The 119,986-nt window shown below is 46.8% G+C and overlaps 1 protein-coding gene and 2 long non-coding RNA genes across 3 annotated transcripts; 2 read left to right on the forward strand and 1 right to left on the reverse strand.

Annotated features, from left to right (window-relative positions):
• Window positions 1–16,307: 16,307 nt before the first annotated feature.
• LOC125759605 (uncharacterized) lies at window positions 16,308–18,253 on the reverse strand. Its single transcript, XR_007417233.1, has 2 exons — window positions 18,176–18,253; window positions 16,308–17,387 (listed from the first exon to the last, which is right to left on the reverse strand). It is a non-coding gene; the product is annotated as an uncharacterized LOC125759605 (long non-coding RNA).
• A 1,319-nt stretch (window positions 18,254–19,572) lies between these two features.
• LOC125759606 (uncharacterized) lies at window positions 19,573–21,307 on the forward strand. The gene is made up of 3 exons (XR_007417234.1): window positions 19,573–19,880; window positions 20,337–20,409; window positions 21,202–21,307. It is a non-coding gene; the product is annotated as an uncharacterized LOC125759606 (long non-coding RNA).
• A 3,835-nt stretch (window positions 21,308–25,142) lies between these two features.
• On the forward strand, window positions 25,143–107,955 carry LOC119401368 (uncharacterized). Its single transcript, XM_037668101.2, has 5 exons — window positions 25,143–25,299; window positions 93,001–93,158; window positions 102,929–103,041; window positions 104,001–104,084; window positions 107,716–107,955. Exons 2-5 carry the CDS (start codon window positions 93,028–93,030, stop codon window positions 107,868–107,870), a joined length of 483 nt encoding a protein of 160 aa, XP_037524029.1. The 5' UTR covers window positions 25,143–25,299; window positions 93,001–93,027; the 3' UTR covers window positions 107,871–107,955.
• The last annotated feature ends 12,031 nt before the right edge of the window (window positions 107,956–119,986 follow it).

The following is a 119,986-nucleotide window of genomic DNA, read 5'->3' on the forward strand; positions in this document are numbered from 1 at the left end:
CCAGTTAGCGGCTGCCTTTATTTCCAGCTTCAGAGATAGAGATAAAAGAAAGACAGGGAGGCTAACGAGGGAATAGGCCCAGTTTGCTACCCTGTACTATGAAAGAAGAAAGAGGGAATGGAAGTGCAGAGTCTATGACGACACATCAGTCATTATGACTGGAAAACTGATCGGACTTACCGTTTTCAGCATATGGATGACGAAGTACGTAGCAGGTGTTGCAGTCCGCATAAATAACTTGGTAGTTTTGGTCAACAATGACGCCGGACTCTGGAACACAAATTATCGAATCACATTATTGAGAGCTATACTAAAATCTGTACACTATGATTCAGAAACGCGAAAGACATTCTATGGGCCAAACATAATTGTACGTTCTTAGCAGCAACTAGCTGGTGTATCTTGCGATTTTCCTTTTGCTTTATTCTTCAGTTTATAAGGATTATTTCGCTAGCGTTTTAATGGGTATACTTTAAGAACATATTTTAATATTACCAAAACCAAAAGCAATTGCATTGCCTTAAAAGGGTGTTTGAGTTGACGTCACCGCGATATTTTTATCTATGGTGAGCTTGCTAAGTTCGAGAAATAACCTATTGCAACAGTGGTAAGCAGCCTGCGATGTTAAGTTACCTAGTTCGAGAAGAGTGCTAGCGACAGTACCGTCTACGATGTTTGCCGTACACTACTAGAGTATCGACAACGCGCTTGCCTGAACCATCTCCTCCATCACCTCTGCCACCCATGCTGAGCAGACTCTATATTAAGAATGAATAAGCCAAGGAAACTGTGGAGGTGGTGACTACTGATTCTAGGATTGTGCCATGTATAGATTGTACCAAGGATTGATTCTAGGTTTGAAGCCAAGGGAAACTGTAGAGGCAATGACTGCTGATTCTAGGATCCTACCTCCAAGGTGTCGCTCATCCTCGGAATCTCAAGGCTCCGCACCATTGAACTTAGCATCTACTTCAGATAAAACACCCGACGAAGACCAGCAGCTCGCCGTCATAGTGCAATCACTAGCAGGAAAGAGCACAGACCTGGTTTCCTTTTATTGTTTCGCTCACGTTACCCTGATTGTGTTGCACGGTGCATTTAAATTCATATGGATAAAAAAAACTGACGTTCAAAAAGAAGAAAAAAGACATTTATCGTGTACTCACTGTTATAAGGCTGGAACGTGTGAAAGTTTTTGTTCTCGTAACACGGTGTAGAAGTGAGCGTTAGCTCGCCCTTCCTGATAAAGCAAATGGACGGGGCGTAGTTCAAGTAACAGTACGTAAGTGTAACGGGTACGCACAAAAAAAAAAAAACAGAGAATAGGCATGGCCTCCCTACCATCGGCTTTGTTGGTTTAGAAACCGGCGCTTTTTTTTAGTATTCTCTAGCAATGCCAAACAAATAAAACAGCTATGCGAAGCGAGACTAGAAGGGTCGTACACTGCAAGAACATGCGGGTGTACACTCTTGTTTCAATGCTGCACATTTTAAAAAAAAATAACTGCTATCGGGGAAGCTCCATTACGTTAGCGTGCGTATAATGCCTGCTTTGCTGCTTTTTTTTTTCGTTGTGCTTTTCGCGTGCATATTTCTCATGTCCCCTTCAGGTTCTGTTATAACTTCTGAAGAAATGAGTTTTAGTGCGTTTCAGCGAGGCACAGAAAGAGACAAACCGCTTGCACCGTATTTTGAACCGATTTTTCAGGCAGCACAGACTGCTTGAAGCAACTCTGTTCTCTTAGCTAACATTGCAACAAAAGATATATACGTTTAGCAACAAGCGATATGCATATTCTGGCACTAAAATTGCGGAAGCAGCATGTGACTAACAATATTCGCCACTGATACTTAGTCAGAATTACCTTAATATGCAGAGGACTTGAACAGCGTAAACATTTCAGGTTTTAAATGAATCGGTGTTTCTTTAGAAGACTACATAGGGTAGCAAACAAAGACGCAACTAGTGCGTCAGTACAGCAGAGTCGTCAGCCATACAAGCAAAAATAAAGCGTCAAGAGAAGTCCAGCCAGCAACAAGGAAAATGAGAACACGTCCATATCCAGGTGAATCTGGAATTGTTTCACTGCGAAATAAATCTGGCATAGTGCTTAAAGAACAGAGCGTGGAAAGAACATCGTTTCTTACACTGAGCCAATTTCGCCTTGGCCGTAGGAGAATAGTGACGGCGTACTAAAATTCTGGTATGCTCAGTATCGGGTATATTTCACACATTTCGCTGTTCCACCATAATTCGTGTCATAGTAGTAATTTCTGTATATTTGATACCACTCTCCAATGTCCGGAAAACACTGCGCATAGAATAAATGCAATAGCATGTGCTCAATTATTTACGTGCATACAGCTATATTGTCAGCTGCATACGTTGCGCACATAGTGTTATAAGATGGCATTATGTAGAAATGTTGAGGGCGGGCGTCAGGGATAGCAATTCCTGTAATGGGAGTGCATGTCGTGGCTTAAAATATTTTTTTTTTGCTAGTTACACACAATAAAGGAAAACTAAAGGCAAATATTAAGTCGACGTTGATTGTTGAAATAGCGGTCAAGAAACCTCGTAGTGCTGCTTTTATGGCAAGGAAGTGCTTATTTTGAAATAGTCACGTTTTAGTGGTCCGCATCGCGTTAGCGCACTTCAAATCACCCGCCTGAAAGCGGTCTTCCTCACGTCACTGTTGCCGTGCCCAACGTTGCCCGCCTTTACAGCGCGGCGGCGTGCACTGGCGTCGAGCGCCATTCGGGCATCCGGCAACATCACATGCATGCGGCATTTTGTCGACCTTTCTGTCAGAGCGACTTTCACGAGCGCGCAACACACGCGGGAGCACGCGGTACCGAAACTACCACTGAGACGCGACCGCCTGAGCGAAATAGGGCGCCGGGCGAAACGAAGTTCGGCGAAAACGGAAGCTTTGAACCACGCGCGCCGTTCCCCATGGCAATGCCAAAGAGTTTTTTAGGGGCGAAGCTCCTTAAGGCGGCACCCGTTCGTCCCTCGTAGTCGTAGTCGTAGTAGTCGTAGTGCGTAACCAGTCTTACGCTTTGACCTCCAAGGTGGTGCCGGTGGGAGATTTTTCCTGTGCGTTGTTGAACAATAAAAAATTCGCAGCGTGCGCGTTAACTAAAAGCCGAATTCTTCTGTCTCTCATTCCCCATTAGCAGCCATTGGCATGTTCCAGTAGGAAACGTTAGTAGAAGTGTTAGCTTAAAGCCGACTTCTTCTGTCTCTCATTCCCATTAGCAGCCATTGTTTACCTCCAAGGTAGTGCCTGGTGAGATTTCTCCTGTGCGTGATTAAACAATAAAAATTTTGTTCAAAACGCCGTTGATTGATGAAATAAACCAACGAAAGACGCCAGATGTTTTCTAAAAGCAAAACGAAAGAACGCCAGATGTTTCTAAAGCAAAACGAAAAGACGCCAGCTGCTTAACGAAAGACGCCAGATGTTTTCTAAAGCAATGGTTTTCTAAACAATGAAAATTTACAGCGTACATGTAAAATTAAAGTGAGCTGCAAGTCGTCAGAACTCATCGAACCTTTAGTATAAACGCGCCCGATCTCACGTCGGTGATGATGTACTGGGCAGAATTCACGGAAGATTCACGGTTTACCGATGAACCTCCGCAGCTTCGCCCACTCATCATCATTCACTCCGTGGATATGCTGTGATTTTTTTTGGTGGATCAAACAGAAACGAACAAACAGCATTTTATTACGTCTCTTGACGCACGGAAGGTTCTTTTTTATTGCTGCTAGTTTGATGACTAGCGATTAATTGTAGGCAGACTCTCATACGTCATCGGGATCATTTTAAAAATGTGCCGCTCGTGGCGCTCATCGTGTGATACATTTAGCTTAATTTCTCGGTAAGTAGGGCACTGCTGTTGATAATATTGCCGTTTTAGACGTTGTCATACATTGAGCTTTCACTCTGACATAAATTGTTATTTGCCTTTAGTGTCCCTTTAAATCTGAAGTGGTTTTTTTCTGTCGCGAAACATTTTTATTTAGAGACAGAAGAGATCTACAGCAAGCTTACAGGGCAGAGTACACTCTGAGAAATAAGAAACGAGTACGTGTTGTTCTTTGAGAGTCCTGCCTTGCAGCGTATATGACTCTCGTTAAAGAGTGAAGCAAGGGAATTTGGGAGGGCTCGCTTCTTTGTTTAACACAACCATAAGGAACACCAGCAGATAATGAAGCCAAGGAAGGTATTGAGGACGTTAATTATACTGTCTTAAGTGTTTTGCAACAATTCTGATATAGATGTGAAGAAAGTAAAGTGGACGAAAAGACAACTTGCCGCCGGCAGGGACCGAACCTGCGAGCTTCGGATTAAGGTTTTCTCATTAAAGAGACACGTTAACTCTCTTTTCGGTCCCACGACTCTCCGACAAGAGCATAATGACCTCCAAAGAGAGCTCGCAGTTTTCTTTAAAAGTCAGGACTCAAAAATAAAGACAGAAGACTCAATTATTTTCTTAGAGTGTAGTCACTCTACGTGATTCAACATGGGACTGTTACTTTACATATATAGTGTCCCGATAGGAAGAATACTTTTGTTCCCCAAAAAAGTCACAGTTCCGCCTCCAAGGTGAGGCAATGAATGCGATAGCAAGAAATTGGAATGTCGCACGAAGAAATACAAGCAGCACGATACTGGCAGCGCGCCGCTGAAGCACACAGAAGGACGCCCGAAATGAACGCACAGGTATACACAGGACACAGGACAAGCGTGAACAAACTGTCACAGTTGTTACGTCTTTCTGCTTGAACAACGCGCTGCAAGTGTCGACAATATTTGTTTGCTTGTTTGTTTCCTCAAAATTATGACATATACCCACACAGAGGGATTGGCCAAGACTGCGTGTCGACAATGGAGAATCAGACGCCCTTAGGTATTTCTTATATATCTCCCGAAAGGGCTGTGCACCGAAGTAATAGAGCGTGCGTAGGCAACGTCCCAATTTGAGCGTTGGATTTCTATCTTATACAGAATATTTTGATGTCTTCAATATAAGGGGAAACTGATGCACTGATGTTGTGTCGACTACCTCACTGTCACATCACTTAGCACATCATTATGACATGTTTTCGCCTACGATTTAGGTACATAAAAAAGTGAATGCTGTCAGAATATTATGGCCAGAGACACATTACTTTTACTATACAGCTAATTGACAGCTTGCACGTGACGTCATGAACGCAGGTTCTTAACGTTATGATACGTCAAGGCAGGCAGCACTTGACGTTATTTTCTTTAATGTGATAGGCGCGGCCGGAGCGTTATTGGCCTCTGTGCATGAATAACGTAAGGACCTGGACGCGATGCACTGATAACATTACTGCGACATCACAAACTGCACGTCTCACCATGATGGTACTGCAGCATGGCGGTTTCAGCGACGTCAGTGCAAGTCATCTATACAAAATATATAGCCGTACACCTACACAAAACTGACCTATACGCAGGGTAGTGAAAATTCGCCGGCGCTGTTTTGATGAAAGGCGAGTGAGTAAGGCTGGATCAAGGTATACAGAACACATAAGTAAAAATTGAGGGATTCAGTTGTCATACGAGGAGATAATAGATAACGTGCAATTGACGTGGATGCCATATCGAGGAATCGAACACCAGCATAGTAGCCCGAAGCTTCGGCCATTAGGCCACCACCGCACGCTTGCTTATTTCGCGTCGACTGCAGTTATATTTGCCTCCTTCATACTGAAAGGGACTGGAATCACCAAGAGCCGCAGCCTTTTGCACATCTCAGTGTTTGTTTAAATACGAAGATGTGACAGAGTTTCCCTGGATCTGCTGCAAAACGAGAAAAAGTCCGCTTGAAGATAGCATCCATTCGATAGGGCAACATTTACATTCACGAAAGAACTTTCACGATCAATCCAAAGTTTTCGTATATGTTTTGAATGTTGTTTCTTCGGGCAGATTAAGTGAGGTGTACTTGACGTATAGACATGATTTGCAATATGTTTTTGAATATCATAGAAAAGACATGCATGCAAAGCAAATGGAATGTTTTACTTTGAGAAAGTATTTTTGACTTTTTCTACGCTGCGAGACACTGAAATATTTACAATTTTGACACGAAGCCTAGCTGCAGTGCAGCAGTGTGGAATAATTTTCATTATATCTTCAAGGAGCACACAGCTCGCTTGTTAAACGAACGTTTTTGCATCGCTCCCCATCTGAAGACAGCCATATTGGTTAGGAGTTGAACCCGTGTCATTTGCTGCCCACTGCGTTAGTCTTACGCGAACTCAAAATATCCGCGTGATTTAAAACGTTGTTGTCAGAAATTAGCCCCACTGAATGGCATGTTCTCACCTTGCTAGAGTCTTGAAACGGTTGTAGGTCACTTCTGAGTTCAGGATAGAAATGATCTTGATAGAAGGCTCGCAGGATTTGACCCAAAAGCAGTACTGCAGTGAGGGGTCGCATGTCAACTATAGCTAGAACAGCATGTGAGGCTTAGCAGACTGTGTGTATGGAAACCTTTGTTTTTAAGCGAGGAAAGCAACGTGCACAGATATGACTGACGGCAGTCTCACCGGAGCCGGATGGTAACGATCATGTCATAAAGGAAATGGCCAGTTAACCTGAGGCATTATTTTGGCACACTTGAATTTGACAATTGAGTGTGACATTTACTGCTGCGCTGTCGCTGTCCTAACGAACATCAAGCCATGCATATTATAGGAAGCACGTGTCAACGACTAGAACGAGCCTGCTGTTGTGACCGGGCCTGCATTCCCCGAGAAGGAGGAGGGGGAACGACCTACACGGTGTGCATCCTCGGCGGCTGTGTCCGTGCGTGAACCACCTCGGAGGCGCACTCCCACGCATTCCTTCGACCCTGCCGCTACAACGTAGTCGTTGCCTGGCTGGCTTTCCCTGCCTTGGGATGTCCGCGGAAAGCAGCACGCTTCGGAGGAAAAAAACATGGCTGATCCGGCTGTCACAGAAATAGGTATAACACGGAACTGAAACGTGTCGTCACAGTAGTGCTTACTGTGTAGTGATAAATGGGACTTGTACAATGTCTCTTGGTGTTTTGAAGGTATAACACCGTTCGGACGGGTGGATGCACCCACGTTGATGCTTAGCGGCACATCTCCATCGCGACGACTAACACCCATGATCATGATTTATTCATTGTGGTAGCTGAAGTTAACATATACCTAGAGTCCTGGACACAGCGTATCGGGAATCCCGCACAAAGTCGGCATCAACGACATAATAAACACTGGTACTCGATATGCACTTCTTCAACACGGTGTACGCTCCCGAGTAATAGGGTAACCTACTCCTGTGCTCATGCATACACTACCACACTGCGTTTCAGCAACACGACCGGCAGAGGTACGTAGCTTGAGCCGCGAACGCCCGCAGGAGTTCCACGCCACGCTGGCCTGTGTCTTGCTCCACCAAGTCACGAGATGCGCCCGTCGACATCGTTGCCTTTCTGCGGCGTTTATTGCAGGAACTTTATTAGTCGGTGCTAGTGCACTCGAAGCAATAGGCGGCGGAGAAACACCATTGGCGCATGTGGAAGCTGCACTACTCCGACAACGAGCCGTCGCACGCTAACACGAAGCGAAAAGCAAAGAACGTAACTGCGTCTGTGGGACTCCCCGATGTTAGTGCGGTCTGTGTTCGCTGTTATCTCGAAGCCATGCTTTAGCTGCGTCGTCGCCGAATCATTCACTATCGGCGCTTGTAAGTGTCATGCCGCCTTACTTTAAGTCACCGCTCACAGACGGTGGCACCACCCCGCCTCGCCTAGCCCCGGCAACAGAGAGCACCGTGCGAGAATGTGTGAGAGATATAAGGCGCGTTTGTGGAGTGTCGTGCACCTGCCACGGTAGCTTGGTCGGTAGATCGCCGGGCGCTGTCGTCGTGGACCGAGAGGTCGTAGGTTCGATTCCCGGCGGCGGAACTTTTTCGTACAGTTTTTCTCATCCGTTATCATCCATTTTATCAACGCCATATCCGTGACGGATATACGTCACTGAAGTTCTGGTGAGCCCCGGCATAAAACAATTTCGTGTTAAAAAAGGGGATTGAAGACAACGAGGCCTGCGATAGTTCAGCGGGATGCCTTACATGTTGCCCCGGCACCAATTGCACTGTGCCGGGCCTCATTGCACTTTAGCAATCGGCCACCACCAACGGAGGGGGAGGGGCAGTCTTGTAGGACCGGAGAGAAGAATCTGCGTCGTAAGTCGACAATGGATGGTGATTCTGTAAAGATGATACTCACTGTACGTATTTAAGTACAGTTGTTTTGAAGGAACAGGCATCCTAAACGTCGGGCCCTACGCTCTGAGGTCTCTTAACTCTTCGTGGTGGCTTGGCACCCACGTACCCGGACCCGCAGTCGGAACACTGCTTGATCAATTGCTCAAGGCCACGTGCGGCTGAGAAGGCTACTCTTTTGGAGTTAATACTGGTGCACTGGCAGAGAAGCGGCGCGGCTGTTTCACTTCAGCTGCAGAGTTTACACAGTGGCCTATCAGAAGGGCTCCGTGTTTTCGGATAAATCAGAAAAGATCCGATAAACACTCTGGATTAAGTTTTTGAGGATTCGGATTTATCCCGTAAACTACAATTTTAACGGCCAATATGACCCTGTTCCGTTCTTTATTGAAAGAGCATGTTCTAAGCGGTCATTGAAACAACGGCCGGGTTGGCCGATATAAACATTACCTTACGCACCAGTTTTGCCGTGCACTCTGTCATGCTGGGATTACATTGATGGACCTCTAGGCAGCCTCTTTCGAAGCAAGCGTTCGGCGGCACGCACGATGCCTTGTAGTGATCAACTATATCAGAAATACCTACATGAGGTCAGTGCAGAAGACATTGCGACGATACGCTCTTCGATGAAAGACCGCCCCATTTGCCTCCCCATCGACGAGTCGCCGGAATTCCGCGGACGACCGGCAGTGGCGGTGCTTGCACCCTTCTGCGATAACGGGCTTCCTGAACGTAGGACCCTCATTATATAGACTTGAAAGTGGTTCAGCAGTGCAACGAAGTCTCGTTTGGCATGTTGGTACAAAGCGCTCTTCGAAAGGCTAGAAAGGCCTTAGCCGACGTATATGTGTTGTGCTTCGCTTCAAAGCTGAGGATCATCCCACGAAAGGAGCACGCTTCCTTCAGTGACAGCAAGCTCGTAAAGTATGCTTGCGTCAACAACAACAGGCCGTAAGGTTGTAATACGCACAAACGTAGGTGTTTTGTATTCAAGTATTTGTACGTTCATACCTCCCCGACATCTAAAATATACTTCGTGTTCTGATGCTCTCGTGTTCAGAGATATCGTTTCATTTAAAATTTTGTAATACTTAGAATTATGCAAAATAAAACTCCGAATTTCGGAGTATTAGCGATTTACGAGAAATAAACTCCGATAAACGGCGGATTTCCGCCAGAAAAGTAAAATCCGCGAAACACCCCCAGAATTTCAAGAAAAATAAACTAAAAACAAAAAAAAACACGGAGCCCTACCTATCAGCCATTCCGATAATAAATTAATAACGATTTGAGAATACCACTCCGAAACGGACCAATAGGGTAGCTCGTTAATGCATTTTGCTGGGACGCGATTCTCGATGCATCCACCTTGTGGATAATCCACTTCGGTTTCCACTGATTTGCCGGAGCTTGGTGAGCAGTGCAACCCCTTTTTCCGGTCTTTCTTCCGCAACGTTATTTTAACGTCACGAAGCTTCCACAACTCTCGACACAAATAAGAAAGACGGAATGCGTTGCCCCCAGAGGTCCGCTTTTGGACGCACATATCGGAGGCCATGCATTGACTCTAATCACGTTAGCCCTTGAATTAGGTTTAACGCGGCCTCCCGCCTGATGCACCTGGAAAGTCGGTACGCATTGCCTGCATCGTTCTGAAACATCTGAACACGTTCATACGCAGATTCAGGCTTGTCAAGTTTGTTTAAGTGTCCTGTTACTGCACATTTCGTCAACTTTCTTTCTCCTTACGCTGGGAAAGTGCTGGCGGGTTCGGTGCACCGACGTGTTCAAGAGCGCCATGACGTCACAACTCGCCGTTTTTTCGAGTAACTGAACGCGCTCCGCCGAAGTGGATAATCCACAAGTTGGATACATTGAGAATCGCGCCCCTGGGCTAGTTGGTACTGACTGAATGATTCCATATTGCTAGCGAACACGCACAAGGACTACAGAGCAGGACAACCGTGTCTTTTCTCTGTAGTCCTTGCGCATGTTCGCTAGTAATATGGAAGCAGCAGGGTAGATTCACGCAAGGTTGGACGGGATACGTAGTCGAAGATTAGGATTGAATTAGGTTATGCGTGTATGGGATGGTAAACGGGAGAGAATTCCCCAGGTCTAGCGTTAGATGACAGACAAGCGTTATATGACTGTCTAAAAAATAAAACGCAAGAAACTGCTTGACTGGGATCTCAACACAGGCTCTGATAACACCGCGAACCGAGGATAATCTTGCAGCATCGCTTGTATCGGACGCGGAGCCGGGTCATTCTCTGAGTTTTCTTTCTTTTTTTTTTTCCCGCGGCAATAAACCATCTGCAGCGACAGCCGAAACTGCTGGTTTGGCCTTGGAGATAAGCAAGGACAGATAATGCAAGACAGGCGCTTCCGTAGGGGCTGCGCACGCTCAGATGTGGCCTGCCTCAAACCACTTGTTATCTCGTAGATGTGGTGCCGGTGCAGTCCCGAGCGCGACGCTCCTGCGATCTATAGAGGAACGTGTTTACTATACTCCGCGACAACTTTTCTTGGCACCACTGTGGAAGCTACAGAGCTAACGTGCCTGCATGCGCGCGCGCCAGGAAATAGTACCTATATTTATTTTCTAATTCGAAAAGTTACCTAGCTCGAATAAATAAAGATTTCTTCATTATAAAAAGAGAACGAGTATGGGAAGCCATTCGTGGAAAAATGTTATTGTAAACTTCAAGTTTGTTTCTGTCTTTATTTTTTGGACATCACCGCGTTTTTCTCACGCCTGCACCACATTTTCCTCACGCCTGCTCTCTCAGAGTCTCAGTAAACATGGCGTCCGCGATGCCCCCTGAACCGTTGGCCTGAACCGTGTGCGGCCGCCATCTCGCCGTTTCGTTCTCCGAAGAAGCTGTACTCTGAATGTGACAGAAAGTGGCTATCAAAGCAGACCACGTAAGTTATCTGCAATGTCATCGCTAGAGTGAGGCGCCGTCAGCGTGACTTGTCTGCAAATGCAGTGTGCACGGGAGTGAGTGAGCGAACAGTTAAGCGTATCAAGGCTGAAGCTCTACGGGCCCCACTTGCCTCCCCGAAGCGCAAGATATTGAATTTCTCGGGCCAAACTGAGAAGCGCATCACCGGCAAGACGCGGCTGCTGCGCTATTACACGTTTGCGTTGGCAGCATTGCGGCGCAAAGTGCACAGCTACTTCATGCGCAATGAAATACCTACGGCCGAGAAACTATACGCTCTGTGAAGGTGTGTGACCAGCGAAACTTGATAAAATAGTCTGCGTCAGTCTCTTTTTAATTAAGCGTGAGCTCTCTTTAAATCTCAACCCAATTCAGCGGCACCATGGTACTTGCATTCCGTATTTATTCGAATACAATGCGAGCTTTTTCTCCAAATTTTTGCTACTAAAGTCGCCCCTCGCGTTACAATCGTGATCGCGTTAGAATCTAGCAAACGCCATATTCAGGTTGCGGTGTGCGCTTGGTGGTGTTCATCATATTCCCATATGTCTTATTTTGTTGTCTTCGGGCTTCACCCGCAAAGACTGTTTGGAATGCTCCGCGCAGACCGCGATGCGATGTTCCAGAAGCGCCAGGATTGTTTTAGATCTTTCTGTTAAGATTGCGCGCGGTACGCGAATAGTCAGAGATTACGTGGCCACCAGCGATAACACTGGAACATTCGATAGAACATGTATAAAAGTCGACACGCTTTACGACTTGTCAGAATTATTGACGGACGACGCTCTGACTGACTCGTTTCCCGCCCACAAGTTTGGCCAAATAAAGAGTTTCATCTTCGACACACCCACTGCTGCCTTCGTCAACGTAACAACCCTGTGACAATATACGGTAGAGTAGGTAGATGCATCTACGCACACTGATGTTCCCATTCTGCATGTAGACGTGGTGTTAAACGCTCTAGCGATGCTAACAAGCGAAACCGAAACTGGAACTGAAATCGGCTACAAGATGCCGAACTACTTGCGTAGTAACACCATGGAGGAAGGAAAAACTAAGGAGAGGCCCTATCGTATCCCAATGCATTGCGAAAAGTGTGGCGGAAGTGACGTCAAATTTATGGGGCAAACAAGCCGATATGGGGCAAACAAAACAGCAGACGCCCCGCGGCGTGCTCTCTGCGGTGGTTCGCTTCTGTTCGAATTTGTAGTCCCGGCGTAAACTTAGCGCGTATTGTGCGGTTCGCACGCAGTAAAATGTTGCAAGCAGACGTTTACCAGGCTGTTCGTGCGCGGCAGGCCCGAGCGTTGCGTGATGAAGTTCTTCGAGGAGCGTTTTTGTGCAACAGTACAGAAAGTACCGGTACGTGCCGTAATAAAAAACATTCAGCCCCTGCCTCATCGTATTCGAACTCACCTAGCAGTGACTTACGCGTTCTGCTGGGCGTTAGGCCTTTTTTTTTTCCTTCCTTGCAGCCCGATTTCCAGATCTATTGCCCGATTAGCGGTTCTTTGCTCGTGTATATGGAGTGAGCGCAGTAGCTATTCGGCGCAACGCCAACCTATAGTTGACGTACCTTCACGTCGAAAAGAAGACACAGCTGTATTGTATACGCGATCGTGCACGTAAAGTTTGTAATTCCAGTGCGCACACAACACAAGCACGCAGCGAGCGCACACCGCACGATACATACATCACGTAGTCTGATAATAACAACAAAAGTTTATTGCCCTTTCGTTGAACGACACAGCCTCTAAAACGTACGCTGCCTTCAGCGCATGTTATGTGCGGCGCGTCAGACGCCAAAAACAAAACTTCACGTGAGTTCTGAGTTGACAGAATGAGTAGCAAGCAACAGAGCGCACATCCGAGAGCTTCGCACGCAAATACCGTGCCTTAGTGATCAGCAATGAAGCGAACGTATACGTACACATGAAAAGTGACACCCGGTACTGTCCGCAGTGCACGCGATTTGCACCGTGTATACGCAACAGCTGGGCATTGCGTAGCTTTCATAAAGAACGCACACAAAGAGCAGCATGCGTGAATCGACTACGCCGCTTGCACGGCGAAAAACAAACAAACAAAAAAATCAGGCTGCAAAGTTTCGCGATGCGCGCATGCGCTTGCAAACGTCGCAACGGAAATCGCGAAATGTTTCGCTGCGCCTTCGCTAGGAGGCGATGCGGGTGTTTGCGACGTGGGGGCTTCACGAATGTGACGTCAGGGCCTCTCCTTATTTTTCCTTCCTCCATGAGTAACACAAATGTGCGGATGCCCCGCCTCCGTAGCCTTCGCTCCAATGCCAAGGGGGCGATCGGAGATCTCTGTTCTGCGCCGTTCGTTCGCGTTCGTTCTGATGATCGCACGCGATTGGCTGAAGCCGGAAAACTCGCGCCATTCTAAAGGGCGTGGCCATTTCTTTTTTTTCCTTGATGTTTTCTTTTTTGGTGACGTCATGCCGCGTCATAACGAGCATGTCGTCTGCTAAAAGTGAACGGAGAGCGAGCCCGTTCGCTCGCGTTCTCTCGAGCGAACAACGGCGTCGCACTGCATGTATTTCGAGTGATGCGGCGGTTGCGGCTGCCGCAACAGCTGATTTTTGAGAAAATAGCGCTTGCAACGGTGCTTCCTTGCTACGTTGGCGTTTCTCGAAGCAGATGCAGAATGGTAGGAGGTGCGAAATGCGTTTGAAGAGATGAGAGAGTGTGAATTCCGGCGTCGCTTTCGTTTCTCGAAACGTACTGTACCTTGGTTGTGCGACGATCTCGGCCTCGTCATCGGGTGCCAACGAACCAGTGGGATTTAAACAGAGCGGAAGGCGTTGTGCGCGCTGAGATTTTTGCGATCGGATGCTTCCAGCGAGCTGTCGGCTGCGAGGAATTCAGCGGCCTGTCGCAGTCGTCCGTCCGGAACACGCCATTACTGTCGTTCGCGGGCAAAAACGGTGGGTGGCCTTTTCCGGAGACCACAGACGCGAAGAGCGAACAAAGGCGGCGTTCGCGCGGCTCGGGCATATTCCCGTTGTGGTCGGGTGCGTGGATGGTACGCTCATCGCAATCCCGAAGCCCCATGGCCTGAGCTACGCGGACACGACGCATTACATGTCGGGGAAGGGACTCTACGCATTCAACACCATGATCGTGAGTATTATTCATGCATTGTATGCGTAGCGAATTGTTTCATTTATATCGCTTAAACTTTCCGCTTTACTGAGGCTGTTGCAACTGAGTATAAGTGGGAGCGGTATTTTCGATCTATCCAGAACGGGAATTGGTTCGTTTCAGGGCACTTCGCTTAGGATAAGCGATGAAATCATGTGACGCGGAGTACACTTTGGTTCAGCGGCCTGCACAGTGCATAATATTACCGTTGCTCGTTCGCCATGTGTACCCGAAGCTTGATTCTCGATTTGTATTTGTTGAGATTAGCGCTCCCAGAATGTGCCGTAGTATGTCCTTATTGTTCATTGTCGTGATGTACGTTACATGGATCAATACGTGGATGGATGAATAAACTTTATTTCGGTCCCTCGGAACGCGCCCTAGCATGTACATTAAATACGCATTGTTTCATAACCCTTTTTTCAGTCGAAGTTTTTCGTGTTGTAGATATTTTGTGATACATTGCCTTAAACATACAGCAGTAATTTGGCTAAAAGGCTTTGGTGGCTGGAAGATGGGTTGTTCCAAGCAGTAAACATGCAGACTACCCTTTGACACTGCATCGTCCTCGTGTTAGAACTTATGGTACAAGTCCTACCCTGTCGATGATTTGTCCATAGCTATGTTTCAACAGTCAGTAACAGTGAAGACAGATGTAGTTACATTAACATAATACCCAACATTGTACCCAAGGTCATTTATGGGTACAATTTTGACTGAATTTAATTCTGCAGACATGTGATGCCGACCTCTGGATGTCAGTCCATGTTTCCTGGGGTCATGTCATGACTAGTGGGTATGGCGGGGCAGCCCTCTACGTCAGCACCTGGAAGCAAAACTTCGGCTTGCTTGGTAAGTGCTGTCAATGCTTGCTACATTCAAGACGTTATCACTACAGCTGTCATGCCGACCTCGTGCAGGAGACTCCAGCTATACATTAGAACCGTGGTTCTTGACACCAGTGCCCGGACGACCAGCTCGTGGCACCCCTGATAACCACTACAACAAGGCCCACACCGCCATGCGCAATGTTGTGGAGTGGTGCATCGCTGTAAGCTTGTGGACAGCTGCTCAAGCATCATTGCTGCTTGTGCAGCTCTGCACGACATTGCGTTGGCGGCACATGAGCCTGTTCTCGAAGGAAACGATGACGACACCGACGATGCTGACTGCTGCCAGCAGCAGCTGAGCTACCACCACCACCACAACGGGAGCCAGCAGCAGCGCAACCGTGTAGTGAACCTGTTTCGAGAACCACAGGGCCTGCATGCTTGAGCACCTGCGCAGAGTACGCCGCCGCCTGCAACGACCTCGGCGGCATTGTGTGGTGCGTGTTTGTCTTTGTTCATTGTGTTTGTCACTGTGTTTTTTTACTACACTTCAAATGTTTGCTACACACATCAACGAAACAGCGTTCTCCTATCAATGAATAACCCCCTTGAATAGGTTGGCAAAAAATGTGAAGCTCACCCTGACTCACTCGTGAAATATATTTTGCTCTTGGGGCTCACTCGAACTCAGACTCACCAAAATTTTCCTCAAGCGGATTCACTCGCACTCAGGCTCACTAAAATGTTTTCACCCGGACTCGAACTCACCAATGTATTACTCACTTGGACTCACAGCTCGATCTGAATCTGAGTGAGTCAACTCATGAGTGAGTTTGCCGACCTATGCCCCCTTGTCACACGACGCCATGCTGATGAAATGCTTCGACCAGGTTATAAAATATGGCGCGTCACACTAAGCACAAGTGAGAGCTCAACTGTGAATGGCACATGGTGCCATTCACAGCCAAAGTGGTAACCGGAAAAGGCTGTTTGAATCAGGACAGCAAGATGCGGTAGCTTTAGTGCAACAAGAATCGTGCTTGTAAATGAAGTGAACAACAAGGGTGGTGTCAGAATTGAAATTTTATTACAAGTATCACGAGCAATGCACATAAAAAGCAAAATAAATAAATATCCTTTAAATTTAATGCCAAGGAAAAGAATATAAAAGTAGCTTCCTTTTATAATATACATATGGAGTTATTACAAAGTGCCTGCTGCTCCTCTGCAACAACACACGAGTCTCGCAGCACGAAAGTCATTGTATTACATGAAAACAAGGCACAGTCGAACCGGTATTAATTGAACTCGCTAAAAAATGCAAGTTGTTGGTTGCTGATATGTCTTCCTCTATTATTGATTTCTGTTTGTACCCAATCCTGTTATCTAAACACTTCTAAGCAACAGAACACGTATTCGTCAACTATTTTTTGGTATTGCAATATTTCAAAATTGTTGTGCAACCTAGACCACTCACAAACGCTTTTCTTTTTTTCTAGGATGTGTAAAAATCGATAGAAAACGTACAGTGTGCCACAATATTCTACACGTATACACTATAAACATAAAGATACACTACAGTGCACTATGTGCATATACTACAAAATTGCTCAATGCATGACTTTGTATAATGAGATTTTAAAAAATGACATGGCAAAACATGATTTATAAATGAAACCACACTGTGCTATGCACATGTACTACAAAACTGCTGAATGCATCACCTCGCACGATGAGATTAAAAAGAAATGACATCGCAGGACACGATTTACCATTGAGCTACACTTTACTATGTACAATGAAACAGCACATCAGTGCTTCTGATATGCAGAAAAAGAAAATTAACTGAAAGAAAATTGCAGGGCACCATTGAAGCAAACCAGCGTATCATAGCTCGTGATGTGAACAAAAATAAATCTACATATATGTACAACTAGTCTTTACAAATCACTGTGCAGGTGCCTTCCGCTGCAATGAGGGCCCGGGCGAGGGTACCAACGCCTTGCAATTCGTGGACCGCGTCACCGAGAAGTTGAACCTGGCGCAGCTTTCCAATGATGCCTGGCCCTGCCGCCTGGTGTTTGCGGCTAGTAACTCCAGCGCCTCGGCCTGCCGGTTGCCCCCATCTCGCAGCTGCGGCATGAGCTGGAAACCAAGAAATGTGTTGCCATTATCATCTATAAATTTCCTGCTACCGACTCTTCGCTGGAAGCTTCTGTTCGTGAAGAGTTTCAGTGCGTGCAACAATTTCCTCTCTGTTGAAAATCCACTGACCCAACGGCATCCATGAATGGTGCTTGGTTCACCGCACAACCAACGCACTTCGTTTGGACAGACCAAAGCGGTGCTGGAATTCATTTTCGCTCATCTCATCAAACGCATCTCACGCCTCTAACCACCTCTGCATGAGAAGCAACCAAACAGCCCTTTTCAGGGCTACACAATAGTTTGCCCGGCTTTACACGATGACTGACACAATCTCCTTCCGAAACCCTAGCTGCTGCAGTATGCAAAACATACAGCAAGCAGGTGTAACACAGGTGCAAACATGTGCATTTGTGTATGATGGCTATGTGAAAAAGTTATATAACGAGCTTGCTTTTTGAACAGTATATTTAGCAATAGCACATTTTCAGTTTCACTTTTGAAGCAAGTGACAAAATAGGGAAACATTTCAAGATGTTGAACATTTTTGCAATGCTACCTTTTTGCTACATTTCACCATAACTGCAAGGCAGGACACCTGTTTATTCCATTTGACAGTTATGCATACAACTAGCTCCTGCAACCGTTTGCCAAATTTTTTTTGTGCAGCCTTTTGTCTTTATGCCCACAGATGTCATCTCTTCACAAACATATGCCTGCACGCATGAGCATCACCTGTGAGCATGTAACACCATCTACAGTTAATCAAAAACATCAGCGAAACTTACGAATTGGGGCACGGGAAAGATCCTGGGCCACATCCTCTTCAGCCACACCAGTAGCAGCTGGAGCAGGGCTCACCTGTTATAGTAAGAAGTTCCTTGATTGACACATTGAGTGCAATAAGAAGTATGGAGTGGAAGTGGACAATAGCAATGTTTTTTTAGAATGTTTCAACAGCGGCATGCTATGACACACAGACTTCGGAGAGAGGGGTGGAGGGAGGCAAGCCTACTGGCTACGCATCTCACTCGACTCGAGGGTCTGAGAAATGGGTTGGAACACGTAGGGTGCTCTAGTGAGCTTCGAAATATAGTTCGCGGCTGTTCTTTCGTCATCACCGCAAATGTGGCTGTTTCGCATTCTGTTCTGGGCGGCGCAACGTGTTAGCACCTCAGCTAACGCGGCGGCCGGGTGATCCACTCGATATTGTTTGAAAAAGTAAAACTAACAGCGCGTAATGGCTCGAAGCAAACGAGCCCACTTGTTCGCAGCATACAAGTAACAATGATATTCTAAGCCAGTGCTTACCGATTCAGACCACCCGAACTATGGGCCTCGCACACTCGTCCCTGTCAAGCACGACGCGGCCGCGGTAATCCGAAATCTGGCCGCCTCGGGTGCCGCTGCAAAGCACAAGCGGGACGTGTAAGATGACCGACCACAATACAATTGTGCTCGCACTCACCTCTGCTGCCCTCGGAGTTTGGCAAGACCCTGCTGCGAATAGTAGCGCTCATTCCTCCATCGGGCCTGCCACTGGGCCCTGGTGTTACGCGCAGGGACTTCTTCGTTCAAAAGCGCTACTAGCTCCTGCCATATGTCGTCCCGGTCCTCCCTCGTGAACGACGGCTCCAGCGGGCACGACAGCGTCGCGATCTGTGGGTGCTCTTTCACAAAAGCCAGCAGAAGCTCCTTTTGACGATCCGACACCCGAGAACAAACACAGACGTTGCGATCGGACGACATTTTGAAACTGCGTCAGCCGCTACTTTTCTCTTTTTTTTTTTTCGCGTGCGCGACACCATCTAGCGACGACGTCAAAAAAAACTAACATTATTAAATATCATCACTCAAAGCTGTTGCTTTTTGAAAGAGTGTTTGAGCTTGAGAAGCAAAAACAATAATTTTCTGTAAAGTAATTATATTTATTAAAAGGCGAGAAACGCTTCACGGTCCCTGTGCCGACGTCACAGGATGCGCGTCTACTTCCGGAAAGTCGTCGCTAGATGGTGTCGCGCACGCGAAAAAAAAAAGAGAAAAGTAGCGGCTGACGCAGTTTCAAAATGTCGTCCCATCGCAACGTCTGCGTTGGTTCTCGGGTGTCGGATCGTCAAAAGGAGCTTCTGCTGTCTTTTGTGAAAGATCGCGACGCTGTCGTGCCCGCTGGAGCCGTGGTTCACAAGGGAGGACCGGGACGACATGTGGCAGGAGCTAGTAGCGCTTTTGAACGAAGAATTCCCTGCGCGTAACACCAGAGCCCAGTGGCAGGCCCAATGGAGGAATGAGCGCTACTATTCGCAGCAGGGTCTTAACAAACTCCGAGGGCAGCAGAGGTGAGTGCGAGCACAATTGTATTGTGGTCGGTCATCTTACACGTCCCGCTTGTGCTTTACAGCGGCACCCGAGGCGGCCAGATTTCGGATTACCGCGGCCGTGTCGTGCTCGACAGAGACGAGTGTGCGAGGCCCAGAGTTCGGGTGGTCTGAATCGGTAAGCACTGGCTTAGAATATCATTGTTACTTGTATGCTGCGAACAAGTGGGCTCATTTGCTTCGAGCCATTACGCGCTGTTAGTTTTACTTTTTCAAACAATATCGAGTGGATCACCCGGCCGCCGCGTTAGCTGAGGTGCTAACACGTTGCACCGCCCAGAACAGAATGCGAAACAGCCACATTTGCGGTGATGACGAAAGAACAGCCGCGAACTATATTTCGAAGCTCATTAGAGCACCCTACGTGTTACAACCCATTTCTCAGACCCTCGAGTCGAGTGAGGTGCGTAGCCAGTCGGCTTGCCCCCCCCCCCCTCCACCCCTCTCTCCGAAGTCTGTGTGTCATAGCATGCCGCTGTTGAAACATTCTAAAAAAACGTTGCTATTGTCCACTTCCACTCCATACTTCTTATTGCACTCAGTGTGTCAATCAAGAAACTTCTTACTATAACAGGTGAGCCCTGCTCCAGCTGCTGCTGGTGTGGCTGAAGAGGATGTGGCCCAGGATCTTCCCCGTGCCCCAACTCGTAAGTTTCGCCGATGTTTTTGATTAACTGTAGATGGTGTTACATGCTCACAGGTGATGCTCATGCGTGCAGGTATATGTTTGTGAAGAGATGACATCTGTGGGCATAAAGACAAAAAGCTGCACGAAAAAAATTTGGCAAACGGTTGCAGGAGCTAGTTAGTTGTATGTATAACTGTCAGATGGAATAAACAGGTGTCCTGCCTTGCAGTTATGGTGAAATGTAGCAAAAAGGTAGCATTGCAAAAATGTTCAACATCTTGAAATGTTTCCCTATTTTGTCACTTGCTTCAAAAGTGAAACTGAAAATGTGCTATTGCTAAATATACTGTTCAAAAAGCAAGCTCGTTATATAACTTCTTCACATAGCCATCATACACAAATGCACATGTTTGCACCTGTGTTACACCTGCTTGCTGTATGTTTTGCATACTGCAGCAGCTAGGGTTTCGGAAGGAGATTGTGTCAGTCATCGCGTAAAGCCGGGCAAACGATTGTGTAGCCCTGAAAAGGGCTGTTTGGTTGCTTCTCATGCAGAGGTGGTTAGAGGTGTGAGATGCGTTTGATGAGATGAGTGAAAATGAATTCCGGCACCGCTTTGGTCTGTCCAAACGAAGTGCGTTGGTTGTGCGGTGAACCAAGCACCATTCATGGATGCCATTGGGTCAGTGGATTTTCAACACAGAGGAAATTGTTGCACACACTGGAACTCTTCACGAACAGAAGCTTCCATCGAAGAGTCGGTAGCAGGAAATTTATAGATGATAATGGCAACACATTTCTTGGTTTCCAGCTCATGCCGCAGCTGCGAGATGGGGGCAACCGGCAGGCCGAGGCGCTGGAGTTACTAGCCGCAAACACCAGGCGGCAGGGCCAGGCATCATTGGAAAGCTGCGCCAGGTTCAGCTTCTCGGTGACGTGGTCCACGAATTGCAAGGCGTTGGTACCCTCGCCCGGGCCCTCATTGCAGCGGAAGCCACCTGCACAGTGATTTGTAAAGACTAGTTGTACATACATGTAGATTTATTTTTGTTCACATCACGAGCTATGATACGCTTGCTTGCTTCAATGGTGCCCTGCAATTTTTTCTCAGTTAATTTTCTTTTTCTGCATATCAGAAGCACTGATGTGCTGTTTCATTGTACATGCATTCAGCAATTCAGCAGTCATGCATTCAGCAATTTTGTAGTATATGCACATAGTGCACTGTAGTGCATCTTTATGTTTATAGTGTATACATGTAGAATATTGTGGCACACTGTACGTTTTCTATCGATTTTTACGCATCCTAGAAAAAAAGAAATGCGTTTGTGAACGGTCTAGGTTGCACAACAATTTCTAAATATTGCAAGACCAAAAAATAGTTGACGAATACGTGTTCTGTTGCTTAGAAGTGTTTAGACAATAGGATTGGGTACAAACAGAAATCAATAATAGAGGAAGACATATCAGCAACCAACAACTTGCATTTTTTTAGCGAGTTCGATTAATACCGGTTCGACTGTGCCTTGTTTTCATGTAATACAATGACTTTCGTGCTGCGAGACGCGTGTGTTGCTGCAGAGGAGCAGCAGGCACTTTGTAGTAACTCCATTTGTATATTTTAAAAGGAAGCTACTTTTATATTCTTTTCCTTGGCATTAAATTTAAGGGATATTTATTTATTTTGCTTTTTATGTGCACTACTCGTGATACTTGTAATAAAATTTCAATTCTGACACCACCCATGTTGTTCACTTCATTTACAAGCACGATTCTTGTTGCACTAAAGCTACCGCATGTTGCTGTCCTGATTCAAACAGCTTTTTCAGGTTACCACTTTGGCTGTGAATGGCACCATGTGCCATTCACAGTTGAGCTCTCACGTGTGCTTAGTGTGAAGCGCCATATTTTACAACCTGGTCGAAGTATTTCATCAGCATGGCGTTGTGTGACAAGGGGGCATAGATCGGCAAACTCATGAGCCGACTCACTCAGATTCAGATCGAGCTGTGAGTCCGGGTGAGTAATACATTGGTGAGTTCGATTCCGGGTGAAACCATTTTAGTGAGCCTGAGTCCGAGTGAATCCGCTTGAGGAAAATTTTGGTGAGTCTGAGTGAGCCCCAAGAGCAAAATATATTTCACGAGTGAGTCAGGGTGAGCTTCACATTTTTTGCCAACCTATTCAAGGGGGTTATTCATTGATAGGAGAATGCTGTTTCGTTGATATGTGCAGCAAACATTTGAAGTGTAGTAAAAAAAAAACAGCCTTTTGTTTATGCCAGTGACAAACACGCACCACACAATGCTGCCGAGGTCGTTGCAGGCGGCGGCGTACTCTGCGCAGATGCTCAAGCATGCAGGCCCGGTGGTTCTCGAAACAGGTTCACTACACAGTTGCGCTGCTGCTGGCTCCCGTTGTGGTGGTGGTAGCTCAGCTGCTGCTGGCAGCAGCTCAGCATCGTCTGTCGTCATCGTCCCCTTCGAGAACAGGCTTATGTGCCGACAACGCAATGTCGTGCAGAGCTGCACAAGCAGCAATGATGCTTGTGCAGCTCTGCACAAGCTTACAGCGTTGCACCACTCCACAACATTGCGCATGGCGGTGTGGGCCTTGTTGTAGTGGTTATCAGGGGTACCACGAGCTGGGCGTCCGGGCACTGGTGTCAGGAGTCACGGTTCTAATGTATAGCTGGAGTCTCCTGCACGAGGGCGGCATGACAGCTGTAGTGATAACGTCTTGAATGTGGCAAGCATTGACAGCACTTACCAAGCAAGCCGAAGTTTTGCTTCCAGGTGGTGACGGAGAGGGCTCCCCTGCCATACCCACGAGTCATGACATGACCCCAGGAAACATGGACTGACATCCAGAGGTCGGCATCACATGTCTGCAGAATTCAATTCAGTCAAAATTGTACCCATAAATGACCTTGGGTACAATGTTGCGTATTATGTTAATGTAACTACATCTGTCTGCACTGTTACTGACTGCTGAAACATAGTTATGAACAAATCATCGACAGGGTAGGACTTGTACCATAAGTTCTAACACGACGACAATGCAGTGTCAAAGGGTAGTCTGCATGTTTACTGCTTGGAACAACCCATCTTACAGCCACCAAAGCCTTTTAACCAAATTACTGCTGTACGTTTAAGGCAATGTATCACAAAATATCTACAACACGAAAAACTTCGACTGAAAAAAGGGTTATGAAACAATGCGTATTTAATGTATGTACATGCTCGGGCGCGTTCCGAGGGACCGAAGTAAAGTTTATTCATCCATCTATGTAATGATCCATGTAACGTCCATCACGACAATGAACAATACGGGCATACTACGGCACATTCTGGGAGCGCTAATCTCAACAAATACAAATCGAGAATCAAGCTTCGGGTACACATGGCGAACGAGCAACGGTAATATTATGCACTGTGCAGGCCGCTGAACCAAAGTGTACTCCGCGTCACATGATTTCATCGCTTATCCTAAGCGAAGTGCCCTGAAACGATCCAATTCCCGTTCTGGATAGATCGAATATACCGCTCCCACTATACTCAGTTGCAACAGCCTCAGTAAAGCGGAAAGTTTAAGCGATATAAATGAAACAATTCGCTACGCATACAATGCATGGATAATACTCACGATCATGGTGTTGAATGCGTAGAGTCCCTTCCCCGAGATGTAATGCGTCGTGTCCGCGGAGCTCAGGCCATGGGGCTTCGGGATTGCGATGAGCGTACCATCCACGCACCCGACCACAACGGGAATCCGCCCGAGCCGAGCGAACGCCGCCTTTGTTCGCTCCTTCGCGTCCGTGGTCTCGGGAAAGGCCACCCACCGTTTCTGCCCGCCAACGACAGTAATGGCGTGTGCCACCTCGTGGATGGTTTCGCTGACGGACGACTGCGACAGGCCGATGAATTCCTCGCTGCCAACAGCTCGCTGGAAGCATCCGCTGGCAAAAAATCTCAGCGCAGACAACACCTTCCGCTCTGTTGAAATCCCACTGGCTCGTTGGCACCCGATGACGGGGTCGAGTTCGTCGCACAACCAACGTGCCGTACGTTTCGAGAAACGAAAGCGACGCCGGAATTCACACTCGCTCATCTGTTCAAACGCATTTCGCACCTCCTACCATTCTGCATCTGCTTCGAGAAACGCCAACGTAGCAAGGAAGCACCGTTGCAAGCGCCATTTTCTCAAAATCAGCTGTTGCGGCAGCCGCAACCGCCGCATCACTCGAAATACATGCCGTGCGACGCCATTGTTCGCTCGAGTGAACGCGAGCGAACGGGCTCGCTCTCCGTTCACTTTTAGCAGACGACATGCTCGTTATGACGCGGCATGACGTCACCAAAAAAGAAAACATCAAGAAAAAAAAAGAAATGGCCACGCCCCTTAGAGTGGCGTGAGTTGTCAGGCTTCAGCCAATCGCGTGCGACCATCAGAACGAACGCGAACGAACGGCGCAGAACAGAGATCTCCGATCGCCCCCCAAGATACGTAAAATGGCCGTTTACATTTCTTGAAAACACGGACGTAACGTCCGTATTTCATCGCGATAACGAAGAAACGGGCGAGCAGGGCGCTGCCTACCGGACTTTTTCACACGTGGCGCTCCACGGCGGTGACATACATGACGTATGTCCTGCAGTTGCAAATAGCTTCAAGTGCGCTGTTGGAAATCGTGATGCTTGTACCGTGCGTGCCGCGCTTTGACATTTTAGGTTTTGTCACTGATGCGTTGCATTTCCGTGAATCGTTGACAGCACTGGGTTGCCTCGTTCTCTTCGCCTGTGTCCCTGCTTACACGCCTAGCTTCTTTCATGATGAACACTTACCAACTGGCCCAACTTTCGGTCATTTTCGGCATGGGACCTTCTACGCATTTTTAAGCCGTAGTCAGGTGAGCGTTGCTTTCATTTTGAGCCAAGTTTCGATGAAGTGATGTCACGCAACGTCCTGGTGATGACAGGTTTAGTTGCCCTTAGCACGAAACGCACCCATGCGCTCACGCAAACCGGAGAGACCGCAGTTCGAGCTAACCCTTCCGTAATTCAGGGAACTTGCCCTTTGTGCGTACCCACCGTGGCAGTCTAGTGGCTATGGTGCTTGACTGCTGACCAGAAGGTCGCGGGATCGAATTCCGGCGGCGGCGGTCGCATTTCGATGAAGGCGTAATGCCGGAGGCCTGCGTGCTTAGATTTGAGTACACGTTGAAGAACCCCGTCACGCCGTGTTGTCCGCTTTCTCTATTTTTTTTTCTTGCACCTTTAATTTCCAGGAGCCCAGCACTGCGGCGCCTCTCATAATCGTGGTTTTGAGGCGTAAAACCCCAACATTTAGTATTGTTGCTCTTTGTGCGCGTGCGTGTTCGTATGTTCACCTTTGCGTGTGCGCGAGGATGTGTGTGTTTGGGCAAGTGTTTGCGCTTCCGTTGTTGTACTATATACGAGTATGGCTCGGCCTTTGTGGGCACATTGATGCGTGCCGTTAAATAGGCGCACTTATCCTTGCACAGTGCGTCCCTGGTGCTGTTAGCGAATTTTTCTGCATGAGACGGAAAGCTGAGAACGTCCGTGATATAGATAAGTAAGAGACGGTTAGAGTATTAGTGGCAGAGAAGCAGAAAGAAAGGCAAAAAATAAATACTGGGGAAAATAAGGTCATCATGCCGTAAGGGGCAGAACGCTGGGCTGTGAATTTGTTTTTTCTCCATGGTAAGATCGAATTAATCGAAGTAGACAAAGCATTAATCCAACCTAAAAAAAAGAATATTTGTTTTTCATTTTGTCGAGCCTGGTGGCCCGCTACTCACCGCCCCGCTATAAAGGGGACGCTCATAGCATCCCTCAGTCAGGATGCTCGTGCGCTCTACACAGAGGTGAACGGGGCTGTACGCATGGACGTGCTAAATGTCTCATACTGTAGTATTTCGGCGACCTACGTAGTTATCTATTATGTCGACGTCATGCAGAAAAGAAATGCCGTAAATCCCGAGTTCTGACGACTTTTGGCCCCTTCATCGTTGAATTTCCAACAGCGCAACAGAGTTGGAATACGGACAGTTGCGTTGTTAGTTACTCCACGATGAACATCCACCAATTATCCCAACTGGCGATTCTGATTGCCCCCTTCAGTATATAACAGCAGTCCTGCGCAACTTTGTGTTTAGGTGCAGTTGAAGTGAACCATAATTCACTACAGACAAGTTGTAACTTGCACTTCTCGGTACAGTATTCAGGGGAACATAACTAGAACATGTGCTATTTATGTTTAATAAATGCGAGACGTGTGGCAGTCTTCCCGAATGACGCGTGTGCATCTGTATTACTCGTTACACATGTTTCTCACGCTTGCATGGCTTACGTGCCCCGAATCTGTGTTATCTCGCACTTTTTCAGCGCGCGTTGTCCCAGCTAACGTAACGAATGAAAACTGTTAAAGGAATTGGTGTAGTTGTATATGGCTACGGGACAAACTTTGCAAGCTCATAAATGTCTGAAAATGACAAAATGTTAGTACGTAATTGCTTTTCACTTACTGCGAGCTGCAAGTCAAATATTCGCGCAGCTTGCACTAAGTCGTGTAAGGCCGTGTAACAGCAGATGCTGGGCACCTAGCTGGTGCTGGCTTGGCTGGGCTTGTGTTCTCTCACCTCTCTTTCGCGCCTCTTGCTATAGGCACCTTCTTTTTCTGTTTTTCCCTCATCCCCCCTCCCCTATAGGCACTGCGCCGTGCTCCCTATTGGGCTGCAGAAATTAGGTGCCTTTTTCCTTTCCTCTGAACCACTTAAGAAAGTTTGCTTGTACACGTCGCGCCGCCTAGCAGCGGTGATTAGAACCCACGGGGCGGCCCTTCGCGCCATTCCACCGTTGTGCGCATTGCGAACAGGCGCAATGGATTTACCGCAGCCCGTTGACAACTCCGTCGTCAGAGGTGGAAAAAAAAGAACAAACGCAGATACTGCTGCGTTAAAGATTGCCACAATAAAGAAGGGGATGTCGGCGTCATGATGTATCGCTTCCCATCGAGACCGTGGGAAGCAACTCGGCGGCAGAAGTGGATCGCAGCTGTTCGGCGCGTCAAGTAAGTGTCGCCCTTGCGAATTTTCGTTAAACGACATCAGAGCAAAAACAATAACGGGAAGCATTCGTGCAACGCACGGCAACGTTACAACTGCTCACAAGCGTGTGTTAAAACACGCACAGTGGTTGTCACTCGTGAAACCTAACGTCGTAAAAGCTTGGACGCACGGCGCATTTTTCCACGCATTAATTTGTCAACGTGCCTTGCCGCTCCTTTGTGCACCAGGACGATGACTAGACTGCTGGAACGGGCTCATTAATGCCGATGCTTTCTTGCGCTTAGTACGACAGAAATAAGGCTGGAGTGCACCGCGTAACACGTGGAGTATTCGGAAATTACCGCTTCTCTCGCGCACACGTTTTTTGTTTTCTTGTTCATGTCAGCTGATTGCTTCAGCACTCGTCGCGTATTCGGATATTTGCGTTTCGCTCGCGCACACTTGCACACGTTTTGTTTTCGCGTTATTGAGTGTCAGCTGATTGCTCTCAATTCAATGTTTCAGTGCCGATGACCTGTCATCTTGGCAACCGAACGAGAATACCAGGATATGCTCTCGCAGTGGCACTTTGTCGTCGTGCTGGGGCTTCCTCGATGGCTTTCCCCACGTCTGCGGGCAGCTCGTACACGAAGAGTCCTCGTGTACGTGCCGTAACGGCACGTACAATTGCCGCTGAGAATTTCTCGGGGCGTGATCGACAACTTTGCATGAAAAAAAAAAGAAACGACGCAAAAAGAGAAAAAGTGAGAGATGATCATTCGGCATGACACATGCTGGAACAACAACACTCGTATGCATCGCGAGCGGCTGTCAACATGAGCGTGGCAATGCCTGTCTTACGCGAGGTGCAAGTTCACTTATAAGTAGAACAGTAGATATAAAGGGACGGACGGAGACACACGTCACTGGTTATACGTAGACAAATAACCCCAAAGAGATTCAACGAAGGCACGTGTCGCTGCTTTATTCTGTTCTCGCTTATCTTTCCCAACCCAGCAAATATTAGGTAAGCTCTTAGTAATAAAACAAGTGACAGCTGACCGAGAAACGTATACGGTCCGGTCGTATTTGTGCGCTTAAGTGGGATAAGATAATTATTTTTCAACTTAATTGTAGTTCAACGTCATAAGCATGCTTGCTTTGCTGTGACAAGCACTTCGCTGCGATGTCGGTGTTCACTTCTTTAACACCATACACATGGTCGTTGTCGTACAGTGCGCGTCCCTTTTCAAGCGTCGGTGGTCGAAAATGGGCATCGATGTTTTCAATCGCCTTAAAACCGCAATACAAAACCAGCGACATGCTTCGAACAGCACGACAAACACACGCCATGCACGGTAGAAATGGCTCGTTGGCCGCCTCGACGCTACGCGGAAACGACACCGTGGCGCTGATGGCTGGGCCGATCGCAGCGCCACCTGACCATTGTCGGTTGCCTATACCGCACTACATGCTTGGCTATGCTTGCTGTCTTTTTATTTTTGTCTCTGTTCATTTCTATTTCTTTCTTCCCTTTCTCTCTCCATCTCTTTCTCGCCTCCTCTTTCTTTCTAACTGCTTCTATCTCTCTCTTTCTGTCTTTTTCTCTATTTCTCGCTTCTTCATTTCCATCTCCCCCTCTGTCTCTATTTATTTCGTTCTTTCTATTAATTTATATGCTAGGCTTTACTCTCTCACCGCCTCCTTTCTGTCCTCCTCACCCCCTTGCTGTGCTATACTATACAAGGCATACATGCTATACTCTGCTAGCGTTCCTGGATAGCTGAGTAATTACGACGCTCGGCTTCGGATCGCGGATACGCAGTTTCGAATCTCGCCTCACCAAGAATTCTTTTTTTCGCCAAGAGATTCTCTCTATCTCTACTCTTTATCTCGCCCATCAGAGTGATTGCATCGTGCGCCGATTGCGCGCAGAAGGGGAAGGAGAGGACGAATATGAAGAAGATGACGAAGAAAGCGTGTGCCTGTTCATGATGATCATGATTTTCTATCTACGACGCACGTAAAACCACGAGCATAACAGCTCTGCTGTAATATACCTGTAGATCGCTACAGAATTGAAAGGTTTAGGACGAGGCGTTTAACGCCTGTCCTCGTTAGTCCCTTCTTTTTGTGTGTGTGTGTGTACCTGCCGCGCTGTTTACGCAATCGGGGAATACCAACTCGCCCGGTCATGCACCTCGCAATAATAGCTTTCCCACCGGAGCTCGTGACCGATCATGTTGAAGTAATAAAAAGCTGATTAAAAATATATTTTTATTTCGCTAGGCCAATGACCCACGAACCGCCAGTCTCACAATAATGATCTGTGTACGTTTCATATTGGCATGTTCGTATAGCTCTCAACGGCTACGTCAATTATACAGGCGTCCGAGAAAGCATTTGTGCCTTCACTATTGCTGTTGGCACTGTCATTCTGTTCGATCACAGTGGCGCATGCGCTGGCCGCGTGTAGAGGATTACAAGGCCTCCAAGATGAGAAGTGCGCTTGGCTCCAAATGCGACGAGGCCTGCCAAGTGTATGCAGGCCGTTCACTTCCGCTCAATAGGTAGTGTTGAAACCCGCGTCCCAGCGGCGGTTTCCTCTATGCAACAGTCACAAATCTCAGGGGCGATGCTTTTGTATACCGCAAGAGCCGGATTTAATTGTAGGATGCGGAAACAAAGCGTTAAGCAACAACCATAACGTTCTGCTCTTGAACCAGACGATGGAAAGAAAACGCTGGCAGTAAACCGCAATACAGCAAAGCAACATTTTGCAAAATTGATTTGATAGCTGAATAATTGCGGAATGAACTACAGGCTGAGTGTAATACGCTGCGCTGTTCAATTAGGAAAAAGTTAAGGAAAAAAACAAGAATACAAGGCCAATTGCAGAGACATACAGTAGATAATAGAAACTACGGAGCCGCATCATCGCTTACGTTCATTAAACTGGAGATTCAATAATCACCTACATTCAGCTAAGGGTGGAAGGCTGATCTCACGAGAAGTGGTCAAGATAAGAAATTCGCTGTAGTCTTAGAAGGAAACTTACCTTCGTGAGGGCGTCAACTAGATAATTTTTAGATAATTGATTAACTGGCAAGTTATTACATAATTTATCGACTAAGCCGTTAATCTCTGTTGCTTTTCTACAGCTAAGCTATATATATATATATATATATATATGGCTAGGCAAAATCAAGATTCGTCAGTCCTACGAACTGTTGTGCCAGAGCACCTGACCGAACGGGGAAACGAATAAACACGTGCACTTCGTTGGAAGTTCACGGCATCGCGGTCAGCGTCTGCCCTGCGTCCAAGAAAAGGGCCAGCACCTTCCACCTGGAAGCAGGGATCAACCCCTGCATGCTTTGTCTGCAATCCCGGAAAACGGCGTCTTCGCCCAGCCGGTCCCGTCAACCGACGCCAGGCGTTTTTCCAAGCTACTCAGCTACGGAAAGCAGCATTCCTGAGGACGATGGAAAGGCTGATCAACACCTGCGGCCGGCGGATGGTCAGGAGACTAGAAGAACGTCAACACCTGGGACCAAAGAGCCACCCTGTCAACAATGGATTGGTCCCCTATTTAAGACCGGGCTGGTCCGTTGTTGAAGAGACGCCCCAGCCGACTTGGTCGTGCTGGCAGGCTCTGTCCTGCTATAAACTGCGATAACCTGCTATAACCTGCTATTACCTGCTATTACCTGCTATACCTGCTATAAACGTTGTTACGTTTTTCTAAACGTTTTGGCCTCCTTGCTCTCTCCTCAGCGATAAGTCCGATCTTCGGCTACATCGGCACGCCAGCCTCCCGGCTTTCATCGTCACGAAAACACCACTTCATAACAGAACACAAGAACTCCTAGCGCCTATGTGCCACAGAAATTGGGAGAGCCCCACTACTCACCACTGGTCCACTAAAAATGAAGAACGGAGCACACAGGCGGCGAACACCAATGAACATTACTGGACAGGCGTAGCCATTAATTGAGAAAGACTTTAAAGAACCGTCGGGATTGGCCTTGTGATAAACACTGGGGCAGCATGTTTCAGCTTCGCTGGTTAACCATCCGTACGGGGGGCTTGGACTTTGATTGTTAAATAAAGTTTTATGGACCACAGGCACCGGTGTTCTTGTATGTGTTTCCATGTTTGTCGATCTTCATCCTAATTCGCCGCTTCAGTTCACATTCAGCGTGAATCGACTGGCCTACAGAAAGTTGTTGCTATATGAATGCACACCTTGGAAAAAAGTACCTCTGTATTAAGATTATTAAGGCGAAAGCCTTAGATGCCTGATCAAGCGCAAAAATTGACCTGTGGGGTCGACGGCGTGAACACGAGTGATGCAAAACGTCATCATGTCATAACGTGATGACGACGATGCCTCACATGACATCGTCGCTTGGTCAAAGCTGGGCCGATCACGGAGGCAGTGCAAAACCAGGTCAGGTGCAGAAAGCTTGCAATGCCTCCGATCCTGGAGGCAGTGCCAACCCACGTTCGTAGAGAGACGGGGAAGAATCAGCACACCAACTGACAAGAAAAACGCCAGGCCTGCGCTGAAACCGCAGCGCAGTCACAGCGAAAGTTGGAAGAGTGGCGTTTCTAGAGCCCATTGTAAGCTCTCTTGGGGCTACAATACAAGTAAAATAGAAACGTACCCACTACGCCATAAATCACAATTTTTATGAAGTTGGGAAGCACCTACTAAGCCATTATTCGTCATTCTGCGGAGAAGCGAGGCACCAGCTACACGTCTGTAAGGCATTATGTGCACTTTGTTGACGCGACGACTGATGACAATGAAGAATTATGGCTCAGTCCTTTGTAATGGGTTGGAAGCTTTAAACGGCCCACCAGTTATGTAATTTGCATTGGGTGACGCCCAGTCGCTATTTCCCTCTCCCGTCATGCTGTATAACATACGTTGACGTGGGAGAGAGACGGGGGGGGGGGGCGGAGAACTTTACTGAGACCCCGAGGAAATGGATCATGCGCGTATGGGCTTCCTTGGCAACCAATACAAGTGCACTTGCGAGGAACCCGCTACGCTATAAATCATTGTAATTTTACTGAGACCCCGAGGAAATGGATCATGCGCTTATGGGTTTCCTTGGCAACCAATCAAGTGCACTTGCGAGGAACCCACTACGCTCTAAATCATCGTAATTTTACTGAGACCCCGAGGAAATGGATCATGCGCTGATGGGCTTCCTTGGCAACCAATACAAGTGCACTTGTGAGGAACCCACTACGCTATAAATCATTGTAATTTTTGAGAAGTAGGGCAGCAGGCACTGTGCCAATTTTCGTCATTCTACGGAGAGCCGTGGTACCTGCTAAACGCATGTAAGGCATTATGGGCACTTTGTTGATGCTGTCCCTGATGACGACGAAGAATTATGGCAGAGCCCTCTGTAATGGGTTGGAAGCATTCAAGAACGTACTCGTTGCGCAATTCGCATTGTGTGACGCCTGGTTACAGAATTCGCGTTGTGCGACGCTTGGTGCTTATTTTGCTCTTCTACCACGCTATATTGCATATGCTAATGTGGTTCCTTCCCGACAGGAAGCGTGTATAGGACCTTTTTGCAAGACAGTTTCAGACAGCGGCATGGCTCGGAAGTTCGCCGACGGCGTGGTTTCCTATTCACACTCGCAGTGTCGCTGTCCTTGCTGGATTCCGAACTGTAGGACGTCGCGCGTCGCTTAGGAATTGTAGCCTCAGGAGAACCTTGCATGTCGTCTTCTGACACTGCACCGTGATGAAAAGGCTGCTGAGGAACTGAAGAACAAGCAAGTGGAATATCTTCAACCGCCTTCTTCGCACGGACTACCTCCTTTGCCTCAGGCTGCTAAGCGAACTTCCAAGCACAAAGGGAAATGTCGGAGGTCACGGTCTAGGAGGCCTGGTGGAGGTTCAAGGGAAGCTTCACCGTCGTCCTGCAGGACTGACCACATGGGACAATAAGCATAACTGTAGGTAACCATCATGGCGCACTCCGAGCGACTCAACTTTGTGACTTTGAATGTACGTGGTCTTAGGTCTTCGCAGAAACAGGCGCAGCTCCGTAGACTTATCGCACGAAAGCGCCTCGACTTTGTCGCCATTCAGGAGACAAAGATCGAGAGTGACGAAGAGACTGAGAGGGCCTTACGCCCTTTCCTGTGTGACTATAATGTTTGTGTTTCACATGCAAACGGTTTATCTGCGGGCTGTTGGTTGTTTCTGCGAAAAGGCCTACCCTGTTCAGCCATTACTACCCGTGTCGATAACGAAGGCAGATATATCTGCTGTGACTTTGTATAGGAAGGGGTGCCATGGCGAATCATTAACCTATATGCGTTTAATGAGGTTTCACAGCGCCTTGATTTATTCAACAATTTATCTGGCCTAATTGTTTCTGATCGATGTACTGTGTTAATGGGAGATTTCAACTGTGTGTGTGATCCTAACGACCGCAGCAATCCTGATAGTCGACGAGATAAGAGTGGCGAGCTTTTGTCTGACATTGTAGCTAACGCAGGGCTTATTGACATAGATGCTTCGGGTCACGTAACTGCGTATACCAGACTACAGGGAGGCTCTTGTGCTCGCCTTGATCGGATTTACGTGTCATCATCACTTATCTCTCGTGAATGGTCATGCAACACTGAACCGGTTTCGTTCTCAGATCATTGCATTGTTATTGGACAAATGGGTGCCAACCGCCGAAATCAATTCCGACCACAATGGGCGCTCTGGAAGATAAACTCAGAGCTTCTACGCGATCAGGAATTTATTTATCGAGTTAGAACGGCGAAGATGAAATCGTTTTCTATGGGGTTGCATATATTCGCTGCTTGGGAATTGTTTAAACAAGAGGTTCGCTCAATAGCCATCGAGATTGGGTCTGTGAAATCTTACTACAGGAAGAATGAGGAAAAGACACTTCTTAAAAGCCTCTGTAACTTGTATGAGATGGAATGTGAAAAGCCAGGCGAGTACACCAATGACATCGAAAACATTAAGTGTCAACTACAACATTATGAGACTATCCGCTACAGAGGGGCACGTGTTCGATCACGAAACAGGCGGACACTAAATTCTGAGCAACCGACACGTCAAGCTCTGCTAGATGAACGTAATCATGCTAATTCTAAAGCAATTCCTGATCTATATGCTAACGGAACTCTGATAACAAACACAACAGAAATAATTTTTCAGTTTGAAAGGTACTATGAAGCTTTGTTCAGTGCCATTTCATGCGATTCGGATGTCGACCTAAAGGCTACTTTTGTTTCTCTTTTGAACCCATTGAATGACGATGATTGTGCTGCCATGAACAGTCCAATTACAATACAGGAAATTGAACAGGCAATAGATCAACTACCTTTATCGAAGACACCTGGCCCTGATGGAATTTCAGCCGAGTTTTACAAAACGTTTAAAACTACTCTTTCTCCGATTTTGCTGGATATCTTCAAAACAAGCTATGACATGGAGACGCTCCCACGGTCTTTCTGTAAAAGTCATACGGTCTTGATACCAAAAAGCTCTGATAAAGAAAAACTGCGTAGTGTTGAGGGTTACAGACCAATATCGTTATCAAATGCTGATTACAAAATCTTTGCGAAAGTCCTATCAAATCGGTTGCAATTTGCGATGTCGATAATTATTGGTCCTCATCAGACATGTGGAATTAGAGGTCGCTCCATACAAAATAATATACACGTCATGCGTACAGTTCTTCAGTACTGCTACAGTTGTCAAAAACAGCTGGCAGTGTTGCAGGTAGACCTCGCAAAAGCTTTTGATCGTGTGAGCCATTCATTTCTTTTTTCTCTCCTTGAACATGTCAATATTGGTTCCATAGTATTTAACGGAGTCAGACTTTGTTATAACGATTCTTCGACTCGTCTAATTGTTAATGGTCACCTTTCAAAATCAGTTGCTATTGGCTCGTCTGTAAAGCAAGGATGCCCAATGTCACCACTTTTGTTTGCCCTTTATCTTGAACCACTGTGTTTGAGCATAGTACAATCGAGTCGTATCCGAGGATTCAGTATATTAGGCAATGAAGTTAAAATATTAGCTTATGCAGATGATGTAGCGATCATTTGCACCGATAAACCAAGTGTTGAAAATGCGATATCTGAAATTGAGAAATTTGGCATTGTTTCTGGAGCTCGTTTAAACTCCTCAAAAAGTTTAGGATTATGGTTTGGCTCATGGGGCAGTACGCCGAACCAGTTTGCAGGGGTTAACTGGACTCGCATTCCACCAAAGTACCTTGGTGTACCACTAGATGCGTATAGATTCAGTGCACGCTATTGGAAAGAACGTGTCCCTTTGATTGAACGGCAGGCCCAGGCATTTGTTCCATATCGCCTTTCCATTTTTGGGAGAGCCGAAGCTTGTAATACTTTTTTAGCAACAAAGCTTTACTATGCGCTGCAGCTTATTCATTGTGCTAGGTCTTACGTGCAACGCTTCCATCGTATATTTGCAACGTTCATATGGTCTTCGACTTTTGAGCCCATGCGTCGTGACAACATTTTCAGACAAGTTAGTGACGGTGGTTTGGGTTTAATACATTTGTATCTATGGCAAACAGTTTCACGCTTCTTCTTTTTCCGTGACAATTCCCATCCCATCATTCGTTCGTTCTTGCAAGTTAACTTTGTTAATTGTTTCCCTGACTTGGTTGTTTCCTCAAACATCTCCGCACGCCCATGCCTGTGGGGATTTATGGAGGAAGTTTACTCTGCTGTTCGATTTCTTAAAGCCCGATTTTCAACAGAATATTTGTATACTGTATCACGCAAAACACTATATAAGGACTTAATATCTATGCTCTTCCCACCTCCGCTGTACCGATCATCATATTTTGATCTTCCAGGCTATGATGTGTTGAAACGAGTGCAAAAAATGCATATATCTCCCAATTCAAAAACATTCTTCTATAAACTCCATTCTGAAACACTCCCCGTAAAAACATCGTTACAAACAAAAGGCATTTTTGTATCCTCGGTCAACTGCCGTCTCTGTGATGTACCTGAAACAATAGAGCATTGCTTCGTGAGCTGCAAAAATGCGATTCTTTTCTGGGATGTCCTTCAGCGAACTCTGCAGAAAGAATTTGAAATTAATTCGTACACTACAGTGAACTCTCAATTGAGTGAACTTCAAGGGACCCAAGGAAATAGTTCATTTAACTGAAAGTTCACTAAACTGAATATTCACTAGAATATGGAACAGCATTGGGCACAGCAGACATTAGAGTCAAAAGTGTGAAATGCAATTTATTTTGAAAAGAAATCTGTAATTTTCAGTTGGACTGGTGCCCTTAAAGCGCAAGAAGAGACAAAGCTTTCCAGAGAGTCTACGTTTCTGTGCACTGCCTCTGGCACAGCTTGTTGCTGAGACACGAAGTCTCGCAACTTTCTAACATACTCTACCGCCTCGCCTAGAGTTACAGGATTGAACCTGCCTCAGCCGTTACGACTTCCTCGTCGCACTCTTCTTCTTCTGGTTCCGGACGAACACTAGAAACAATTTCCAAATCAATAGTTCTGCACAAGTGACAAGATCACTGTCAGACTGCACATAGTCCTCAAATGAAGCACCACTGTCAACGTCCAGCTGTGTCGCGCCGCCGCCGATGGATGGGCGATTTAGTGGCGGATCGCATCGGCTATGCCAGTGCTGCAGTGCACAAAACTTCGTTGAATTGATTTAAAAAATGAGCCTGGGTCCGCGGATCAAGTTCGTTCAACTGAAAAATTCACTATTCTGAAATTCGTTTAACTGAAAGATTTTTGCATAGAATGCATAAGAAAATTGCCGGGGATTTTCTAAAAGTTCGTTATTCTGAAATATTCGTTAAACCGACGTTCGTACAAGTGAGAGTTTACTGTATTCGTTATTTGATGCCAACACCTCTTGATGAAGTGCCGTACGATATGTTCCTTGTTATTGGTATGCACAGTTTGTGGAAGACGCGAATGCAGGACCGTAACGCAGAGCCGATCACCTCGTCACGTATACATTTCACCCGAATGGTTATTAATTTAAAAGAAGTTTACGACGAACTTGATTTCAGACCGGACTGGTACACAATATTGGCGAGGTGCTTAGCCCCGCCACCTTTTCTGTGCAACACCTGATGAAGAACTCTCCCTGGAATGAAGGACTATAAGTTAGTCTTCCAGTTTTGTGGAAGTGCTTGTACTTTCATTGTCGCTAAGTGTCTGTAGTAGTGTAACTCTACTGTTGTGATACTGTGTACTAATTCATACGCATTCTATTAAATACCATGATCAAAAAAAAAAAAACACCGGCATGGCTCAGAGGTTGAATACTGGGCTCCCACGCAGAGGACCCAGGTTCGAACCTCGTTCCATCCTGGAATTTTTTTCTTATTTCGTTTTTTTTTTTCTTATTTCAAGCGATACTGGTTACGGACACCGGCGGCGGCGGCGGCGGCGGACAACTACGGCGCCAAAAACGGCCGGTGAAATGATCTCATAACAGCTTTCGCTGTAAAAAGAACTTTGCTTTCGCCTTCGAATAGTCTTAAGGGAATGCATCAGAGACCCTGTGTGTTTGTTTTTAATATGTCTATAAGTGCGGCGGCGAATGTTGAGCGCTTCATAAGTCAAGAGGAAGCGTGTAGGCGCTGTCGTTTGTCCCTCTTTTTCGTCCTTCGTCATTGGACGTGGTTACCCTTATACCCCTGTCACACGGCCACCATCGAACTTCGTTAAACTCCATCAATGTAAAACTCCATGAGGGAGTTCGACGGAGATGGAGTTGTGCCCATGTCACACGGCAGTTTTACGAGCTTCGGACAGAAGCCGCAAGGGGTCCATTAGGCGCTGCTGCACCTACGTCTGCATGCAAGATTTCGCGTCTAATCACGCTGAAAACATTCTCAATGGTATGTGTGATTATAAAAGTATAAATTAATCACACCGATCCAATTTTTTTTTGTCTTTATCACATAAACGTGTACCTGCAAGTATGTTGGCAGTAATTTTGACAGGAGTGCTGGCAACACTGTACGCTTGTTTTGGTACGCGTCTTTTCTACGCGTACCGATTGTCAAACACGCTGCAAGTTGTCGCCGAGCTCTTTGAAGTTGCGCTACCACCCAGATCACGTTGTCCTTTCCAATTTCGGTTGAGCACAGGTCTAACGTCCAGTCCACGAAGCCTTTGCTGCGCATGGCTCCCACAACAGTCCGCATGTACTGCCAGCACGAGTGCCGGCGTCGACGAAGAAGGAAGAAAACCCGCGTCACTCACTATTATGACTATTGGTAGTGTTGAAGTAGAATGAAGGGCAGCACAATAAGAAGGGAACGAGATGCACAGACGTAAACAACACGATGCACACGGACTCGGAGACACTTATTCAAAATGGCGGCACGACGATTTTTCTCGAGGCATGGTTAGCATGGTACAGAGAGTATGTGCACTTATATGCGTATTTCTTTTCTTAAACGCACGTTATGAATGGATTAGGCAGTGAAATATCTTTCAAAATTAATAAAATTCATTATTGTGTTGACTGCGGCTGTTTTGTGTTTGCGGTTTTTTCCGTAACTACAGATTACTGGGGGCGAGAGTACTCCATTCGGCCGCTAATGGAGATCGCCGAACTCCCTTTGCGAAACGTCCCGTTTAACTTCCTTGGCGTAAGGGAGACCGTGTGACACGGACCGCATCTCCGTGGACGTAACGACGAGGGAGTTACACGGAGTTAGCGGGTGCCCGTGGACAGAGTATGCCCGAAATGGACAACTCGTAACCAGGCTGACGCCCCAAAGCGAAGTGCTAAAAAGCTGGCATTCCCAGTCCCGGAGAGCACGACGGATCGTATATCTGGTACCTGGGCGTCGTGCCGCAATTCTCGGCGTAGATGAACTCGCAGTAATCGCCTGCCTGTTGGAATGTCGACAATCGCCGCCACAAACTGCAACCGTAACCTGTGAGATTGAGAGAAAGTAAAAAAAATTCGGCAGATCCCACGTACCGTGGGAGTCGATGTATGCGAAGCATGCGGTGGGTATAGGTGACTGTGGCGTAACTTTTTTTACTGAGCGACACGTTACAAAATGACGCCAAATATTTGTATAAATTTTATACTGGTTATATATATACTGGTTAATGTGTGTAAACTGGTTATATGTGTTATATGACCAGTTGTTTACGGTTGGGTAACGCTGCCAATGGCAACGTGGGTATTACCAACACCAGAAGCGGTAAGCTGATATGTATACAGTGCTTATACGTGTCCCGAGAACGCACGCACGTTTCACGAACCTGTGTGCATGTGTGGAAGGGGTTCTTGACAGTTCTTGAACGAGGTCAACATCAGCGTGATCAGTGAGCACCAGCAGCTGGTCATGACTTGTTATAGGATCCGGTCATGATCGGGGTGACGAGGGGACCATGTGTAGTGAAGTATGTGGTATAGTGGAGCTGTTAAAATTCGTGGATGCCCCGGTCATTTCGTCGGCAAATTGTCTGTCGACAGAGCAGGCGACATGTGGGAACCTGAAGCCACCCTTCGCGTTGGTGAGGTATAGGCCGTCGAGGGTCGTAGGCCTGGATAGTGCTACGTAGACCAACATCAGTGGATGGTGTTTGTCGTATTCGTAGACTACCTGGGCATATGTTGCCTACGTAGCCTAGTCTTCAAAGCGGCTGTCAATCAATGTGGCATCATCCTCGGTCAGCATGAGGCCATCGCCCAGCCTCGTAAGAAATGAAGAGGAAACTGCGTCGTTCTGGTCGACGAAGTGCACTTTACGGTACGGTGATGTGGATATCATGTGTAACATTCATTAATGTATTCCTCCGGGGTCGAGCAATGCTTCAATATAGCTTGCTGAATCATAGCCATACAAAGGTAATGTTTATTAGACTACTATAAAAGCGCAGCCAACACTGGAACTACAGACGTTAATAGACGTTAATCTGATATGACGCCTGTATCGTAGGAGTACACATCGTAGGAGTATCATGTAGTGTTTATTGCTTTCTTGTAAAATTAGATAGCCAGCACCACAACCACAATTGACGTTGCACCGATATTACGCCTGCGTAGACTGTTTTTCCAAACCAGTTTATAGACATGGCGTGGCTCAGTGGTAGAATACCTGATTGCCACGCAGAATGCCTCGGTTCGATTCCTGCTGGGATCCTAATTTTCATTCTTTCCATTCGTTGAGTCAACGCTGCTGATGTTGGTTTTCCTTAACGCTCTAGCATTTATGTTACCAATGTCTGTTCTCGCCGTTACTGGGTAGATATAAACTGTCAATCACCTGTGGCGCATACCCGTACACCGTGGCCCGTGGTAAACGGGTTTGTGCCACACGTGTCTAGTGGAAAGGGTTTGACGACGTACGCGACACGATTTTAACGTTATTCATTTCATGACCCGGCAGTCATATTCGTCAAATCCTCTTACCCTCCCATGCAAATTTTGGTCTACACTAAGTTAAGAAGGCGACCATGAGAGCACCAAGACGTAGGCGGCTAGATAGATAGATAGATAGATAGATAGATAGATAGATAGATAGATACGTAGATAGAAACGCTCAAAGTGCCAGAGGTTCGCTAAGAAATGCTTCGCATTCTTGCCAGATTTCATGAATGGCTTCCGAAGGGGTCGATCGTCAATAGACGGCGTCATTGACCTAGTTTCGTCGGTAGAAAAAGAAAAACAACGTCGGAGGTTAGTAGGCGCCATTTTTTTTGGATATTAAAGGCGCCTACGATAACGTCCTTCATGAGGCCATTCTTGATGCGCTTGAAGACATCGGCGTAGGAGGCCGCCTTCACGCGTGGATAGTCAGCTATCTTAAGGGACGTACCATTTTCATGTCGACGCCTGATGGTGACACGGGCCGGCACCATGTCAGCCGTGGAGTTCCACAAGGCGCGGTCCTCAGCCCCATGCTTTTCAACATCACCCTCATTGGTCTTGCAGCTGAGCTCCCTAACGTTGTCAAAGTCAGCGCCTACGCTGACGATATATGCATATGGGCATCTGGAGCGACGCGTCCGCAACTGCGAGCAAGACTTCAACACGCCACATCAGTAACGTCAAAGTACTTGCGCCGTCAAGGCCTGCAACTCTCAACAATGAAGTGTGCTGCATTGGTATTTACAAAGAAATCAATGACGCGGTACCCGATCTTCGCTGACGGAGCAGCGATTCCTGCTGTCACGCACTACCGATACCTAGGTGTCGTCATTGATCGCAGCCTATCTTGGACGAAGCATGTCACTGCGCTACGAACCAAACTTGTTAGTTTTGTAGACGTTCTTCGAGTTGTAGCAGGACTAAGATGGGGCCCCTCTGAGAAGAGTCTCCTGCAGTTGTACCAGGCATTGTTCGTTGGCTATCTAAGGTACAGTGCACCTGTGCTCTCCAGTATGCGTGCAACATGCATCCGTACTTTGGAGAGCCTTCAAGCGCGAGCGCTGCGAACGTGCCTAGGGCTACCAAGGTGTACAACAACCTCTGGCACCATAGAGGAATCACGTACATGCCCTATAGAGGTTTACTTGTCTTGTGAACCCCTTCGAGTCCACCTTCGACTGCTGACTCGCCACGCAAACCATCCCTTGTCTTCGCTCCAGAGAGATCGACCAGGCTGCACCTACTCACGATGCCTCGATACACACAGGCACGTCATCCCTTCTGACTTTACACCAGTCATCATCCCCACAGTGCCACCATGGACGCTGAACAGGCCACTGGTGTCCCTTCAAATACCCGGGATTACGAAGAAGCGTCGCGTTCCGTGTGCTGCGCTCAAACAACTCACCTTGGCATATTTGACTCAACGTTACGACGACACTCTGCACATATACACCGATGGATCTGTGACTCCGTGCGCTTCGACTGCAGCCTTTGTGATTCCTCATCTGGGTACCTCCCGGAAGTACAAATTAGATCACAGGTCGTCTTCAACAGCTGCAGAACTTGTTGCGATACGGGAAGCTATCCAATTCGTGTGCGGACAATCACCACGTAAATGGACGATACTCTCAGACGCAAAATCCGCATTACAAGCTATTGACTCTTGCTCAAGAAGGGGACAATATTATGCACTTGCTTTAGAAATCATTCACGCATTCGACCTTACGCAGAAGATTGGTCATTCAGTTACACTGCAATGGATTCCTGGACACTGTGGATTGGTAGGCAACGAGCTTGCTGATTCTGAAGCAAGAACCGCTGTCTCTAACGCCCCCACCGACGTGAAAGTACCGTACACGCGAGGTGACGTGAACTCTTTATTGAGATTGCTCATGCGAGAGTGCATAACCACTTATTGGTCTCAGCCAGACCATCGATACAGGCGCCTGCGGGAAATAGATCCGGAAATGACTTTTCGCCTCCCGGCTAGAATGAACCGAGGCAACGCCAGTTTGCTGCACCGGATTCGTCTGGGAGTTGCATTCACTCGCCGCTATGCACACCTCATCCGCCGTGCGGACAGCCCGAACTGTGAACGATGCCAAGTACATGAAACAACAGCACATATATTTTGTGACTGCCCACTTTACGTGTCACAACGTAATGCACTTGCTTTAACGTTGTCAGGAATCGGTGTGGCAACACTAAGTGAGACGGGTATTTTGTCAGCTATGTGCGACCAGACAAAGTCACCAACTGCTATCAAGGCTGTGATAGATTTTCTTAGGAGCACAGAACTGGACACAAGACTATAGCGAAACCACTACGTCACGTGGTTATTGTATTATTGTATATACGCATATCTCTTTCCTCTCCCCATCATCACCCCTCATCACTCCTTTTTTCCCCTTTCCCTTTTCCCCTGTGCAGAGTAGCAGGCTAGAGCGCACTAGCTCAGGCCGACCTCTCTGCCTTCAAATAAAATTCTCTCTCTCTCTCTCTCTTCGCATTTAAAAGTGAAACGTATTTGAATATAAATGACGCTGTAAGGCGAAAGCTCGCGATAGCTTTTGTATTGTGAAAGTTATACCGCTGCCTTTCAAACATGAATGTGTACGAACTATAGTCGGATACTACGAAGTCCGGACAGCCCAGACGAACGAAGCGCAGCAGCCGGTCGCCTCCGCGACTACGAGTAGTGATCCCACTCATGCACTTGGTGATGTTCTACGAAGTCGAGGTCACCGGCCGTCCGGCTCGTGACGTCAGTGTGTAGTGCGCGTCCATTAGTGCAGGGAATGGCGCGGAATTCTAAAGATATATCCAACTATAGTATAGTTTAGTGTAATTTTTACGCGATAGGGTGTGTCTTAGCGTGTCCGTCCCTCTACTCTTGCGATTCCTGAGTCGTGGTTGGTGACCCGTGCTGTCCTGGTCTCCACATTTAGTCGCGCACTATGAGCACTTGTTTGAACTGCCTAATGATGGCACATCTCTTGTAGTACCGACCGATGTTGTCTAGCGTTCACTACATAGAGACGAATATCAGCTAGTCTAAAGTAATGATGCTAAAATATTGTCTAAACCTGGTTCGGTTCACTACAACTTAATTATTTTTATCTGTCGATGAAGTTTTTCGCTGTCACTAACCGGTTAACGTCCCTTCAGTTTGAAGCGCGAACAACGCAGCGACCACTGTTACGACCGGCCTGGAATGCATCATGGCAGACGCATCTGAGGATGTTCCTGTCAGTGAAAAAGTTATTCCCGGGGTCGGTGCTCTTCGGGGGCGGAGGGCTGTGCATTTTCCTGTTAGGTGCTAATGCACCTGTTGCATGTGGTCGAACGCGCCGGGCATTCCGACGTGGTCGGGTTTAAAGGAATCTGGCGGGTGTGCCGCGAACAGCCCTTTCATTGCCGGTGCTGACGGCATGTGACAGAGCTGCTGGATATCTTACCATAGAGGCAGGGCATTTATCTGCACCTGGACAGAGCCATTAGCGCGTTGCAGGTGTTGTTGACAGCAGCAGCCACCTCTTTGAGGGCATTCCCTTGCACCGGTCCAGCTCTTCTTCGGACTCTTCCTCCCAGCCGACATTCCACTATTCGAGTCGTCGGGGAACAGTGCACTGGTGTCCCCCAATCGAACTTGTCGTCCTTGCCCCTCACTAACGAATGTATTGTGTGGCCCATTACCTCCTTTCTGGGGGCAGGCATTGTGGCGGCATGACACCGTACTGGCGGCAGCTGCTGACACTGGTTTCGAGTGTCTCAGTGTTGGCAGACTCAAGGATTTATAAGCCGAATACTTTTTGTACAAATGTCTCTTGGCGTCATCATGCAGCTACGCAAATAAACCTCCCTTCTCTCTCGTACGAACGCGCCTTCCTCTCTTCAAAATATGGGCTAACGGGACCGACGGTGGGGCCAGCTACCGTTGACGACACCCGCCCGACCGCAGTCCTAACACCACCCAGTCGTAAACACAAGCCATGAGGTCTTCGCACCTTGTTATTACTCTAATTAGCAAATGTCTTTTCAGACTTCTAGGACTTACCATTATCAACATACAGATGGCGAAGGACGTAGCAAAGGTTGCAGTCCGTATAAATTGCGCGGTAGTCTTCGTCAATGGCACCGCCCGATTCTGTGAAACAAGTTCACGCAAGCTTATTATTGACAGCTATATTGAAGCAGATCTCTTTTTTTGTCGGCGCTTTATATCGACTGATACGATCGAAGAACATGAAATGAACTGTTAGACTTCACTGAATACGGAATAGTACATTGACAATTCACGGTAGCGGATAGGGGGGCAAGCTTGTTCCGGTTTACAATAATACCTGAGCAGCTCCACAAAAGCCAGTCATTCTTTCGCGAAGCATGTCTTGTCAAATTACTGAACGTGAAGAGGGTAAGGCGTGAAAATAAGGATTATTGTGGTTATTATTTTATTATTAGTAGTATTTCATATGAATACTTAAGGGCACAGAGGAAATGCGGAAAGAGCAGGTTACAACTGCCACCTAGAGGGACCCAACGCCTGTCTACTCTTTCGGGAGGAGGGAAGAGATAGAGGGAAGGAAGATGGAGGAGCGAAATGGGAAAGAAGATAAAATAAGTGAAAACACGAAAGAGAAAAAGTCTATAAACAGGGACACTGGATCAGAGAACCAGCCAGCAGAAACGCCATGATGAATCTCTGGCAACTACCTCGACTTTCCATTGCCCAGACTACTCCTTCCTTTCGCCATCGTTTTGTTGCCCTAAGATTGTTCTGAACTAGCTCGACAACCTGTGTCCATCTATGATGGGGTGCGGCCGTCGATAAAACTACCGCTACTCATTGTCGTGTCCTCAGACTTCTTTAAACATATACTTTCGCTTACATATACAGTCTTGTAATTACCTTAAATGTCGTCCTTTAATCAAGAAAATAACCTCCAAAATGTTAGTCATTTCTGAATGTCCTTAGTGTTTTTCTATTGTTAATGGTTATTTAGTATTCCTTAACACTGATTTATTTCGGCGTTCCCCGCGTTACACGGCGGCGAAGTCATCACGCCGTCAAAATGGGAAGAAGCTATTACAAGCTCCGGACTCGAAGCACAACTATGGGCAGTCCAACGGGCCCGCGACGCAGCAGAGAGACTTGGTCTTTCTGTTCCGACGTGGGAGCGGCCCGCAACGTGCTAGGGCGCGTTCCGAGGGACCGAAATAAAGTTTATTCATCCATCCATCCGCATTTTCGATGAAGGCGAAAAATGCTTGAGGCCCGTGTACTTAGATTTAGGTGCACGTTAAGAACCCAGGTGGCCGAAATTTTCGCGGCCCTCCACAACGGCGTCCCTCATAATCATGTCGTGGTTCTGGGACGTTAAAAACCAACATTTATTATTATATTATCGATTTATTTAGGCGTGGCTAATTATACAAGTGGAGCAGAACAATTCACGTGAATACAAAAATAAGTGCTTATTTGCATAAAAACAACAAAAAGTACACAAAGACGTAATGATGTACTTACTGTTATATGGCTCAAACACAAGGAGGTTTTTGTTCATGTAGCATGGTGTGGAATTCAAGGTTAGCTCACCCTTCCTGAACAGACAAAAAAACAAAAAATGACCCCAGGTTGTTTCGACATAGTTAGACTAATTAGACACAAAAGAAGGAAATAAACATGGCCTAATCGCCAGATAGTTACCACGTTTTGACACAGGCGCCTTCAGAACATTTCAGAATAATAATAATATCTGGGGTTTAACGTCCCAAAACCACGATATGATTATGAGAGACGCCGTAGTGGAGGGCTCCGGAAATTTCGACCACCTGGGGTTCTTAACGTGCACCTAAATCTAAGTACACGGGCCTCAGACATTTTCGCCTCCATCGAAAATGCAGCCGCCGCGGCCGGGATTCGATCCCGCGACCTTGGGGGCAGCAGTCGAGCGCCATAACCACTAGACCACCGTGGCGGGGCAGAATATTTCAGAACTACAACAGCAGCAATTATAATATAAGGCGAGGTGCGCAAGGATTCACATCCCTCTATAGCCATGCTTTGGAACCCCGCATGATACGCCTTTTTAGGGGAGAACAAATGTATAGCGATTGCGACACCAAATTTGTGACCGTTCTGTCTTAGTAAATACTGAGTTTCTAAGCGTGGAACGTGACAGCTTCATAATTTAGCATGCGTGTCGTGCTCGGTTCCATGAGTTTTCGCTGTGCCGTTCGTCTGCATATCACTTAAATTGCGTTCCTTTTAGCAGCTTGTTTTAATGCATTTATAATCATTGCTTGTTAGTAAAAGTGAACTTGGATGTCATCGTTTTTTTTCGCTGCTGTTATGCAGCTATTTCATGCTCTTTAATTCACGAAGTTCTCCATTGTAATACTTTCGAAAACTGCAACCACGCCCACAACTCGCCCCTATCCCCTGAAACATTTACTTTCAATCATTCTAAACGTACATCCCGTGAAACATTTAGTTTCAATGATTCTAAACCTAACGTATTTCCGCTCATTGCCTCAGTGAAAACATGAGCCTTTCTAGTAAATTGTGAAGCTACTAAGTTTCCTTGGTCATAAAAAAAATACGAGAACGTGTTTATTAGTTTCTTTATTAAGAGGACATCATAATTTATCATTAAGGATGTTTCCCGCCTTTCGTGCTTACATCGGTTCATCAGTGCCTAAAAATTAGATTTAAACCGCCTATGCACGGAAGTGCGCACGAACAAAATAAAGATGTCATGAACCACCCCTACGGCTTGGTGAGAAAACACATCTTGCGGAAAGCAGATACTGCTTATGAACATCCTAGCCAAATCTTGCAGTCGTGCGCGGCAAAGGTATTTTACTAGCGGATCGCGAAATCGCCATTTTCTCAGGTGCCCTCTTTTCATACAGAGGCCCGTCCTCACTCTCTTCAGAGCTGCCGGCGCTTGCTGTTTGACGTCGAACAGCGCATAACATGCCATTGGCCAATAACCGACGTAAAGAGCGGCGTTTGGATCAGGTGCGCCTTTTGGCACAGGGTGCCGCCACGTGCCAGCATCGCGCTCCATAGTCTGCTAACATTACACAGTGAGCCACACTCGCGGACAGGAATCACAACGGGAGAGAGCGATCGCGTTTCGTCAATACGCGCGCTTGAACAACTTTATTCTCCCGTGCCGTCTCTCCGTGTGCATGTTCCAGCCCGCTCGTCACAACGAGAGAAGAGAGGGAGCGCTTAAAGCGCGCGGTAAACCCTTGCAACTCCGCTCGGTCTTTATGGGTTCGAAAAATTTTTGCAGCAATTGATTCGTGAAGGAACAAGCCCTCATACTGAGGCCATTCGATGATTACATGGAATAGTGATTCATGAGCCAATTTTATAGTAGCATCATTATTTACGATAACCTATGGTGCCTACAGAAACGCGTTCTAACAGTCATAGCACAACTAGGCGAGTGCGGTAGGGCAGCTGCCGCAACTGTCCCCGCACGGTATCCTGCATGTAGCTATCACTAGGCTTTGTTGTTGAGGTGCCCACCTGCATATCTACAGGTCTCGTCTGCAACAGTCCGCTTAACTACACAGACCAACATTAAATGACAGGCAGGTATCAACAGGTAGGTAAATTAATGCATTTTCTATACAAAATAAATCTGGCTGCACGTATTGAGCACAAAGCGTAGGAAGGATATCGTCTCTTACACTGAACCAATTTCACTTAGGCCATAGGTGAGCATTGCCGGAGTGGTGAAGTTGTTGTACGTTCCGTATCGACCGTATTTCACACATTTCTCGGTTCCGCCGTAATTAGGGTCAGAGTAGAAATTCCTGTATATTTGGTACCACTCTCCAACGTCAGGATAGCACTGCAGTGCGCATAAACCAAAAACAATAAAATTAATGTTCTGTGACCAACGGTACTGACAGTTTATCTACGATTAAGCATTTATAAATTGGATGTGTTAGCTAATTATAGACTAGCGATCGATTCGTGGGACAATGTTTGAAATAAAATTGGCGCAGTTTTTGCCTCCGTACAGTGGAGAGCTCGAAGTTCGTTTTTATTTTTTTTACTTATTTACGGGGCACAAACATTGCTACATTCCGCTCAGGGGCGTAGCCAGAAATTTTTTCGGGGGGGGGGGGAGGGTTCAGCCATACTTTATATATGTTCGCTCGTGCGTTTGTATGTGTGCGTGTATATATACGCAAGCAAAACTGATAAATTTCGGGGGGGGGGGGGGGGAGGTTGAACCACAACCCCGCCCCCCCTTGGCTACGCCCCTGATTCCGCTCATATCAAAATACGGCCATCTGGACTGGCAGTCCGACCTACCACTTCGTTCTTGACAACGCGATGGGAATGTCACTAAATTATAGCAATGGTGGGCCTTGCGATCGTATAATCATTGTCGTGATTAGCTTTTGTGCGTCTTTGGCATGCCTGCTTGAAGCTATGCGGGACATCTTGTACCTCACGGTTACTGAACGGGCATGCACGTTTCGGAGCATCTGTCCTGCACAACTGACAACGAGCGTCATTGACTACATTTCTTCTGAAAAGACAAACAAATGATGGGTAGGGACACTAACTTATTGATTGCTTATTGTTAGAGACACATCTGTGAACTCTCAAACCGGTGGTTAGCGATGCGGTCTTATCGGCAGGCATTGGCTAAAGGCGTACCGACAGTGCGGACCATAGGCGGGCGCACGAGCCCCCCCCCCCCCTTAATCATCGAAAAGAGACGCCAAGTCAGCCCCACAGCTTTTTTCAGTCGGACTTGTCTAGTCATTGTTCAAAGTGCAGGGTTATGGCCATGAAGGTTTTTAACTATAATGGCTACCGAGGATCCATGATGTTGCATTGCAAGTATTGTTTACTTCCAACCTTTATTCTCAAAAGCCTGGCACCAAAGGCAGGTTATTGTGAGGAGGACGTCATTTTTTTTATTTTCACTGATGTATCCACTGCGAAGCTTTTTTCTTCGGTCTCGACGAAATAAGAAGGTGAAAGGGGAGGAGGCGATGCCGTACAGCTCCCCCCCCCCCCCTTTCACCTTTAATGGCGAACCCTGCGCACGCCTATGGTGTGTAATATAGCTCAAGTATATCGGACACTCACCCTGCTGTTATCTTGGAAGACTTGCAGATCACTTCTCAGTTCGGGATAGAACTGCTCCTGAGAGACGGTTAACGATATCAGAGCCAGAAGCAGGGCATGAGTAAGCGGCCGCATGTCAGCTGTGTATATATGTGGACCAGTATGCCAGTTCCAGGGGACGCTGCGCTCTTGATGGGCTTTTCAAGCTGCAAGTGATGAAAAAAAACGCCAGGCCTGCGCGGAAAGCGCAGCACAGTCACAGCGAAAGCTGGAAGAGCGGCACTTCTAGAGCCCGTTATAAACTCTCCTGTGGCCACTAATACAGGTACATTAGCAACGTACCCACTACGCAACAAAGCGTAATTTTTGGGAAGTTGGGAAGCACCCAGCACGACCTTATTCGTTGTTCTGCGGAGAAGCGAGGTACCATATGTAAGCGATTATGTGCAGTTTGTTGATGCGGCGGTTGATGACGATGAATAATTATGGTTGCACCCTTTGTAATGGGTTGGAAGCTTTTAACGACCCACTAGTTACGTAATGCATATTGTGTGACGCCCGGTCGTTATTTAACTGTCCCACCACGCTTTATAACACACTTTAACCGGAGAAACGTAGAGCGAGAGAGAGAGAGAATTGACTTTATTCTGACCCTGAGGAAACGGATCATGGGAGCCTTATGGGCTTCCTTGGCAACCAACAGAAGTGCACTTGCGAGCAACCCACTAGGCTATAAATCATTGTAATTTTTGAGAAGTAGGGCAGTAGGCACTGTGCCATTTTTCGTCATTCTACAGACAGCCGTGGTACCTGCTAAACGCATGCAAGGCATGATGCGCACTTTGTTGATGCAGTGCCTGATGACGATGAAGAATTATGGCAGAGTCCTTTGTAATGGGTTGGAAGCATTCAACAACCTACTCGTTGCGCAATTCGCATTGTGTGACGCCTGGTTACAGAATTCGCGCTGTGCGACGCTTGGTGCTTATTCTACTCTTTTACCACGCTATATTGCATATGCTAATGTGGTTCCTTCCCAACATGAAGCATGTATAGGACCTTTTTGCAAAGCAGTTTCAACCAACGGCATGGCTCAGAGGTTGAATACTGGGCTCCCACGCAGAGGGCCCAGGTTCGAACCTCGTTCCATCCTGGAATTTTTTTCTTATTAAAGAGTTTTTTTTCTTATTTCGAGCGATACTGGTTACGGACACCGGCGGCGGCGGCGGCGGCGGACAACTACGGCACCAAAAACGGCCGGTGAAATGATCTCATAACAGCTTTCGCTGTAAAATGTGAAATTAGAGAATATAGCCAACGCCGCCCACGCGAGAAACGGACAGGAAAACGTCGGGTGTATCACGACGTACTATGAAAACTGCTCACTCATTCCATGTTCTGACGGATGGCTAAACAACGCACAAAAACCGGACGCGAACGTGTCGGTACTGTAAGAGCCTTCACGCTCAAGGGCCCCATTAAAGACACCCAATTTTCAATTTTCGAAGCTTGAACAAATTGGCGAAGCTTGCACTAAGCCATGTAAGGCATGGAACAGTGAAACTGGCCGATTCTGAAGAATAATTTGGTTGCTTCTAGGTTGTTTTTAGGCCTTAGCTTGCCGATGCAGATTCTAGGTTGCTTCTAGGCCGTTCCTAGGCTTTAGCTGGGTGTTGCTAGGTTGTTTTTACGTTGATTCTCAGCGCAGAGAGGTTCGACTTAAACCACAGACAGTCAGACACGACACAATTGTCGAAACTCCAGAGGCAGAAACTCGCTCTGAAATCAAGCGTTCGCAACTCTCTTAGATCTACGGGCACGTTGTCGTTCGCGTAGGCCTTCCATCACTTCGGGGTCTTCTCGCAGCCGCCGTTGCCTTTCCCGTTCCCTAGTATTCTCTCGTTGTACGTACTCGGGGTCTTCGGCTCGCCGCCATCGCTTCGCAGCCATTTGTTGGCCTAACTGTCGCCTTCTTCATTTTTAGTGGACCAGTGGTGAGTAGTAGCATTTACCAAATTTCTGTGGCACATACCCGTTTAAGATTATGATAGTTTTCTGGATATACTCACAAAGCCCCGCCACGGTGGTCTAGTGGTTATGGCGCACGACTGCTGACCCGAAGGTCGCGGGATCGAATCCCGGCCGCGGCGGCTGCATTTTCCATGGAGGCGAAAATGTGTGAGGCCCGTGTACTTAGATTTAGGTGCACGTTAAAGAACTCCAGGTGGTCGAAATTTCCGGAGCCGTCCACTACGGCGTCTCTCATAATCATATCGTAGTTTTGGGACGTTAAACCCCAGATATTATATTATATACACTCACAAACACCGATTTGCTAAATAGCTCCGCCGTTAAAAGAAACCAAGCAGGGCTCATTGCTCGGAAATGGTAATTCTCGCAAATAAGTATGAGGCTCACAATCGCCGGACGTTTGGCATGTTCCGAACCCGGAAGGCGGCAAGAGCCAATGGTTTTTCGCGCTAAAAGGTCCAACCACTAGCGACTCAACTGTTTTATTCTCTCTCTTTGGGATGTTCCAGTTTCCCGCAATATTTGCTAGAGGGGCCTGTGTAGCTCTGATCACTCATCCACCATAGGAATTGTGGGTAGTAAAGGGATTTGCCGAGTCATCGTGCCTGCGGCTTCGAACGCACTTGTGGCTTTGTTTATTGCTGTGTTTTGGCTTTTGTTTCAGAGAAAGGAATGGCTCGTTGTGAACCTCGTGAGCTCCTTTAAACTGGTGAGCCTAAAAGGGTCAAGGTGATGAAAGGGATTGCTGAAGATTTGATGAACTCCTTGCGACGAAGCGGCTGCAGGCCACACGGAGCCAAAAGAACGAGGCTTAGGCAATCCATGTCGTCGTCGTCACCAACATTAGCCTGACTGCGCCCACTGCATGGCAAAGGCCTTTCCTATCTTTCGCCACCCGCCACGGTGATCTAGTGATTAAGGTGCTCGACTGTTGACCCGCAGGTCACGGGATCGAATCCCGGCCGCGGCGGCTGCATTTTCGATGGAGACGGAAATGTTAGAGTCCCGTGTGCGTAGATTTAGGTGCACGTTAAAGAAACACAGGGGATCAAAATTTCTGGAGCCCTCCACTACGGCGTCTCTCATAATCATATCGTGGTTTTGGAACGTTAAACCCCAGCAATTATTATTATATCTCATGTTTCGCCAATTAAGGCTCACGTGTGCTTGCTGGAATGGACATGGACATGTAGCGTGCAGGCGGAATAACTGCTGGTCATTAAGAGTAGCAGACTGAATTCCAAGAGCACGCAAACGCGCGAGGGGGAGGCAGAAATTTAGGTGGGCAGATGAGATTATGAAGTTAGCGGGGATAACGTGACCGCAGCAAGCAGTCCATGTACTACCCATCATTTCCACGCTGGCTGAAACACCTTGATTGTAGCTTCCATAGACACTGGTCTGCTATTATAAAAATGTATTGAATGTTTGACTCGGCTCACTGCAGAAAATACTTTTATGCTGCTACTATAAGAAATACCTTAAACGAAAGTTGCACTACATTAAAAAAAATTCGGCAGATCCCACATACCGTGGGAGTCGATGTTACGCGAAGCATGCGGCGGGAAGGTGACTGTGGCATAATTTCTTTTACGAAGTGACGCGTTACAAAATGTCGCTAAAGATTTGTGTAAATTTTATACGCACACATATATGTCGAAGAGCTGCATATGTGTTATATAACCAGTTCTTTACGGTTGGGTAACGCTGCCAATGGCAACGTGGGTATTAGCAACACCACAAGCTGTAAGCTGAGCATGTGTGGAAGGGCATCATCACCGTGACAACAAGGGCATCATCACCGTGATCAGGGAGCACCAGCTGCTGGTCATGACTTGTTATAGGTTCCGGTCGCGATCATGGCGACGAGAGGTTTATGTGTAGTGAAGTATGTGGTATAGTAAAGCTGTTCGAATTTGTGGACGCCTCGGTCATTTCGTCGACAAATTGTCTGTCGATAGAGCCGGTGACATGTCGGAACCTGAAGCCACCCTTCGCGTTGGTGAGGTACAGGTCGTCGAGGCTGGTAGGCCTGGATAGTGCTACGTAGACCAACTTCAGTGGATGGTGCTTGTCGTATTCGTAGACTACCTGGGCGTGTGTGGCCGACGTAGCCTAGTCTACAAAGCGGCTGTCACTCAATCTGGCATCATCCTCGGTCAGCATGAGGCCATCGCCCAGCCTCGCAAGAAATGAAAAGGACACTGCGTCGTTCTGGCGGACGAAGTGCACTTTACGGTGTGGTGATGTGGATATCACATGCAACTTTCGTTAATCTATTCCTCCGGGGTCGAGCAATGCTTCAATGTAGCTCGCTGAATCATAGGAATACAAACGTAATGCTTATTAGACTGCTATAAAAGCGGAGCCATCACTGGAACCACAGACGTTAATCTGATATGACGCCTGTATCGTAGGTGTACACATCGTAGGAGTATCATGTAGTGTTTATTGCTTTCTTGTAAAATTAGATAGCAAGCACCACAACCACAATTGACGTTGCACCGATATTACGCCTGCGTAGGCTGTTTTTCCTAACCAGTTTATAGACCTGGCGTGGCTCAGTGGTAGAATACGTGACTGCCACGCAGAATGCTTGGGTTCGATTCTTGCCGGGATCCTAATTTTCATTCTTTCCATTCGTCGTGTCAACGCTGCCGATGTTGGTTTTCTTTAACGCTCTAGCATTTAAGTTACCATTATCTGTTCTCGACGTTCCTGGGTACATACAAACTGTCAATCACCGGTGGCGCATACCCGTACACCGCAGCCCGTGGTAAACGGGTATGTGCCACACGTGTCTAGTGGAAAGGGTTTGACGGCGTACGCGACGGAATTTTTACGTTATTCATGTCATGACCCCACAATCATATTCGTCAAATCCTTTCACCCTCTCATGCCAATTTTGGTCTACACCAAGTTAATGAGGTGATCATGAGAGCACCAGACGTAGGCGGATAGATAGATAGATAGATAGATAGATAGATAGATAGATAGATAGAAACGCTCAAAGTGCCATCGGTTTGCTAAGAAATGCTTCGCACTTAGAAACGGTTGATTCCTCCGTAATTAGAATCGGTATAACACAAAATTAAAACGTGTCCTTACAGAAGTCTCTGAAGGTTTACTCTACATTGATATAGGAGAGCTTGCACAATGTCTGTTGATGTTTGGCAGCTATAGCCCCGTTTAACGGGGACGCACCCACGTTGACGCTTGGTCGCACATCTCTATCCCGGCGACTAACGTCCATGATGGATGAATAAACAGACCTTTGTGGTAGCTGTAGTAGTTAACGGTGAGGGCGTAACAGAGAAAGCGGTGTGACAGCCAGAAGAGAATCGCTTATTGGACGCAGAACTTGGGCTAAGGTCGCCATCCCTATTGAATACCGCGACCGGACTAGAGCGAAACGCAACACGCATCGTGTCTCCCCTCTAGCCTGGCCACGATTTTTCTCGGGGCGCGCTTAAGGGCGGAACACCGTGTTACAGCCAGGCGAGGCGGGACAAGGCAGACGCGTGTCGCAGAGCTATTTTTAATATGGATGGATGCTATGATCGAGGCAGAGGCTCGGGCTAATGTTGCCACCTCGCGGTGTGTTAAGGCGCTCACAAAATTGCATTTTTCCTATTGGAAACGCGCTGAATGGCTCGGTCATGATTGCGGGCCGCGGTCATGATTCATTACTTCACTTTACGGCTCCCAGGCACCGTCACCACTCCGCCGGCCAAGATCTCTGCGAGAGGAAAGTGTGAGATATAAAAGACGCGTTTCTAAAGCCTGCAGAGTGTGAGACCGTGGCGCAGGGGATAGCGTAGCCGGCATCTGTTGTCGCGGACCCTGAGGTCGTGGATTCTATTCCCGGTGGCAGAACATTTTTTTCTTTGCCATCTGATCACGTGCATTTTTTTCAGGTCATTTCTTTGACGGAAATACGTCACCGAAATCTTGGTGGACCCCGGCATAAAACACTTTCGTGTTAAAAACAGCGTACAATGGCGTCTTTCTGTTTGCGTCATATTTTATTGCGATTCCCTCTATGTCACGTTTCATTGTCGTGAGGGTGTAGGAGAAAAAAAATGCCATGTGTGTAGATTGACGAGCTCTCACACCGTTCACGTAATGGTCAGCTACCAAGGTCCAAAAACCAAAAACAAATAGAAGACTGCCGATACCATTATGATCACGTATGATTATAAAAAAATAAGTGCTTATTACGGGGAACATGTTTCGAAATTTTTCTTGAACCAATCGCTATAACTCATGCGTACAGCAGACCAAGTGTAAAACGGATATACTAGACATCGGCCGCTTTCAAGCGCGCGGCGGCGGCGGCGCCGCCGCCGCCGTCGCCTGTTTTTCTCACGCCGCTCTGGGCCACCGCCGAAGACCCAAGAGTGATCACGACGCCGCCGCCACTGCGCAATAATAGCGGCACGCCGCAGTTTCGCTTTTCTTTTAATCCGAATGGGGGAAACTGAACATAAAATACGTCACTTCACCCGAAGTTGCCGTATCTCTCTCTCCTGTAGAAGTCTCACATGTATTTCATGACATCAACGCCGCGTTTTCGTCCAGCATTAAAGGGCGACGCCCAAACTCGCTGGATAGTATACACTAGAATACCCAGCACTCGTAGGCTGCCGCCATGTATGTCCGACCGAGGCGCCGCGGGCTGAACGTTTGCTTGTGGCCTGCTGAAACGTGCACTTCACGGTGCACCACGTTTGTGGTTATCGGTAGCCGGTGATGGCAGATCCAGAAACCGTTGCAGTCTTACCGCCTTCTCTGAATGCCAGAAAGTGGCCATCTTTCATACGACTGCATTTTGGGACGGCGGAACTGTGCCAGGAGCTTGCAAAACTTCGCGAAAAGGTTCAGCAACATTGTCACTAAGTTCAGAATGGTTGCAACGCGTGCAGTTGAACGTAGTTTTTTTTTTTTCTAGAACCATCTCGTATCAAGAAACGCTTTAAAGCTATGTAAGCGCATGTAAAGGGCCAGATGACACCTAGTACGCTGTACTTTGCTTAAAGGGGTCATGAACCACTTTTCCAAGTAATGATCTAATGACCTCAGTATCGGAGTTTACTGCCTCCCGAATCAATTGCCGCAAAAATTTCTCGAATCCGTCAAGAATGAGCGGAGTTACGGGGGTTTGGCGCACGCTCTCAGCGCTTTCTCTATTTTCTCGTGCCGACGAGCGCACTGGAAGCTAGACAGGGAGGGATGGTAAGGGGGAAAGAAGTTACGTCAGCGCGCGTCATGAAACGCGATCGCTCTCCCGCTGTGATTCGCGTGCGCGAGTGCGGCTACCGTGTAAATTTAGCAGACTGAGGAGTGCGGCGCGGGCAAGTGGCGGCACCCCGTGGCAAGAAGCTCATCTCATCCGGCTATTGGTCAATAAGCATGCTATATCTCTTGCGACGTAAGCTGGCAGATCCGCGACGTCAACGTGCAGACGCCCCGCCCACCGACGAGAGTGAGAACCGGCCTCTGTTTGAAAAGAGGGCGCCTGAAGAAACGGCAACTTCGCGCTCCGCTTGTGGCCTTTACGCGGCGCGCACGACTGTAATATTTGGCAGAGCAGTTCATAGCCGTGTCAGCTTTCCGTAGGATGTGTTTTTTCAACAAGCCCAAGGGGTGCTTCATGACCCCTTTAAAGGCAGTATCGACTAATATTTTCGCGCCGCGCTACCGCCAGAGTTCGCGCTGCATGATGGCCGTTTTGTGTTAATCGCAACATAGAACGGGATTAGTTAGGTGATTGTCAGTTTTTAACGTACGACGCTGTCGCGGCGGTTACTAAGCGACATTACTGCGAAAGCAAGGCCTGGCCTAGAGTGTCAGCAGCCTCTTGTGGCAGAGCTATAGGCGCAGCGCGCACGTCGGCCTTCAACCGCTTTGCTGCAAGAAACACCCCGTCAATCAGATGATTTGGATCGTGATCGAAACCGACGATGATTACGTTCGAGTACGATGTTGTTTAAGTTCCATCCGCACCGAGCGGCTCACACGCGTGCACTTTCTATCGCGACACGCCTCGGTCAGGATCTCCTTAAAGGGACACTAAAGAGCAAAACGATTTTTCTCGCATTAGTAAAGTAGCCTTACACGATACCAAAAGCACCACGCTTGCTGCGAGAAGACGCTTAATAAGCGAGAAAACGCGCAAAAAGGAAATACAGGTGGCGACGCCGCCTTGGAATTCCCGCACCATTTGCCGTGACGTCACGTATTTTTGACGGCGCCTGCTTGGGCCTACGTAGTTCGTAATCGGTTAAATCGAAGTACATTGTCCTCTGAGGCGGCCAGAGACTTGACATAACGAGTTTGTGGAAATTTCGTCGAGCCAGTGGCGCCAAAATATGTTAAATGCTCTTTGAAATCTTTTATGTCACGAATTACAAAGGTCGGGGCGAAATTTAAAAATGAAGCTTTGAACTTGGGTTTTCTCCTCTAATAATAAATAAAGTACACAAGAGTTCTCCGAGCAGACTTTATCAATCTAAACCAATTCATTATTTCTTTTTAGTGTCCCTTTAATGGCAATCGAAGGCTCGTGCCTGCAATGACAATACTCCTGTCACAGGGGCGTTTTCGACAGTGATCGAGCCGGTCCGGATTAGGATTTAACGCCCCTGGCTCCCTCCGCGGCAGCAGTAAAACTTCGTTGTTATGAAAGCACGGGTGGGCACGCGTCGCTGCGTTGAGGTTCAAAATACATGGTCTATAGGCATGTAGTAAAAAGTGAAGCGCTTCGTTTATCGAGGTTTACCTATGCCTTTGTGAACAAATTTATAGCCAAGGTGGCCGCATTTCGGATGTGGATTCATTTCGGAGGTGGCCGCATTTCGGATCATTCTTAAACACCCGCGTGTTGAAATTTCCGCGCATGTTAATAACTCAAGCTTGCCTCCAGTCTGCTGCAGTGGCGCCTGCAAGTTTTCAGGCTAAATTGAGAAATGTATGTTAGTTGGCTTCGCACTTTGAGAACATACGTGGTGAGGTGGATGGAGACGGTCCTTTTCAATATGAATCCCTTGTGGCCGTTTGTAATTCAATTTATTTTTTCTTCCAGCATGTGGTCGTATTTTACTGGTGCACTTGCAGCGCAGCCGTACGAACGGGTGGGCAAAATGAAAATATGGCTTCCTCTGCTAAAGTACCAGCTCACTTTAGGAGTGTGGTTTGCTGGGCTAGTTGGTACATGATGAGTGGTGAAGGGTTCCAGCAATTTCAAACACGAGCGCAAGAAAGGAAACGCACAGGACAACGCTGATTGTCCTGTGCGTTTCCTTTCTTGCGCTCGTGTTTGAAATTGCTGGAACCCTTCACCACTTACCAGCTCACTTGTTACTTACTGAATCCGAAGGTCTTGAAGACGTCTTGAATACACGCCGCACAAGCACAAGCCTGTCGTGTTGCACCTGCCGCTTCCTTTTTCGTAGGTTGTTCGTGCACCCAACGACGGCACACTGCCGCCCGATCGAATTTTATTACACTGCCATTCCGAGTGTGCGGAAAGGAAGCAGCTGAGGATGCTCTTTTCTAACAGCTGTAAAAACACTGACACAAGCGGACGCGCATAACAAGCGCGGCTATTACCTCCCGCTGTCATCAGCCTCCGCCGTCTTCTGCACCAGTAGGCGGTGCCTGATAATGTCAAGAGTAGCGGCGCCGCTTACACTCGCGCTATGGGGCTAAGAAAAATGTAGTGCCTATTCTTGTAGTCTTGGACCTACTATGTTATGCATAGATAAATAAAATAGATAAATAAATAGATCAATGCGTCTGTACACTTTGTTCCATCCATTTTTACTCGTGTAAGGCGCCTGGTTATTTGATTCTTACAACGGACGGACTCGTCACAGCGGAGGCAATGCAGAAAAGATTGACGTTTAGGCATCCAGAATGGAGCCTTGTTCGCAATAAAAATTTTATTGTTTAAGATTTTATTGTGAACAAGGATCCCGTTGTGGGTACCGAAACGTCAATATATTGTTTATGCTTTTGTGGTTGGCCTCCTAGCCTTTTTATTCAATGATTCTTCCTGACCAGGCGACTTCACCCAAGTGAAGTCGTCGCTATCGGAACGTACACCCCGCAACAAAGTGTCTCTGTAATAAGAATATCTTATTTTCAATAAGGCCCGCGGTGATAGAAAATTCTGTGCGTGAGAAGCCAAGAGGAAGCTTATAACAGCATGTCCAAACTGGACCATCGTATCGTCATGAAGCGAAGTGCTAGAAAGCCGGCATCCCCAGTTCCGGAGAACACGACGGCTCGTATATCTGGTACCTGGGCGTCGTGCCGCAATTCTCGGCGTAGATGAACTCGCAGCAGTCGCCTACTTGCCGGAACGTCGACGATCATCGCCACAAGCTGCAACCGTAACCTGTGGGATGGAAAACAAGGAAGTGAAACACAGTCAGGTAGGACGGGAGTCGTGAGAGAAGGAAGAAGTCTTAGGCAAATGCACCACGTGGCTATTCCGTGTACGTTCTAGCGCTGCCTTTCAAAAATGAATCAATTCGAAGTAGCGCGGTTTGCTATAATATTTGCGTGCCAGTGTGTGTCATAGCGCGCCCCTTCGTCCTCTCTGGTGATTTTTTAACTGTGTTTGGCGACCGGTACTGTCCTGTCCTACCGCGTTTACTCGCATACGATAAGCACATTTTTGCACTGCCTAAACATGACATGTATCTGGTAGTACGTACTAACGCTTTCTAGTGCTAGTCACGTGGTGGCGCTCGAGTGTCACCTAAATATGACTGATAATGTCTAAAACTACAGCCTAATCCTGACAATGCTACCTCATATTCACTAAATGTCCTAAATATCTGCTCATCTTTTGTAGTGTTGGTGAACCATCGGCAAATCTCTGCTAGCGTTGAGCACGTTGGTCAATGTCTGTAAGGACTGGCTACCGTCGCCTAATGTATGCATTCCACTGAGATAGCACCAAAATTGTGACAATTCAATATTGCTACGGCGGGTGGCTCATACCTGATGCCAGTGCATGACAATTTAAATGTTACGATGCTCTCGCTTATGCACTGAAAAGCAGTACTGGTGCGTTAATTTTCGCTACTTGATATTTTTCATGTCCCTCGTATGAAACTGCAGAATCGGAATCGAACCTGCAGCCTCGCGCTGAACACTGATTCTCCATAAGTTAATGACTACCGAAATTTCTGTCGAAAAAGAGCATGTGTTCCAATTCTGGGCAGCATCGTAGACCGTGCACACTCTAAGAAAAAAAAGAGTATGCGTGACTCTTTTCGGAGAGTTCTGACTTGCCACGTATAGGACTCTCTTTAAATAGTCACGGTGACTCTCTTGGTGGGTCCGGGTCGGCTCGCTCTAGGAGAGTCCCCTGACCCTCTAGCCCTTTCAGCCCTGGATTTTTTATTTTGGTCGGGGACTTTTTTTCTGCCTGTTTTCCTAATAGTTATGACCTCAGAAGACCACAAACGAAAAATTGAGCCAGTGGTGCAACTAATAATGGATTTACAGACATGACATCAAATTAGGTCATCAGCGCTCAGCGGTTGTGAAATGAGAAAAATAGCATCTTTTTTCCGTCTATTCACTAGAGTACACAAAATGTGAACCACGTCTCATTTTTCAGCGTGATACTCATCGAAACAGCTTCGGTACGTCGTCCCGAAAATGGCGCTCACCCGCCTCAGCTGACCTGCCTCGGCGTCACCCATGACTTCGGTGAAGCTTCTTCTTCTTTGCGGCTCCCAGCACCGCGAGCATGTCACCATTTTGGTGTCAATGGCAGTGGGGATCATTGAAGAAGTATTCCCCCAAGAATGGGCAGTTTTGGTTTCATTTCCGAAGTGCTAGGGGGAATTTTGGGTGATGGTGTCAATTGACACCGCCAGGGCCGAAAGGGCTAGGAAGAGTGGAAAGACTCTCATCCGGAGGATCACGTTACCACTTATAGGGAGTCAGACGACTCTTGCCGGTAACACTCCTACGGGGGTCAAGTGACCCACACCGAAGCGTCAAGGGACTCCACAACTATTTTAAGCTACTCATTTGACCCTTGCTCTACTTTTGCGCGACTACTGTTGAAGATAGTGAAGTATTCATTTTAAGCAAGTCCAATAATACTTGCCGTTCTACCCAGCGACTGAAAAAAAAGAATAGTTCAATTTTAGCATTATTTTATTAAAACTCGTCAAAACAACACACCTTTCGAAGCAAAGTAACGAGAAAGCGCGAAAAGATGGTCTGTGATTTCCAATTAAGAAGTTTGGGTATTCCTCATTTACATGCTTCTATGAGTATAGCCAACTAAAATATGTGACTGTGATGTGCACAGTGTCATATGGTGCTAAATGAACAGCAGAAATCGCCATCATGTTTCCATATTTATTCCTTGTGATTAAGAATAAATCAAAAAGTGGTGACGGCCTGAGGCATCAGACTTGTGGCTTGCTAGGTTGTCGCTCCTGTCCAGCGTGAGCACCATGAAAAACGGTATCTGAAAAGCAGAACGTGATATTATGATGACAAAATGAAATTGCAGTAAAGGTTTGCAAAACCTACACAATAAGTGGTTCACACAGACATAATAAAGGCTAACAACAAAACAACAAAGCACATCCTCCGGCAGCCAGGGGCATGCCGTGAGCGGTTATTGACCGCATGTTTTACAAACGTAACCAATCCTTAAATACTCAGATAAACAGATGCGAGTACTAGGGCCCGAACGACACCCAGCGCGTGCGTACGCCGTCTACGTCGAGATCAGACATGTCATATGCTAGAATTAGCGCACATAACTCCCACAATCACGTACACTCACTCGATTCTGTTATAACACCCAACGTCATTGCAGTGTATGCAAACCACGAAGACAGCAAACAGAAACGAGGGAAAAGAGTGCACGGCGGCGGCCGCAACAACGCGCGCCGTCGAAAGTCTAGAGCTTTCTCACTTTACCGGCGAGGCGTGTCCAACTTGAATGACTACCGCGTACGTTCTGGAAGCCACCGTACTATTTCTGCACCTCAAACTACCGTCTTTAAGCCAACAAAAACCATTACATATAGTGCGTCCGAGCGTTCTGTACACCGGCTTTTTTTTTTTTTTTTCACGTTCCCACGCGTGGAAGCACGCTGCACACTCAAGGTCGATGGAAATGTTATTATGAAGTAGGCTAAAGTGCATCTCAAAACAATATCTTGCACCTTCAGTACTGCTGCAGACACGACGTGCGATCAGCAAGAAATGACCCTCGATTATTGTTTCCATCGCTCACTTTATGGGAGCTTGTACAGCAACGCGCATAACGGTGGCAACTCGTTAACTGACAGCTTTAGTTGGGCATACGCAACAGCCCCGCGGACGCAGGCTGCTGTTGGAAATGGCTGGCGGATAACTTCAGCAAGGCTGCTGCGGACGCCCAGCTAAAACTCCATAATTAGTACCTACGAAAGCAGTACACTCACCGTTAACTGGCACCCGTTGTCGGTGTCTGCAGCTCCATGAATATTCCGCCCTCCAAGCGTCACTTCGTGCACGGAGCCGGCGTCAACACCATCAACACCACTGAAGACGCGCAACCAACACAACCACGCAACGCACTGAGGACTGAGGTGTGAGACTGACTGAGACGACTGAGAGAGAGCGGCGCGCCACCCCGGCGCCAACCCCCTCTGCGTGGCCGAGCAAGGCGCCACAACGGCGCCAAAGGGCAAGCGCGCGATATGTATGGCGTATACGGCGGCTCCTCCGTATACCGAAGCCAATCGAAACGCGCTTCAGGAGGGTCCAGTGACTCCTTCCCAAATGCGAACTCTTTTTCTCTGCCTGTACCTTCCAAAAGGGGTCATGTGGACACCCGAAGAGAGTCACGGTTCCATGACCCTCTTTTGACTCTTTTTTCCTTAGAGTGCACGCTGACAGCTTAGAAGGCAGCATCGAGCCCGAGTCGCACGAGGAATGAAACGCGTTTGCTTTACGTCTGCGCGACGTGACGCCACCACACGTCAATAAGAGAAAACTAAGAACATCCAATAAGATCATTGCGCTTTTAACTTGTTTCGTGTTAAAACCTGTGAAAACTTGAACGCGTCTCAAATTAAACGCGTAAAAAATCTTGCAGATGTCTTCCTTTGAGCTGGCGACATACTAGGAGAGTTTTCAGCCTTCTGTCCGATCGCCATCTTGTTTGGACAGCAAGGTAGCCTGCATCGTATTTGTCTGTGATGCTGTCTTCGTCGAGTTGGTCTATTTTACCAAGGCGTTGGACTGGGCTAGTTGGCATATATAGTCACCAAGCATAAAAGCCTGCGGAAAACACAGGACACAGCGAAACGAAGTCGACGGGACAAGCTGGCACGCTTGTCCCGCCGACTTCTTTTCGCTGTGTCCTGTATTTTCCGCTGGTTTTTATCCTTTGTGGTTTGGTCTATTTTGCCGGCTATGTGAGAACTGAAATGGGACTTAAGATGTCCGTGTCCGCCGAGCTGTCTATTTGGCCACCCACGGAGGGTATTGGAACACACTGAGAGACCAAACAGCAAAGAAGGCTTTAGCACGGTATTACTTAAGTTTGCGGCAGTAGTACATGCGTAACGGCACCTGATTTATTGCGTGCTTCTAACACACTTTATGAATTCTGATTGTATGTTAACAGTACTTCAGTACGATGGCCCCAATAAAACTGCAAGTTCATTATTATAATCCCGCAATGAATGCCTTCTCTTTAAATGCTTGACCTTCTTTCAATTTACAATTAAGAGTGAAAGACGCTGCTACTACTACTACTACTCAGCCAAAACCACAATCCACAAGGTCTACGTGCGTTCCTGTTACCCTAAATACCAAGTGGTTCATTTTCATACGTGCATGACTTACCATTATCGACATAGAGGTGGCGAAGGACGTAGCATAGGTTGCAGTCAGTATAAATTACATGGTGGTCTTCGTCAATGACACCACCCGATTCTGTGAATTAAAGCAACTATATTAGTTCAAGTAAGTACATCGCGGTTTCTGGTTTCTGAGGTGTTACCTCATATAATCGCATAACATGGAATGGGCTTCTATACACCCTATAGAACATGAAGTCAGTAGGCAATGCAGGGTAACGCATATGTGGACAAGTTGGTTCAGGTTCACAGTAATGCTTGTGCAGCGTGAAAGAAGCCAGTCATTGTTTTTTGCATACCATGGCGAGTTGGTACTTAATGAAAGAAATGATATTGTAGGGCAAAACTCGAACATAAATGTAAATTCGTGTACGTGCGCCCTCGTACTATTCACCGGGTTAAAGGAACGTGAACTTGTGCATAAATTGTGTGTATGTATGTATGTAGGTACGTGTATGTATATATATATATATATATAATATATATATATATATATATATATATATATATATATATATATATATATATATGAGTGTTCTATATTAGGTATTCATTTCTGTTAGCGTGGCTAAATGTGGAGGTCGGCCTGACAAAGTCATGCGGGTAATCAGATGAAACCTTCTTAATATTTGAGACAAAATAGATATTCGTGTGCACTCACTGTTATATGGCTCGAATAGAAGGATGTTTTTGTTCGTGTAGCACGGTGTCGAAGTCAAAGTTAGCTTACCCTTCCTGTAAAGCAAAAAAAAAAGCAAATAAGAACCCCTGTTTGTTTCACAGCTAGGAAAGAAAGTCTGTCGGTGTATTAAACGTGCGTTGTCCATTCACCTTCAGCATGTTTTTTCCGCGTGTTACGCTTCCGTCGATTTTTCTGTGCCTAGAAACTATAGATAAAAAAACGCTAATGTAGTGACGTGACGAAATATTAATGCCGGCTCCATTAATTGCGACTACCTAATGGGTCTTTCTGAAGCGTGTTCCAACAGCCATTGCTGGACACAAAGTCACCGTGATGGCTTAGCACGTAAGGCGTCGTTCTACTAAACTCGAGGGCGCGGGTTCAAATCCCAACCACGATGGAAACACTTCGATTGGTGCGAAATGCCAAGATCGCGCGTTTGCTTAGATTTAGGTGCACGCTAAAGAACCCCAGCTGGTGGACATTGATCCAGAGCACCCCCCCCCCCCTGCGGTGTGCCTCATAAACGCATCGTGGTTTTGCCGCGTAAAACATAATTATTATTCTAGGAGCGACGCACTTTAGGGTGTCGGCGTGATTCGTCGTCGTCGTCTCTTGTCGCGGCGTGCATCGTCGTCTGCTGTCCAATTGCTTGAGCGCAAGAGAGGGCGCCACCACCTCTGCGCTCGCCGTGTGGCGAGAGAGAGCGAACGGCTGGCTCTTCACAACATATTGTCTTTTGGTGTGAAAGAAATCGGCGGATCCCACGCAGTGTGGGAATCGAGGTAATGGAAGCAGCCAGCAAAGAGCTGCATACATCGTCTTGTTTGTCAGTGAGGCTTATGAAGTCATTCATGTCGTGACATCTAGTTCGCGATATATCGCGAGATTGTCATATATGCATGCGTGTATAATCTGGTATGTGCCATGCTAATGAAACATATATTCTGCTACATATATACGATGCGTGACCTGCTATTTATGTTCGTCACGCACTCTTGTCATGCCATACCAATTTAGGCATATATCCAGCAAACAAAATGGCCGGGAGTGCACCATGACCGTGGCATCTAAATCATATCCTACATGACATGCATGTTGTGATTTTCGCGTTACTACCTGTTATTTATGTTGGTCACACAGTCACGCCGCGAGATACCAATTTTGGTGTATATCAAGCTAGCGAAACGGCCGCGAGCGCACCATTACCGTGGAATGTAAATCACGCTGTACATGATATGCGTGTCATGACTCATGTTAATTCCTGTTATTGATGTTCGTCACACAGTTACGTCGAGAGATACGAATTTTGGTGTATATCAAGCTAGCGAAACGGCCGCCAGCGCGCCCTGAGCGTGGCACGTAAGTCATGCTGTGCATGACATGCGTGTCATGATTTTCATGGCACCACCTGTTATATTGTTTTCGTCGCACAGTCACGTCACGCGATACCAATTTTGGTGTATATCAATCTAGCGAAACGGTCGCCAGCGCGCCATGAGCGTGGCACGTAAGCCATACTGTGCATGAGATGCGTGTCATGATTTTCATGTTACCCCCTGTTATTTGTGTTCGTCATACAGTCACGTCACGCGATACCAATTTTGGTGTATATCAAGCTAGCGAAACGGCTGCGAGCGCACCATGAGCGTGGAATGTAAATCATGCTGTACATGATATGCGTGTCATGATTTCCACGTTAGGACCTGTCACTTGTGTTCGTCATACACTATTGTCACGCCATACCAATTTTGGTATATATCAAACTAACGAAACGGCCGCAAGAGCACCAAAACAGTGGCATGTAAATCATGTCGTTCATGACAAGGATATCACGATTTTCATGTTATGACCTGTCATTTATGTTCGTCATAAAGTCACGTTACGCCATACCAATTTTGGTATATATCTTATTAACGAAATAGCCAGGAGAGTCCAAAGTCGTAGGCGGCTATATAGATGGACGGATGGATGGATGGATGGATGGATGGATGGATGGATGGATGGATGGATGGATGGATGGATGGATACGCTCAAACTCGCAGAAGTTCGCTAAGAAATGCTTCGCATTTAGAACTCATTGATTCCTAATCAACATGGTTTTCTTACTGGCCGCTGAACTACCACAAATCTTGCTAGTTTCATGACACAGATCTTCACACCTATTTCTCAGAGAGGACAGGTTGACATAATGTACTGTAACCTAAGCAAGGCTTTTGACGTAGTCAGCCACACACTGATTATGGTTAAACTTGCGCTCTTTGATGTTGACTTGTCGTTTGTGAATCTCCTGCACAGCTATCTGCTCAATAGATCTTGTTATGTTGCCGTAAATGGCCAAACCTCTTCTTTGTATAAAGTGACTAGTGGGGTCCCTCAAGGGTCGCTATTAGGCCCACTCCTATTTTCAATTTACGTTGATGTTTCTTTTGCCTTTCGTATTTCTTATTTCCTCTTGTATGCCGATGACATCAATATATTTAAGGAAATTCATTCAGTTAACGGCTGTCGCTTGCTGCAGTCAGATTTGTGTTCTTTTTCCGAATGGTGCAACTGCAATAATCTTTCTCTGAATACCTCAAAGACCAAATTCAAATGTATCACACGCAAAACATCTAGGTGTCTTTTCAATACTCTGTCAATTTTGTGTCGTTATGCAATGTTTGAGATCAGTGAGATTGGTGTTATTGATAGCGCGTTAAACTTTTCTGCTCACGTTAAGCGTGCTGCTATGCGGGGCCTTCGCTCTCTCGGATGTGTTTGCAGAATATCTCGAGCATTCAGTTCTCCTATAGCCCTCCACAAATTGTACACCGCAGTACGTATTTCACAACTTGAGTGTGCGTCCGTTATTTGGAATGGCATTGTTCAATCCAGCGGTAGCACCATTGAACGAGACCAGAAAAAGTTACTCAGCATATATAACCATCGCTTTGCTAAAAATGACCCTGGATCTCGTTCAAATACTGCTGAATCATTATCACTGCCATCACTTCACTGCCGACGAAATCGTTCTGATTTGTTATTTCTTTACAAGCTAGTTCATGGTATCATATATCCTGTCCTGTACTTCTCAATTGTGTTAATTTTCGAATTCTGCGTAAGTTCACCAGAGAGAATAGACCGTTTCATGTACCTGCCTGCTTCTTCCAACACTCTACCGTTCACAGAATACAAAGTCTCTATAGCGCCAATTTTCTTGATCTTGACACCTTTAATAGACCACAGTCATTGTTTTTATCCGAGATTTCCACTGCCTTGACATAATAGCACAATGTACAAAGTCTTCCCTTCTCCGTCTTTCCGCATAAATATGCAATCTAACTTTTCATTCCCCTTCAATATTTCTCGTGTTGTCTTATTTTACTCCTCCCCTTTCGTTGTGATTTCTCTTTGTATACGCGTTTTTGCTCTTTTTATTTATGAAGACTGTCGGTATTGTATTGTTTATTTTTATTGTTTTATTTTTGCGTGCGCCTACACAAACACCTTACGATTGTTCCTGGGCACGTTAAATAAATGGTTTATTATTATTATTATTATTATTATTATTATTATTATTATTATTATTATTATTATTATTATTATTATTATTATTATTATTATTATTATTATTATTATTATTATCCAGCGTGTCATTTCAATACTCTGTCAATTCTGTGCCGTTATGCAAGGTTTATGAAATCAGTGATCTTGGTGTTGTTGTTGACAGCGCGTTAAACTTTTCTTCTCACGTTAAGCGTGCTGCTATGCGGGGCCTTCGTTCTCTCGGATGTGTTTGTAGAATATCTCGAGAATTCAGGTCTCCCATGGCCCTACACAAATTGTACACGGCAATATGTCTTCCGCAACTTGAGTATGCGTCCGTGATATGGAATGGCATTGCTCAATCCATCGGTAACACCATTGAACGAGTCCAGAAAAAATTCCTCAGCATATATAACCATCGCTTTGCTAAAAATGACTCTGGATCTCGTTCAAGTACTGCTGAATTATTATCACTGCCATCACTTCACTGCCGACAAAATCGCTCTGATCTCTTATTTCTTTACAAGCTAGTTCATGGTATCATATATCCTGTCCTGTACTTCTCAATTGTGTTAATTTTCGAATTCTGCGTAAGTTCACCAGAGAGAATAGACCGTTTCATGTACCTGCCTGCTTCTTCCAACACTCTACCGTTCACAGAATACAAAGTCTCTATAGCGCCAATTTTCTTGATCTTGACGCCTTTAATAGACCACAGTCATTGTTTTTATCCGAGATTTCCACTGCCTTGACATAATAGCACAATGTACAAAGTCTTCCCTTCTCCGTCTTTCCGCATAAATATGCAATATAACTTTTCATTCCCCTTCAATATTTCTCGTGTTGTCTTATTTTACTCCTCCCCTTTCGTTTTGATTTCTCTTTGTATACGCGTTTTTGCTCTTTTTATTTATGAAGACTGTCGGTATTGTATTGTTTATTTTTATTGTTTTATTTTTGCGTGCGCCTACACAAACACCTTACGATTGTTCCTGGGCACGTTAAATAAATGGTTTATTATTATTATTATTATTATTATTATTATTATTATTATTATTATTATTATTATTATTATTATTATTATTATTATTATTATCCAGCGTGTCATTTCAATACTCTGTCAATTCTGTGCCGTTATGCAAGGTTTATGAAATCAGTGATCTTGGTGTTGTTGTTGACAGCGCGTTAAACTTTTCTTCTCACGTTAAGCGTGCTGCTATGCGGGGCCTTCGTTCTCTCGGATGTGTTTGCAGAATATCTCGAGAATTCAGGTCTCCCATGGCCCTACACAAATTGTACACGGCAATATGTCTTCCGCAACTTGAGTATGCGTCCGTGATATGGAATGGCATTGCTCAATCCAGCGGTAACACCATTGAACGAGTCCAGAAAAAATTCCTCAGCATATATAACCATCGCTTTGCTAAAAATGACTCTGGATCTCGTTGAAGTACTGCTGAATTATTACCACTGCCATCACTTCACTGCCGACAAAATCGCTCTGATCTCTTATTTCTTTACAAGCTAGTCCACGGTATCATATCCTGCCCTATACTTCTCAATTGTGTAAATTTTCGAATTCCGCGTAAGTTAACCAGAGAGAACAGACCGTTTCATGTACCCGCCTGCTTCTTCCAACACTCTACCGTTCACAGAATACAAAATCTCTATAATGTTAATTTTCTTGATCTTGACGTTTTTCATAGCCCACAATCATTGTTTTTATCCGAGCTTTGCACTGTTTTGACATATTGTGGCACAATGTACAAAGTCTTCCCTTCTCAGTCTTTCCACATAGTTGTATATATGCAATCTAATTTTTTATGCCCCGTCAATATTTCTCGTGTTGTCTTATTTTACTCCTCCCCTTTTGTGTTCACTTCTCTTTGTCTACGTGTTTTTGCTCTTTTTATTTCTGAAAACTGTCTGTATTGTATTGTTTACTTTTATTGTTTTTTTTTGCGTGCGCCAGCACAAAGACCTTACGGTTGTTCCTGGGCACGTTAAATAAATCATTGATTGATTGATTGATTGATTGATTGATTGATTATTATTATTATTATTATACCGCAACACGCCAGGCCGATAGCGTTAGGCCACTGGCCGCAACTGTCTCGACACGGTACATGCATGCAGGTCTCACGAAGCGACATTGCAGGGTGCCCATGCCCAGCTACAGATTTCGTCTCCAAAAGTCCGCTCAACTAGAGAGGCACATTTCGCAAGAAAACGGGCAGGCATATATCCACAGTTACGTCGACACATTTCCTAAACGAAATGAGTATGGCTGCGCACATTGAAGAAAAAGAGTACAAAAGGACATCGTCTCTTACACTGAACCAATTTCACTGAAGCCATGGGTGAGCATTGCCGGAGTGGTGAAGTTCTGGTATTCTCCGTATCGGCTGTATTTCACACATTTCGCTGTTCCGCCATAATTCGGATCATAGTAGTAGTTCCTGTATATTTGGTACCACTCTCCAACTTCAGGATAACACTGGAAATATATATAAGGCAATGCAATGATAGAATCAATTTGATGTGGCCGGTGATTTTAACATACCTGAGGCACTTTTAATGAAGGCAACCGATAATGAAGCCGAGGGCGCCTGGCTTCCTTGGCTTCATTGTAGTAATTGTAGTAATTATGATTAAAGGGAACGAAATTAAAGCTAACGAAAGAACAGCTTGCTGGTGGTGGGGAATGAACCTACAACCTTAGGACATGATGTGCCACTTGAGCTGCGATGGCGGTCATTTTCCTGCTCACTTACTTAGGTTGTCTAACACTGAAACGAGCCCTTGATCTGTTCCCCTTCTTTCGTTCTTATCTACGCTTATCGGTTCCCTGCTTTTGTCAGAGATCACGAACTCTTGGTGATGGAAGAGATCTTGAGGTTTTCTAGGACAAGCTGTACAGTCGCTACGCAGTTATATGCACGTAGGGCTGCGACACAGACAGCGTCACCAAACTGCGAATGTTTATCGCCCCCAAGAGTGGTGTTTAGGGAGAAATCGGTGAAACGGCAAAGAAATGAGCGTGGCATGGCGCCTAGGCAACGAGGCAGAGGGTCGCAATCTGAGCGTAGTCATCGTATCATCTTATAGCAGTGTCACACAGGCACTTTTCATCGAGATATGGGATGGGATTCCTTGATGGCTATCAAAAACGGTCGCTGCTACAACGTTCAATTCAATCCAGTTCGTGCTTGGCGCAGACATGTATCATATCGAGATTTTGATGCCAGATCGCGATTGATCGCAATTAAAAGTGGCCGTGTAGCAGTGTGATGTGCAAGTGCGTGTTGGAAAACGGCGCGACGGAAACACAAACCGAAGAAGGCGACGGCGATGGCTCGCGACCGTAGCACGTGTAAGCGTGAACAATTTTGGTCCAATGAAAAGCCTTCACGAGTATTCAGAAGAAAAGCCACGGGTACAGAACGGCGAAGTGAAGAGACGTGTCTGAGGCGTGGCCAAAAGAAGGTGTCCAGGGTGCGGGAGTGACGGCCGGCAGAGCGCCTGCATCGAGGTCGCTGCGGGCTCCCACCGGGACCCAGACCTAAGCTTCTTCTCGTCGCCTGGCGTTGGCGAGGCTTGTTTCCATTGTCTGGCCTTGGCCAGGCAAGCCCTACGTCTCCGGCTTTGTGCCGAGGCTGCGGCTGGCGAACGCCGAAAGGTCGCTGATCTCGACTCGGCCGACGTTTCCTTCCCTCCAAACCAACCATGTGAGCATCTTTACCGCATCTCCAGTCATCCCCGTCTGCACGAGTGCGTCTGAGCCTTGCCTCCGCTGCAGTCCCCGCGTCTACTAAATGGTGACACTGTTTTTACTCCTAAACATGCTTTCTGGAAACTGTTAGCGACTTTCAGTCGTTTCCAAGTTCTGTTAACCTTTTCTCGCTTTTGCATGGGTTGTTCTTTTTTCCATCACTTTCTCTCTTTATTCCAATTGTTCAAATATATTGCGTGTTGGGTTTCTTTTTTATGGCGGAGATGGTCTCGTCTCCTTTCTCGATGGCGATTATGTCGTCGGGTTTTGTTTACACGAGCCTACACGACAGCGTATTAATTGAATAGCCTCGTGACAATTGGCGTCCGCGGTGACAGGACGGTACCATTTGTGACACTCGACAGGTCTTCAGAGACAAAAGACGCTAACAGGGCACAGGAGATAAGTTCAGGAGAAAAGACTGTCACCGTTCAGTCGACGCGCTATTGCAGACGGCCATGGTTGATGCGGGAGGGACGCTCTCAGGGTTGACTTGGGGCAAGGCGTTGCTCGGAGGGAAGGTATAGCATCGGGCTAGTCAAGGTCAACCAGCGGACGCTCTTTCGGCGTTCGCCAACCGCAGGCTGGGGTAGAATCGAGAGATGCCGGTCTTGCCTGGCCAACGCCAGGCGACGGGAAACTTGGGTCTGGCCAACGCCAGACGTTTGCAAGAAGGTTGGGTACGTGCCCAGGTGGGACACCGCAGCAGCCTTCGCACTGGTACTCGGCCGGCCTCCGCTCCCGTGCCCTGGACCCCTTCTTCACTTCGCCACGGCCTGGCCACGTCTCCGGTCTAAATACCTGATCTAAATTGACACTGACTGTCATCAAAAAGGCCAGCGTGACACCGCAATCACATGGCACTTCTAAATCAGCGGAAACGGGCACCCTGGAATTGCGGGACTAATATGAGAAAGAGCCTTGTGGAATATCCTTGTCTTTTAAGATCATACGATGGTCAATACTTCTCCAATCTGCAAACGACATTTAGGTGTACTTCCATGCCATTATGACTTGTTCTAGTCTACGCAAGTTAATGTGAACGTCGTACCAAATGGATCCTGATTTTCGACTCGGGCTTGCTTAACGTACTACATGAGAAAAATAGTGCGCAAGTGTTTTTGCATTCCGGTCCGCTTTTAATATCTAATTTTTGCGCAGTGGCAGGGAATTGAACACATGGAGCTCGAGATCAGCCGACCGCTGTCACAGACGCTGACCCGGTGCGGCGACTGCCTCGGAAAATCGCAAATGGTATAGTTTTTTTAGTAGAGATAATAGCTCAAGTATGTGGGACACTCTCACCCTGCTGTTATCTTGGAAGACTTGCAGGTCCCTTCTCAGTTCGGGATAGAAGTGCTCCTCACACAAGGTTAGCGATATGACGCCCAGAAGCAGGACATTAGTGAACGGCCGCATGTTAGCTGTGCGGTTAGCTGGACCAGTATGGCATGCAAGTTCAAATAAGAGCGCGCACCTGATGGGCTTTGTATTGATATTGGAAATCGATGAAAGCGCTCTAAGAGAACATATCAACGCCATCCACACCGGAAACATACGGGAAAACGTACGTTTTCGGTGTGGATGGCGTGACATCGTAAATTGCGGCGATGATTAGCTTTCCCACCTGGTTCAGGTCCTGATATATCATCAAACAACTCACCAAACAGGACATTACCGTTTCAGCGGCATTATAACCGTCACAAAGAAGGGCCTAATTACCGAAGCACAGCTTTCAAATTTTCAAGCTTTTAAGGAAACCAAGCAAACTTCGCTTCCCGGAAATGGTAATTCTCACTAAAGGTAACCGTTCGCATAGGTGAAGTCGACGATCGGACGAAACCTCGTCTAGACGGGATAAATACTCAAGACTACGGAATACGCCGACCAAGGGGAAACTAATGATTTAATATTTATTATGGTGACACGCTACAAAGAACGGAGATTATAGAAGAAGACAGGACCAGCGCCTTGTCTGACGTTCTGGTCTCCGTTTTCTGTAATGCCTTACCATCATGAACGTATACCAACACGGCCGACTGGCAGTCATTCTAAACGCTATTTACTTTGACGTTCCGGCTCCCACACGGGAGTCTTGTTCACAGTGAAGCTACATTGTGAACAAGGTTCCCGTGTGGTAACCGAAGCGGCAATGCAAATATATTTTCACCTTAGTCTGCGTCTTTTAAAGTTTCCACCAGCCCAGCCCCTATATGTAACGCGAAGGAGGGCGCATGCAAAAGTCTTCGCTCTCTCGAGACGCCCGTTAACATTACCTTGACGTTATCAGTCGACTGCATTGTCGGTTGCAATCATTAGGCCCATGAAGGAACGCCTGCAAGTCAGCCATAAAACTACCATGGTCAGGTGGTTTGATGGGGTTTCACGTTCCAAGGCTACTCGGGCTATGAGATGCGCCGTAGTAGAGTCCGGATAATTTTGGCCAGCTGCGGTTCCTTAACGTGAAAGTACATCACACACGGACCTCTAGAATTTAGCCTGCATCGGAATGCCACAGCCGCTGCCGGGATTGAAGCCGCGTCTTCAGGATCAGAATTGTAGCACCGTAACCAAGGGGGCACCGCGGCGGCTCTGTCTTACCAACTCTAATAGCGCAATTCAGCGCTTTGTGACGCTGGTCCCGTCTAATAAGGCTTCCACGGGCGCTGGTTGCTATGGTATTGTTCCATTGCCGCGCTATACTTATACACCAGGACAAAACGAGACGACTAGACAGATATGTGCGCGAAATGCGCCAGGACACATATGTGCACACGTATGTGTCTAGTCTTTTCGTTTTGTCCTCGTGTATCGGTAAGCGCACCAAAAGGACGATGCTCTATCGCTTCGCATGGCTATGTTTCGCATTTATATAAAGGTCACAACTTTTTTTATGTCTTTATGGGTAATACTTGCCGAAATAATACCGCTTGGTTACCAAACTGCTGCTCGCAGGGTTACAGCAGGAGTAGAAGGTTGAAATGCGCTTCATTTAGTGTCTGTTGGACTTCCATCACTTATCGAATCACTGCGAATCATTTTCTTATCAGGGCATATGCTGAGAGCGGAAAAATAGAATATTCGTATCTGAAGATCTATGCTCAGTATGAATAACCAAACTAGCCCAGTCAGCTACTTTAATTGATATTTATGTTACCAAAGTCTGGCCCAAGTGCCGGCCAGCAGCCATGGCTCACGCCACCATCGTTCCTTTACAGCAAAGTTGTACATGGGTAAGATCAAGGGTTTCGTGGCGTCGCCTGTGTGCGAAACACAGAGTGAGAGTGAACTGGTGGTTGCCTCGGCGGAGGAGGGATGGTGGACGCCGTCACTGCCTTGTTCGTCCTTCTTCCTTTTGTCTTTGTCTCGGATTTTCGCGCGGCGGTTCAACAGGAAGGCAGGCGGCCGTTCTCTATGTTCAACTTCACATCTCTCGTCGTAATGGGGAGGCCGCGTCGATCAAGACAAGTAATGACGACCGATCAGAAAATAATCTGCGCGAGTGCGTGAGTGCGTTTGCTTTTCGTCGCGATGACCACCGGCACCACTTTAGAGAATAAAATGTCTAACTTTCATAAAACATTCTCTGGCACTTTTGTCTGGTGTGCTTACACGACTTGGCTGGTCATCCACTTTGACAGAGGGGAATAGATAATAATTTTTTTAATTTTCTTCTCTGATGGAGCACTAAAGCACTTGTGCGCTCCTCTTGATCCTTCACCGCTTATTGCGATGCCGCAGACCATAGAGACAATGGCAGTTCGTGCTGTCTTTTATTCAATTTCGAAAAAAAAAGAACTCTCGTGGGAACAATCATGTGACTAGCATGCACTGACGATCATACGTCGTATATGACAATGAGCATTGCTCGAAAACAGCAGTGCAGCAGAAGACATCGTGAGGAATAGGACGAAATTAAATTTCGGTTGGTCGCTCAACGGCGTTTCTACCGTAAGGCATTTCACGTCTCAGCGAAGCGGCGAGACAGTCCTGCAAGTAGAAAGCCATGTTAATGTTATAAATAATTTGCCTCGTGCAAAGATGGAATAATTACCAGTTCTTTTTTATCATCGCAAAGGGGATAGTCAAGTTTACGCATTAACTTTGTATGTTCTAACAAGAAAGTAATCATGACTGATGCATGAAACATGTGGACTGGATGTTCATAAATTGTTACAAATAAATATAGCACGAAAGATTAACACAGAAACGGCAAAGACGAGGACGTGTGCTACTACCAACTATTTATTATATTCTGAACCACCCCCCCCCCCCGCCCCCCGGATATATAAATTGAAACTACGCGGAGGAGTCGAGAGTGTAATAAAAATTCTTAGTAGAGCTGGTCCTTGTCTATGTTATGTGTGTGTTAATTTTTCGCGCTACGTTTATTTGTTACGATGGTAGACCAAATAGCCCAACAAGCTGCTCGTCTGAAGTACATAAATTGTTCCGCCACTGCTGTGCTTTTCGCAAAGTGCTGCACCAGTAGCGGTGTTCAGCACATTTATAAGCCTACAACACGAGCTGATATTTTTGTGCTTGCGAGTGTGTGGACGTCGAAGTGATTTGGGTCGGATATGATTGCCGAGCCCGCATAATGATTGTCGACACTACATTCTTAATCTGTAAATCTCGCTCTTTCTTTGCTTTTGTAGTTTCACCATGTTATTGCTTCCTAACTCGTTTACATAAAAATATTGAGAGACAGCTCACTTATTGGTAGATAACAGAGTTACCAAGATAATCTTGCCTTGTAACAAATGACACTCAACATCATAAACATCATAACTTGACATTAGCCAACAGCCAACTCATAGCCATGATATGGCCATCAATAGTAAGTGCCAGCATCAGGCAGTGTGCGTAGTATGCGAATAAATGTGGTATACCTGAGAGCTGGGCGATTTGGTAATCCATACCTAACGACAAACAGGGCGAAAAACTTCAGGAAAAGGAACGCACCATGACCACGATTGGTCAGACGCTGTTTCAACAACCTAATAATACACCAAAGAGCTTCGTTGAAAGCGAAGCGCTAAGGACGGACTGCGCCTGCGCTTTCTGGTTCCGGGTGTTCTCCGCGCACTTTGTTGTTGGTATAAATGCTACATAAGAAATTGTATCTACTCGATATTAGGCGCAGTCCATCAAATGTTATCGTCGACATCACCTTGCCTTAATTCTTGCACCTGTCCTCCAAATAGTATCTTATTTACCACCGAACCAGAGCTTTCCATTTCATCTATCCGGGTATCGGTGAACCCACCAAAAGCCTCACGTTTGCAGTATGGCGTCGGATTTTCAATTAAAAGTACGCCGAAGAAAATCTCGCTTAGTATAACAAGCGGTTACATCGTAGACAAACGTTTCGTTCGGATTAGAAGTTCGGGCGGCTGCAGCGCATGCGCTCCTGGTCTTGGGTCAGCGGCGTAGCCAGGGCTTGGAGGTTCGGTGGGGGGGGGGGGGGGGGGTTGCAGGTTGGCGACCCCTACCCCAGAAATGTTTGTTTTGCATGTGTACATAAATTCGCACATTCAAACGCACGCAGAACATACATATAAGTTGGGTAACCCTCACCCCTAACCCCCGCAAAAAGGTTCTGGCTACGCCCCTGACTGAGGTTTCCACCCAGGACCGAGGCCTTGCGCTGATGACCGCCCTGGTGCACTTTTTCTAGTTGTTTTCATAGTGTAAGCTCTGTTAAAGTTGACAGCGAATAACAGAGGTATGGCGAAAGCGGCAGTTTCAGTGCAGCATAACGCGTCTAACGCACTTGAATCAAAAGTCTACATTAAGAGCTTAACGCGATAAAATCTCACGGGGTCTAAGACGACTAGATTGTCTTGTTTTTTTCTTCTCACTTAATTGCAGTGAGCCCCTCGCCCCCTGAAGCTGTCTTGGCCTATCGTAGTTCTGCACTACCTCCGGGATCGGAGGCATTGCAAGCTTTTTGCACCTCACGTGCCTCCGCGAAGGCTCGCCTGTTACTAAGCCAGGATTTCATACGATGACGTTATGATGACGTCACAAATTTTACCAATCTGTGACGTCGTACTGGCGTCATCACACGATGATGATTTTTGCATCACTCGTGTTGACGCCGACGGTCATTTTTCGTGTTTGATGCGGTATCTAAGGATTTTGGCTTAATAAGAATGATTTATGCAGTAACTCGGACAATAAAGCTTATGTAGTCGAATAATAATAAGTTTAGCGCAAAACGAACGACCATAGAAAGGAGATGTCATTATTACTGGGCAATTGCGCTCGTCCTACGACCTAATATTCGAAGCAGTGTCGTGTGGAAATTTATACTTAATTTCAGATTCGGCTTTATGAAGACAAAAACTGAATGAACAGCTGTTCTTTGTGCTCACATATTTGGAATACGGCTGGCCACCAACAAACCAAGACCGTCTATTTCCTTTCATTTCTGTGGTCGCGCTGAATATGTCATCACTCGACAAGCACCAACTATAGCACGACAGTAAATGGCATACTGAAGCGTAACGCGTTTCCAAAAGGAACACTCACGGTAATTCTGTCCGCGAAGTCTAGCAAGGCGGACTTGTGGTATGGTGGCTGCAACAGTGCGAGATTAATAGTGAAACGTTAAACGTGATCACATACGACATTGTTTTAGCGCAAGAGTGGAAAGCAAAGAAGTCGTGGTAAGAGAAGAATAACACAGTGCACATGGGCGAGCTCTAAGCATCAACTGACTTTATTTCGGGAAAAAAACCACAGAAAGTAGACCCCTTAAGCGCATGCGTGCCGCCGCTGCGTCGCTAATCGAGCATCGAATAAAAAAAAGCTGTACTCGCTATGGAACAAATAGATAAAATTATTGCTAATACACTGCGTGCCCTTGTTCTTAACATGATAGGTTTCCAGCAACTCTCTTACCAAGGTGTCAGCACTTCTGCCCAGAATCTTAATCTCGCGAAGCCGCGGTGCACATGTGCAAGCTGCGCATTGGACGGGTAAATGAGCATGACTTTTATTTTTCAAGGACAACTCATGTTCCCGCGCACGATCGTTAATGTATCTCCCAGTTTGACCTATGTAGATGTCAGGCCATACGTAAAGTGCGCCATCGGCGTCGTGTATGCCATACCGCTGTTGTGTGGAAAGACCTACATAGGCCTTTCTTTCCTTTCCACTTTTGCGCAAAAAATGTCGTATGGGATACATCACCAACTCGCCCAACAGGAAGTTTTATTGTTCAACGTCATGTTTGATCCCTATGATTTGTAGAACCACGGAAGAGCTGTAGAGAAATAAGTTGTTCCGCTAATGTTTTGCTTCTATTAGTCTGCTTCTGAAGAAGCTATTGGGGATGAAGAATATTAAAATTATTAATGTACAAAAAACTATAAAATCACGGCAATTTAAATAACATCGTCAGTTTTGCCATGTCCATTGTTTCCCGAATCTGCTACTAACAACATCTCCCCCGCAGCGGGACGAAAAGTTAAATTACGCCTTTAGTCATGACGTCGAAAAATTTTTCATGGCTAACTGGAACACGCATGCTAATAACACAAAGTAACTTGTTGTCCAAAAGTATACTAGTGAAAAAATTAATTTTCTGTCCGAACATATGCGTATTCCTTTGAAATTAGATGTTGTTTTTCATTTATTTTACTTAGTGGACTGCTTTGAAAACGATTGGTGCGTCTTTATTCGAGAATCAATAAAACACTTGCGCATCGATTGAAGGCATTCATTATGATCTTATCACGGCCTTGTGAACGTGCGCAATTTTCGCTCTAGAATACGACATCCTAATAGATCTGTTAACTGTTTCACAGTAAAAAGTTTTTCTAATGGAGCTTATCTGTTGTGCCAGACCTCTCAAGAAAAGTAAAAACACTCAATGAAGGACACGACGAAGACTTTGGCATCGCCTGAAAGAAAGAAAGCCCTTGCTTGTAGATATGTAATAAAATATAGCACCAAGTAAGACATGTAGGTGTGATATTGTTACATAAAATGACCCCGCACCTCCACCACAAAGATGTTACATAAAATGACACGAGGCGTGACTATTTACAAGTGTATTTACACTGATGTGCACAGCATCGATCAAGATGGAGGACAGCACCCACAGCAGACAGACAGGCCAGTCCTCTTTGTCGTCTTCTGTACGCAGAATGTCTGGCTCTTGATGGGTTAGCTACGTAGCAATATTGCGCTATCTCACTCCATTGCTACAAGTCATGTTCTATTGTAGTTCCCTTCATACGAGGTCTTATAAAATGTGACTGACTCCTTAACTGCAACATGATATCCTTACAATACTCACCCAGAGATCAATGGAGAACATTTTAGTTTTCATGCATGTCATGATGAGTTGTAACTGCACGTGGAGGAGATAGAAAAAACGGTCAGTTAAATCATATTGAGGGACTATGGTTAAATCGATACGTCGGAGCTTTAGATTCACACGCCGTCGGGCAAAATCGTTCTGCAGATGTCCAAGGCAATGATAACGCTTGCAAGGTACCGGCTACGCCAAGAAACGTCATTTTGCGAAGTAAGGAAATACCCACTATGGCATAATTGATCATTTTGCAGAGTAGCTAGCTATGCGTCTGTAAGGCATTATGCACACTTGCGTAGCTGCTCACTTTGTTGATGCTGTGGCGGATGACGATGAATTACGGCTGAGCCCTTTATGATGGTTTGGAGCTCTAAGTAACGCATTTCTTACTAAATTCACACTGTGTGACGTCTGGTGTTATTTTACTCATCTGACACTTAGATCTGTTAACGTGATTCCTCGCCCGACATGACGTTGGTATCGGGTCTTGTTGCGAAGGAGTTTTAGGCACCGGCGTGGATATGATTTAAACCTGGTACTCTGTCAATCCAGTTCTTTTTAAAATCTATTGCGATATTTAAAGAAAAACAATGTAATATTTTTTTTATATGCTGCTTGTGGCACACACTTCCTATCTCAATTTTTCGCGCATTCGTATCAAGAGTTGAATGAGGAACTACACTTTCTTGTGGCTGTTCCCTCTAAAATAGTTTTGCCCGCGCTGACGTCCCATAAGGAGGCACACGCAGCATCGCTGATTCGTTTGCTCAAGTAAATTTTCTCTCACCCACGAACTTAGTTGAGTATGCTGGGAGTACTTACCGATTTAGGGCCTTGGCACATACTTCTGACACTAGCGACATTTTCGTTCTCATAATAGCAGCTCAAAATCTTCCTGTTGAAATCATCGCTCCTCATCTGTTGGGAAGGTTACAAGAGAGAAAAAAATCTGCACGACTGCGTTCGGCAGATCTTACTACACACGAACACACGAACAGCCACGTATGTATGTATACTTGATAACGAATTCATCCACACGATTAACAAACAATAGAATTCTTTTGTAAACGGCTGTTGTTTCTTATCCGTCATGGTGGTCTAGTTGTTATGGTGCTCGACTGCTGACCCGAAGGTAGCGGGATCGAATCCCGACCGCGGCGGTCACATTTCTGATGGAGGTGAAAATGCTCGAGGCCCGTGTACTTATATTTAGGCTCACGTTAAAGAACCCCAGGTTGTCTGAATCTCCGGAGCCTTCGACTACGGCGTCCCTCACAATCATATCGTGGTTTTGGGACGCTAAACCCGAACAATTATTATTATTTTGTTTCTTAATGATGTGTACGTTTCATTTTCATATTTCTTCGGGTTCAGCATAAACTTTTCTTTCTTACTATATATATGTATATGTATAGATATCGTTTTTTTTTCTAATTTAAATATGATAAAAGGGAAGGTAGGCTACATTGGAGCCGGCTATTCCATCAATATGATAGTAGTATTGAAGAAATACAAAAAAAGAACAAGGAAAACTAGAAGGAATGAAAGAATAAGAAAAGAGAAAAATAATCAGATGCACTATGTATGTACATATACGATATGTGCCGTATAAAGCATCGGCAGAGTCTAATGGCAGAGTGCTATACTTAGATAAGTGTATATATCAATAATATGAAGTGCTGGCGCGCGTACAAAAACAAGCTTTTACTCGACGTTTCGACTGGGGAGCGGTTCCCTGTCGAAACTTAGAATATATGTTTTTTTCCTTTGTACGTGCACCTACACTTCTTACTAATAGCTGGATCCAAAGAAGCTAAACGTATGCATATATTAGTAATGGAATTCCCTGCCTGCTTCAATAACAAGCATCAATGACTCCACTCAATTTAGGAATGTACTTAAAACAATGATTACCTAATTACCCCCTTTATGTTTTGTTCATCAGTTGATTTATATTGCTTTTTGCCTTCACCATGTAATAAAAATAAAATTACTGCTCCTCATTTGCTTTTTATGATGTAAGTTGTTAGGAGTAATCATCTTTGTACCCCAATTAGTGACTGTATTTTATGCCATTTGCTTTGTGTTCCTTGTTTTTTTTTATTGTTGTGCATTGCCGTTCCCCTCTGAAATGTACTATGTACCCTGAGGGTAAAATAAATAAATAAATAAATAAATAAATAAATAAACCATTTTGAAGTGCGCGAGATTACGAAAAGGGCAACACAACAGAAGACGGTTCTTGTGTGGCTTCTTTCGTGTTGCCCGTTTCCTAATATCGCACAGTTTACTATCTTTTACTAGAACGCGCAAAGTAATCCCTCAAGATTATCTAATCATGCATACATGTGCTTGCGTGTGATGTGGTTGAGGCCACCTATGTTGTTCTCAGTAGTGGACACATGTTGCGAAGGCCAGCGGCTACCTCTTATCGGTCACAAATATTGAGTGAATGCAGAGGAGGGGCAAGTCACCAGTATGAAGGGTTAGGTGCAGTGCAGATAATTATTATTGTTTTACAAATATGCCGCCCACAAACGTACGCAATACTTAATCTTATTTCGCAGAAGTATGCAGAAGGTGTGAACAGACACTTTTTTGTGTTAGGCGCATGTCTTTTTAATAATACACTAACCCGGAAATCGAAGAAAAAGTTGTACTGAGTCCTAATTTTCGTCAGTTCAAGTTTTCCTATTTGCCACTCGTGTGCCTTTGTCATCCTGCGCACCAGCGGTTTACGGAAACAATTTCCTTCTTCCATCACTGCTATCATCGGCATTACCGAATTTTAAAAAAAAAACGAAGTGCGTCACAGCAATGTCATGTTATTACACTCTATTGCGACAATGCACTAGGAGCTCGATGGCATTAGAAACAAACAAACAAGTACATAAATATAAAGAGGGCCAAGTTACAAAACAGTCTATTCTTTGTGGCTCATATAGAAATATTGTCACTTTATTCAAAAACTCAGTTTGAGCAACTTTCCCTCAAAGTAGGCAAATCTGGAAACCCTGCACGTGAGTACACAAATTAAACAAAGTTTGAAGCTGGAAGGTGTGAGTTGTTAAAGTTCGTTTTTTATCTTGCATACGCTTTCCTCGTTCAGCTTTTGCGTCCGTCACATGTAGTCTCTGGCACTGTCCCTAACGTTTCGTGTATATATAATTATCGTCATTTTGAAAATTTCTTAGAGGAAGAGCGGAATTACGTCTCGTCGCAGCTTTTGTGCTTACTGTATTCTTGATGTTGGGAGGTAGTCCCGTTGCAGTTGTAGTATTCAAGCAGGCCATCGCTTTTCGAGTCACTGTGAAAATAACAAGAAGCGCACAGTGATGATAAATTCGTGCGTATAGCATGAGAGCAGGCAAAACAGCTTGTAGGAATTAGTCGTGCGGAAATGGTTCGGGGTGTACAAAAGAGCTACGAAGCTTGTACGAGCGTCCCCTTTAAAATGCACAAGTTATCTGGACCGTAGTCAGCAACGTTTCACCACCACGATGCAAATCTAATGTAATGTACAAAAAGTAGAATGTTGTGGGTACCTGGAGGGAAAAACATCGCGAGAACGGGACAGAAGCGCTCACGAACAACTGTGTGCAGGTTCATTGCAACGGAAAGGAAAGGATATACGAAAAACAGAAACGCAAGAAGAAACAAAAAAATGTTTAGCACATACGCTAAGTATGCATGTTTAGTGCTCACGCCTGTACAGCCGTGTCCGTACAACTGTACAACTGCCGCAGGCGACGCCTTGCGGCAGTTGCGGACTCTGACGTGGTGGGCCCAGGAGCACGCGCGGCCTAATAGACATGCAGGCCTGCTTTGCACGAGTGACAACGCTGAAAAACGCGCTTGTTTAACCGAAGATGCACTCTCCCGCAGGGCGCTTTCGGATTACAAAAGATGACGCGTTTCGACCGATAACACGCGCTGACTAGGCGCGTGTTATTAGTCGAAACGTGTCAAAAAGAAAAACCTGTATGAATGTCATGTAATACGAGGAGTCTCCTTAACGCATGTAAAGCTGCTTGACAGAAGCGTAATTTCTGCGGAACGAGCTTTTTAACGCTGCCACGTTAAGATGCTCTTTTACAATGCTTTGCGCCAGGCTTGTGGCGTCGATGCCCCACATTTCATTTATCCAAACCTTCAGGAGTCCGGGTCGCGAGACCGGAACCAATACATTCAGACATGGTCGCTTTATCTCTCGATCTAGGGATCACCGGTGTTCTTCGATACGAGTTTCCTTAATTAGTCTCTTTATGTACCGTATTTCGTTCCCTGCCATTAATCAGGTGCTTAGGCATATCGAATAGAATCGTTAACTCACATTTATTGCACTTTTTGTGGACGTATGGCTTAGTCTGTGCCAGGACTTCCGCAAACAACAGGATGGCTCCCAGACACGTTAGGGTTAGCGCCATTACTGCGTGTACATTGAAAAAGATGGCGCCAGTCTTTTGCGTATCCTTTCTCAGACGCACAACATTGCTACGAAGACGCGCAATAGGGCTAACACAGGCCCAATGTTAACCAAACGTTGGCCTTATGCAGGGTGTTCCAGCTAACTTGCACCTAGTATTGCAAAAACTCACATGCGCGACGCATGTCGAATTGGCCTATTGTTCTGATCCATACACAGTACGTCAGGATGTTTTTCCAATCCGCTAGGCTGGGTAATTAACAAACATTGCTCAATTCCTAATTAGAAATTATAGCGAAAAATCTTCAGTACAAAAGCTGTATCACTTGTTCTAAAGCGTCGGAAGATTTCATCCATGCTGAGATAACTGTCAGTCCGCCGGGCTAGGTAATTAACAAATATTTCTTACTTATCTTCTTAATTAGTAACTGTAGCAAAAAATATAGAATGCAAATGTAGTGGTACTTGTCCTGAAACGTCGGAACATTTCATCTATGCTAACTGCCAATCCGATAGTCCGATGATTAACAAAGTTGGCTTAATTATTTATTGACGAAAAATCATAATGATAATATCTGGGGTTTAACGTCCCAAAACCACCATATGATTATGAGAGACGCCGTAGTGGAGGGCTCCGGAAATTTCGACCACCTGGGGTTCTTTAACGTGCACCTAAATCTAAGTACACGGGCCTCGAACATTTTCGCCTCCATCGAAAATGCAGCCGCCGCGGCCGGGATTCGATCCCGCGACCTTCGGGTCAGCAGTCGAGTGCCATAACCACTAGACCACCATGGCAGGATTGACGAAAAATCGTCCATACAAAACTTTTAACGTTTGTTTTAACGTTTTAACGTTTGCTATGGTCATTGCCTTGTGTAGCTTTTTTCCAAACTTTTCCTTAGAGTGCGTGAAATCGAAAAGCGCACTTAGCGCAAGTTACCTGAGACACCCTCCATAGGGTAAGGATGGTTTAAGATTTACACGTAGGAATTTATACGTCGTTATACTGAAAAACATTTTCAAGCAAAAGACTTAAAGCTTCGCAGGCTCATATAAATTGAACTGCCCTCTTAGCTAGTTATAACGCGACAATAAATATCGATAGGCAGGGCGCTAAAGGCTTTGCGCTGCAGAGATGTGATACAGGATATTCTATCTTTAGCAGTAGACACAATTGACAACGGAAAATGAATACCACACCTTCTCGAAATGAGCACTTGGCGCCAGATGCAGCACATTGATGAGCAAGTACGGCGCTAAATGAAACAATAAGAACTAGAACGTTGATGCGGGTTTACCGAACATATCTACAATATAATAATGTTTTCCGAGACGTCCAGATGTTTCAAGAAGGGTGGAAAGGCTTGTAACGCGTTACTTCAAAGCGAGACAAAGGACGGACCGAAGCTTAAATCTGCTCTCAATGGCCTTATTGGTGGAAATGCTTTTACAACATGCTATGTTGTTTTTCTTCGTGCCGCACAAAATGAAAAAAAAAAAAGGATTCAGAAACCTTTCGTTAAAAGAAATACATCTCACAATATCTGTTTCTTCAGACTTTGGGTATAATTTATGACGTCTCTTTTATTCTTAAGGTACGGTTTTATGAAGCTGAAAGTGTTGAAAATATCACAATTTTTTTTCCGGCGTTACTGATACTCCGAAAACTACATTGCTTGTTTATGGGCAATATCTTGACTACGTACACCTGCCGCGGTGGTCTAGTGGTTATGGTGTTCGAATGTTAACATGAAGGTCGCGGGATCGAATCCCGGCCGTGGCGGCCACATTTCCATGGAGATGAAATGCTAGAGGCCCGTGTACTTACATTTAGGTGCACGTTAAAGAACCCCATGTACGAACTGTGCGAGCAGATTGGATTACGTTTTCACGTATAAAAAAAAGTCGGTTTTCACTTTATTTCACGAATTTAACAAAAACCCATCAACTCGGTGAAGCTTCAAAGCCCAATAGACTTAGGAGCTAGCAGAAACACGTCTGCTTTTAATTACACGTCTAAATGAGCGTGCCACGATATAAAGTTAACTGAAACCAATTCGGTTACAAAATATAAAAATTGCGTCCACTGCAGTGGCGCAGTGTTTACGGTGCTCTGCTACTGACTCGAACGTCACGGGTTTGATCCCGGCTGCGGCGCTCGCATCTCGATTTAGGCAAAATGCTAGAGGCCCGTGCACTGTGCAATGTCAGTGCACATGAAAGAACACCAGATGGTCGAAATTTCAGCAGCCCTCCACTATGGGGTTCCTCATAATCAAATCGTGGTTTCGGCAAGTAAACCCCGCGCATTATTATTAACCTAAAGGTGTGGTTGGTTGGTAGTTCCAATATTTGTCACAACGGAAGCAAAAAGATTGCAACTTTGTAACTTTGGTCAAGTTGTACAGTTTTCGCTTTTACGCAAACTCCGTAAACTGAAATATCAAAATGGGTAAATGTTACGGATTTGCGAAAAAAACTGCGAAAATTAAGTCATCATTGAGGAAGCACCGCTAATGCAATGTACTTTTATAACGTTTCAATGAACAATGTTTGGCCTAGCTGCTGCTTAATTCATTGAGCGAACGAGCATGGTTATATATGATTAATGGACTAAGCTTTACCTCCTCTTTTGCCCCTTCTCCCTCTAGCTTCCTGCACCAAGCTTTGCTCGATCGGTTCTCTCATCCACTGCTATTCGGACGCTTGTGAGTAATTCAGCTGTGGAATGCTAAAAACCTAATGTACGCGATATTTCATTGCACTCTGAATTTAGAACACATGTTTATTTCTGCTTTGAGCGGCTGAGTAACAGCGCCTGCCATTCAGGTGCAGGGTTGCCCATACATGACCCGATCACTCAATCGTAACTTGAAGCACACATACATTTTTTATTGCAGCGCCGGAAAACACTTCATAACTTCACGTGAAGCAACTTCGGGCTCGGTGTCATATGTTGTCACATTTAATAAAAATCAGCGGACAACAGTGAAACCGCAAGACAACAAAACAATGAACACTCCAAATAAGGCACAGGGCACGCTCCATTCGTTTCTGTATAGTCACCTTCGAACGCAATCCTTCCCTGCACATGCTTCATATTTTTCAATAATTTTTTGTCGATGTATCTATCATGTTTCTTCGTTAAACGACCGACCAAGTGACGGTAAATGTATGTCAAATCTGGAAAAGTGTCATGAAATCCTCAATGTGAAGGAATGTACCATAATATAAATTTTCAACGGCAGCACGAATGTGCGCGCATGCGCATGAATTCATGACGTGCAGTCGAAGATAAACTGATCGCTGTCTGGCGACTGTACTCGCCACCAACGCCGTTTAGGTGCTGCTACTCTGCCATTAACTTTTGTAAGAGCCCTATAAATATTCTTAAATAATATAAAAAGGTTCACTGTAAAACATGGAGGCTGAGAGATCACAAGGCAAGTTATCCGACGCATCGAAATGCATGCGGGCAGTCACTGTCCCATAGGTAGAGAAATGTCAAATGCTACAGCCGCCATCACTGAAAGGCTCCATGAAGTTACTGCTAAGATGGAAGCAGCAGCAATAGCGCCCCGTGTGGTGGCGCTGCCGTTGTGACTACGACAAATATTCAAACACGAAATTTTCATTCCATTTTGACTCAAGCGAAGATACTATAGTTCTATCGCCATTAGGGTGACAGCACGTTCGCCCTAAAGAGCAACTCACGCAGACAGCCCTGTTCCCATTACTTTCCAGTGAGGGGTGAACACACCATACAGTTAGAGCAGGAGTATTCTCACAAGAACCTTCCGAAAAAATTCACCACTCTTTACACCCTGTGGAAATGGTGGACCAGCGAACCTGTGTGGTACACGGCACAGAGGTGACACTGAATTTTGATGAAATGGGCAGAAAGGCACAAAATATTCACGAAACGTACAAAGAGTGTCATTTAAATGTAGCGTAATCTCCTTTAAATGTCTCCATTTGAGCAGCATCCGTCTTGTTGCCGCGACATGCTTCGTCTTGTCGGGCTTGCCGCATGCGCGTGGCGTTTCGTGCACGATCTTGAGGAGCCATTTGAGCAGCGTGCGTATCTTTGCCGCATTATCCGTTTCGAGACACATTACTTGACCAGCGATGAATAGTGCGGTTGGCTCCATTCCTGTGGCACATGCGTTTTTGCCCGTGGGTAATTCATTTTTAGCGGAGCAGTGGTGGGGCTTGTCTCATTTCAGTGAGAGAGAGAGAAATGTTTTAATGAAAAGCTGGAGATGTTTGCCTGGCTATTCGCCTGACATGCTACTCCAGGTGCTCCAGGGTGATGATTATGATATATACACTGATAACCACGCATACATACATAGACTACACTGTTTACAAAGTTTCGGTCAGGCTTGTGGCCCGCAAGAAAGTCAGCAGCGCTTTCGTTGCGCGTAACGCACAGGTGCTGTTTTGCCATGGGCCCAGAATGTGCTGCAGTTCTAAGCACGAGTCCTGTTGAAGGTGCAAAGCCGCCTTCAGAGAAAGTCTTTCTGTTGCGTATCGCCTGCATTCGCAGAGAACGTGTTTAAGGTCTTCTAGGACGTTACATTGAACGCACCACGGTGAGTCCGACAGCTTGATTTTGTTCTTGAAGTAATGAGTGTAGGCGACGTTAAGTCTGATGCGGTGCAAGCATGTTTCCTCTTGTCTGTTGAGGTCTCGCGGCATATCGAAGGCACACGATGGATCAATTTTGTAAAGAGGCCCATACTGGTGTATTTCAGTGGCACATACAAGCTTCCTACGAGCATCTGTTTCGACTCGGCGTATACAGCTTTTCTGTAAAAAAAAAAACAATAACATAATATAGTTTCGGGCTACAATTGAATGGATTGCAATGGTTGCTTTTATAGTAATTGGCTACCGATTTCTTTCGTACAAACGAATATCTGTATTCATGGACAAGTCACTTAATACAGATGACCGATGGTCAGGTGTATCCCAAGGCATAAGAAACACGGCCGAGCACGGCAGAAGGTTGAATGGGGTGATGAAATAAAGAAATCAGCAGGTATCATTGGGAGACGCATTAATCCTTCAGTGGACGTAGCATGATTTTAATGATGATGAAAGGATATAAGACATCTACATTTCATTTCTGTCATGTTGCAACAAAGCTACGCGTCCCTTTTCAAGAACGGAGGTGCACGTGGCTGGAAGTGAATGCAATTAATGAAATAACTGACCTTTTGTGAACCGCCGCTTGCGCGTATCACCATCAACGAACGCCACTGGCGCCAATTGTAATATGAGCTGTTCCTGCGGCAAATGACGGTGCGATGAGTTCTTTGACGCCCATAACATCGTTCCGTTTCCTGCGTAAATGTGACACAGGCAAGGGCAATGAGCCGGCAATTCCGCAGTATAGTTCCACCCGAGCGCTGGGGCGAAGACTGTCGCCTCGCACAACCAGTATAGACAGGAGTCTGCCATGTTGGAGGGCACGCAACTGCTGGCGTCGTTTTGTGCCGCGTTAATTCTACAATGCGCGCCGGCATTGGCACAGCTCTTCGAGTACCCCGAAGATAGTAGCGATTTGCAAAAGTACCAAGACGTGAGCAGGGTAAGGACTTTCGGTATGCTTTGTCTTTTTTTTTTCGGGAAGGGGGGGGGGGGCAGGGCGACCTTACATAAGCTTGAGCTAATCTGATTATACATTCAAGTAATTTGAAACGAACGTATTGTTCTGCGCGTAATCTACAGCGCCGAATATTGTGAGGTTTGCTGGTTTTTAAGTCAAGCTTGTCTCTCTGATAAGTTCACGTAATATGTTGAGTGTAAGTCCCCAGTTCTTACAAATGATTGAGAAATGCGAAGTTAACGAAGAGCGCATTCCACCGGTGATCCAGGGGCGCGAACATTTTCGCGTTCGTTTTTTGTTCAGGTAATGGCTTTCGTCCATCAGTGCCTGAACACCCACATCTGAAAGAAAATAAAGAATGATATGATTATGTAATTCTGTGAACTGCGTCTGCTCGAACATATAAAGCTCCAACTTTGCTGTCGCTCATCTTGGCATACTAGGAAGAAATCTCAAGGAGCGCCATGCTGTTACACGGTGTCCAGCGCACGCCCGAGTGACAGGGAACGACAAGGCGAAACGCCTGACTCGAAAATATAGCATGCGAACGCACTCTCGTAGACTCCCGGTCACACCAAAGATATCTTAGAAGCACGGAGACTCGAAAGGCAACTGTATAGCTTTCGACCCACCCTGGGACGCAGTCCAGGTGCGCGCAGACTAAACACGTGCATACCCACATTTACTTTCACTACACCACATACATCCAACCGTGTACCCAAAAACTTGCCCGTGGTGTGGGCGCGGTCATCTCTTGACAGCATTAGATGTTTGTGCGAGAATCGGTCACAAAAATTTCAATCCTCCCTTTTGGGACAAAACTTTCACAGCAGGCAGTGGGAGACCTCGCTTGCCAGCATGGTGCGGGAGGCACAATTGGCACTTCTCGACCCAGCCCGGCGTGAAATCTCCAGCCGGGCCCTGGACGGAGGAACCCGCCCACTGGACGTGATGCCATCTTCAATAAATGTTTTTAGTACTACTACATCTCAATATTCGCACACGAAAGTTCGGAGTTTGTCCCGTAGGGAAACTTTCTCTGTTACCCGAACAGCGCCATCGTTCATCTCTGTGCCCGCCTCCGTCTGGTGTTGCACGCGGTGCAGCCTACTATGTCCAAAGCTGAAAACTGACATGCGTTTCGGTACTGACATGCCACTGTGTCGTTTGATCGCTCATTCGACTGCCATATATATATATATATATATATATATATATATATATATATATATATATATATATATATATATATATATATATATATATATATGTGTGTGTGTGTGTTCCATCATTTATCTTAAGCTATGATGTGCTCCCTTAATAATGTGTTCCCGCTTAACTCAAGTTCTTGTGCGACTCCTCAAATTGTTCTACGCAATGTGAAAGAATTTGCTAATTTACGTAATTCCTTTGAACGAGATAGGTATTTCCCGCCGTACTCGTTTTCTTTCCTTTTTGTCTCCTCCTAACGCCAATCTCTTGTCCATCGACTTTTCCCGAAGGAGCAGGCAGGCGTTGTGCTCTTCTAGGTGGCTTTGTCAGCCTGCTCTCTCCCTATTTCCTCTGTGTACTTGCGTGTATTTGTGTATGCATGTCAAATAATAATAATAATAATAATATTAATAATAATAATAATAATAATAATAATAATAATAATAATAATAATAATAATAATAATAATAATAATACTTTCACTGTGTTATATTTTACCTGCAGTGCTACCCAGACATTGGAGAGTGGTATATGATGTACCGGAATTTCTACGTCGACAACACATTCGGTGGTTCCGCAAAATGCGTCAAGTACAGCGGTGCGGGGAAATACAGTGATTACAGCATGCCGGCATTAATCTCGTACCACCCAGACAAATCAGTGTAAGAAATTTCAACAACTGTGGTATAGTGTTTTTGCTATCGTTTTCACAGAATTTACCGTCGAATACCTTCTCCTTAGTGACTCAGTGATTGCAGTGCATTACTCATTGGCCAGCTACTTCAATGTGTGGAAGAATGTACTGCCACGCCCACTTCTTGTCTTGTTTTGATGTATTCGGGTTTGACCGGCAGGGACGGTTATCAACGCTCGACGCTGTCCGCGAAGCATTGTTCGAGAAGCTTCACGTCTGTAGTAGATCGTTCTGTTAAGATTGCGCCCCGCACGCGAATGTTCCAGCTTTGTCTAGAGATAACGCCGCCACCAGCGATATTGCTGGAAAGTTCGATACCGCCTGTATAAAAGCCGACGCGATTGACCGCTTGTCAGTTGATCGACGGACGACGCCCTGTTCGCCGCTATCATTGTACAGCGTGTATTGCTGTAGTTCTAGTTCTCATTTTCCGGCCACAAGTTCGGCCAAATAAACAGTTTCACCCTGCAAAGGCTGACTGCTGTCTTCCTCGACGTCACGACCACGTGACATCTGGTGGAGGTGCTGCTTCTTCCATGATCCGGACGCCCCCGCGAAGCGCTGACCCAAGTCCAAGCCGCGAGGAGGACGACAGCAAAGAATACCCGGATCGTCGAACAAGCCGCAGGCAGAAGGGACTGCAGCCAGAGCACGGGCTCCTTCCCGAACAAACCAGGCAGCCCAAGGTCCCAACACCCACCGCAGCGACGATGACCGACCCCGTGCAGCCTGCGCCGATCCTACTCCGGCAGCCCAAGGAGCCGCCAACCTTCCGCGGGTCGTCATTCGAAGACCCGGACACCTGGCTCGAGACTTTCGAAAGGGCCTCAACATTCAACAACTGGGACTCCGAGGACAAGCTGCGTCACGTTTACTTTTACCTCGAAGACGCAGCAAGGACCTGGTTCGAGAATCGGGAGTCCACTCTTCGAACTTGGGACGCCTTTCGCAGCGCTTTTCTGCAGACGTTTGCAAGCGTCGTCAGAAAAGAAAGGGCCGCAGCCTTGCTAGAGACGCGGGTCCAACTTCCAAATGAAAGCGTTGCCATCTTTGGAGAGGAAATGACCAGACTGTTCCGCCACGCTGACCCAGCCATGCCCGAGGACAAGAAAGTCAGGTTGCTCATGCGAGGGGTAAAGCAAGAGCTCTTCGCTGGGCTGATGCGGAACCCACCCTCGACAATCCAAGAATTCATCTCAGAGGCGACGACGATTGAGAAGACCCTGGAAATGCGCAACCGCCAGTACAATCGCCGATCGATTCAAGACAGCCCAGCTGTTCATGCCGTCGGCTCCGACGACCTGCGTGAAACGATCCGAGCGATCGTGCGGGAAGAACTGCGCAAGCTTTTACCCTTACCACAGCCTGAAGTTGCCTCGATCGCTGATATCGTCCGAGAGGAAATACAGCAGTCTCTGGGCACCCCCGAGTCAGCCCAGCCACAGCCGCAAGCAGTGAGCTATGCCGCTGCAGCCCGACGCAACGCCCCCCCCCCCTCCTCGCCCACGTCAAGACGCCGCGCACCCCAGCAGTTCCGCCACCAGGCGCCACCGCCGCCGCCACCGACGTCATACCGCCCGCCAGCCGGCCAGCTATACACGCCGAGAAAGGCCGACGTTTGGCGCACCCCCGACCACCGCCCACTCTGCTACCATTGCGGGGAAGCTGGCCACACTTACCGCCGCTGCCAGTACCGACAGATGGGACTGCGTGGGTTCGCCATCGACGCGCCGCGTCCACAGCGAGGGGAAAGACCACACGACATCGCCGACTACCTCGCGGGAACGCAATAGACGCCCCGACAACCTTCCCGTTCGCCGTCGCCAGGCCGCTACGTCTCCCCCCAACGCCGACCATACACTGGCCCAAACCAGGGCCGGTCGCCTAGCCCGTATCCGGAAAACTAAGGGCAGCAACCGATGGAGGTGCGGTTGCTGTACGACGAAATACCGAAGATCCTCCGCCGCCGACGACAACGCCGCAACGACATCTAAAGAACACGCCGCAAGCCGAACGAAGCCCTGACGTCGAAACTTCACGGCCCGAAGAAGACCTGACGACACAACGACGAAGCAGCGGGACAAACCGACGTAGCCGTGATCCGACGCCGCGACCAAATTGAAACGGTAGGTGACGAACGAGTGACCTCGACGTTCTCATCGACGGCCACAACGTCACCGCTCTCGTCGATACTGGAGCCGACTATTCTGTCATCAGTGGACCGTTCGCGACGAAGCTGAAGAAAGTCAAGACCGCCTGGGAAGGCCCCGAAATCCGCACAGCGGGAGGTCACCTAGTAACGCCGGCAGGAATCTGCACAGCGAGGGTCTCCATCAACAACCGGATTTATCCCGCAAGCTTCGTAGTCCTTCAGCATTGCTCCCGAGATGTCATCCTTGGTATGGACTTCTTAGGCCTTCATGGTGCAGTCATCGACCTCAGATCGAAGTCGATAACACTATCTACAGAAAAAGCATTACCGCGGTGCACGCCGCCAGGGAAGCATGCCTTGAATGTGCTGGAAGACCAAGTCACCATTCCCCCTCGCTCCAGCGTCATCATTTCCGTCGGCTCTCAGAAAGTAGCAGACCTGGAAGGCGTCATTGAAGGCGACCAGCACCAGTTCATTAACCGCGAGATTTGCGTCGCAAGAGGAATAGCAGAGTTGCGGGGAGGCAAAGCAACAGTGATGCTCACAAATTTTAGCAGCGAGTATAAGCACGTAAACAAAGGCACGACAGTCGCCTACATCGAAGAAATCACGGCTACGTCGATGGCTTTCGCCATCGCCGATTCTTCCGAGCCAACACCGACGAACCAAGCTTCTCAACCAGTTTTCGACGTTAATCCTAGCCTTCCGAAGCATAAACAAGAACAGCTCAAAACCCTGCTCTTGAAATACAGGGACTGCTTTTCGTCATCGTCAAGAATCCGCCAGACCCCAGTCGCAAAACATCGCATCATAACAGAGGAAAATGCCAGGCCACTCCGGCAGAGCCCGTACAGAGTTTCAACGCGAGAACGCGAATCCATAAAGAAACAAGTCGACGAAATGCTACGCGACGACATCATCCAGCCGTCGAAGAGTCCATGGGCGTCACCCGTGGTGTTAGTGAAGAAGAAAGACGGAACCCTACGCTTCTGCGTCGATTATCGCCGCCTGAACAAAATCACGAAGGACGTCTACCCTCTCCCACGGATAGACGACACCCTGGATCGACTCTACAACGCGAGGTACTTTTCGTCGATGGACCTCAAGACCGGCTATTGGCAAATCGAAGTCGACGAGAGAGACCGAGAGAAGACTGCCTTTATAACACCAGACGGCCTCTTCGAGTTCAAGGTTATGCCCTTTGGTCTTTGCTCGGCACCTGCGACGTTCCAGCGCGTTATGGACACCGTGCTGGCTGGATTGAAGTGGCAGATTTGCCTTGTGTACTTGGACGACGTCATTGTGTTTGCGTCAAGCTTCGACGAACACCTCCGGCGCCTTGACACTGTACTACAAGCAATCAAGACTTCTGGCCTCACCTTGAAGCCTGAAAAGTGCCGCTTTGCATACGAGGAGCTGCTGTTTTTGGGTCACGTGATCAGCTAGGGTGGTGTTCGCCCAGACCCGCGGAAAACAGCTGCCATTGCTGCCTTCCCGCCCCCCACCGACACGAAAGCCGTGCGCCGTTTTCTCGGCTTCTGCGCCTACTACAGGCGCTTTGTCAAGGAATTTTCACGAATCGCCGAACCGCTAACTCACCTCACGAAGACCGACGTGCCATTCAAGTGGGAAACGGCGCAAATCGAAGCATTTGAAGAATTGAAACGACGCCTTCAGATGCCTCCGATACTAGCACATTTCGACGAATACGCCGATACGGAAATCCACACCGACGCAAGCAGCGTAGGACTCGGCGCCGTCCTTGTGCAGAAGACTGACGGGCAGGAAAGGGTCATCAGTTATGCTAGCCGGTCGCTATCAAAGGCAGAAACGAACTATTCCACAACAGAAAAGGAGTGCCTAGCGATCATCTGGGCTGCATCCAAGTTTCGCCCCTACCTCTACGGCAGGCCCTTCAAAGTTGTGAGCGACCACCACGCATTGTGTTGGCTAGCTAACTTGAAGGACCCTTCAGGTCGCCTCGCACGGTGGAGCCTACGACTTCAAGAATTCGACATTACCGTCGTTTACAAGTCCGGAAGGAAACACTCCGACGCTGACTGCCTGTCTCGCGCCCCCGTCGACCCACCGCCGCAGGACGACAAGGAGGACGACTCCTTCTTGGGAATCATAAGTGCCGACGACTTCGCCGAACGACAGCGAACGGATCCAGAACTCAGGGGCCTTGTGGAATACCTCGAGGGCAGGACCACCGTTGTTACGAAGGTATTCACGCGGGGACTGGCGTCATTTTTCTTGCGCAACGGTGTTCTCCTAAAGAAGAACTTCTCACCGCTTCGAGCCGATTGCCTTCTCGTGGTACCCTCGACATTGCGGCCAGAGGTCCTCCAGGCTCTGCACGACGACCCGACGGCTGGACACCTGGGTGTTTCTCGCACGCTAGCAAGAATACAGGAGAAGTACTACTGGCCGCGCCTTTCCGCCGACGTCACTCGTTACGTGAAGACCTGCCGGGACTGTCAGCGACGCAAGACACCGCCCACTAGGCCAGCCGGACTTCTGCAGCCTATCGAGCCACCTCGACGGCCGTTCCAGCAAATCGGGATGGACTTACTGGGGCCGTTCCCGACGTCCAATACCGGAAACAAATGGATCGTCGTAGCTACAGACTACCTCACCCGCTACGCCGAGACGAGGGCCCTGCCAAGAGGCAGTGCCGCCGAGGTAGCGAAGTTCTTCGTTGAGAACATCGTCCTGCGTCATGGCGCCCCAGAAGTTCTCATCACCGACAGAGGTACGGCGTTTACTGCTGACCTAACTCAGGCAATACTGAGATACAGCCAAACAAGCCACCGCCGGACCACAGCGTACCACCCACAGACAAATGGCCTGACCGAGCGGCTAAACAAGACCATCGCCGACATGTTGGCCATGTATGTCGACGTCGAACACAAGACGTGGGATGCCATCCTTCCGTATGTGACCTTCGCATACAACACGGCCGTCCAAGAAACGACGCAGATGACTCCGTACAAGTTGGTCTACGGAAGGAGCCCGGCGACGACGCTCGACGCCATGCTACCCAACGTCACCGACGAAGAAAACCTCGATGCCGCCGCTTACTTACAACGTGCCGAAGAAGCTCGACAGCTCGCCCGCCTGCGCATCAAGACCCAGCAGCACACCGACAGCCGTCGCTACAATCTTCGACGACGCTTCGCGGAATACCAGCCCGGCGACCGTGTTTGGGTCTGGACGCCGATACGCCGACGTGGGCTTAGCGAAAAACTCCTTCGGCGATACTTCGGGCCATACAAGGGTCTTCGACGCCTCGGCGCTCTTGACTACGAGGTGATCCCGGACGGCATTACGAACTCCCAGCGACGCCGCGCACGACCTGAAGTCGTCCATGTCGTGCGCCTTAAGCCGTTTTTTGCGCGTTAGCGAACCTGGGGACTCTATTTTGCTTCCTTTGTTATTGTAATTTATTTTTGTATGCACTTGTTTTTTTTCTCTCTTCTATGTTCTTTCACAAGCATCGAGACGATGCTTTTTCAGGGGGGGGCAATGCCACGCCCACTTCTTGTCTTGTTTTGATGTATTCGGGTTTGACCGGCAGGGACGGTTATCAACGCTCGACGCTGTCCGCGAAGCATTGTTCGAGAAGCTTCACGTCTATAGTAGATCGTTCTGTTAAGATTGCGCCCCGCACGCGAATGTTCCAGCTTTGTCTAGAGATAACGCCGCCACCAGCGATATTGCTGGAAAGTTCGATACCGCCTGTATAAAAGCCGACGCGATTGACCGCTTGTCAGTTCATCGACGGACGACGCCCTGTTCGCCGCTATCATTGTACAGCGTGTATTGCTGTAGTTCTAGTTCTCATTTTCCGGCCACAAGTTCGGCCAAATAAACAGTTTCACCCTGCAAAGGCCGACTGCTGTCTTCGTCGACGTCACGACCACGTGACAGTACGGACACTTTCGGATCTTCAGCGCTTCAAATGCGCACTGGTGATCACAATATAGCAACCTGCTGGAATTGGTCAGTTCTTATTTGAAGGCCACGTTTGTGTGATGGACATACACTAACCGCATACAAAAAAGTGGAGTATTCACTGGATCCCCTTTGGCGCCCGTTCTCAGCGACTTTTTTTTTTCCTCATCATGATCGCGCCTTTTCAAGTAAGCTTCCCGGCTCTGCAATTTCTGACAACCCTGTAACCTGACTCTGCCGGCGTCAACATAAGGGATGCAAAAATAATCACGTGATGACGTAACCATGTGACGTCACAATGACGTCACATGGTTACGTCATTGAGGACGTGGAATCAGCAATGAGTAAGGTAAAAATACTCTACTGCGCTGATAGGCGACTTCAACGCCAAGGAAGGCAAGAAGCAGGCTGGAGACCAGGCAGTGGTGGAATATGAACACCGGTTCTGGAAATGCCACAGGGGAGTTGTTAGTATAGTTCGTAGAATGCAATAATTTGTGGATCTTGAATACCTTCTGCCGAAAACGGGCGAACCACAGGTGGACGTGGAGCAGCGCTAATGGTGAAACTAAGAATGAAATAGACTTCATACTGTGCGCACGTCCTGGCATCGGGCAGGATGTGGAATTGGTTGCCAGGATACAATTCAGTGACCGTAGGATGGTAAGGTCACGAATTCGCCTAGACTTGAGGAAGGAACGGCAGAAACGGATGAAACCAATTAATGAGTTACCGCTGAGAGGGAAAGCGCAGGAGTTCAGGATTTCGCTCCAGAACAGATACACGGTTCTAACTCAGGAAACCGACCTTAGCGTTGACGCAGTGAATCTTGTGAGTATCATTACGGAGTGTGCAGTAGAAATCGGAAGTACAGTCATAAGGCAGGACACTGGCAAACTCTCCCAGGAGACGAAAAACCTCGTTAAGAAACATGAGATGATGAAAGCCTCAAACAGAACAGATGACATAAAACTGGCAGAGCTTTCGAAGTTAATGAATAGGCGTAAGGTAGCCGACATAAGAAGGCATAATATGGAGTGAACTGAACATGCTCTAAAGATCGGGAGAAGCCTCAGAGCGGCGGATAGAAAACTGGGCACAGGCAAAAACCGGATGTATGCACTAAAGGACGAGGAAGGCAACTTCACTACCAATATGGATAAGATAGTTAAAGTAACTGAGTTTTGAAGAGATCTGTACAGTAGCCGGGACAATCAGGACGATAATGTAAGAAGCAGTAGTAGCCGATAGGAATCGGACATACCACCGGTAACGACAGGGGAAGTAAAGAAAGCCTTGGAGGGAACGCAAAGAGGCAAAGCCGCTGGTGAGGATCGGGTAACATCAGATCTTTTGAAAGACGCTGCACAGATTGTTAGAAAAACTGGCCACTCTCTATACAATGTATCTCTTGACGGTGAGGGTACCAGAAGATGGAAAGAATGCTAACATCATCTAAGGGGACGTCAAGAGACAGATAGAGAATAAACGTTTATTTTGAGCAAGCGCACTGTGCGGCAAGAGGACGTCAAGGATTTGAAAAATTACAAGCCGATCAGGTTTTTGTTCGTTGTCTGCCAGCTATTTACAAGGATAATCGCTAATAGAAGTAAGACCACCTTGGAATTCAATCAACCAAAGGACCAAACAGGATTTCGTACAGGCTACTCGACAATAGACCGTATACACACTGTTAATCAGGTGATAGAGAAATGCGCGGCATACCACCGACCCCTATATATATATACCCTTCATAGATTACGAGAAAGCATATAATTCGGTCGAGGTATCAGCACTCATGCAGGCACTACGAAATCAAGGCGTCAACGAACCACATATAACAATACTGGAAGAAATATACAACGGCTCCACAGCCGCCATAGTCCTCCGTAAAGAAAGCGACATAATTCCAATAAAGAAGGGTGTAAGGCAGAGAGGCACCATCTCCCGAATTCTATTCACCGCGTGCTTACAGGAGGTTCTCAGGGCAATAGATTCGGAAGAGTTGGGGATACGAGTTAACGGAGAGTACCTTAGCAACCTGCAATTCGCTGAATACATTGCATGGATGAGTAACTCAGGGGCCTAATTAATGAAGGACGAAAACTTTGAGGGCTCGCGTCTTTGTTTAACACAACCTTGATAAAAACCAGCAGATAATGAAGCCAATGAAAGTATACGGGACGTTAATTGTACTGGTTTAGGCGTATTGTAGCAATTGTGATATAAATGTGAATACAGTAAAGTGGACGAAAAGACAACTTGCCGCCGGCAGGGACCGAACCTGAAACCTTCGGATTACGCGCCCGATGCTCTTATCAATTGAGCTATGGCGGCAGTCGTACCCTCGTCCACTTTGTGAGGTATTTATGTGCATGCAAACCTTGGGAGTGTTAGCCAGCGGCGCTCGCAGCCATGACGGCAAGTGTGGGACACTCTCTTTTTGATAGCTGGCGTCGCGTTGCGCGTGATCTTTTAACGAGCGGAAAGCTGACCGCTACAATACACCTAAACCAGTACAATTAACATCCGCATACTTTCCTGGGCTTCATTATCTGCTGCTTTTCATGAGCAGGGGACGAATTGCAACTCATGATTACCAAATTGGACAAGGAAAGCAGATATATACAGGCCTAGAAATTAATGTGCAGAAAACTAAAGTAGTGTGCAACAGCGTCGGAAGAGAACAGCGCGTTTCGCAATAGGTAGCGAGGCACCGAAGATGGTGAAGGATTTAGGACAGGTAGTGACTGCGGAGCTGAACCATGAGACTGAAGCGACTAGAAGAATAAGAATGGGGTAGAGCACATTCGGCAGGCACTCTCAAATCACGAGTGGTATTCTACCACTGTCTCTGAAGAGGAAGGTATGTAACAGCTGCGTTTTACCGGTACTCACCTACGGAGCAGAAACCTGGAGGCTTACAAAGAGGGTTCAACTTAAACTGAGGACGACGCAGCGGGCCATGCAAAGGAAAATGATAGTTGTAACCTGGGGGACCAGAAGAGAGCAGAGTCCGCCGCGGTGGAGCAGTGATTATGGTGCTCGGATGCTGACCCGAAGGTCGCGGGTTCGATTCCGACCGCGGCGGTCGTATTTCGATGGAGGCGAAATGTTAGAGGCCCGTGTTACTGTGCGATGGCAGTCGACGTTAAAGAACGCCAGATGGTCAAAATTTCCGGAGCCCTCCACTACGGCGTCTTCCACAATCATATTGTGGTTTTGGGACGTAAAACCCAGATAATATTATTAAGAAGAGAACAGAGTGTTTCAGGGAACAAACGGTTGTTAAGGACATCTTAGTCGTAATTAAGAAGAAGAAATGTACATTGGCAGAGACGTAGCCCGTAGGCAAGATAACCGCTGGTCATTAAGAGTAACTGACTTGATTCCAAGAGAAGGAAGACGCGCTAGGGGAAGACAGAAAGTTAGGTGGGCATGTGCAATGAAGTAGTTCGCGGGTACAGCTTGGCCGCAACAAACACAGGACTATGTTGATCGGAGGAACATGGGAGAGGCTTTTGCCCTGATGATGATGACCCATACTTATAAGAACTAGCTGCACGAACAGGTGGGCGCCTTCATCACTAAATCTTTCAATTAAAACGACAATGTGTGGCGCATTTCAGGTCACACCACCTAACACTGGGTTCCTTAGCCTGCTATAAAGCCAGAAATATCAAGGTCTTGACTCCCAACACCATTGGCAACGGTACCTCGGGCAACAGCAGTTCTATGGAGAGTAAGTTAAATATCGCTTATATACTTTAAACTATTTGGACGTTCTGCACAAGGCTGCGCTTAGCATTCTTTCCTATAAACGGAGATTGCTGCTGAATGGTTGTTGGTGTTATTATAAACAATGCTTTGCCGCTTAGCTGTCACCATTTTGGTGTAATATGTGTTTCTACAGTATACCAAAAAACGGCAGTAAGGGAAAGGTGGAAGCTTGCAATGAAAAAATCCGTAAAAATGGGGTGGGTGCTCGAGCCGACGTTTCGACAAGTGGACTTGTCTTCCTCAAGGCTGTAAGTACCAGCGTTGAAGGAGACGTGTCCACTTGTCGAAACGTCGGCTGGAGCACCCACCCCATTTTTACGGATTTTTTTTTCACCTACAGTATACCATTGCAAATAAATAGTGAGCTTTTTATTTTACTAATTATTTGGTTTGTTAAATTTCAACTTTTGTTGGGTCTGATTGTAACGGTAATCGCTGGACTGTATTCGTAACGTAGTACATGTTAACGTTTATTGCAGTTTAATAAATGAACTGGTTTAGCCTACTGATCATGCAATTTCAATTTTGTTTTCATCGCTATAAAACTGTAATATCAAATTCTTATAATTTTTTCACTATCTAGACGTTGATTGCAATATCCTCCTCGATTTAACGGCTTTCAAAACGCAAGAAAACGATATTTATCCAGGTGATATGGTTCAATTAAATTCAATTATCTGTTATACCTATTGTAATGAGCCTGCCGAACACCCCAATCTATTTCAATATTTGGTTTACGGATAAACAAGGTAATCTGTAAAATACCTTTCAACGTTCTACGCAGCGTATCAAATGCATCGACGAAAACATTACCAGGTCGTTCATGTGGCAGCTTACTATTCGTAACGAATTACGAAGCGTAGAAATTAAACAGCTGCATTCAAATATTCTGCGATTTACTGAACCCGTTTACTCCTTCAGATAATCTTGCTCCGCAAATGTTTCATGTCATCTATACTGACTGTAAAATGTGCCTCGTCCTGCGACATCGCTATGCAAGCAATGGTAAGCATCTGACAACTCTGAAGTTCACTGTTCGACTTCATGCATGAGGCAAATTTGCATGTTTATTTTTGGTACAGCGAATTACTATGCCTAAGAGCAGGCTTTCGCAAAAAAACAAAAAAAAAAATAACTGTAAGGCAGGTGCTTCTCAGGCTGTAAGAAATGTATTATCGGCTTTTTTGTTCACTTTAGATAATGCATTCATCAGGGCAGAACATGTGCATCAGGGCAGAACAGATCGTACGTGTTTGCAGTACAAAACTGCTGACAGTGGATTTCGCGAGACCCCGTGTGGCAAACTCATCAGATTAAAACCATATGCGAAGAACTGTTCAGGAAGCATGTGCAGGCCGATAATGATCATTGCGTAAGGGCGATTATTCATGTTCATATATCCGAAAACAGACTTATTTGTGCCTTTAGTGGCTCTAAATGAAGTGGTTGCACACAACGACGTTCGTTCTATTTTGAGCTTTTGTTCGCGCATCTACGTCAGTTGAGTGTGTGTTCTAATGCCCTGATTTTTTATCGTGTTTTCTTGAAAATATGGGTGAAAAATGCGTAAGCATGCCGTCAGTTGCACTAACAAAAAAATAGTTTGACTATCTGAGTATGACAACGTCAAATTAAAAGTGTCGTCTGGGTGGGTTTGGGAGTTTGGCGCATCGATATGGGCTGATTGTGTGCTATAAGTAGCAGTGGATCGCAAGAATAAATTTTGTTGGAAGTAGCGCCTACGTGTGTGCATATGTGTGTCTTTTTGTCATCCGTGTTTTCCGTGCGCTCAGTCTTTTCGAGTTGTGTACCACGCTATGACGGTATTTCATCATTGTACTGAAGAAATCAATAGTATTCCAATTACGTAGAGGGCGACACTGTTATTCTGGTGGCCTTTATTTTATTTTAATAGTATATATCGTTGTTCTAAGCAAGCATGGTACCAGAGGCAAGTCTTACGATATCGCGTCCTTTCCCGCAGTTATAGAAGCAAACCGAGAAGCCTAATGATGAGCTGTCGTATAGCTATAAAGCACATAACTGCACGAGGGCGGTATTTGAATGCAATGTTTCGATGCAGCAGGCCCATAAAAGAGCTGCCGAACGATAGGCCGATGCAAACGAAGAGGTGGTAGGGCGTTCGAGGTCCGATTCATGGCCCCACAAATGAGTGTATACCCATGGTTGACTAGGCCGACGTCTACTCTGAGTGTGTACAAGTCCCTATACTGATCTCTGACGGTTTCCTTTTTGGGAACACGCCGTGTAGTCCCGCTCATATATCTGTTTCATTGCGATAGCAACTATGTTGACACTCTCAATGGGCTTTTGCGTCGCCGTCGCCCTCGTGTTGAGTATAAGTCCAAATAGATAACATCGCCCCGCAAGTAAAACCGCACGAGCGCTGGCGACGAACGCAGCTGAAGCAGAGGTGAAAGGATCCGGCCATCTCCGTCACACGGAGGGTGCATGCGATAACGTCACCCCGCATGCGAGCGAAGCCTGCCGTCGATTGCTCCTCAAGCAGGGAGGCAGCGCCCCGCCCGTCTTTTGTCCGGCGAAGGAGCATGATGGGACGCCGGGGGAGGGGAAGAGGGGAATGCGCTGCGTCAGTCGAGCAGCAACTGCGAACACTGATAATAAAAACGCGGCCGCGAGCGCTGGCGCCAGACGACAGACAGCACGCAAACCGTTCGCTCCCTGGAACATCCGCATTCCCTTACACCAGCATTTCTTAGAGTAACGCGAGATCAAGTCCAAAAGAGTTAGCTGCTAGCCTTACTTCGTGTAACATTACAATTCCTTGCTATCACATTCACTGTTTGGCCCTTTCGGCGAAGCAATGAATGCGATGCCAACTTTTCATACAGATGCCTATGCTCACTCTCTTCGGAGCTGCCTGCACCTGCTGTTTGAATTCGAGCAGCAGGTAGCATGCTATTGGTCAAAAGGCGACATAAATCAAGATCAGCGTTTGTATCAGATGCGCTTCTTGCCACGAGGTGCCGCCACGTGCCCACACCGCGCTCCGTAGTCAGTTAATATTACAGAGTAACCACGTGAATCACAACGGGAGCGAGCGATCGCGTTTCATCACGCGTGCTTAAGGCCATGACGTGCGCTGACGTAATTTTTTTCCCAGCTCCATCCCTCGCTGTGCAGCTTCCAGCGAGCTCGTCGGGACGAGAGAAGAGAGAAAGCGTTTGAAGCGTGCGGCAAGTCCCTGTAATTCCGCTCGCTCTTGGCGGATTCGAAAAAATTTTGCGGGAATCGATTCGTGAGGCAATCACTCCGATACCGAGGTCATTCAATAATCATTTGGAAAAGTGGTTTAGGACCCCTTTAAAGGTTACGTATTCGAATATGTCATGTATTAAAAGCATAGAGACATTTGAAAACCAACAATATTTTTATAATATATTCACTGAATTTAGTTTTAACGGGAGTTTATACGAATGTACAGTACTCACGGATTGAAACGCGAAAATTTAGGGCTAAGTGATGCACGTACTTCCAGCGTCTACAATTTGTATCATATCGGCGTGATTCTTACTCAAGCTCTTGCATCAAAGCCAACATTACCTTTAGCGACCAGATTTGCCGCGACATATGACGCGGCTATCACGAGTAATTGCTCATAGCAGTCGTTATACTAAAAAAAAACATGGTCGATCCCACCATAATAGGAATCGGTATACCACGAAAGCAAAACGTGTCTTCACAGAAGTAGCTGATTGTTTATCTTACATTGATACATAAGAGCTTGTGTAATGTCTAGTGGTCTATGGCGGCTAACCCACCATTTGACGTGGAGGCACCCACTTTCACGCTTGGTGGTACACCTCGAAACCGACTTCAGTTTTCGTAGCCTGAGCCGTGAACGCGTGAAGGCATTCCGCTTCCCGCTGGCGTCCCTCTCGTTTACCCAAAGCACTCACTTGCGCGGCATTCGTCCGTCGACGTCGTTGTCTGTCTGCGCCACTTAATGCAGCATTTTTCGTAGCCGGTGCCATCGCACTCGAAGCAGTAGGCAGTGGAGAAGCGCAGTTGGCGCATGTGGACGTTTACGACAATATTGCACCTACAGAATCCGCGGCACCGAGACTACCGAAGTGCGCCCTGTCGGCGCTCGTAAGTGTCATCATGTAGTATATCACTTCAACCCTTCTAGACGGCGACACGTCCACACCATCTAAGAGCGATGCGAGAGAGAGAGAGAGGGAGAAGGTCTGACAGATATAAGGCGCACTTGTAAAGTGCGCCTTGCACGTTTATCCACTGCGCTACCGCACATATGTGTGGGTAGCGCCGTGGGTAAAGCGCCCGGCACCTATCGTCACCGACCGACGATAGGTAGGTTCGACGTTCGGCAAGGACAATATATATACTTTAGTTTTTCTTTGTATTCTGTTCATGTGCATTTTACCGACGTCATTTCCGTGACGGAACTGACGTCAGTGAGGTCTTGGTATACCCCGGCACAAAACGCTTTCATGTTAAAAAAAACAATGTCAGAATTCAGTCTATGAGTACTGTACATATACTTTCTTTTACACATATCGTATCTGCCCAGAACATTTCGGCGGCATCTGTATCGCTTCATATGACTCTTGGCAATTTTTCACTGTTACAGGAGCTGGCTGTTCATTCTGGCGGCGCGCTGATTCACTTAAAAAGTGCACTGACTGTTGCGAGTTCATTTACGACGAGATTTGCGGCTCCTTCCCGAAGTACAAGGTCTACGACCCGAAAAGATGCGCACGGTTGGATGCGGCGCTTCCAAAGTAAATGCGCAACGCACAGTGGTGCACGTAAGGCAGCACATCTAAAGCTTCACCTGCACTGTGAAAAGAAATTGAGTAAGAAAATAAAGAAAAACCTACCATTGCACATTTTCCGACAGAAAATTAGTTTTAAATGCTAGGCATGTATTGACCAAACCAAAAGGGGCACTGTCTGTCTGTCTGTCTGTCTCTGTCTGTCTGTCTGTCTGTCTGTCTGTCTGTCTGTCTGTCTGTCTGTCTGTCTGTCTGTCTGTCTGTCTGTCTGTCTGTCTGTCTGTCTGTCTGTCTGTCTGTCTGTATCTAATCAATGTAATCTATCTATCCGAGGGTAAGAGAGTTTGACGAATATGATTGTCTGGTGATGACATCAAGAACGTGAAAATCCTGTTGCGTACGTTGTCAAACGCTTTCCTCTAGACCATAGAGTTTCTTACAATAATACCTAGAGGGGAATCTGGCGCTAGTGTCTACGCGGGCTCCTTGAGACGCGCTTCAACCACCATGGGAATGATGGGAAGTACAGGCTTCGGATTTGCTTCGGATGGATTAGGTTCTTGAGATTCGCAACGCTTGTTTGCCGAGTGTAAAACGAAATGATATGAAGTTAATTCCAATTAAAACTTGCTTCATTCTTTTGTATGCAAAACTTCTTGCAAAAAGTTTGCTTGACCGTGCGATGGAACTGAAACCTGGACAAATTCAACCACCAGGGTATGCGTTGCTCTGCAATTGTGTTCCAGATTTGGCATCACCAAATAATGAATTATTTTTGTACAACACTTGAAAAGGAACATGCTTGTTTTTCCCTCGAAAATACGCATTATCTATTTATGGAAATAACAGTACTGTATTGGGTGAGAAACACTTAACGTATCGTCTGCTGCGATGCCAGGTGCGTCTGTTCAAGTGATCTGCCTCCAACGCATCTCTCGTTTTGTTGTGAAGTCGAGTCAAAGGAGCGCGACGGTGCGTCTACTTAGCTTCGCCGTCGTTTTGCAGCTGATTTGAACGAGTTTTGGTAAGACGCGCTTATCAAACAAACGTGAACTCGATGCAGTTTGCTGCACTGACATGGGACGCTACATCTGTGCGCAGCGGTGAGTGCACGACGCTTTGCTAAAACTGTCAAATACAACCTGTAAAGCTGCAGCGTCGCAGCAAACCAAGAGATCTAGCGGTCTTCAGCCTCTTTGAACAACAAAGGCGCTGCTTGAATGTTTTGAAGAAACGCACCCCACTACCCACGCCTCGCGAATAACGAAACTGAACCTGTAGAAAAAGATCCATAGAAAGTTCGCTAGCTAACGCTATCCAATCCGAAGCCTGTACTTCCCATCATTCCCATGGTGGTTGAACGATCGCAGCGCCAGTTTCCTCTCTAGGGTATTGTATGAACCTCTATGCTCTAGACACGTGTAGCACATACCCGTATACCACGGGCCGCGGTATGCGCCACCAGTGATTGACAGTTTATATCTACCCAGGAACGGCGAGAACAGACATTACTGACATTGACAGCGTTGACCCGATGAAGGCAAAGTATAAAAAACATGGTTGATCCCTTCGTCATAGGAATCGGTATAACACGAAAGTAAAACATGTCCTTACAGAAGCAGTTGAATATTTACTGCACATTGAAATAAGAAAGCTTACTCAATGTCTACTGGTGTTTGACATCTATAGCACCGTTTGAAATGGACGCACCCAAGTTGACGCTTGGCGGCACATCTCCAACCCGACGACTAACGTCCATGATCAACGATTAGACAAAACTTTGTGGTAGCTGTAGCAGTTAACGGTGAGAGCGTAGTCAGAGAAAGCGGTGTGACAACCACAAGAGCATCGACTAAAGTCGTCGCCATTCCCCGGCATGTTAAAGAGTAAACAGAACACCACGGCAAGACTAGAAGGAAACGCAACGCGCGTTGTGTCTCCCCTCTAGCCCGGCCGCGATTTTCTTGGGGCGAGCGCAAGCGGGAAACGCGGTGTTACAGAGGTAGGCCACTGATCTCAGTGAGGTAGGCGCGCGTCGCAGTTCTATCTTTTAGATGGATGGATGCTATGAGCGAGGTCGAGGCTTGGGCTAAGGTCGCCACCTCGTGGTGTGTTAAGGCATTGACAAAATTTCACTTCTCGTATTGGAAACGCGCCGAATGGGACAGACGCGTAGCAACGACGCGTTGCAGGAGCTAATCGCGAAGGCCACGGTCATGGTGCATTACTTCACTTTACCGCTCCCAGACGGCGACACCGCCCCATTATGATATAAAACTTAGAGCGCAAATAAACGACTCAGGACAAAGACACTTATTGCCTCTAAAAGTTTTCTATCATAATGTAATACCGACTAGCCCACCTAGTTCCCCTGACACTACCCGGCCGACCAAGAACACTGTGAGAGGAAAGTGTGAGATATAAAAGGCGCGTTTCTAAAGGCTCCAGAGTGTGTGACGGTGGCGCAGTGAAGAGCATGCCCGGCGTCTGTTGTCGCGGACCGAGAGGTGACGGGTTCGCCTCCCGTTCACGGAAACATTTTCTCAAGTTTTTATTTGCCGTCTGATCGTCAGCATTTTTCGACGTCATTTCCGTGACTGAAATCTTAGTGGACCCCGCAGAAAACACTTTCATGTTAAAATCAGGATCCCAGCAGGAATCGAACCCATGCATTCTGCGTGGTAGTCAGGTATTCTACCACAGAGCCCCACCAAGTCTTGAAACTGCTTTGAAAATAGGTCCCATGCAGGTGTCAAATCGGTGCAACGTCCTTTGTGGTTCCAGTGTTGGCTCCGTATTCATAGCAGTCTAATAAATATTACGTTTGTATTATATTTCAGCAAGCTATATTCAAGCGTTGCTCGACCCCGAAGGAATACGCTAACGAAAGTTACGTATGATATTCACATCATCGCACCGTAAAGTGCAATTCGTTTCCATAATACTGGCGCCTGCGCTCTAACGTGAGTGCTGACGTTACGTCAGACCATAAGTTACCCTTTAAACGCCAGTGTAGTCGACATGCTTGGTAAGCCCACGATGTGCACGCAACTACTGCACTTATAAAAAAATTGCGGTGGCTTAGCTCGGCTATGCCAGGATACACGTAGCGTTAGCTAAGGTTCAGCGGGTTATTCCGAACTTTCCTGGTTGCCAAGCTTCTCCGCTTTTCTGCGCCGCTTAGCAGCATTTGCGCTCTCCTTCTCCATGGCTAAACCACACTGGCAAGCGCCAGCCAGCCTGTCTGACAAATGACTAGCCTCCCTGTCCTTCCATTTTTTTTTTCCTCCTCTTCCTCCCCGCTATATGTGTACCTACACTGATACGTCTGCGTGTGCGCGCAAAATGAGAGGCGCTATCAAGCGGCTCCGGCGCAGCGTCAAACGGCCACTGCGCAACCGAGGCGCACAGCTAGGCGCGCGCCGGCGCCAATGCGTCTGCCACGGCTATGACGTCACTCCTCTGGAATGCGCAGACCGGCGAGGCACGCGCGGCGGCGGCTCCGGTGCGCCGTGTGACATCAATGCTCCTCGCGCATGTGCAGCACGGCTCTCAAACTGCCACGCGCAACTGCTCCGCCTCGGCCAATGTAGCTAACGCTACTAAACACGTCGACCCACCTCGCAACGCTTGGCTCAAAGCCAACAAATGCAGCATATAAAACTACTCGCTGCCTGCTTCGCATGAAACGTATTCCCACAAGGCGCGGGATCTGAAGAATTTTCTTCTCAGTCAATGTACTGATCCTCCCCCACCCCCCTACGAATGTTGTCTGCACCTAACGTGGTTTTGAATTGCCTCCAGGATCGGAGGCATTGGAAGCCTTCTGCACCTCATCTGGCTTTGCTCTGCCTCCGTGATCGGCCCACCTTTGATCAAGCGATGATGTCATATCATGACGTTATCACGTGACTTCACTATGTAACGTCACGATGACGTCATTGTGAAGTCTCAAATTTTGGCGACTTGTGACTTAATCACATGATGATTTTTCGCTTCACTCGTGTTGACGCTGAGGGACGCCGATGGGAAGTAGTAGTAGTACAAACTTTATTGAACTGAAGGGAATTAGGGCGAAGGTGGGTGGGTCCCCTAGTCCAGGGCCCCACTGGCCTTTGCGGCTCGCTGGGCCTGATCGAGTAGAGCTACTTGGCTCTCCGGATCATTGCTCGCAAGCCAGACCTCCCACTGCCTCTCGAATGGGTTTCTACCTAATAAGGGCGAATTGATTTCGGGTGGCCTGAGTGTACACGTCCACGTTATGTGGGTGAGAGATGGCCGCTCCCTGCACCAAGGACATGTGTCCGGGTACTGCGTTGGGTGGATTTTGTTGAGAACTAACAGATTGGGGTACGTGTTAGTTTGTAACCGGCGCCAGTCCCTAGCCTGCCCGATATCGAGTTTGGGGTGTGGTGGGCTGAATTTTTGCCTTTCTTTCCTTTGTGCCTCCAGGATGTCGCGTGGGGTGACTGGAGATTCTTCGAGAGTCTCGATCGGTGCCCGGATACTGATTGAGCGAGCTGTACCGTCTGCCCTCTCGTTACCCTCCAGCCCCGCGTGTGCAGGACACCAAATGATAGCGTGATATTGTTGCATGTGTGTTCCTAAGATTTTCGCAGTAATTTTTGATACAGCTCCGGTAGTGTATTGACGACATGCTGACTGCGAGTCCGAGATGACTAGGGCGTCTTGGGTCTTGTATTCGGCATCTCGTATGGCCAATGCTATTGCTGTTGATTCTGCCGTGCTAACTGAGGTGGTTCGTACGGTAGCTGTGATAAATTTTTGCGTTTGATGAGGCATCTAAGGCTTTCGCATTAAAGGGATGCTGACATGATAATTTTGAGTTCTAGTTTCCTTGCATCATATGAAAAGCCAAGCCCTCAAGAGCCTAGAAAATGCACTGCTTCGCGTGAGTTCACTCTGAAAAAGTAATTACTCTATGTTTTTAGAATCTAGTTTCAGTTTCTACTGTGCCCTGACGTCACAACACAATATGAGCTTCTTGTCACGTGTTCGCGCAAGATATCGTGACGTTTCCACGACCGCTCCGCACCGTGGCTCCATTAGTGACGCAAAATCGGCCATACAGGAACTTATGATACCTTACGTCATCATAACTAGCCACGTGACGTCAAGCTAGCATCGATGTCGGTAGGTGCGCCATGGGAAAATTGGCTTTGATATCAAAATAAGGTATCTTATCAGCATTTGCTGAGCTTCACACTTGCTCAGAGCCGTCTCTGTGGGCAGGAGATTTGCATGGCAGAATAAAATCATCTTAATAATAATAATATCATCTCGGGTTTAACGTCCCAAAACCACAGTATGATTATGAGAGACGCCGTAGTGGAGGGCTCCGCAAATTTCGACCACCTGGGGTTCTTTAACGTGCACCTAAATCTAAGTACACGGGCCTCAAACATTTTCGCCTCCATCGAAAATGCAGCCGCCGCGGCCGGGATTCGATCCCGCGATAAAATCATCTTCGAAAAATGGTGTCAGTACGCCTTTCACGAATTGCAATGTTATACGAAGTAAGAGTAGCAGCTAACTCCTTTAGAACCAGATCTAGCGCATCTCCACAGAACACTGGCATAGGCGAACACGACCGCTCCTGCGAGCGAAGTGACGTCCGTGCTGCCTATCGCTTAAAAGCGGTGAGAGCATGGCACTTACGAAGGTATGAGCCGTCTGCTAGTCTTCGTCGAGATGGCGTTCGGCCACGCCCGTTTGATCAATGTGCGCCTGCCAGAGCAGCCTCTACTCTGGGCGCTGGTTGCCATCATCATTTGGCGTCCTTTCTCATCCCGCTTGGTCGCGCAAACTGAACAATAACACCGTGTAGATGTACTACAGTCTCAACGGAATAAGATTAGCACAAGTGACCGGTGGCTGAAGCCGCAAATTAGCGACACGCGGCGCTGTTGCTCACGGGCATGCCAATAGCGAGATTTCTGCCGATAGCGGCGGACCGGCGGTAAGCAGCCAATCCTGCTGTTGGCCCATCCGAAAGCCTATATCTTAAAGAAACGCTTGTTCATTGTTTATCAGCAGATGAGGCTATGCACATGATTTTTTTTCGCTGGATTAGCGAGCACCGTCAACCGTATCTATATCGCTGTTGCCCCGAGAAACTTGTTTGTTGGAGTGCTTTCCGCCCGCCTCCTCTGCTTTGGAAAATGGAATGTGCTTGGTACTCTCGATGTCGGCGTGCTCGGGAAAAACAGCGCCGCGTGTCGCAATCTCGCCGCTCCGGCAACTGGTCACGTGTGCCAATCTTTTTCCGTTCAGACTGTACCTTAGCGTGGCGGTAAGAGGGTAACGCCACTGTGTTCCGGGGATAAGCGATGCTATTACCACAGCACAGGCCCGTAGCCAGGGGGGAGGTGGGGGCCCTGGGTGCCCCCCGCCCTTGAAAGTTTTATGAAGGGGTCTGTTTTGCGCAAAATGAATACTAAAAAAATGGGTGTTTCTCCAAAATAGTCAAGGCCTTCAGGAAGCGGGCACCCCGAACAATATTCCTGGCTACGGACCTGCCACAGCCCCATCTGGGCCCAGGTACGTCATTTCAGAGGTGACCAGGTTTCAAACCATACCTCGAGAATACACATGGCCAATCGTCCAACATGAGGCGTGTGCTCGTGTGGTGAAATTTTCGTGCTCCAGTGCCCACAACACGGAATGATAAAATAACTGATTTCATTTCTTAAGCTTCGTTGTAGTGCGGCAAAGGACGCAAGTTGACACACAGCACTAACTTGCAACAAACGTTTTCGTTTCCCAGCAGTACTTGTACCACCCATCACCACGTGACACGTGTGCATTTCATTGAGCTAAAGACCAATCCCGCAAACGACGAGGCACTTTTAAAGTTGACGTAATCACTTAAAGGGCCCCTCACCAGGTTTGACAATTTTGAGCTAACGAGCGCAATGCATACACTGGGCGTTCACGATCACGTCTGCCAAAATTTGCAACGCTACGCGCCGCGGAAATGGGTCAAATTTCAAGGTGAACGCTGCTTGCCCTTCCTCTCGCGGGCGCGCGCTTTAGAGAATGAGGGGATGACGTACATGAGAAAATGGCCCTACGTAGATGGTAGTGCTGCGACGTCGCTCCTCTACGTAGACGACTGTGCTCTGACGTCGCCAACAGTAGCACGTGACGGTGCGATAATTATTTAACACGACATGTGTAGTTTGTGTAATTTGTTGCTTGAATAGATTAATAAAACTTGAGAGAAATAATGAGGCACACAAAGGGAATGTGTGCGTCTTTTTCATTTTTTTTGTGAATTGCAGCGAGATGCGGGGCCACGGTGTAAGAAAAATAATTTAGGTGTGGACACTCTGCCCGACGGTGCGTCCACATAATGTTCGCCTCTTTCCTCCTCTCGGCCCCCATGTCGCAGCGCCTCCCACGCAACCGCGGCCGGCGCATGTACTATAGAAGACGAGCTGCGTGCGTAGCGTCCGTAACGGCGTGGCACACGTGAGAAGTCAGCGAGCAGAAAGACTGCTCACGCGCTCTAAGCAAGACACCGCGCTTTTACGTACGCAACGCTGTCAGGGACGCTATGTGCGTCGGGTGCGCCGTTTACACCGTGGCCGTATGAAAACTCGCCGTGAAAAAATGCAATGAGGTGAAAAAAAAATGAAGAAAAACGCGCGTTCGCCTCGCCGCAATAGGTTTCTTAAGCCCCCATGTCGCAGCGCCCCCCACGAAACTGCGGCCGGCGCATGTATTAAAGGCGAACATTATCTGGACGCGCTCTCCTTCGTGGCGGGCGGAGAGTGTCCACACCTAAATTATTTGTCTTACACCATGTGCGGGGCTAATGTGTCTCCCTTTCCCATGCGTTCGTGTCCCCGTGGTTAGCGCATCGAGCAGACGCCAGCCCTGGAAACGAAAGTAATGTTCTGGCGCGTTCGAGCACTCCTTATGCTCGTTTATTCTACCGCGTCCAAGTAAACGTTAATGCGGCACTGGCTCATGATACCACCACTCTCGTGCCCGTACAAATGTGTCAACTTTCATGCCCGTCCCGCAGAAACAGGCAGTACATCACAGAGAACGCCGACAATATGCCCATGGCCGCTACATAAGAAAAAAGGTAGCGGCCGTGCAACGCCGCTCGCGTGCTCGGGCTGGGTCGGGCACGTCATGCGTACGTGACCATGCATGGGCATGACGTGTTCATGCAGCGCCCTCTTTTCTAGGTGGCATTGGTTCATGCGTATGTGTCAAGTGAAGAGGGCAGGGAAGGTATTTGGCTTGCGAAGGCTACACGGGGCGAGTGGCAAGGGTTTGAAACTCGCCTCCTCGCATCATGGTTTCGCGCCGCTACAAATTATTGTTTTTCTCAGCTCGTAATGAATCGATTTGAAAAATTCTTGCGGCATACTGCTCTTCATTCGGCGCACAACAACTTCCAGTGTCTAGCTAAAATTTGCTATGTGTCCTGGTGAGGGGCCCTTTAAACAAAGAGTTGACATTGTACACACATATCGCAACTCTTTTTCAGACAAACAAATGGATGGGCTGCTGACTCACGCGTCATCAAGTACAGCTATATTACGCGCTTCTATAATCAGCCGCGTCATCTCGCATTTATTCCAATTCAAGATAACAATTTCATTGAATTTTTGTTTGCACCTACAGTTCAAACAATGGAGGGCCAAGAAGCCGTCAGCCGCCACACTTCTTTGTTACAGTGTTCCAGCAACCTATCATTCACGCATCTCCCCGTTTGGCCCGTGTAGCTTTTTCCACAGGCGAGGGGAATGCAGCGTACCACACATGTGGCATTCGACGAACTTATTTTTGGCCTTTTTGTTTTTTCACATGTGGTGGGGCTGATCACTTCTGGTCTCGTTTTCCAGCAAAGGTTCACAAGCTTGTTAGGTGCAGAAAAAAAACATTAATGTTGCTCTTTTTGAGCAATATTTTATATTCTATGGGAGACACCATGAATATAGGGTATGACGGCATAGTTCTTATTGACACTGCGACACGCGACATCCCTGGAACACATTCCCTGTGCCTTTCGCTACTGACACAACAGCGTGGCCAGGAAATCCAGCGCAGCGAGGCGCGAAACTTGCTTTCCAGGGCTATCGCGCGTGGCTTGCTGGCACAATTTTCTCAGCGCATTGCTAATGTACATATTCGCAGTACCCCATAAAGGGCACTACAGTGAAACAATGAATCGGTTTAGATTGATAAACTGTACTCTGAGAACTCTAATGTCGTTAATATCACCATCATATGCTTATACCTTTATTAATATAGAAGAAAATCAAGGTCAAAGTCTAATTTATAAATTCGGCGTCGACGCCTCCGCGCGTGACGTCACGGATTTTAGTCTATTTCTCGTATTTTGGCGGCATTGGCTCAACGAAATTTCCTGAAATTGGGTATGTTAAATCAATGACCCCCTCTGGGAGGACAATGTACTTCATTTTTACTGACTGGAAACTACGTAGGAGCTAGTAGATACCGTCAAAATACATAACGTCACGACGTCTGGTGCGGGAATTTCAAGGTGGCTCGCCGCCCGCAATTTATTTTTGCGCGTTTTCTCGCTTACCACGCGTCATACTTCACATAAAAAACAGCGCTAAAAAACGGCGGACAAGAGAAAGAAGGACACAGACGGCGGCGCCGCCGTCTGTGTCCTTCTTTCTCTTGTCCGCCGTGTTTTAGAGCTGTTTTTTATGTGAAGTATGTCGTACCAACTAGCCCAAGCAACCACTTTAGTTACCACGCATCTTCTCTTGGCAAGCGGGGTGATTTTGGAATTGTGAAATAGTACTTTACTTATGAGAAAAATCTTTTTTTTTTCCTTTAGTTAAGAAATGACCAGCTACAAACAAGCCCACGTATCCACCCTTACGGACTTCAAGCTAAACATTCTTGTGCTGAATTCCTCAAGATCAGGTTTGTGTTTGATCGTCTTCATTATAACAGTAATTTATTTGGAAATCGCTGAGTCGGGCTTCTCGAAGCAAAATTTCAGATCGTTATCTGCAGCTGCTTTCCTCCAAAATTTCTTTTACCTAAAGATATTTTTTTTCTGCGTTAAAGAAAGGCAATCTGAGACCGATCAAACTTGGTATGTACTACATGAAATGCACAGGCCGGTACCATTCTAAAGAGCCACTTGGGAATTCACCTGTGGTCTCGGCCGCAAACGTGTTTTGCCCCGCCACGGTGGTCTAGTGGTTATGGCACTCGACTGCTGACCCGAAGGTCGCGGGATCGAATCCCGGCCGCGGCGGCTGCATTTTCGGTGGAGGCGAAAATGTTTGAGGCCCGTGTACTTAGATTTAGGTGCACGTTAAAGAACCCCAGGTGGTCGAAATTTCCGGAGCCCTCCACTACGGCGTCTCTCATAATCATATGGTGGTTTTGAGACGTTAAACCCCAGACATTATTAGTAAACGTGTTTTGATGGCTGAATGTGATAGTCGATGACGTACATGACTCGCGCGTCAGAGGATTAAATCACAAGAAGCAAGGATTTCCTTCCGGAATAGTCGACGATGGGCCTTTCTATATATACAGCACGATTTACGGGTGTTTTAAGTGGCTTTTATGTACCGCTATCAATTGAAACTTGCCTTCCCTCCACATGCGGTGAATGCTGGGCATTGAACAAATCAAGTGGAACAATCAAATGTTACCCACAGTAAAAAAGAAAAAAAAACTCAAGTACGTTTGCTATGAGGGAATTTATGGTTTTGTGCTATTGCTCCTGCAAGCCAATTGCGTAAGAGACTCATACTTGCTGATCACATCTACGACGATGCCGGAAACAAGCTGCCGCGTGACGTCTTTCCGGCGAACTTGAGCGTCGCTTTAATGATCCTCAAATCGAGAGTCTGTGCTCACACCGGAAGCTTCGTTCTTGCAGCTTGTGGATACCTAAGGGATAATAAGCCTAGCACCAAGTTGACAACGCATTTTCTCTTCATTAGATTTAGACAGCGGAGCGTATCAAATCAATCTTTTTTTCACTTGCGTCATCTTCAAGCTTAGGGGACACGCTTACAATAATCTCATACGACAGAGGAAGACATGAATTTAAACTGGCCAAAAGTGTTCGTGCCCTTGTCGCCGTTCGCACTCTTGCTAATAACTGGTTGCACTGCGATAACTTATCCAGAACTGCGAAGTGATCTTCAATACTACCAAGACGCCAGCAGGGTGAGTGCCCTCTCGTAATCGGAAGCAGCTGATAATTCTTAGGGGGTTTTACGTTCCAAAACCACGATGTCATTATGAGAGACGCCGTTGTGGAGGCCTCCTGAAATCTTGACCACCTGGGGTTCCTTAACATGCACCTAGATCGAAGCACACGGGCCTCTAGCACAATCGGAAGCACTTGAACGACGATAAGCGCTGGGTATACACCCGGGGCCGAATGCAAAAGGTTATTTGTTCGCAACTACTCTTGGGGCTACTCCTAGCCTCCTTCGCTAGTGTTATATCCGTCATCTATGTTGGCTGCGATTCGTACTCAGAAGCAAAAAGAAAAAGTCCTGATACCTTTTCTGAAGGCGTCGTGTGCGACGTCTTTTGATGCTGTGACAAATTCAAGGCTTAAATTTCAACCGACTGATTGTTCTGGATGAAATGATTGAATTCTCTAAGAGAAAAAAAATCGACAGATTCCACGCCTTGGGGAAATAGGTTTCATGCGAAGCATATTCACGATAAATGGCAGCGCACACCGGGTTAAGACAGATACACAAAACATAAAAAAGGACGACGCAAGCGCTGAACTTCAACTGATCTTTATTGACCACCACAGTTGCTTATATAGCATCTTGTTGCGCATGCGTGTAGCATCTGGCAGAGCAAGTTCAATAGACAATCCCAAGAGCAACAAAACCCAGAAGCCGCGATCAAATCACAAAGCAAAAGCGAAAGGATACAAGTTAAAAAACCCGAAAAAAGTGATTGTCTGCGCTGCCTTTTTTGGCTTTGAACTAAGCGTCACGAGGGGGATCTACCTGTTTTTTTTTATAAATTTAGCAGTTCTGTACACATCGCGGGCTTGCCAGGAACGTCGACTACACTGGCGTTTAAAGAGTAAGCTACGCTCTGACGTAAAGTCAG

Source organism: Rhipicephalus sanguineus, chromosome 8 (genome assembly GCF_013339695.2).
Source record: "Rhipicephalus sanguineus isolate Rsan-2018 chromosome 8, BIME_Rsan_1.4, whole genome shotgun sequence".
Classification (NCBI taxonomy): Eukaryota; Metazoa; Arthropoda; class Arachnida; order Ixodida; family Ixodidae; genus Rhipicephalus; species Rhipicephalus sanguineus.

What these genes read in the sequence shown, in the direction of transcription:
- LOC119401368 (XM_037668101.2), top strand. Translation starts at nt 93,028, where the DNA reads ATGATGTACCGGAATTTCTACGTCGACAACACATTCGGTGGTTCCGCA. An exon ending in TACCACCCAGACAAATCAGT is followed by an intron (nt 93,159 to 102,928) that starts GTAAGAAATTTC and finishes GGCGCATTTCAG; the next exon opens with GTCACACCACCTAACACTGG. An exon ending in CAACAGCAGTTCTATGGAGA is followed by an intron (nt 103,042 to 104,000) that starts GTAAGTTAAATA and finishes TTACTCCTTCAG; the next exon opens with ATAATCTTGCTCCGCAAATG.